Source organism: Mustela erminea, chromosome 16, assembly GCF_009829155.1.
Source record: "Mustela erminea isolate mMusErm1 chromosome 16, mMusErm1.Pri, whole genome shotgun sequence".
NCBI lineage: Eukaryota > Metazoa > Chordata > Mammalia > Carnivora > Mustelidae > Mustela > Mustela erminea.
In genome coordinates, this window is record NC_045629.1 from 56,297,377 (window position 1) to 56,419,272 (window position 121,896).

Genomic DNA, 121,896 nt, shown 5'->3' on the forward strand with positions numbered 1-121,896 from the left:
CAATGGTGATCCAGAGAACCTCCCTGAAGAGAACAGATGAGCCTGGGCAGAGGACTTCCTGAACTAGCAGAGCAATGTGACAAGGTCAGGGAGATGTTACTCTATTACTCTGGTCTGAGGGAATACATAGTCCCCATTATTGCAAAGCTTGATAATTAGAGGCCAGTCATGCCATTCCAACTGAAAGATGCTTCTCCACATCCCTCTCAAAGGAAAGCTTTAATCAATTAACACACATTTGATGAACACCAAGTGATGGGCTAGATTCAGATTCCCTGAGAGATGATAAGAAAAAGATAATGCATGGTTCAGTTGGAAATGGAGGAAAGAAAAGACCAGGAGAGGAACTCTATGATTTACCCAGTGTCGAAGGGTCAGGACTAAAGTCTTACAGCCTGTTCTTTGGTCCAGGTCCTTTCCTGTCTGCTGATGATCTGCTAGAGACGACCTCAGGACCTCCACATCACCAGGCCTAACTCATTGGTGGAGGTATTTCATTATTTAGGTTGAAATAAGAGGAAAAAAGGCAAAGAGGAAGCTCTTTTCTCCTGCAAAGACTGAAATTCATAGAGAGCTCACCAGTCTGAGTTTACATGGTGACCCTAAACAGTGCCCGTCAGCCCATGCTTCAGGATGACCAAGGGTTTCCTTGGATTGGACTGAACCCTATATTTTTAACAGACCCCTTGCACATACAAATAGCCCTAACAAGGGGCACCTGGGTGGCTCAGTGGGTTAAACCCTCTGCCTTCGGCTCAGGTCATGATCTCAGGGTTCTAGGATCAAACCCGCATCGAGCCCTGCCATCAGGCTCTCTGCTTGGCAGGGAGCCTGCTTCCCCTCTCTCTCTGCCTGCCTGTCTGCCTACTTGGGATCTCTGTTAAATAAATAAATAAAATCTTAAAAAAAAAATAGCCCTAACAAGACCGAGACAAAAAATTTGATATGTATTTCTATAAATTTAAATCACTCAAAAGGATTATGTTAAATTTCTTCAGGTATTCATTTGTTTTCCTGATAGTAACTACAAAGATTAGCATCTGAAATGAATATAAAAGATTCTTTGAATCTGTTTCCTATAAATTCTCTAATAAAGAAGATTTCTTCCCTTACTCACTTGACTTCTCTGGGCCTTGGCTTTTTATTATAAAATGGTAGGGATTAGATTAACATATTTCCAATGATTTTTTTTAGCAATAAAAATGTAATGATTATAAACTGAAATATTTCTTCATCCCATTTGATCCCCATTGTTTTTGTTTTTCATACATTTTCTATCTTGGATTCCTTAGAAACTTCTGTTGTGTTTTTTTTTTTTCCTTATTTATGTCATACGCACAATAGATACTCCTTCATTGTGATCCTTTCCTTAGTTGAACTCATTAAGACCAAAGAATCTCACATTTTTGAAAAAGCTGTAAGAATCATCCATTTGCCAGATTAAAGAAACAAAAAAAAAGAAAATGCAGCCAAAAAATGACATTATCTTTTCAAGATGGTACAACAAAAATTGGAGAGACAGATCTAGAATTTGCACGTAACACTTGGTTTTAGGACACTTCCCAGTTATACCAGATTTTCCCTCTTTCTTGAAGAAAATCCCATTTCTCCTTTCTGGAAATACTTGTTTTGAGTATGCTTTTCTCCCAGGGTGACAACACCACCACCACCACTGCACATGTTCTTTGTAATGTGATCTCAACATCCCTCCAAACCCATCTTGCAGTAGAATCACTCTCTGCTTGAGGCAGGCAAGCTTGTGACTGCTTCAACCAGTAGAATACAGAGAAGTGATGCTGTGTGCTACAGGGCTCAGTCGTAACAGGGATACAGCTCCTTCTGGGCTCACAGGAACACTTGGGCTTCAAGCCTTACACCACCATTTAAAAGAGTTGACCACCCTGAGAACACCCTACTCAGAGGATGCCAGACCCCATGGAGAGGCCATGTGTGGTGGTCTGGTCGGCTGCCGCAGTCTTCCATCAGCCCAGCTCATGGATATAAGTAAGGGACTTTCCTCGTGATGCCAGCCTCCAGCCATGAAGTCTTCCCATAACTGAGGTCCCAGATATCAAGTCATCCCTCTGTGTCTGAACTAAAGTCTGACCCTCAGAATCTAAAAGAACTTTAAAATGTCATCATTTTAAGCCACTATGTTTGGGAGAAGTTTATTAAACAGCAATAGGGACCAGAAAACCAGGAATAAGAGAGTCACAGAACTCTTTGGCTATGGGATATAACATCGTTGGAGTTCTAACCAAGATGTTAGCCTCATCATCTCCCCAGATCAGCAATAGCAATGGTTCTCCTTGTACATCAGCTGTAGCTTTACAGACGATGTCTGCTTTTCACTTTGAGGCGCCCCCTCGAGGAGTCAAAGGGAATTGCAAGTATGCCACTTAAGCTATTATTTCCGGTCGGATCAGATCAAACATATCCTTCATTTTTTAACCACTATGCCACGTAACCAAACACTGGGAAAATCTCAACCCATTTATATTTTCTTTTTAAAATTGGTCACATTTCTTCTCTTCTCTTCACATTTCCTCTCTTTTCCCATACATTTTATTTGATTCATGGACATACACCCTCTCTGTATTCAGGAATGAGATTTTCCCAGACAGAGGATTAGGCCAATCATTTATTTGTTGTCTCTGAGAGCCAAATCTACTGTTTAATGCTCCACTCTGATATTGTGGGTCTGCGACTCTGCAAAATTCACTTCCAAACTGCCTTCTCGTCTACCTTCAATCGGCTTATGCTAAAGCAAGTTTTCTCAACCTCAGCACTATTGACATTTTAGTTTGAATGACCTTTTTTCCAGTTTTATTGAGATGCAATTGGTATACAGTCTTATGTAAGTTTAAGGTGTACAGCATAATGAGGTGACTTACATATACTGTGAAATGATGACCAAAATGGAATTTAGTGACTATCCATCATCTCATATAGACACAAAAAAGAAAAAGAAATGTTTTTTTCCTGTGATGAGAAATCTTAAGACCTACTATCTTTATGATTTTTAAATATACCGTACAATGGTGTGGAACTGTAGACGTCCCATTGTAAATTATATTCTGAGTACTTATTTATTTTATTTATCTTATTTACATCCCTAGTATTTTTTTTAATTTCATTTATTTATTTGACAGAGATCACAAGTAGGCAGAGAAGCAGGCAGAGAGAGGAGGAAGCAGGCTCCCTGCTGAGCAGAGAGCCCGATGCGGGGCTCGATCCCAGGACCCTGGGATCATGACCTGAGCTGAAGGCAGAGGCTTTAACCCACTGAGCCACCCAGGTGCCCTTACATCCCTAGTATTGATTTATCTTACTTATTTGGAAGCCTGTAGCATCCTCCCATCTCACCCTCCACCTCCAGTTTCTTTTCCTGTGAGTTTGGGTATTTTTCTTTTTGCTTGATTATTTGTTTGTTTAGATTCCACGTGTAAGTGAAACAGTACAGTATTTGTCTTTGACTATTTAGCATGATGCCCTCAAAGTCCATCTATGTTGTCACAAAAGATAGGATTTCCTTCCTTTTTATGGTGAATAATAGTCCATTGTACATATATGTACCACAACTTCTTTATCCATTGATCCCTCAGTGGACATTTATGTTGTTGTCAGGTCTTGGCTATTAAGAATAGTGCTGCTGTAGACATGGTGGTGCAGATATCTCTTCAACATAGCATTTCCATTTTCTTCAGGTATATTCCTAGATGTAGAATTGCTAGGTCATATGGTATTTCTATTTTTTAATTTTTTCGAGGAATATTCATACTGTTTTCCATGGTGGCTGTAAAAATTTACACTTCCTCCAGCAGTGGACAGGGGTTCCCTTTTCTCCACAACCACACCAGCCTTTGTTATCTCTTATCTTTTTGATTATGGCCATTCTAAGAGGTGTGAGGTGATATCTCATTGTGGTTTAATTTGCATTTCTCCAGAAATTAATGATGTTGAGCATCTTTTCATGTACCTGTTGGTAATTCATAAATCTTCTTTTGACAAATGTCTATTCAGGTCATTAGCCTATTTTAGTTGGATTATTATTATTATTTGCTATTGAGTAGTGTAAGTTCTTTATATATTTTGGATATCAGGCGCTTATCAGATACACAGTTTGTAAATATTTTTTCCCATGCCATTTATTGTCATTTCACTTTGTTGTTTTGCTGTGCAGAAGCTTTTTAGTTTAATGTAGTCCCACTTACTGATTTTCAGTGTTGTTGCTTGTGCTTTAAAAATCATTGCCATCACCCATGTCAAGGAAGGTTTTCCTGTGTTTTATGATTGCCAGTCTTATACTGAAGTCTTAATCCATTTTGAGTTCATTTTTGTGAGTGGTATAGAGGTTTAGTTTCCTTATTTTACACATCAATATCCAATTCTTCCCATACCATTTATTGAAGAGACTGCCTTTCTTCATTGAGTATTCTCGACTCCCTTGTCAAATATTAGCTAATATCTTCACGGGCTTATTTCTGGGCTCTCAGTTCTGTTCCATTGCTTTCTGTGTCAATTTTTATGCCAGCACCACAGTATTAGATTATCATAGCTTAATGATCTCACTGGAAATCAGGAAGTGATGCCTCCCACTTTGTTCTTTCTCAGGATTGCTTTAGCTATTTGTGTCTCTTGTGATTCCACATAAATTTTAGGGGCTTTTTTCTTCTATAAAAAGTACCATTGGACCTTTGATAGGAACTGCATTGAATCTATAGATGGCTTTTGGTAGTATGGATATTTGAACAACTTTAATTCTTCCAGTCCATGAAAACAGGATGCGTTTCCATTTATTTTTGCCTTCTTTGATTTCTTTTACCAATGTCTTATAGTTTTCAATGTAGAGATCTTTCACCTCTTTGGTTAAGTTTATTCCTAAGGATTTTACAGTTTTTCATGCTATTATAAATGAGATAATTTTCTTTATTTATTTCTTTTTCAGATGATTTTATTGTTCATGTAGAGAGACACTACTGATTTTTTTCTGTTAATTTTGTATCCTGCAACTTAACTGAATTTATTAACAGGTTTTTTTTTTGTAGAGTCCAGGATTTCCTATATATAATATCATGTCATGTGCAAATAGTGACAGTTTACTTCTTCTTTTCCAATTCTGATGCTTTTTATTTCTTTTTCTTGCCTGGTCACTCTAGCTAGGACTTCAGGTACTATATTAAATAGGAGTGGTGAGAGTGGACACACTTATCTTTTTCCTGCTCTTAGAGGAAAAGCTTTCAACCTTTCACTACTAAGTATAGTGTTAGCTGTGGGCTTGTCATATATCACCTTTATTATGTTGATGTACATTCCTTATGTACCTAATTTGTTAGGTTTTTATCATGAACAGATGCTGAATTTTGTCAAGTGCTTTTTCCTCTTGTTTAGTGAGCTGGTCATGATTTTTTCTTTCATTCTATTAATTTGATATGTCATATTTATTGATTTACATATGTTGAAGCATCCTTGAATCCCAGGGATAAATCCACTTGATTATGGTGAATGATTTCTTTAATGCACTGTTGAATTCAGTTTGCTAGTATTTTATTGAGAATTTTCACATCTATACTCATTACGGATATCGGCCTGTAGTTTTCTTATTTTGTAGTATCCTTTTCTGGCTTTTATGTCAAAGTAATGCTGGCCTGGTAATGTGAGCTTGGGAGTGTTCTTTCCTCTTTGATTTTTTTGGAGACTTTTGAGAAGAATTGTGTTAATTCTTTAAGTGTTTGGTAAAATTCACCACTGGGATTATCCGGTCTTGAGTTTTTCTTTTTTGAGACTTTTTTTTTTTAAAGGTTTTATTTATTTATTTGACAGAGAGAAAGATCACAAGTACAGAGAGAGGCAGGCAGAGAGAGAGGGGGAAGCAGGTTCCCTGCTGAACAGAGAGTCCAATGTGGGGATCGATCCCAGAACCCTGAGATCAGGACCTGAGCCGAAGGCAGGGGCTTAACCTACTGAGCCATCCAGGCGCCCCAAGACATTTTTGATGACTGATTCAATCAGTGATTGGTCTGGTCATAATTTCTTTTTCTTCCCAATTCAGTCTTGGCATGTTGTAAGTTTTTAAGAATTTTTCCATGTCTTCTAGCATGTCCAATTTGATGGTACATAGTGGTTCATAGTAGCCTCTAATGATCCTTTGTTTTTAGGTAATATCAATTGTAATGTCTTCTTTTTTATTTATAATTTTGATGATATGGGTCCTCTCTTTTTTTTCATGGTTAGTTTAGCTAAAAGTTAAAAATCTTTTCAAAGAACCAGCTCTTTAGTTTTGTTAATATTTTCTATCCTTTCAGTTATTTCTGCTCTAACCTTTATTACTTCCTTCCTTCTGCTAATTTTGGGCCCAGTTTGTTCTTTTGCTAGTTCTTTTAGTCAAAGAGTTAGGTTGCATATTTGAGATTTTATTTTAAAAATTCTTAATGTAGATGTTTATTGCTATGAACTTCCCTCTTAGAACTGCTTTTTCTGCATTCCATAAGTTTTGGTATGTTGTGTTGTCATCTTTGTTTATTTCAAAATACTTTTTTTAATTTCACCATCCAGGTGTCCAGGCCAGACTTTCTAGTCTGGAGGTATAGTGGTGGTTGGCAGGGAGGGGGTGCGTGGCTCTTAACGAGCCCTCCTGCCTGAGCTGAATGGAAGGGCCAACCCAGCAGCCTCTCAAGGGTTCTCAATCAGCTTTTCTGGACAAAGGGGCCCAGAAGCTGCATTCCACAGTGGATGGGACTATGAATTAGCTCTCTTGACTGAGTGAAACATGAGGGTCAGCTTCAGACAGCCTCCCAGATGCTCCCAATCAGGCTTTCTGGTTTGAAGGGGCCAGGAACTGCACTCAGCAGTGGGTGGGGCTAAGCATTACCTTTCTGGCCTGGGCAGAACATAAGGGCCAACTCCAAGCAGCTTCCCAAATTCTATTAATCAGGCTTTCTGATTGGGAATGGCCAGGAGCTACACTCAGTAGTGGGTAGGGCTATGAAATAGGCTTTCTCCTGGGGCAGAGTAGGGATACCGATTCAAAGTTCCAAAAAGGTTGTTTGTGGTCTTAGTTTTTTAAGCCAACCTGCTCCTTAAGTTCCTTCAGTGTGACTGGCTCTGCTCTGGGGACCATCAGCTCTACTTGTTGAACTCTTTACCCAAATGTTGCTGGGCCATGCAGCTTCTATGTGTTCCTACCAGGATTTCTCATCAGATAGGCCTGGGAGTTATACTCAGCAGTGGGCCAGACTATGACTGTGCAGTTAGCTGTGCAGCTACCCTCAACTGTGGGCCTAAGATTATGACTCAGCTCCCCTTCTTGGGCAGCAACAGACCAAGCTCCAGGACTGTCAAGACTCTTCATCTGAGGACCCAAATCAGGTAGACCTGTACCCACCAAGTTTTGTGGTTGGACTATACCACTATCTTGTCTCTGCAGAAAAACAAAACTACTTATTGGGACAACTACTTGAACACTGCAGGTAGGAACTTGGTCTGCCACAATCCACGTGCTCATTATTGCAAGCCCCTCCCCTCTCCCAGTTTCCATCACAATGAGATTCCCAGTGGTCAAGCCCTACAGATTCCCCCACAACCCCTGTCTGGCAAGACCTGAGTTGGGGCTCCCAAGAAGTGACCCACAATTCTGGAGAAGTTGGATGTTCACACTGGACTCTTTTTTTTTTTTTTAACGATTTTTATTTATTTATTTGACAGAGAGAGAGAGAGCGCAAGTAGGCAGAGAGGCAGGCAGAGAGAATCGGGGAAGCAGGCTCCCCGCTGAGCAGAGAGCCCGATGTGGGACTTGATCCCAGGACCCTGAGATCATGACCTGAGCTGAAGGCAGAGGCTTAACCCACTGAGTCACCCAGGTGCCCCACACACTGGACTCTTTTTCCCACTGGAGAAACATAGGCCCGGGGGAGACTTATTCCCCCGAGGGAGGAGCAATGTCTCTTATCCTTATAATTCAGTTTGTCTTTGCCTCTGTGGTGCTGGGAGTGGGGGGGGGGGGTGGCGGGGAGAGATGCTTTAGCCTCACTCCTGTGTTCTAGGATTTTCTGTGGTATCTTCTCCCCACCCCACCCCCGCTCCTTTATTTTTAATGATGTGGAGCAAAGTCAGAAATGACCTATTTTACCATCTTGATGACTTTACTCTCATGGGCCGGGTTATTCTTTGTTGTGGGAGACTTCCACTGTCTGACCAGAGCAGGGGAATTGTAGGATGCTTACCAGGATCTCTGGCCTCTATCACTAGGTGCTAATACCATTTTCCACCCAAGAGTGACAACCAAAAATGTCTCCAGACTTTGCAGATGTCTCCTAGGTAACAAAATGACCCCTAACTGAGAAACACTGTGCTCTACAGATACTTGAAAGGAGGGCAAATGGGGAACTCCTGTTAGCATTTCTTTAGTGGCAGCAGTTGCCCTCATTTCCAACTTCCTTTAGCACTACCTGAGTCAGAGACCTCAGTGGCTGCCACGTGGTCATCAGTTCCTGAGGGTCTTTGCTCTGAGCTATAAGACAACCCCAGCTGTGCCCACTATTTCCTCAGCTCTAGGGGGCAGTGGTGAAGTGGTCACTTCCTGCAAGTGGTTTCTTCCTCTGGCTTACCTCGGCATCCCCTTGCTGTGTTTTCACCTTTCATCACTCAGGCAACTATTTCTCTGTATTAAATCCCCTCTGTTTGCAATGCCAGGTAGAGTTTCTGTTTTCTGAACTAGCCTCTAATAGAATGATAACGACTATAACTTTGACATAGACCAAAAATAGAGGTGGCATGAGCCTAGAATGTTTTTCTGCATTCAACAGACATTTATTAAAAATCTGTGAATAGACAGGAACTGTACTAGGCTTTGAGAATAAAAGGTAAGCAATATGTAGTATCTGTTATCTGGACAATGAAGGAAAAGCCCATTAAGAACCAACTATAGATGAACTAAGTACCTGCAAATTTGTTTTTTATTCCAGTACCTCATTTGGCAACCCACAGATCTGTGTCAAATGGTGCACAGTATTTTTTTTCTTTATTCGTTTAGTGCATGTCCTATTTCTTTAATGTGGCTTTTCAACTGAAAATAATCTCTTCCTGAAACATGCATGTTTATCTTTACTAAAGATGAAAGTAATTCAAAGATTTTTTTTTTAGTTGGCAAATTATCCACAAAAGTAGGAGGTTAAAAAATACGTATTCTTTGTTCAAACATCTTTGTTGCGACTTGGCAAAATCAGCCAGATTTATTTAGAAAAATGAAGAATAAAAGATATAAGCTAGAAACCAGTACTGTTAAATGTTTATAATTTTACAAAATCCTTCAAGATTGATTTGAGAGTTCATATGTTGAATAGTGAAGAATGTGAAAAACAAACAAACAGACAAATTTTTCAAGACTCCTAATTTTATAAGGATGAGTATCTGGAGGAGAATTTTAGATTCTCTCCTTTGCATGACTATGCCTGGTGAGAAAAAAAAAAAGACCTTATTTAGTCACTGTCTTAAATTCTGATCTTGATGGTTGTTTTGAGACCAGTAACAAATGGTCTTTTATTTTTCCTTCTTTGATGGAGTAGCCCTGTCAGTACCTTAAACAGGACACTTGCTAGCAAGTGATAGAACTCAAGCTAACAAAAGCCTTAAGGAGAATGTAAGGCTGTTGGGGGATCTCACCACCATGTTGGTTTTCTGGAATATTGGAACCAGGGTCTTGCATCTCATTAGGACTTGATATTTTCTCTCCTTCCTGCTCTTCTTCCTGTTTCCCTCTCTTTGTAGATCAGTTTTCTAACAAAAATTTCTAAGTTGTATAAGGTCCAGCCTCCCCCACCAGAGAGAAACTTGATATGAAGTATTCTGTTTCCAAGTTCAAACCTATGAGGGAAGAATCTCTGGTTTTCACCCAGCTTGTGGCCCATCAACTTTCACATGAACCAAGGCTTATTTAAGAATAATTATTTTTAAAAAGCACAGTTATAGAGTCCAGTTAATAGAGACTCCAGTTAATAATTGTACCTAAAGACATCAAGAAATGGTAACAGAGCATTTCACCCAGTCATTTAGGGATGAGCAGGGGTTTTCCAAAAGAAAGACACAATATGCTTACCTGACTGGAAGAACCACCTCTGCAAAAGTTTTTAGGCCTAGAAGAATCTGGAGTATTGAAAGAGCAGTTTTCAGTGCGATTGGAACATAAGATGCCTGGTACGTGGGAGCAGGAGATTAAGCTGTAGAGAAGTAGGGGCTAGTTCACAACAGGTTTTATACGCTGTCAAATTCTTCATATGCTATTGCAGACATTAAACTAAATCATACAAAAGGGAGATAACAGAAGTCTCTGATAAAGGCGACCATAATAGTCTCCAGACGCTAGTGTAAGACAATGACTCTTTTTTTTTTTTTTAAATAAACATATATTTTTATCCCCAGGGGTACAGGTCTGTGAATCGCCAGGTTTACACACTTCACAGCACTCACCATAGCACATACCCTCCCCAATGTCCATAACCCCACCCCCCTTCTCCCAACCTCCCTCCCCCCAGCAACCCTCGGTTTGTTTTGTGAGATTAAGAGTCACTTATGGGGGGCGCCTGGGTGGCTCAGTGGGTTGGGCTGCTGCCTTCGGCTCAGGTCATGATCCCAGGGTCCTAGGATCGAGTCCCGCATCCGGCTCTCTGCTCAGCGGGGAGACTTCTTCTCTCTCTCTCTGCCTGCCTCTCCATCTACTTGTGATTTCTCTCTGTCAAATAAATAAATAAATAAAATCTAAAAAAAAAAAAAAAGAGTCACTTATGGTTTGTCTCCCTCCCAATCCCATCTTGTTTCATTCATTCTTCTCCTACCCCCTTAACCCCCCATGTTGCATCTCCACTTCCTCATATCAGGGAGATCATATGATAGTTAAGACAGTGACTCTTAAGTGGGGGCAATATTGTCCTCCCCCAACAGGACATTTTATAACCTAACATGAGTTTGCACATTGGTGAGTTACAGATAGAGACTATACCAGGTGGAATTTTCATACAAAGGAAACTTTATTTGCAGCAAGTAAGAAGATCATAGGGAATAACTTCCAAAGCTGCAGGTCTCCCATTGTGGGTAGTGGGTTCCTTTTATTTAGGGTTACAGTGAATATTCAGAAAGGGAGGTTTTGTCATCATATGTGGAGGTGGGGATAAGATCATGCATGTGTACTTAGGAAACAGGCCTACACATGCATCATATGTTATGTTAATGAGGTTTTTGCTCCTTCTTCGGTAGAAATTTTAGCTTAATGAGGTAGAGGTAATTGTTGGACACTCTGCGGTCCATCTGTGCAGGTGTGAGTTGGTGGTTGAGCTCAAACTGATCTTTTCCTGTTATTTGTCACAGGTTAACATTCCTGTGAAGAAGAAGGGGGGTCAGGAGTGGGGGTGTGCTGGTGACAAAATGGCAATATCCAGAAACATTGATTTATACTTTGTGGGGAGTGATACTGACATCCAGTGGGTTGAGGCCACAGAACAGCCCCCACAACAAAGAATCATCCAGGCCAGAACGTCAGTAATGTTGAGGTTGAGAGCACGGCTGGCCTGAGATCACGGCTGGTCTGAGAGCATGGTTGTGGAGAATAAATGGTCTTTGTAGAGATGCTTCGAAAACGGGTTGAATGTGGGAGTAAGATAATGGGAAAGGTCTTTAGGGACTGTGAGGTGATTCTCTGAGGAGCTTCAGTGGTCATTGATGACTTTGATCGAGAACAAGTGAAGAGGGCTTTTGCAGGATGATAATGAAGCATTCTGACAGGTTTCTGTCCCTTTGCTATGAGGCTGCTACCGGGAAGGTGGAGATGGATGATTAGCCAAGGGGAAACAAGGTGTTATTTGATTATATATCCTCTCGGCTACAGAATAGACGGAATAGTTCTTCAGCTTTTACTTCTGCATACTAGTGGTGAATGAAGCCCAAAGTATATGGGTCATTTTATGGCCAAAGAAAATACTCTTAATGTTGTATCCAAGGACGTGATATTTAATGCCATTAATGTATATGAAAAGAAATAGTGTTTATGTTGTTTTTGCTCATCTAGTTATTATTCCTCGGTTTCCAGACATTTTGAATAAAGGTATAAAGAGGAATTTGAAATTGTTTTGTTAACATGCTACCATGTCCTTTATAATAACACACATCTCATTTCTTCCTGTTGATTAGCAAAATATATTTAGATATTGATAAAGACTCTCTTCTTGACTAACTTTAGGCTCTCTAATCCTGGAGGCCTTGATCTTGATGTCCATCCTTGTCAGACCTGCATGACCTAGTTGGTGCAAGCATCTTGCTAAGGCATTTTAGAGAGCCCGTCTCCCATTCTTGATATCTGATCCAAATTCCTCACCCCTGACTCTTGATGTCTCATTATCCTGGCCTGCCTTCAGCAAAAATCTAATTAGGGCTCCCTCCCTACCCCCCGCCCCCTTAAGAACTTTCTATCCACTCACCCAACCCCACTCCTTGGCTATATATCCTCACTTGTCCAGACTGTACTTGGAACTGACCACTGTTTTTTTGCTGACGTCTCTTTTCCTCTACTGCTGTAGTCCCTAAATGGAATCTGTTTTTACTGATTCACCTACTGTCCAGCTCTGGGTTTCTTTAACAATCTCATCCTAAAGTATGAGTTTAAGAAATTTCAACAAAGCCAAACAAATACCTATTAGGAACCATTACTATGCGAGGGGATCATGTCGGTTAGGGACTAAGCAGGAAACCGAGCCACTTGAACTTGTAAAACATTTAATTGAACACAGGGTATCGGTTATATGGGTGATGACAGAACTGAGAGGCTAAACAGGGCATGTTAAGGCAAGGCAGAGATTCCTAAAGCAGGAGCCTGGCATTAATACTCCTAGGCCCAGGGGAGAGAGAGGAGGTGGAATTACCAAATCCCAGGGGCCAGGGTTACATGGCAGAAGTTAATACCATGGTGCACCTGACCAACATGACCTGGGGCCATGAAGAAGACAGACTGTGCCAGAAACATACCCAAGGCAGAGGAGACAGGGGAGGGGAAATTCTTTGTCTTCTCTCTCTCCTACGTGTCTAAGGAGCAACTGGGATTCACCATTGGCCAACTCCCACTGGAAGCTGGGAACTCCGGAAATGCAGTCTGCAGAGGTCCACTGACTTGCGGTGCAGAGCAAAGCAGGGGAAAGGCAAGAAATGGATCTGAGGCTGGAGACACTACAGCCTGGCAGAGTGGTGCATTTAGTATTTATTTAATTTGTGCAATTCTCAGTAAGCTACCATTACCCACTTTACAGCTGGGGAAACTAGTCATTGAGTGACCCAAAGCCACCAAGCCCATAAGGGGTAGATCTGGAAATTCTACAAGGTCTCTCCTGATTCAAAGGCCCTACAGTTGGCTCAGCAAAGGCTCGAACATCATGACCTCGAACATCATGACTGGGCTTTCCATGTGGTGAATCCTGAAGAACTGTTCCACTGAGGACTGCTATCCATCTGGGAAGCAAAATAGGGAGATCTTTTAAGTCACAGAGAGACACTCCTGTAATGCAAGGCTACAGGACCTAGGAAAAGCCAGCTGCAGACCTTGAACCTTTTTACTGAACAAAACAAAGATCCTGGCTTACCTGCTTACATAAATCATTATTGTTCTGCTTAATGCGGCTGCCATAAACCTAATAACCTGAAGGATTTGAAAGTGTTTTAATGAAAAATACACTGGCATTTTAGAAGAAAGTAATTTGGCCCAGGGGAACCATTTGGATACAAGGGAGATTTATCCTTGGGAGTCAACAATAAGCTCTGTTACCTGGGCAATGTAACCCATTAGCACAGATGAGTTTATCTGATACGGTGCTGCCAGCAAAGAACAAAAGCTGAAGACAAGTAGGAGGGCATGGAAGAAGTGGTTTTTATGGAGTCCGACAAGAGCTAAGAGGGGAGGAAGAAAGATGAGCTATCTTACAGAGATTAAGGCTCCTTGGAGAATAATGGAATTGCTAGGGAAGTTTATTGGCTTTGTTATTTGCTTTTTGTTTATTTAGCACATTTCCTACATACTTATTGTGTTACATGATCCTGTGGTTGTCAAGCCATATTATAAAGTGATCTTGCATGGATTTAAAGGCTAAGTAATGTGGAAAACTCCTCTTCTTGGATGCTTATACAACAGGTGTCCGCACATTCTGATCTCTATAGCCTGATGGGTTCATAGGCCTCAGATGGTCCATGGTTATGGCTACTTCCCCTGGAGCTACGTGGTAGCGTTCAACATTCTTTTTTTTTTTCCCCAAATAACAATATAGTTTCATACAAGTTACATGAATGCAATCTCTCAGCAGAGCCTGTTGTGCTGGGCTAAGCCTTCTTCCTGAGATGCTGTGAGATGGAAAAATGCCTACCTGATAAGATTAGGTGTTGTGAAGTCTGTTAGGCAGCTAGTGAGCTGACAGTACTTCAGGAGGAGGATTGCCTATGTCTGGACGTGGTTGGCTGCAGGTAGCTGAAACCATGGAAACCATGGAGAACGGGGGACCATTGTATGTGCCCAGCACAGTTAATTAGCTCATTTAATCCTTACAACCTGGTGGCTATATTATTATTCACATTTTAGAGATGATACTACTCAGCAGAGATGTAATTTGCCACCAAAAAGAATGGCAAAGGTGAAATTTAAGTTCCTGATGGTCTGACTGTAATCTTCTTGGGCAATAGCCAAATGCTAAACCATCTTGTTTATCAGTTCGTGTAATTCCTATAGGTTGACTTGTCTTTCTCCCCAGCTAAGTTTGTGGTGGCCAGCAAAGGAAACAAGTCAACAACACAAAGAGGCAACCCACAGAATGGGTGAAGATTTTCGCAAATGACACTATAGACAAAGGGCTGATATCCAAGATCTATAAAGGACTCCTCAAACTCAACACACAAAAAACAGATAATGATGTCAAAAAATGGGCAGAAGACACGAACAGACACTTCTCCAAAGAAGACATATGAATGGCTAACAGACACATGAAAAAATGTTCATCATCATTAGACATCAGGAAGATTCCAATCAAAACCACACTGAGTGTTTAAAATTCTTAAGAGTTTTTTCTACTCTTTGTGTTTGGACATTTTATTGCTTGCTTGTTGTGTTGTGGAAACAAGCTTGGCTCAGAACCCTCATGGGCTCTGTGTGGCCTCCTGAGATCTAGGATCAGGCCTAATCCACACTCCAAGTGATCCATTGGAGAAACTTGCTCTTTTGGCCCCAGTAATGAAAAAGAGATAAGCACAAAACCAAGTCAAACCAATCCAAGGCCATTCATTGCGGTTTTTGTTTTTTCTTTTTGTTTTATTAGATTTTATTTATTTGACAGAGGGATCACAAGTAGACAGAGAGGCAGGCAGAGAGAGAGAAGGGAAGCAGGCTCCCCACTGAGCAGAGAGCCTGATGTTGGACTCGATCCCAGGACCCTGGGATCATGACCTGAGCCGAAGGCAGAGGCTTTAACCCACTGAGTCACCCAGGCACCCCCCATTCATTGCTGGTTTTTTCCAACTGAAGCTAGTCATAAAGCTGTTAGAATATAATACTCCAAGATGTTGCCAGTCACATTATAGCAAGCCGAGAAATCCGGCGAACATCAGGAGAGAATGAAGCTGATAAACTAACCAGAGAACCAAGAGGATGTGTTTCAGTGCCGTTTAAGTTCTAGTTCGACCTCCAGGTCCCAGATGGCACCTGGTTCATGCAGCTCAAACCCTTCCAAGTGCTTCTGTCACTTATAAGGTCCTTGCTTAAAATAGTTTTTAATGTAGATATAATGCTGATGATTGAAATATAAGTGAAAATCCTGAACCCCCACTTCTGAACCCATCACTTGTGGAAATCAGAACAGTACACAACCCCTCCAAAGATATTAGCTAATTCCTGGGAAGTTTACGTTATTCCTACCACTGCTGCAATGGGGACCCAACATCCTTGCACTTTACCTCTACCATACCATGAACAAAGCACATAACAGGACACCCTCTTCTATGAGCAGCCTCCATAAAAATCACATTTGTGAGTTTATAGAACTGCACTAAAGCTTTAAGGGAGGCTAGGTCCTGAGGCAAAACCATGTTGCATACCTTATGACCTTTTACCATAATTTCATTCTCTCCCATCTCCTATACCTTTTGTTCTCTCTCTTCTACTCAGTAGCAATACAAAAAAAAAAAAAAAAATTAATGCATTTTCCCCATACATGGAGATTTATTCATCATTATCTGTTGCCTTCACATCTCAATTATTCAGCTTCACTCCAAATGTTTTATTATGATAATTCCTAATAGAATTTTTTAATAGTCTGGTGCCAGCTAGAATTTTACCACAATACATAACATTTTCTGTGAATTTCTTTTGTCTTTTTAAGTAGATAAAGTTTTAGATATTTGAAGTAGTAAACCATATCTAGTTTTATATTCTGCCTTCTTCATCTCACTTGAGACCATAAGCATTTTCCCATGTGAATAAAAGCTCTCCGAAATCACGATATTTAATGTCTTTGTAGTATTTTTATTATATAAATATAGGTTAATATACTTATAATTCCCCTAATCTTGAGTATTGGTTTTCAGTTTTTCACTGTTATAAATAACAGTACAATGAACAACTTTCTGGGTAAACATTTGAATTTTTTTTCCTCTTCTTGAATTGTTTCCTCAAAAAAATGAAAGTATAGAAGGTATGAGATATATTAAGGCTCTTAACCAAATCTCTAAATCAGTTTTTCAGGGTGCTTATGTAAGTTTAAAATCTGTCTGGTGGTATATGAAAAGGTCCTTATTCCATTTCACTCTTGTTACCTTGTAAACCTGGTTATCAAGTTTTTAAACTTCCTAATAACTTTCACTTTCACTGATAAGTGAAGAAAGGACTCATCATTATCTCGCTTTAATTACTAGGGAGGCTGAGGAAAGTTTTATACAAGTTTAGCCTTTTCTTTTATAAGTAGTCCGTTCGTGTCTTTTGCCACTTACACAGTAGAAGCAAAGTCTGCCATCCCATCTAACCCTCCAACAGAAACAAACTCTTTTAATATGTCTGTTATGTTTTCACCATAATTCCATAGCATGTTCAAACTGCCATTTCTCATTTTACCAAATTTAGACAATATTGATTAGCTCCTTGGTGTGTGTGTATGTCGGGGGGGAGATGTGACTCACATTTTACAGCTTAGTTTGGTTCCCACCAAAAACAGCCCCTGAGACATGGATTTATGTACAAGTCGTTTATCTAGGAAGGCAGTTCTGGGAAGCACAGTGAGGGAGTGAGGAAGAATAACACAGAAGAGAGAAAAGCCAATGGAAGGCAGGTTAATAGGTGAGTTATCTCTGTGGGCAACTGTGCTAAATATTTCTGGGGACCCTGTAAAAAAGACAACTCAAAAGTTTGTCTCCCTGATTGCAAACACTCATTATCATTGTTTGAAGGGTATTTCTGGGCCATCTTCTGAGCAGTTCCGGCCTGTCCATCTTATAGGCCAAGCCCATTCTAGCAGAGAGAAAGAGACACAGGAGGCCCCCAGGCCAGTCTGTGCAGGAGTTGGGTCTGGTGGCCTGGGGCATAGCTGTAGGGATCTGGGTAATCCACCAATAGCCTTTGTTACATTCTTCCTCCCTAAGTGTGATATTCATGTTTTTATTTTTTTAATTGTCGTATTGACTGCCTTGATGATTTAAATAGCATACTCTAGATACTTTTCACATTCTCTCTTTCTGAATCCCACTTTGTGAGACAAGAAGATTGACACTCATGCTCTTTCTCAGCTCTCCCACTTCCCTTCTATATGTCACCCTCTGCAGCTCCAAGGTTAATATTTACATTATTTCTGGCAACCATTGCAGGACTTCTTGGTTGTATCTTTAGGTTGACTCTAAAAATTAAACTTCCAGTACAAAACATTTCCATATTTATGAGTATATAAGCAGTGCTCATTAAAAGTCCAAGTAATCTGTTTGGGTTGCCTTTCCTCCTCTGTGTGTACAATAACTTGACCCAGTGCTTCCTGAAGAGAAAATTAAGGTTAACACATTTAACTTCATGCCATGTATCACTTAGAATGACTTCTCCAACTTTTTCTTTTTTTTTGTCAGTGATTCTATTTGCAATTTTTCTCTTGGTTCATTTGTATTTTGCATACTCTGAGTTTTTTCTAAGCTCAAACATTGGTTTTATACTATAGAGCTCTCCTTCTTAGAGCCCTCTGTCCTTTTCTTCCTAACTGGATGGGGTCCTAACCGCTCAAGAGCTAATTGTTTTTAAGTGCTCATGAGTCCCTTCTTATCACTTTGTTTGATCTCATTGCTTTTAGTATTTCATATTCTTGGTTTATTCTCTCATTTTATTGGACTATATCCTTAGTAAGAACATATTCAACTTTCCTAGAACTCCTATGTAGGAAAAATATATTCTGCCCTCACACTAAATTGATAATTTGTTAGATACAAATTTCTGGATTGAAAATAACTTTGTGACAGAAATTTATATTTATTGTGCCATTATTTTCTATTCTTCAGGACAGCTGGGGGGGTGGGGGAGAAGAATCTTACGTCAGCATGATTCTTTGTGGTTTGTTTTTTTGTCTTTGAAGATTTTAGGATCATCATTTAATCTTAGTATTGTGAAATTTCATGATACTCTCTAGGTGTGTCTTTCGACAATTATTTTCCTAGACAGTAGGCTGGTCCTTTTAGCTTGAAAACTCCTTTTCTCTTCAGTTGTGGGTAATCCTGCAAATGGTGGAACCCCACTGTAAGTTATCATTTGTTGTTTAAAACAAATGGGCAGATTGTCACTGTTGGTATTCTGTGCGACTGAGTATCATGGATTCTTTTCTGACCAGTCCCTCTCCAGTATAGAAAAAAAAAAAAATGAGAATTCTACTGAGGAAATTCAGGGTATGTCAATAAATATAATCTACTTCACTGTGGGCCAGCAGAACTATATGTGAGCCTACAAATCTTCCCAAACTCTAAAATGAGGAAAAACTTTTCTTAGAAGCTCTAAAATCTTCATTGTAAGTCTTAGCTTTTTCCAAATAATCAGATTTTTTTTTCTTAAAAAAAAAAAAAAAGTTGGGGGTGGGCCATTGTGGGAAAGACAACAAATGTTTTGCCTTGGAAAATCCATCTGCTTCTCCATGAGCAGGGCAGAAGAGACTAAGGTAACCTATAGGTACAGTTGGCCCATACAGAGTCATTTAGTTAATCCCTCTGATTCTAGGCTCTGTTTACTTTCCCACCTAATCAAATCTGAGCCCAGAACTTCTACGGGGTGGCTCCTATATTCTCACTATCCCCCTTCGTAGGGTTATAGGTATCATTTTCTCTACCTGCTTCATCAGTCCACTAATTTCTTTCTTCCAGAAATTTTTCTGAAATGTGCTTGATCTATCTTCCTATTTGAGCATGACCTTAGGTTTTTATTACAAAAGCATTTCACATATGAATTTATGTGTTTATACATTTTCTTATTTCAAATAGGACTTAAGATAGAGATTGTTTTCAGAATATATATATACACACACCAAACTAATAAACCCTTTTAGGCCTAATATATGTATGTTATATATATGCATGTGTATCTTGATAACGACAGTAAATAATAACATAAAAATTAAGGCTTCAACCTCTATTGATTTAAAAATCCATATGTTCTAGATAGCAGGCTATTAGATGGCTGTAGCAGGTAGAAAAATGCCCCCCCACAAGATATCCTACCTCCTAATCCCCAGAACCTGAATATGTTACATTATAAGGCAAAGAAATATTATGGGTGTAGACAGAAATAAGGTTATTAATCAACTGACTTTAAGATAGGGAGATTATCCTGTATTATCTGGGTGGACCCAATATAATCAAAAGGGTCCCCAAAGTAGAAGGAGGCACAAGTATAATACTGTCAGAGTAATGCAGCTTAAAAAATTGCACCACTTTTGTTGGCTTTGAAGATAGAAGAGGACCATATGCCAAAGGAAGCAGGCAGCTTCTAGAAGCTGGAAGTCAAGGAAACAAATCTTCCTGTACAGGTTGGTTTTAGCCCAGTGAGACCAGTTTGGGACTTGTGACTTCCAAAATTGCTTAGATAAGTCTGTGTTGTTGTTGTTGTTGTTGTTGTTGTTGTTGTTGTCTTTTTTAAAGATTTTATTTATTTATTTGACAGAGAAATCACAAGTAGATGGAGAGGCAGGCAGAGAGAGAGAGAGAGGGAAGCAGGCTCCCTGCTGAGCAGAGAGCCCGATGCGGGACTCGATCCCAGGACCCTGAGATCATGACCTGAACTGAAGGCAGCGGCTTAACCCACTGAGCCACCCAGGCGCCCAAGTCTGTGTTGTTTTAAGCCACCAAATTTGTGATAGATAGTAATTTGTTTTATTAGGATACTAATCTACCAAGTTAATCACTCTAGGATGCCTATTGTAATTAAGAATCTGTACTCAGAATAGGCAAAACCAGCCTGGCAGCACTATCTAGAAAATGCTATCTTTTAGCACATTATTTCCATCTGGGTGAAGGTGAAAGCAGAATAATGATATTAATATATAATAGTTTTTTAATGTGGTTTTAAATAAAATTCTTGGAGAAAATTAAGGAGTACGATGCCAAAATCTTTTTTTTTCTTCCAAAATCTTTTTGAACCATTAAAATTGCTATGGCAATGTTGAATTTCCTTATTAAAAGCAACATTTCCAACTCAATCCATTATATTTAGTTTTTGATGACCATGAACTGACTGCAGTTTCTAATTTCACATCAGTTTGAAAAGTTGGTACTACTTGCCTTCAGATCTAGGATCAATACTGGTTAACAACAAAGTGAGAACATTTGCTAAGGGGCAGATGGCTTTTTAACTCTCTACAATGAGTCAGTTCTTAGGAGTCATCATTCCAGAGTCCTACAAGGAATGCAGTATAAGGCACTAGTTAATTCCCTACAAAGAAGTTCACTCCTTTCAAAAATGTGTCATTGCATCTAGCTCCACAGTGGGCAGACTTGGCAAAGAGGTCAACAGGCTTTCCTGCTTTGTCATAATGATTCATGGACGCTGAGTAAATCAGGGAGCTTAGCTGGCTCCTACTTTTGTAAAACACGGTCTTTGGGTAAGTAAACAAGTATGTTTAGCCCAGAATTCAGCACAGGTTGAAATGATCCCTTGAGAACTAAAACACTTAGGGAAGGTTTTAAAAAAAGGGGAGGGGGAGAGCCAAAACTTGGAAAAAAGAGTCAAAAAAGCCTGTGCAAGAAGCATTGCTGAAGGAGAAAGGGGACCCCTCCTATACTGTTGGTGGGAATGTAAGCTGGTGAAGCCATTCTGGAAAACACCATAGAAGTTCCTCAAAAAGTTGAAAACCGAGCTACCCTATGACCCAGCAATTGCACCACTGGGTTTTTAACCCAAAGATACATAGTGATCCGAAGGGGCACATGCACCCCAATGTTTATAGCAGCAATATCCACAATAGTCAAACTATGGAAAGAGCCTAGAACCAATCAACAGATGAATGGATAAGGAAGATGTGGTATATATATATACAAAAGAATATTATGCAGCCATCAAAAAAAATGAAATCTTGCCATTTGCAATGACATGGATGGAAATAGAGGGTATTATGCTAAATAAAATAAGTCAATCAGAAAAAGGCAATTATCCTATGATCTCACCGATATGAAGAATTTGAGAAACAAGACAGAGGATCATAGGGAAAGGGAGGGAAAAATGAAACAAGATGAAACCAGAGAGGGAGACAAACTATAAGTGACTGTTAATCTCCGGAAACAAACTGAGGGTTGCTGGAGTAGAGGGGGCTGGGAGGGATAGGGTGGCTGGGTGACAGACATTAGGGAGGGTATATGCTATGGTGAACGCTGTGAATTGTGTAAGACTGATGAATCACAGACTTGTACCCCTGAAACAAATAATACATTATATGCTAATTAAAAAAAAAAAAAAAAAAAAAAGCATTGCTCAGAGGTGCCTTGGTGGCTCAGTGGGTTATAAGCCTCTGCCTTCGGCTCAGGTCATGATCTTAGGGTCCGGGGATCGAGTCCCGTATCTGGCTCTCTGCTCAGCAGGGAGCCTGCTTCTCCCTCTCTGCCTGCCTCTCTGCCAAATAAATAAATAAAATCTTTAAAAAAAGCATTGTTCAAGGAAGGTTATTCAGAAACAGTTGAAAAGTAGTTTTTCTTCTCATCATACCAAACTGTAATAAATCCTTTTAGGCATAATTAGGACTTATCATACAGCTGGGGTCAGCCATTTGACAGATCACCGGGGAAACCATTAAAAGTCATGCACTTTGGAAGAAATTCAAAAGCAGTACTATGGAAACCACAATTGAAATTATCTAGACCCATCCCAACAAGCATGGGGTGAAATCATGAGTTTCTAAAATCATAAACCAAATTTTTTCATTGACTTAAATATTTTTAATTACTTTCCCAAAGCCTCTCTCTCTGAAGATATTAAATACTGACAGCCACAGGAAAAGTTAGCCACGCAGTAAAAGAAAAGCAATGATTGAGAAATATAATTGTGCCCCAAACTCCATCTGGTTAAAATCTTAAAGACTTGGCACCTGTATGACAAGAAATCACCACCATCATCAGGGAGTATGTGGACAAGTCACTACCCATGCATGTAAAGCAGATTTTTAAAGTGGTTAAGAACTCCCTGGAGTCCATACTGTCTTGGTTCAAAGCCAGGCTCTGCCACTTACTGTTGTATAACTAAGGCAGGTTACTTAAATTCTGTGTCTTTAGTTTCCTCTTCAGTGGAATAATAGAATTGTTATGAGAAAAGAGTTAATATGTAAAGTACTAGAACAGGGACTGGTACATAGTAGGTGCTTTTTCCCTATTAGCTGTAATATTGTTGTTACCTTTAAGAAATAGAATTTTGAAATGTACTTTAAGGCAAAGATTCCAACCTATCATTTCGATAAGTATATAAATTTAAGACAGTGTTGTTTACTGTCTTCTATTTCAAGATCCCAAGGAGTTTTGTTTGTTGTTTTTGAAAGAATTTCCTGTCCTTTAACTTGTAGAAAGTCTTTAAAGAAATGTAAAAGGTTGGACCTTTAACACAGGATTTCCCAAATTGAAGACCATTGTATTCCTTCTACAAGCTGCCTCTAATCCTGAGTCTGTGAATCTAACCAGTCTGGTTGCAGTTGTCAGGTGCCCAACCACCATATCCCAGTCTACTGCTATTATTAACCTGCAGATGTCTAGCCAACTTCCTTCTGCCTCCCCCCATCCCTAAGACTTTTGGAATTACACTTTCTGGTTTTTACAGTTAACCCTGTGAGACCCAGTTACATAGTCTACTTTACTCCCATAGAGCTGCACCCACTTTGCAGCTGCCCTCAGATATAGCGCGTCATTGTCTCTGGGAGAATCTCTGGCTTCCAATCTCATTGATCCTCTTTACTCCTAACACTGGTACCTGCAGCCATGAAAAGAACCCGTCTCTGTAGATCTCAGGCATCAGGAACGCAGTTCAGGATCCTTGTGCATTTTTGTTACTGGTATCCCATTACCAGACCATCTGTCCATACTGTTCTGTACCCTACTCAAGTAACAAAGAGCAGGTGGAAAAGCCCGAGAGCTAAGCAGAAACCTGACTAGGAAACAAATGCAGTTCTTTCTTTGACACGTACATGCTTTACAAGAAATTTTCAGCATCTCTTTGGGGTGGAAAACTCCGTCCCCTTCAAGTGGGAAACTTCTCTCATCTCAGCCCTCAAAAATTACCTGAAGGTAGTAGGACTGTGAATGCTGGCAATAGAAGTCCTGTGGACACTGGCCTCTCAGCAAACCCTGGCACCCTCAACACCAGTTGGTTCCCGAAGCCTAGAAGTAGCATGCTTAGCAAGCTTCGTTCTATTTCTGTGAGCTTTAGAAGTCAATTACGGGCAGTGGGCAGGACGGACTCATGTAACACCCAACGTCATGCTGTAGCAATTCTTTCTTACTTGTCAATTCCATATTCTTTAAGACACTCTAAAGCCTTTTGAGGGAATTAGCATGTAATGGATCATTAGGCACTCTATATAACCTATAAACCTCACAACTCTGTGGGGAATGTATTATTGTCCCTATTTTAAAGAGTAAGAATTGAGGAAAATCTAACTTCCTAAATCACATTCATTTAACAAATTAAAACTTGGAGATCTTGGCATTTAGCGAAATTACACCGAAACCTGGCATGTTTTCAAAGTTCATACATGCTGTAGTATGTATTAGTACTTTACTCCTTTTTATTGCCAAATGATATCCCATTGTAAGGATATAGTCCACATTCATCCACCCATCCTTTTCTTTATATTTTTGGCTACTATGATGCTACTATGAAAATTCATGCACTAGCGTTTATTTCTCTTGGGTATATACCCAAGCTTGGGATGAGTGGGTCCTATGGTAATTCTATGCTTAACCTTTTGAGGAACTGCCAGGCTGTTTTCCAGCGCAGCTTTCCATTTTGTTTGATGTTCTTGATTTCTCAGTTGTTTTTCCTCCTACCTGATTCCAGCTGGGTTCCTGAAGCATCAATAACAAACCCCCAACAGAATTGATTATACCAATGTTAGAGAATACATTTCATACTTTCATTACCCTGTACTTAAGATACATTATATATATATATAAAATATATATATAATTATATAATATATATTATTATAATATATATTAAGATATCCTCATCCTTCTCTTTTTTCCTCTAGTGAGGTAAACACTGAATACATATGTGCTATTGAGTAAAGGACTACAGAAGAACAGTATTTCTTTGAGAGTTCTTCATTCCATAATTTCAATGACTGAATTAATGTTGCATGCCAAACTTTCTTTTTCCTGGGGTAAATGCATATGGTAGGCAAGGGAGCAATATTTGTTTTAATGTCAAGAATATACTCAATCTTCTTCAATATTCTCCTGGTACCATTTTTTCCAGAAATAAGAGAAAAAGTATCTGTGTTGGCTATTTCAGCAAGCATTAAAATGAATCTCAAACTTAAAAAAAATATATATAGAAGTAGAAAAAAAATTAAATGGCTTAATAATACAATATGCTACAGATTTTTCCTCCATTTATAGAGTATCTGTAGTGTGGGCACATGGAAAAATGGCAAAGTCAGAAAATACAGTTTCAAAATTGAAACATCTCCTAAATCTTTTCTCTTCCCTCTGAGAATCAATCGTTCTAAATGGGTCCAGATCCCATTTATGAACCAATCACCATATCCAGAGCAATGAAAAGTACTGACTGACTTAGCTTTAAGTGCTGGTGCCAAGGATGGAGTCAGTAACACACAAATATGTGGTTTCAGAAAGAATTTATGGCATAGCTACCAAAACAAAGAAGTTATTTTCTAAATTTATTTTCATAAACAAACTTTTTTTAGGAGGTAGCAAATCTATTTTGAAGTGGAAAAAAGTTCTCCTTCTAAAAGGCACTGTAACTTATTTATAAACCCTTATTTATTGCTGCTCTTGATAAAAACATAATTTAACTATCATCCATAAATTCAGATATAAATGTCTAGCTTAAAGTCTCAATGTGAAGAGCATTAAAAGAATTTTTCATCATGGATTCAGGCTTCTTTTGACCAAAAGACTCAGGCAAAAAGATAATGATTCATGTTATCCAAACGTCCAAAAATAGATCTGGCTTTAAGCACTGCTAGGTAGATCAAGCTGTTTTCTCTTTTACAGCCTCTTAGCTCCATCCTTTTATTGGGTTCGTATTTCGAAGAAGTTCTCACCTTACTAGAGTGACATTTTTTTTTTTTAAATATTCCTTCACTCTCACATCCAGTAGCATGGTTTTTTTCCAGAAAGCACAGCAAATACTCATCGTAAATCATTGGTTCGAAATGGGTCCGGGTTACCATTTATTTATGCTTTGGATACCATATCCAAAGCAATGCAAAGAACTGACTGGCTTAGCTTTAAGTGATGGTGCCAAGGCTGGATTCAGTAACACACAAATATGGTTTCAGAAAGAATTTATGGTATGGCTACCAAAATAAAGGAAATGGATACTGATGCCCAAAATATACAGAAAATGTGTACTAAAATGCCATTTTATTTTTTTAGGTTTTTTTTTTAAGAGATTTTATTTATTTATTTGACAGAGAGAGATCACAAGTAGGCAGAGAGGCAGGCAGAGAGAGAGAGAGGGAAGCAGGCTCTCTGCTGAGCAGAGAGCCCCATGCGAACTCGATCCCAGGACCCTGAGATCATGACCTGAGCCGAAGGCAGCAGCTTATTAACCCACTGAGCCACCCAGGTGCCCCTAAAATGCCATTTTAATACAAGTTACTAGTAAAAGCAGAAATATAGTAAAAGATGATTACAAATAGTAGAAAGAATTGATAAAATTCAATACCTAATCCTTAAATAAAAATTTTAATAGCATTATGGAGTAATCAGACATAAACTGCCCATTTAATGCACACTGTTGAATAAAGTTTGACTTATGTATACAGTTATAAAACTATCACAATTAAGGCTATGAACACAACCATTACCTCAAAATGTGTCCTTATGATCCTTTATTATCTCCCTTCAACCCCTCCTACTCAGCAACCACCGATCTGTTTTCCTGTCAATATAAATTTATTGACACTTTCTAGGATTTTATCTGAGTTTATTGTTTATTGTCCTGACCATGGCCTGGATATCTCCCAGTGGATTTTTCCATCCGTGATGGTCATTTGGCTTGTTCTCAGGTTAACTATTACCAAAAAATGTGGCTATGGGCAAGTCTTTGCATGGACCTATACTTCCATTTTTCTTGGGTAAGAGTATGGGTACTGAAATGTTTTAGTTATAAGGGAAATATACATTTAACATTCTAGAAAACCACCCATTTTCCAAAGTGATTCTATCATTCCACAATTCTAATCATCTAATCATCCACATTCTAATCATGAGAGTTCCAGCTGTTCCCCATCCTTGCCAACACTAGGTATGGTCAGTCTTAAATTTGAAGTATTTCAATACCTATGTAGTCATGTCTTATTATGCTTTCATTTTTTGATATCTGAATGACTAATAATGTTGAGCGCATTTTCCATGTACTTACTTAACACTCATATTATCTCCTTTGATGTGATGTTTGTTTTAATACTTTGGCCCAGTAAAGACATTTTATTCATTTGCTTATTTTCTTGCTGAGATTTGATGAGTCTGAGTTCTATATATATTTATATTTTAGATACGAATCCTTTATCAGATAAGTGACTTGCAGAAGTTTCTTCCAGTCTGTGGCTTGTCTTTTATTCTAAGACTCTCTAACCAAGAACATAATTTCCTGAAGTTCAGTTCATCAATTTTCTCTTCAATGGATCTTGCTTTTTGGTGTGCTAAGCCAGAAATCTTTGTCTAGCCCCAGCTTACAAAGATTTTCTTTTATGTTACCTTCTAGAAGATTCAAAGTTTTACATTTTAGATCTAGGATCCATTTTAATTTTGGCATAAGGCTATTACCAATGGCTACTACAAAAAATTATCACAAAATTGGTGACTTAAAATGATAGAAATATATTCTCCCATAGTTCTGAGGTCGGATATTAAAAATCAGTGTGTCACGAAGACCATATTCCTTCTGCGTGTTCTAGAGGAGAATCTGTTATTTGCCTCTTCTAGCTTCTGGTGGCTGCCAGAATACTTAGCTTGTGGACATCATTCTAATTTCTTCGTCCATCTTGACATAATCTCTTCTCTGCCTCTTTCTTACAAAGACACTATAACTGAATTTTGGGTCCACCTAGATTAATTCAGGATAATTTCTTCATATAAGATACTTATTCATTTTTTATTTGGTAACATTTATGGGTTTCAGGGATTAGTACCTGATATCTTTGGGTGACCATTATTCAGTCTAATACAAAGGTAAAACGGATATCCAATTGTTTCAACATCATTTTTTGGGAAGAAGTTATCCTTTCTCCACTGAATGGCCTTCGTACTTTTGTGAAAATTCAATTGACCATATATGTCCATACATCTACATCTGTATCTGGAGTCTCCATTTTATCAATCACTTTTTTTTTCTGTCTTGATGTCAATAACACACTGTCCATTGTCTTGATGACTACAGCTTAATAGCCTTTTTTTTTTTTTTTTTAATATATAGCTTAATAGCCTGAAAATCTCTTGGTGTAAGACCTTTTATTCTTTTTGGTATTCTAGGTCTTTTGTAATATCATACTTTACTAAGAAAGAAAAAAGTATGTTAAGATTGATTGATTTGCATCAAATTTATAGATAAACCTGGGAAAACATCTTGCCACTTAACTGTTCTGATTTATGAACACAGTGCTATTGTAAATGCTATTATTCTTACATCAGTTTCTGATTGCTGGTTGTTAGTATACAGAAATAGTTGAATTCTGTATATTGATGTTGTTTGCTACAACTCAGACAACTAACAGTTCTAGTACTTTGTTTTATTTATTTTTTTTTGTTTGTTTGTTTGTTTTTATTTTTTTTTTTTTAAGATTTTATTTATTTATTTGACAGAGAGAAATCACAAGTAGACAGAGAGGCAGGCAGAGAGAGAGAGAGAGAGGGAAGCAGGCTCCCTGCTGAGCAGAGAGCCCGATGCGGGACTCGATCCCAGGACCCTGAGATCATGACCTGAGCCAAAGGCAGCGGCTTAACCCACTGAGCCACCCAGGCGCCCTAGTACTTTGTTTTAATTTTAAGTAAGTTCCAAAGGATTTTCAACACAAATGATCATTTTTCGTGTGGATAAAGACAGATTTACTTCTTTTTAAATCTGGATGCCTTTTGTTTTTCTTGCCTGACAGTAGAACCTGGCAGCTCAGGGGTGTCTCCTGTGTGTTGAATGCACCCTGCTGTTGTGGCTGGGCTTCATTTACCTTCAGTCCGGTCATCTGCCATTGGTTCTCTTTGCCTTTTGTGGCAGGGTTTGGTCCCTGTGTTGGCAGTACAGTCTGGAACTGTGTTGGGCTTTAGTTGGATCAGAACAGGTGTTTGCCAGAGCTGCAGCAGCATAACTGCAGGGCACTTCCCTGTTTTATCCAAGAAGTTTTCACTGTTGGGTGAGACCTCCAGTCAGACCAGATATCTGCCCCTGCCCCAATACTGGGACTTCAGTCAGGACTGGTGTGTGTGGTGGTTATGTCCCCCACTCCCTGGGCAGGAGTCACTTTGGGGTGGCGCATCAGGGCTGCTTGCACACTGCCATGTTTGTGGCACCTCTTTGGATGGACTCCTACCGAGGGTGTGTTGGAAGGAAGTCCACAGAATACAGGGATTGGGTGTGCAGTGTTAGCAAGGTCAGTGCTGGTTTGCTGTGAGAGTTGGGGGAAGATCTGTGTAAGTACGCAGGGCTGGGGCACACTGTTAGCAAGCTAGGTCGAGAGTGTTCAAGCTGGGCTGGTTCCTGCTGGTGTTTATGTATCTAGGCTGGGCGCAGGCGAGAGAAATGGTACCCACCAGTTCCTTTGTTCTGCCATGTAGAAAGAACAGAGATGGCCCAATCAGTGAATCATGGATTTTTAACTGTCCTTGTTTTAAATCACTGAGTTCTGAGACAGTCTGTTGTATAGCAATGCATAAGAGCTACACTTTGTGGAATCTTATCATCTCTCTCTGTGTTTGTGGAAGAACAAATGGATAAAAATTCAATAATTTGAAAACAAGAATCTTAGTCTTCAGCAAACTGTACCCATACTGAACCCGCTGTACGTTGGTTGTATTCCCCCTCAACTTCAGCTGTTTAGTCCACTTAAATAAGTATTTACAAGAATCAGCAGTTTAACTATTCTCCAAAAATTCTATAGGCACAGAATGAGGAAACTGTATCAATGAACAAGGAGTACATGATAAATATTTTTATTTTTAAACACTGACTTGTACATCTTTCATATAAAAGATGAAATTCCACAGCCTGTTTTTTAAAAAAATTATATATACTAATACTTTCTTTACTTTTTTAATAGAAGCCAATTTCCTTTAAATTTGCAGTTTTCCCCTCATAACTTCTATAGAATCATAATCTCTTGAATATATTTCCAATATCCTTTAAAAAATAAAAAATTCATACAAGATAATTTTATTTAACATAGTAAAACTTAACAGGTTATAGTATAACTAACAACCTTCTGGCTATCACTGAATACTTTTCCACTACAGAGAAGCCAACATGTTGGGGTAATCAATTCTCTGTATTTACTTTTATTAAAAAGAGGTTTTTGGTAGTGAGAACAAATAATCTCTCATTTGTTGCTTGAAAGCCTAAAATAGGATCGTTGGTTTCTAGGCTTGCTACCTGCTGCTTAGCAACCTGTCCCACTTGCCTGCCTTCCTTTCTGTTGTACAGTACAGTGGACATGGGAGTGGGCTGGCGGTAGATGAATACTCGGCGAAGGCACTCGCAGAGGGCTGCATAAGAGTAATTGGGAGCACAGGCAAAAAATTTTTTGTCTCTCTTTGATGCTTGGACGTAGCCTGACAAGAAATAAGAGACAAACAAATAAAAACCCTATGTATTAAAAAAAAGAAAAATGTGATTAAGCATTTAATATTTCATAGTTTTTACTACAAATTAAAAGGCCTCAATAAAATATACACCATAAATACTCAACAGTGGTTGAATTCTGAACCATTAATGATTAGCTATAATCAGTTTCTCCCAACTGCTGCAAAAATAACTTTAATTCCTAAGGAACAAAATAGGTAAGGTTTTACCTCTTTAAGAAAAATAAAACATAGTTCCTTAATTACTTCCATGAATAATTAAAACACTAAAAGTCTATAATCAATAGAATTGAAAACATGTCAAACTATCTTTAAATGCCAATTTAATAATCTGTTAAGTATCAGACTCTTGATTTCAGCTCGGGTCATAATCTCAAGGTTGTGGGGCTGGGCCAAGCAACTGGCTACTCACTGGGTGTGAAGCCTGCTTGAGAGTCTCTCCCTCTCTGTCTGCCCCTCCCCTTGCTTGTGCTCCCTTGTACTCTCTCTCTCAAATCTTTAAAAAAGAAATAATTAGGCTCATCAATCACAGATGTAGCATTATACAGAATTCTTTTTTATGAGAAAAAAATGAGAAAAAATTCTAGAATACCTCTGTAATTTCTGGAGTGTGTCCATAATTTAGGCCCCAAGCCTGAAAATGCTAATATGACAATGCATTCTCTTATTATTTCTGTAATGTTAGTGGTTTTTTTATGCACCAGTACCAACAGTGTAATAGGATTTTGTTGTACTTCAGCTTCCAGAAGTAGAATCTGGAGATAACTACAAGCTGGAATGAAAATTCAAGTATCTAATTTTAAAAACTCAATTAGGACATCCCTTGAAACCACACTTTGAAAAAAAATCTTGTCTTTTAAGAAAATCTTTACAGGTTAAAGGGCATTTATGTTCTAAAATATAAATTAGGATTTTCAGATTAGAACACAGTTACTAAATATTATAACATGTGAAATAAAAAATGGGACACTAATGTAAATTGAGATCTCACCAAATAATGAACAAAGGAACAACTGAGCACAGGAAGATGACTACTGTTTTTAAGATTTTGTTTATTTGGGAGAGAACGTGTGTGCATACAAATACGGGGGAGGGAGGAGGAAAAGGGAGAGAATCTCAAGCAGATGCTACACTGAGACCCACATTGAGCTCGATCCCATGACCCTAAGATCCTGACTTGAGCTGAAATCAAGAGCTGGACACTTAACCACCTGGCCACCCAGACACCTTTCAATACCGGTTTTTAATATTAAGCAGGGTTTGAGGGGGAAAAAGTGAAGGGGATGTTGATACCTATTTGAGTGTTTTAGAATTAGCTCTCCAGGCTAACCCCGAGATAATTAAATGTATCTAATATCTCAAGACTACATATCTAATGTAATGATTTAACTTCTATTCAAGCACAGTAGAACTCATCTATGATAACAGATTTAGGGATACAAATGAAGAATCTGAGCATATAAAAATTATATGATACCCCTTCACTGAAAAAAGATTCAGAATTGTGAATTGTAGTACAGAGGCTAGACATTTAAATTTTTCCACAAAACTCTGTATTCTGTATCATAAAAATCCATTTGGAGTCTGAATTAACCATTAAGCAGCCTGTATTATTAAATATAAAGGAAAATGGACAAATCTCTATAATTAAGGTTATATTCAGAATGTATAATTTTACTTCCTATTGCCAGTTTAAAATCACTCAGTAAAGCAATACTGTGTTTAATTTATATAAACTTCTACCACATAATATTATTTAGACATTAAATCAATTATTGCATAAGTCTACAATTATGTTGATTAAAATTTTGAGACAGTTTTAAAATCATTTTCCCTTTTATCTTACAGAATGAATTTGGTTTCTGCTTAACACCATTTCTCTAAATGTGTTCATTACAATGGCTCTCTTTTGCACAGAAGTTCCATGAAAGATGTCTCCTCATGTGCATTATCTTAGAGCAATTTTATCATGTTTTTGAAGATTACTCTGAGGAAACCTAAATACAAGTTCCGTGCAGGTTATTATGAAACCCACTATTCATGTTCTAATTCAGAATAGTTTACTTGGAATAAACAAATGACTTATTAGAATGATTCAAGTGGTTAGATAACCACTTTGATTTCTAGTCCGAGTTGACCTTCTGTACAAGCATAAAAACAGATTAATTCTACTATTCTGTCCCAAAAGTATTAACGTTTAAAATTAAACTCAAATTTAAAAAAAAAATGAACTTAAAAAAAAAAGACCATAATTTTTGACAGAATGGAAAATACTTGCAAAGAGCTAGCTTTATACCTAAAGCATTGAAAGTTGCAATGTGTTCCCACATATCCTCTTGTTTGCTGGAATGTGGTTGCCAGAGTAGGGCATCAACATCATGGCGCAAACAGAAGCAGGGCATTTCTTTAGGATCCACTATGACAGAGAAAAGGTACTGGTTGCTTCCAAGATTCACCTAAAACAAAGTGACAAAGAATAATTAACAAAGTAATCGTGATGATGCCAATAACTGACACACAGTGCTATGTCAGCAACTTTTCTAAACTTTCTATATGCATTATCTGATTACCACTTTCTATACGCATTATCTGATTACCTCTTCAGAAATGCACCTGGGAGAAATGTGCTAGTGTCATGTCTTTTTTTTTTCTAAGATTTTATTTATTTGACAGACAAAGATCACAAGTAGGCGGAGAGTCAAGCAGAGAGAAAGGGGGTTAGAAGCAGGCTCCCTGCTGAGCAGAGAGCCCTATGTGGGACTTGATCCCAGGACCCTGGGATCATGACCTGAGCCAAAGGCAGCGGCTTAACCGACTGAGCCACCCAGATGTCCCTCATGTCTGTTTTAAAGTTGAGGAAAGTGGTACACAGAGCCTTTAAGTTACTTGCCTAAAGTCAGCCTGGTAATAGTGGAGCTGAGATTTGAACCCAGAATCTGTTTTTTTTTTTTTTTTTTTTAAAGATTTTATCCATTTATTTGACAGAAAGAGAGAGCACAAGCAGGGGAAGCAGCAGGAGAGAGAAGCAGGCTGTCTGCTTGGCAGGAAGCCCAGCGCAGAGCTGGATTCCAGGACACTGGGATCATGATCTGGGCTAAGAGCAGACACTTAATGGACTGAGCCACCCAGGTGTCCCTGGAATCTATGTTCGTAACCACTATACTATACTGTCTCTCAACTGTTAGTAACCTCGTTTATTTAAAACATGATATAAAAGACTGATTTATAGGCAGAATATTTTTTAAACCTTAAATTTTAAATTTAATTTTAAATGCAGTATCAATTTTTTAAATCACAGAATACAAATACGAAGTTTACAAATGGCTAACTTGTAATAATTACCAAGAACAATGATAGCTACTAGGATTTATGAACATGTGCTTATATGCCAACCATGTTATAAATATTAATCTCAACATATAAGGCTATTATTATCTTCATTTAATAGATAAAAGAATATACTTGGAAACTTTGAGAACTTATTTTAGGCTACAAAGAAAAATCACAATGCTGGGATTCAAGCTCAAATCTGTCTGTGTGCAAAATTATTTATTTTGAAGTACTATTTAATTATAGTATCAATGTCGAGAATGTTTATTATGTAAATTTTTATTGCAAGATAAACGACTATAGCAATTTATTTTAACATAAAACCAACAGGCTGAGACTCCCACTTGGATTCTACCTACAAGACTCCTTCTTTTAATGAAAATAGGTTGAAATAATATTCTTTACAGAAATGTTATTATCAGAGTTTAAAATGCCTAAATACCAACAAAATCAGACTGAATGTAGAGAACACAAATTATGCACAGTACGTGTTAAATACTGAATTGCTCTCATGAGTTTCAGGGCAGACCGGAGAATAAAACATTGGGTTAAAATGAGAGGTAGAGCCCTGACCTGTATTCAATAGGGAAGACTGTGAAGTGACTCTCCAGCAAGAGGACTTGTTGGTACAGCTGTGCCTGCACAGGCTCCTGGCCACAGGAGATCCTGTGACAGAGCAACCCAATTTCTGTTGCCCAGCAATGCCTGGGGATAGCAGTTTTGTTTGTTACCTACAGAAGGAGAGGCCGGCAGACTGTGTTCACAGATTACACCGGCGTATATGTAGAGATACTTACAAGGATGTTTACTGCAGCTTTGTTTATGTAACAGTGAAAACACTTAAAACTGGTACATTTTTCTTAAAAAAAGGGGGGGGGGCTTATTCTGATTTAGATGTTCCTACTCTTCCACTCTCACTTTATATGTATCTCCATTACAGTAGAGTCAAAATACTATTAATTACAAAAACAGCAATTTCACACGGTTTGCTTCTGCTCCTGTTAATCACTGGCTAAATGGGGTTTACTTTCAAAACCACCGACTGCCTGGCCTTTAACAGGAAGTTTGATAGCTCCAACACTGCTTCAGCTCTCTTCCCTGCATGTCCCTCTAATATTCTCATTTATTTATTTACCAAGGGCTTTCAGAGAAAAAAAAATAGTTGAAATACAAATATGGGTTGAAAAATATTTTCATAATGATTCATTTAATTTTATGAACCAAGTGCCTTAAGAATGTAATTGGTATTAACAATGAAAATAATATACCTTGGATCCTGGCATACTCGGACCCTGGCATGAACAGACAACACTGCGAGAGAACACACGGCCCTGAACCACCAAGTAAAAGGCTAACCACTGAGGGAGATCAGTCATGAAATAAGAAGATGGGGGTGTAGGTCTCTTGCCATGTGCCCATTATTCACTTATATGTTCCTTTTCTTCCGCTCTCACTTACTTTATGTGTGGCTCCATTACAGTGAAGTCAAAGTACTACTAATTAGAGAAACAGAAATCTCACATGGTTTGCTTCTGCCATATCTTTCACACAGCATTCTGCCTGGACTCTTCTTACCCTTTCTTGCCTGATGGATTCCTTCTCACCCTCCAAGATTCCATTCAACCATCAGTTGCTCTGGGAACTTCCCCTATTCCCCTGTTTATATGAGCCGCTTGAACTCTTGAGAACCTCCAGCATCAAGTATATCATCCCAAATGAATTATCATATTTATGTGAGATTCTTAATATGCATGGATACCATCCGCTGACAAAAGAGCCTTTGTAAATATGAGTTACTTAAGGATCCTGAACTAGAGAGCTAATCCTGTCCTCCCTGGATGGACCCAATGTATTAATAAGGGCTTTTTATTTTTTTAAAGATTTTCTTCATTTGTCAGAGAGAGCACGCCCAAGTAGCAGGGGTGGCAGGCAGAGGGGGAGGGAGAAGCAGACTCCCTGCTGAGCAGGGAGCCCTAAGTGGGACTTGATCCCAGGACCCTGGGCTCATGACCTGAGCTGAAGGCAGACTCTTAACCAACTGAGCCACAGGGGCATCCTGAACAAGGGTTCTTATAAGAGGAAGGAAACACAGATACAGAAGGTGACAGACCACAAAAGCAGAGTGATAGCAGAGAAAACCTACAAGATCCTATGCAGTTGGAGAGCTGCACCCACCTGCCCAGGGATGCAGGCAGCCTACAGAAGCAAGCAAGGGAAAAGAAGAGCAAGAAAAGGGATTCTTCCCTTATAGCCTAGAGAAGAAATGCAGTCCCAAAGCTTCATTTTAGGACCTCTAACCTCTAGAACTTAAGATAATTAATTTGTGTTGTTCAAGCCATTAAATTTGTGCTGATGTGTTACAGCAGCCAACAGGAAACAAACAGACCACCTATCACACAAGACAATCTGGAGAACCACAAGTTTGTCTTCTCGTTTCCATGTTCTAGAGAAATACTTTTAAATGAATATTTTATGAAAGGGGCACCTGGGTGGCTCAGTGGGTTAAGCCGCTGCCTTCGGCTCAGGTCATGATCTCAGCGTCCTGGGATCGAGTCCCGCATCGGGCTCTCTGCTCAGCAGGGAGCCTGCTTCCTTCTCTCTCTCTCTCTGCCTGCCTCTCAGTGTACTTGTAATTTCTCTCTGTCAAATAAATAAATAAAATCTTTAAAAAAAAAAAAAAGAATATTTTATGAAAGAAATCGTTATTTTAAAAACATTTTCAACAAAGCTAATCTGTCATTCGAGTTGGGAAAATTTAATTCTATCTACAGTTAGAATTGAAGATTTTGTAAAGCAAAAAGTATTATGATTAAGTTCTCAAAGAAATACCCACTGGAAGATGATCAGGGTCAGCAGCTTCCACACTCAACCAAGTACATAGCATACTGTGTGTCAAGAGACTTCCTCTATGTCCCCAGGTTTTTTCCAATGTTTAAAGAAAAATGTCCGAACTGGTTTGAATGGCATTTTTGAAAGCTTCTCAAAACCTGACCCCAACATACCTTTCCAGTATTGGCTCCTATCACTCTCCTCATAACCTAGCATTTAGCAACACTAGATCATAACTTATAAAACTGCTTCCCCTACGTTCCACTCCTTTGTCACCACGCCTTTTCTGCTCACTGCATATCCTGACTATTATATGCAGGCATACCTCAGAGATGTTGCAGCTTTGACTCCACGCCACCACAGTAAAATGAATTATCACAATAAAGCCAAATGAATTTTTTGGTTTCCCGGTGCATATAAAAGTTACGATTATACCATACTGTAGTCTGTTAAGTGTACAACAGCAGGTCTAAAAACAATGTACATACCTTAATTTAAAAATACTTAGCTGTTAAAAAATGCTAGTCAGCACATGAGCTTTTGGTGAGTTGTAATCTTTTTTTTTTTTTTTTTTTTTTTTTTTGGTAAGGTTTTATTTTTTTGATGGAGAGAGAGAGAGAGTACAAACAGGTGGAGTGGGAGGCAGAGGGAAAGAAGCAGGCTCCCCGCAGGGCAGAGAGCCCAATGTGAGGCTTGATCGCAGACCCTGAGATTGTTACAAGAACTAAAGGCAGATGCAAACTGACTGAGCCACGCTGACGCCCTGAGCTGTAATCTTTTTGATGGCAGAAGGTCTTGCCTTGATGTTGATGGCTGCTGACTCATCAGGGTGGTTATTGCTGAGGCTAGGGGTGGCTGTGGCAATTTCTTAAAATAAGACAACCTGGAATTATCTGCATTGACTGATTCTTCCTTTCATGAACAACTTTTCTGTAGTATGTGATGCCGTCTGAAAACATTTTACCCATAGCAGAATTTCTTTGAAAATTGAGAGTCAAGGGTCATCTGGGTGGTTCAGTTGGTTAAGCGGCTGCCTTTGGCTCAGGTCATAATCCCAGGGCCCTGGGATCGAGCCCCACATCAGACTCCCTGCTCAGCAGAGAGCCTGCTTCTTTCCCTCCCTCTGCCTGCTGCTCTACTTACTTTGCTCTCTCTCTGTCAAATAAATAAATAAAATCTTTAAAAAAAAGAAAAAAAATTGAGTCAACTCATGTAATATTCTAAATCCTTTGTTGTCTATTTCAATAATCTTTATAGCACCTTCACCAGGAGTAGGTTCCACCAAAAGAAACCACTTTCTTTGCTCTTAAGAAGCAAATGTTCACCAGTACAAGTTTTATCATGAGCTTGCAGCAACTCAGTCACATCTTCAGACTTTCCTTCTAACTCTAGTTCTCTGGCTATTTCCATATCTGCTTTTACTTCCTTCCCTGAAGTCTTGAACCCCTCAAAATCATCAACAACTTCCAAACTCTTATCAAAATTGGTATTTTGACCTCTTTCCAAGAATCAAGAATGTTCTTACTGGCACCTTAAATGGAAACTTTTTCCAGGTTTTCAACTGATTTTGCCCAGATCCATCAGAGGAATCACAATCTATAGCCTTATAAAGTGTGTTTCTTAAATAAGATTTCAAAGTCAAAGTTACTCCTTGGTCCATGGACTGCAGAATAGATGTTGTGTTAGCAGGCAGGAAAACAACATTAATCTCACTGTAACATCTCCATCAGAGCTCTTGGATGACCACATGCATTGTCAATGAACCATAATATTTTGAACCTTTTTGCTGAACAGCAGGTCTTAATAGAGGGCTTAAAATGTAAAGTAAACCATGTTATTAAAAAAAAGCACTGTCAACCAGCTTTGTTCCATTTGTATAGCAAAGGCAGGCAGATTTAGCATAATTTTTAAGGGCTCTAGGATTTTCAGAATGGTAAATGAGCACTGGCTTCAACTTAAAAACCCCAGCTGAATTCACCGCTAGTAAGACAGTCAAGCCTGTTCTTTGCAGCTTTGAAGCCAGGCACTGACTTCTCCTTTCCAGCTATGAAAGTCCTAGGTGGCATCTTCCAATATAAAGCTGATTTGTCTACACTGAAAATCTGTTGTTGAGTGTAGCCACCACCATTAACGATCTTAGCTAGATCTTCTGGATAACTTGCTGTGCTGCTTCACCTTGCACTTTCAGGTAATGGAGATGGCTTCTTTCCTTAAACCTCAAGAACCAAACTCTGCTACCTTTAAACTTTTCTTCTACAGCTCTTACCCTCTCCCCGCCTTCACAGAATTGAAGAGAGGTGGGGTCTTGCTCTGGGTGGATCTTTGGCATCAGGGAGTGTTGTGGCTGGTTTCATCTTCTATCCAGACCACTAAAACTTTCTCCATATCAGCTGAGGCTGTGTGTGTTATCACTGGTGCGTTCACTGGAGTAGCACTTTTAATCTCTTTCAAGAACTTCTCCTTTGCATTCACAAGGTGGCTAACCATCTGGGGCAAGAGGCCTAGCTTTTGATTTTAAAATGAGAGACATGCAATCTTTCCTTTCACTTTAATGCTTAGAAGCCATCGTAGGGTTAGTAATTGGCTTAATTTCAATATTGTTGTGTCTTAGGGACTAGGGAGGGTTGGAGAGGGAAATGTCCGGGTTGGTCAAGCAGTCAGAATTCATACAGCATTTACAGATTAAGTTTGTCATCTTATACAAGTGAGTTTGTGGCACCCCAAAACAGTTAACAAAGTTAACATTAAAGATCACTGACCATAGATGACCATAACAAATACAATTTTTCAAAACTTTTTAAAAAATTATTTTAAGAATTACCAAAATGTGACAAGGAGACAGAGTGAGCAAATGCTGTTGGAAAATGGTATCACTAGACTTGCTGAGCACAGAGTTGCCAGAAACCTTGAATTGTGAAACAAAACAAAAACAAGAAAAACGACAAACAAAAAACACTGCATCTGTGAAGCACAATATAACGAGGTCTGCCTGTACTTTATGCTGTATTCAAATAGTACCTTGTCTTCTGAGGCAGCAGTAATTTATACCTCTCCTATAGAACTTATCTCATTTTCTTTACATGCTCTTTGAGGATGAGAACTATGACTCTAGGTACGGTACTTAGTCCCTATTTTATTCTCCTGTAAATATATAATAATAGTACTTATTTCACAGTTGTTATAATGGATACAGTTTACTTCAAACACCTACATACTGTTTGGCATGGAGAAAAAACTTAGTAAATGCAAATATTCTTTATTACCATTCTAGGAATCTTCTATATATTCTTCCTTAAATATTATTGGCATTCCAAAGTAAACAAAAGAGATGAACAATATCATGGGGAAAGCATAGCAACTTAGCAGTGATCTTCATGGAATCATACAGCACTAAACAATTTAATGCCTAAGAAATGTATGAATGACTATTAAAAAGAAAACCCTTACTGTGAATCAGCATATTTAATTTAGACAAATTTCTAAACCCTTGCACCATTTCAAAACTAAGAAACACAAAATTCATTATCTGCTTGTCATTTTACTGTCAAATAAATTCTATTTTATCTAGTTTATTATAAAAACAAAATCTATTTTATCATACCTGTATGCCCATCACTTTTAATTTTATACCCTCCTATAATATACATGTTTCAGTAGTTTGCAGTTCTGCTCAGAAAAAGTGAACAAATTATTCTTGAAATAAGATTTGGATGCTTGAGATATACTCTCAAAACCAAGTTTCTGGAAGTTTAAAAAAAAATAAAATTAACTAGTCTGATGGTACTAACTTTAAATAATTACTGTGAGACAAAACACACACTTTAATGAGGTAAACAAATTTAGAATTCTTTTTTTTTAAGATTTTATTTATTTATTGACAGATCACAAGTAGGCAAAGAGGCAGGCAGAGAAAGAGAGAGGAGGAAGCAGGCTCCCCGCCGAGCAGAGAGCCTGATGTGGGGCTCGATCCCAGCACCCTGGGATCAATACCTGAGCCCAAGGCAGAGGCTTTAACCCACTGAGCCACTCAGGCGCCCCAATAATTTAGAATTCTATGTGTAGTAAGAGATTGTGTAATATTCATCTTATTTAATAAATTCCAGCCTTCCTTGTCTTCATTTTAAATCAAATATTCCACACAGCTAAATAAACAAGATTATGTCACTAAAAAACAAGCAAAAAATTATGCCCCTGAGAGATGTTTGATCCTTCCTAGGTTGGTCAGTGGCCATGATAGGAAAACAGGCTTATAATTCCATTCAAAGTTGCAAAATAAGACTGGATAAAGGAATTGCATATAAACACTGATTTTAAGGTAACACCTAAAAAATGTTTGGTTTCATTCTTTTCATAACAGTACTGGAATCTTGTGGTAATTATTTACACTTTTTACTACTTTTTCTTGCCTCACTTTACTAGCATGGATTTCCAGCATGATGCTCAGTAGAAGTAATGAGGACACACCCTTGTCTGTTACCAGTCTTAGGGGGAGGCATTTGGTCTTTTACCATAAAGTACAATGTTAACTCTAGGTTTCTCAGGGAGGCAGTTACCTTCAATTCCTAGTTTACCAAGCATTTTTAAAAAAATCATAAATGGCATACATGTGGCTAAAATATTTTTCTTTAGTCTGATGATAATGCCGAATTTCACTGATGGATATTTGAATGCTGAATCAGCCTTGAATTCCCAAGATAAACTATACTTGGTCACGATGTACTATCTTTTTACTTATTGCTGGATTTCATTTACTAATATTTTACTGAGAATCTCTGCATTTTATTCACGACAATATTGGTTTCTCTTTTTCCATACTTTTTTGGGTCATATCTTTGGCTATTAGAGTACTGGGCCTTCTAAAATAAGTTGAGAGATATTCCTTTTATTCCCTAGGATAATCTATAGATGGAGGATACTGTTTCTTCTTTTGGTAAAATACCAGTGAAGCAATCTAGGTCTGGAGATTTCTTTGTTAGAAGGTTTTCAAAAAGAAATTCAACCTTCTTAACAGATATAGGACTACTAAAGCCATCTATTCCTTCTTGAGTGAACTGTGGTAATGCTTGTCTTTTAAGGAATTTGTTTCACTTAAATTGTCAAATATATGAAAACAGAGTTGTTTGTAATATTCCATTGTTACATCTTAGTGTCTTTGGACCTTTATGCACATTTTTCTTCCTGATATTGGTAACTTGTTTCTTCTTTTTCCTTGGTTATTCTGACTAGAGACTTGCCAAGTTTGATCTTTTCAAAGGATGAGCTCTTGGTTTCATTATTTTCAGTTCCACTGATTTCTGCTCTGACTTTTATTAAGTTTCTTTTCTTCCATTTGCTTTAAATTTGGTTTGCTCTTCTTTTCCTAGTTTAAAGTGCAAGCTTAAACTATTAAACTGATACACTTTTCCTTTTCTAATATAATCTGTAATACTATAAAAATTCCCTCTAAGCATTGCTTTAGCAGCATCCTACAGGTATACCATCCTTCATTTTCATTCAATACAATAGTTCCTAACTTCCTTTGTGAGGTCCACTATAGCTCACGGGTTACTTAGAAATGTGTTATTTCATTTCCAAATTATTTGTGTGTTTTCCAGATTTTTCTGTTTTACTAATAAATAATTTGTTATGGTCAGAGAACATTCTGGTTAGGATTCTTATTTTTAAAATTTGTTGAGGATTATTTTGTGGGCCAGAATATGGTCTATTTTGGTGAATGTTCCCTATCTCTTCTGGGATTCCAATCAGATATAAATGTTCTTAAATGCTCAGTTTTTGTTTTTTTAATCCCTATCCCACCCCACTTTGGTTTAGGTTCTACTAATTTTTAATAACCTATTTTCAAGGCCCATAATTCTCTTTCCACAGATCTATTGACTATACTGATGAATTTGTTGAAGGCATTCTTGTTGTTGTTGTTTTTTCTAGAATACTCATTTTATTCTCTTGTAGTTTCTCTCTCCTATAATTCTGCATTTATGTATGTATGTATGTAACTAACCTTTCCACTAAACTCTTTAACATCACACAGTTACTTTAAGTTCCTTGTCTGGTAGTTCCAAAATACAGATCATTTGAGTCTGATTACCTGGTCTGCCTTGTTTCTTGACAGTAGAATGTTTTTGTTTTCTTCTCTTTGTGTGTCTTGTATTTATTTATTTTTTTTTTCTTTTTGGCCTTGTGATTTTTGATTGAATACTGGATGTGAAAAACAGTGGAGAATGAAGTAAATAGTATTTATGCCTGGGAATGGACACACTTCTGGTAGGTCATTAGTGTGGAAGGTTATGACAGAGTGAGGTTGTGAAAAGGCTGATCTAAGCTTGAGTTCTGTTATTATGGTTACTCTCAGTGTATCTCTGGCTTCAACCCCCACTAGTGTTAAGTTATACTCTGGTGGGGGTTGAACTGATGGAACATTTTCCTCAGTTCTATTATTTCATCCCCAGCTTTATTTAGGCTTTCACGCTACATCGGCCTCTCAGAGAGTCTCTCTATGCTCTTACTCCTTTAGTGGTAGACTGCTGTTGTCAGTTACTCGGTGCTTCCTAGCCCCATGGTGGCAGGTTGAGGGGCTTCAGAGTCTTGGTTCAGCCTCAGTAGGCAGGGAGAGAGAGAGCCTTTTATCCTTGAGTTTCAGGGTTTGAGCCTTTTCAGTGATACTGTCCTTCCTCTAGTGGTAGAAAATTTCTAATAGTCTGGGCCTTGGATGATCTAATTTCTCTCCCAGGCCCAGAGATGGTGTTTTTAAAAATTTTTACTTTTATTCCCTTCAGCAGCAATAGGTCTTCTTCTGAGCCCCCGGTATGCTAAGACTTGATGCTCTTCTTCCAGCAGCTTAAGACTTGTGTTACTTAGGGAAGATAATCCAAGGATGTCATGCACTGCACTGAAGTACGGAGTAAGGGTCATTTGGTTCTCAAGAAATAAGTAGATTACCTGTTCATCAAAACTATGTGCTCTTTTCTTAACAATATTGCACTTCTCCATTAGACCTGACCTGCTAATGCTTTTTTTTATAGAATGACCCTCTAGTTCGAGATCTCAAAAAGATTGTTTCTACTGCTCCCCCTAATCTCCACATATGTTCACACTAAACAGCCATCTCAAGATAATTCCAAAGGTTTTCTCGCATCCCTGCAAACTCTAAAAATCCACACAACATAATTTTGTCCAAAAGAAAAATCAGAATTAAGATTACAAATGAAGTAACTAGTTTTGCTGAGTGAATTAAGTAAATGAAAATGAAGTATGATAATTAAATACAATTAATTGCACTTCTGTATGATTCTACTTAAACAAAAAATATCAACATGTCTGTAGAACAACAAAAATCTTGTATCATACTTTGAAGCAGACAAAATGGGAAGTGAAATATTATCCATTATCTGGCAAGGGCAATTACCTGTGAGACCCAAGAAATAATAAGTTCGAAGTTCCCTGAACAGGTGCCACCACCTCAAGGTCACAACTTGGTGTCCAAGAGCAAAATGGGACAGCAAATAAGAAAGAAGTAAAAGGATGACTGCTTTGGGCCCACACTGACAAAGGAAATGATACCCAATAGCTTATCTGCAGTAAAAAGAACTAAAACAAACCAGGTATAACCAGATAATAAATTTTTAAAATAGAGAAGGCTGAGGGTACCTAGTATAGCATTAAAGAATTTATTTCAAATGTCTCTAAGGATATTACTATAGTCATATACAGCAGGGTAACTTATGTTTAACCATCAATAAAATGTTACTTTCTCTTCAGGATGTTCTATATAAGATGTTGGGCAAATAATAAATTTTAACAAGAGTCCATTAAAAAAAGACTTTAAACACAATTTTAACACTTAAATGATAAGAATTAATTTATACTAGACAATTTATTTATTTGGCAAGCTCATTCTTTCCTAATGTCAAATTTATAGCCTAAAAAATTCCTAAATCCATAAACAATTTGGTGAAAAAAATATAATCCCACATTTCTTCTATTTTCATATTCAAGAAAAGATTATATTTATCTTTGAACTACTAGTCAAGGATACAATTTGAGTAAAATATTCTTTAGAGAAAACTGAAATGTATTTCAAGTAGTCAATTGATAGACTTTTCCTTCTCTTTGTAGAACACTTAGTGATTAAAGACTTTTGAAGATTAAATGTCAAAGTAAAGACATTTAAATAACCTCTAATCACTGCTATTACCAAATTAAATTGAAAATTAGTATTAAGAAAAAGGCTTTATCTGTTCAGAAACAAAGTGTTTATCTTTAGGAGGCCAGGCTGAAAAGTTAGTATGAATCCTTAATTCCAAATTCTATTATTTAATTCCAAATCCAAACAATCTATACATAGAACAAATTGCTAAACTCTACTCATTTCTTACTATGAATTAAGCACTGGGTTGATTTTATCTACAACTGTGTAAGGAAAAATATTCCCTGTGTTTCTCCTTTACTTTCACAACTGATACCAGATGTGGGGGTTTTCCACCCATCATGCAGTTTTCTGACACCAGCAGGGTGCTATCCTAAAATCCAGTTCAGTTCTGACACAATTTACTTGGAGGCAGTGTCAGATCCCAAAGTCTAAGGCCTCAAGTTCTATAAGACTCTCTCACATATCTTCACTTCAAATGCCAATCACAAGTCCCAAGTTGTCATCTGTACTGAATGGCCACAAATCAGTGTTCTAACGACCCTCTCCTTGGGTTCCATAATTTGCTAAGAGAGCTAACAAAACTCACATTTATTATAAAAAATATAATAGATAAAAATGAACATCCAAAGGGAAGAGATACATAGTCCGATCTACATGAAGGCACATAAAACTTCCATTTCCTCACCAGACATACCACCTTCCTAGTACTTCCATGAGTTCAGCAATCCAGAAACTCTATGAATCCTGTACTTTTCGGACTTTCATGAAGGTTTCATTACATAGGCATGATCAATCATTAACTCAGACTCAGTCTCTAGTCTCTCTCCCTCTCCTAAAAGATAGGAGGCAATGCTGAAAAGCTCCAAGCTTATAATCATGGCATGGTTTTCTGGTGAAAGAGCCTACCAAGAGTCATCTCATTGGAACAAAAGACACTCCTATAACCGAGGGTCAAATATCAAAGGATTAGGAGCCCTGAGTCTGGAACCTGGATCAAAAAATCAGTTATTACAATAAAAGATGCTCCTCCTGTTCTGCTCACTTAAGAAATTTTAAGGGTTTCAGGAACTCTGTGCCAGGAAGTGGAGGCAAAGAACAATATATACATATTTTCTATTATTTTACCCAACTACCTTACTACTTCAGAATTGAGAACATGATGCCATTTTATAAAAGAGGAAAACTCAAAATCAAGACATTAAGAGACCTAAGCTATACTACCCCTGCTGTGTTCTCTTTTTCACTGTATTTTTCTCTGTCAAATAAATAAAATCTTAAAAAAAATTTTTTTTAAGTAAAAAAAAAAAAATAGTAATAATAAAAAAGCTAATAAAGGGCAACTAGGATTTCAGTTCGGATATGCTCCCAAAACCATGTTCTTAATTACCACCACTACATGCTCTCCAGAGCCCATTTTTATAGTAATTATTTGTTATTTTTAGTTGAAGTACAGTTGACATGTAATACAACATTAGTTTTAGGTATGTAATACAGTGAGATCCAACAATCATAAACATTATAAAATGCTCATCATGATGTTACCATAAGTCACTGAAGTTGTTACATTACTGACTATATTCTCTATTATTTTTGATCCCTGTGACTTTTTTTTTTAATAATTCCAAGTATGTGCTTTTTAATCCCCTTCTCCTGTTTTGTCTGTCTTCTTACCCCCTCTGCTCTGGTAACCACCAGTTCTCTCTGTTTATTAGTCTGTTTTTATTGTTTGTTCTTTGTTTTGTTTTTAGAGATTCCACATGTAAGTGAGATCTTATATTTGATTCTGACTTATTTCACTTACTGTAATAAAGTGCATCCATGTTATCACAAATGGCTAATTTTCATTCTTTTTTATGGCTAAAAAATATTATATTGTGTGTATACACACATCTTCTTTACCTATTAATCCATCAATGGACACACATTGTTTCCCTATGTTGGTTCTTGGCTATCATAAATAATGCTACCATGAACAATGGGCTTAGTGTTTTTTTAGTGTTTTTATTTCCTTTCAATAAATACCCAGAAGTGGAATTACTGTATCATGTGCTTATTTTTATTCCTAATTTCGGGAGGAGACTCCACGTTTCCCATAATGGTTGTACCAATGTACATTCCCACCAAAAGTGCACAAGGGTTCCCTTTTCTCTACATCCTTACCAACACTTCTTATTTCTTGTCTTTTTTGACACCAGCCATTCTCACTGGTATGAAATAATGATTCACTGTGGTTTTGATTTGCATTTCCCTGATGATTAGTAATGTGGAGCATATTTCCACAGGTATCTTGGTCATCTGTGTGTCTTCTTTGGAAAAATGTCTATTCAGGTCCTCTGCCCATTTTAAAAACAGATGTGTGTGTGTGTGTGTGTGTTGAGTTGTAGGAGTTCTTTATGTATTTTGGTATTAATCCCTTTTGGGATATATCATTTGCAAATCTCTTCTCCAACTCTAGGTAACTGATCTTTCATTTTGTTGATGGTTTCCTTTGCCATGTGAAAAGATTTTTAGTTTAACGTAGTCCCAATTGTTTATTTTTGCTACCATTTCCCTTGCCTAAGGAAAGAGATTTAGAAAAATACTGCTAAGGCTGAGGTATAAGCCTTTACTGCCTATGTGTTCTTTCGGGAGTTACATGGTTCTAGCTCTTACATTTAGGTTTTTAATCCATTTTGAGTTTATTTTTGTGTATGGTATAAAGAAATGGTCCAGTTTCATTCTTTTCCCAGCACTATTTATTGAAGAAACTATCTTTCCCCACTACATATTTTTTTAATAAAAGATCTGAGAGAGAGCAGGGTGCGGGGTTAGGAGGGAATAAGGCTGAGGGAGAGGAAGAGAATCCCAAGCAGACTTCCTACTGAGCACAGAACCCTACATGAGGCTCAATCCCATGAGGTCATGACCCTGAGATCATGACATGGGCCAAAACCAAGAGTCAGACCCTTAACCGATTAATCTACCCAGGTGCCCCATCCCCATCATATACTCTTGCTTCCTTTGTTGTATATTAATTGATCATATCAGCATGGGTTTATTTTTGGGGTCTCTATACTGTTTCACTAATTTATGGGTCTATTTTCGTGCCAGTATCATTCTGTTTCGATTCCTATGGCTTATAGTATAGTTTCAAATCTGGGATTATGACACTTCTAGCTTTGTTCATTCTCAAAAATACCTTGGCTATTTATGGTCTTTTGTGTTTCATACAAATTTTAGGATGTTTTGTTTTCTGTGAAAATAGCTATTAGTATTTTGATATGCATTTCGCTGAACATCTAGATTACTTTGAGTGTTATACGGATATTTTAACAATATAAATTCTTCCAATCCATAAGCATGGTATGTATTTCCATTTCCTTGTGTTTTGCTTAATTTCTTTCATCAAATCTTATAGTTTTCAGAGGATAGGTCTTTCACCTCCTTGGTTTAATTTATTCCTGGGTACTTTAATTGCTTGTGATGCAACTATAAATGAGATGTCCTTAATCTCTCTTTATGATAGTCATTAGTATACAAAAACAACAGATTTCTGTATATTGATTGTGTATCCTGTAAAATTAGTGTAAATCCACTTATTAGTTCCAACAAATTTTTGACAGAATCTTTAGGGTTTTCTAAATACAGCATTACATCATCTGCAAAGAGTTTTACTTTTTTCTTTAATTAACTGAATGTTCTATTTATTTTCTATCTATTTTCTATTTTATTTAATTAACCTAATGTTCTATTAGTTTCAGTGAACAACATAATGATTTGGCAAGTCTCTATGACATACTATGCTATCCAGAAGCATGGCTACCAACTGTCACTATACCACGGACTATATTCCTTACACCTGCATCCTCCATCACCCTGACTTATTCTTTCCACAAGTACAGGCCTGTTTCTTCCACTCCCCTTCACCTGTTTTGGCTATTTCCTCCCATTTGGCAACAATCAGGTTGTTCTCTGTATTTATGGGTCTGCTTCTGCTTTTTGTCTATTTTTTTATTAGATTCTATATATAAATGAAATCATATGGTATTTGTCTTTCTCTGACTTATTTCACTTAGCGTGATATTCTCTACCTATGTCCATCCATATTGTTACAAATGGCAAGATCTCATACTTTTTTACAGTTGAGTAATATTCCTCTGTGTGTGTAAACACATACCACATCTTCTTTATCCATTTTTCTATCAATGGATACTTGGGTTGCTTCTATGCCTTGGCTATTGTAAATAATACTGCAGTGAACATAGGGGTACATATACCTTTTGGGTTTTGTTTTTGTTTTTTTGCTTTTGTTTTCCATTTTTAGAGAAGAAGAGTGGAGAGACAAAGGGAGAGAGAGAATCTTGAGCAGGCTCCATGCCCAGCTGGAGCCCAACAAGGGGCTCAATCTATCTTCAGATCATGACCTCAGCCTAAATCAAGAGTGGGGCACTTACCTGACAGAGCAAAAGCCCCAGCGCCCCTGCATATTTCTTTCTGAATTGCTTTTGTTTTCTTTGAGTAAATATCCAGTAGTAGAACTACTCGGTTTTACTTCTTCCCTACTAATTTGGATGGCCTTTTTCTTTTTCTTGACTTACTGCTGCCACTAGGACTCCCAGTACTATGCTGAATAAAAGTGGCAACAGTACATACACATCCTTGTCTTGTTCCTGACCTTAAAGGAAAATTTTCAGTTTGAGTATAATGTTAGCTGTGGCCTATCCAATATGGCATTTACTGTGTTGTGGTATGTTCTCTCTACACCTGACTTTATTTGAAGTTTTTAATCACAAATGGATGTTAAATTTTGTCAAATGCTTCTTCTGCATCTATGAAGATGATCTTATGATTTTTATTCTTCATTTTGTTGATGTAGTTTATCATGTTGATAGATTTGTGGATAATGAACCATTCTTACCCTTCTGAATAAATGCCACTTGGATCACTGGTGAGTGATACTTTTAATGTATTGTTGAATTTGGTTTGGTAGTATTTTGTTGAGGCTTTTTACACCTATATTCATCAGAAATACTGGTCTGTAATTTTTTTTAGAAGCGTCTTTGCCTGGTTTGGGGATCAAGGTAATGTTAGCCTTGTAGAATAAACCTGTAAGCATTCTCTCCTTTTCTATTATTTGAAACAGTTTGAGAAGAACAGGTATTACTTTTTCTTTAAATTTTTAGAATATACTTTTGAAACCATCTGTTCCTGGACTTTGGTTTTTTGATTAATGATTCAATTTCACTACTAGTTATCAGTCTGTTCAGATTTTTTATTACTTTCTGATTCAATCTCAGAAGACTGTATATTTCTAGGAATTTATCCATTTTCTAGGTTATTCGATTTGTTGGCATATACTTTTTGCCACAGTCTCTTATAATTCTTTCTTTTCTGTTTCATTTGAGTCTTTTTCCTCATGACTTTGGCAAAAGGTTTATCAATTTTGTTTATCTTTGCAAAGAACCAGCTTTCATTTCAATGGTCTTTTCTATTGTTTATTTAGTCTCTATTTCATTCACTACTGTTCTATTTATTACCTTCCTCCTACTAACTTTGGCTTTGCTCTTTTTCTCATTCCATTAGTTGAAAGGTAAGATTGATATTTTTCTTGTTTCTTGAGATAGGCCTGTATGGCTTCTTAGAATTGCTTTTGCTGCATCCCAAAGATTTGAACCATTGTGTTTCTATTTCCATTTGTCTCCATGTAATTTTTGAATTCCTCTTTGATTTCCTGCATTGACCCACTGGTTGTTTATCAGAAAATTGTTTAGCCTCTATGTATCTGTGTTTTATCCAGTTTTGTTTTTGTAATTGATTTCTACTTTCATACACTGTGACTGGAAAAGATGCTCGATAGGACTGCAATCTTTCTGAATTTGTTGAGACTTGTTTTGTGGCCAGCATGTGATCTTTCTGGAGAATGTTCCATGTGCACTTGAATGTGTACTCTTGGGATGGAATGTTCTGTATATGTTAAATCCATCTAGTCTAATGTGTTATTCAAAGCTACTGTTTCCCTAGTAATCTGATTTTTCTGTCTTGATGGTCTATCCATTGATGTAAGTGGGGCGAGAAAGTCTATTATTTGATTACTGTTAATTTCTTCCTTTTCTTTTAATATTTGCTTTTATATATGCAGGTGCTCCTATATTGGTTGCACAGATATTTACGATCGTATATACTCTTGCTGTATTGTTCCCTTTATCATTATTTTATTTTTTAAGATTTTATTCATTTATTTGACAGAGAGAGATAGCAAGAGCAGGAACACAAGTGGGAGGAGTGGGAGAGGGAGAAGCAGGCCTCCTACTGAGCAGGAAGCCTGATGTGGGGTTTGATCCCAGGATGCTGGGATCATGACCTGAGCCAAAGGCAGATGCTTAATGATTAAGTCACCCATGCACCTCCCCTTATGATTATTTTAATAATGTATCATTATCCATTCTTTGTTTCTAGTTATAGTCTTTGTTTTAAAGTCTATTTTATTTGATACAAGTATTGCTACCCCTGTTTTTTTCCACTTCATTTGCATGGTATCATTTTCCATTTCTTCACTTTCAGTCTCTATGTGTCTTTAGTTCTGAAATGAGTCTCACTTAGGCTGAATACATATAGGTCTTTTTTTTTTTAATCCATTTGGTCACCCGATATCTTTTGATTGGAGCATGTAGTACATTTACATTGAAGTAATCAATAGGTATGTATTCACTGCCATTTGTTGTTTTTCTGGTTATTTTGGTAGTTCTCTGGTCCTGTCCCTTGCTTTCTTCTTTTGTGACTTAACAATTTTCTTTAGTGTTCTGCTTATATTCTGTTCTCTATCATGTTGTGTATCTATTAAAAGCTCTTAGTTTTTGGTTACCATGAGGTTCATTAACATCGCATGTGTACAGCAGTCTACATTGTTGATGATCACTTAGAGCACAATCTAAAAGGACTATATATATACATATATATTTCCTCTTCCATGTTTATGTATATGTCTTACTTTACATCTTTTATTTTTTGTATTCTTAATTTTTTAAGATACATTTAACTTTACTGCTTTGTCTTTCAAAATACATACTAGCTTTATAAGCAACTGATCTACCTTTACCTGTATATTTCCCTTTACCAGTGATAGTTTTTCCATCATAATTTTCTGAATTTTAGTTATGGCCTTTTCTGTTCCACTTAAGGAATTCTCTTTAACATTTGTTGTATAAAGCCAGTTTAGTGGGGATGAACTCCTTTAACTTTTGTCTGGTAAACTTTTTGTGTCTCCTTCAATTATGAACGATAACCTTGCCAGGTAGAATATTCTTGGTTATAGGTTTCTTCCTTTTAGCACTTTGAATATATCATGCCACCCTCTTCTGGCCTGCAGAATTTCTGCTGAAAAATCAGTCATTAGCCTTATGGAGTTTCCCTTGTATGTAACTGTTTGCTTTTCTCTTACTGTTTTTAAGAGTCCCTCTTTATCTTTAAATTGTTCTGTCTTGGTGTGGACCTCTGAGTTCATCTTATTTGGGGCTCTGAAACATGTACCTGTGTTTCCTTCCCCAGGTTAGGAAAATTTTCAGCTGTTTCGTCTTCAAATTGGTTTTCTCTTGCTTTCTCTTTTTTCTCCTAAAAACACTATAATGCAAATGTTACTACACTTGATGTTTCACAGATGTCCCTTAACCGATCCTTATCTTAAAAATTCTTTTTCCTGCTCAGCTTGGTTGCTTCCACCACCCTGTCTTCCAGATTCTTAATCCATTATTCTACATTGTCTAATCTGCTGTCAATTCTAATCTGCTGTCAATTTTTCAAGTATTGTATTCTTTAGCACTGATGGGTTTTTAATATATTTTTTCTCTTCACTGAAGTTCTCGCTGTTTATCTACTCTTCCCTCAAGCTGAAAGATTACTTTGAGCTCTATCAGGTAGACTAATTATCCCCATTTGGTTTAGCTCTTAGGAAGTTTTGTCTTACTCTTTTGTTTGGAACATATTACCTTGTCTCCTCATTTTGTCTGACTCTGGGTTTGTTTCTATGTATTAGGTAGGTCAGCTGTGTCTTCTGGTCTTGAAAGTAGTGGCCTGATGTAGAAGGCATCCTGTGAGGTCTAGAAGTGCAATTCCTCCCAGGTCACTAGAACCAGGTGCTCCAGGGATGTTCTCTCTGTGGACTGCAAGAACTTTCCTGTTGTGTGTGGGGTTGCTTGTAGGCAGGGCTGGCCCACCAGTCAGCTGTCAAGAACGAATTGCCACGACTACTGTGGGTACACTGGCGGACAGAGCTTGCTACCAGCATGACCAGCTAGATGCCCAGCTGGAGCAGCTTTGAGTATGCTAGTGTGCAGGTCTGGTCCTTACTCTGGCTGTCTGTGATGACTGGCTTTGACTGCTGCAGGTACTGGTGGGCAGAGCTTGCCCCTGGTACAATTGGCTGAGAGGCCTGGCTGTAGCAACTGTGGACATACTGATAGGCAGGGCCAGCTCCCCCTTCCTTGGACAGGATGTGCTTTAGAGGGACACTGGTCCTGGCCAGGGCTGCCCACCAGGTGTGACAAAGATGATATTAGTTGCTTTGGGGTAATGCTGTTCCCTACTGAAGCTGCCCACCAGGTGGTCCAGGCTAGAGCCACTTTGGAGGAGCATGTGCTGCAGTGGACCGATTGGGAGTGGTAGGTCCACAGCGACTGCTGGAGTGGGAAAAGTAGTGCTAGTGGGGTAGTTGCAGAATGTCAAAATCAGCTCCCACATGCTTCCAGCCAGCTCAGATGAAGAAGGGGCAAGAAATATGGTACTTGTGAGCACCTCTGTTCCAAGTGGAAGTTCCTATAGATCCCTGCCCCTCTGGCACATGTCCTGAAATTAGGCAATACATTTCCATGTATAACCTAGGTGATTTTCAAATTGCTACTTCTTGGACCAAGAAGTTGTGTCTTGGACCAAGTAATATAGCACATTAGCCTCTAAGAGCACACACTTGCATGTGGCTCTCCCAGCCAAGCCCCGCTGATTTTCAAAGCTTCCAGAGTTAAGCAATGAGTGCTGCTGATTTTTAAAGCCAGAATGTTATGAGGACTCACCTTCCCTGTGTGCAGTTCTCTAGGGTGGGAGTATCCACTGTGGGGACTGTGCCCCTAACTCAAGTGAGCCCATGATATCCCTCTTGCTTCTGGGTCACAACCCAGAGAGATCACAACTCCCCAAGCTGGGGGTTTGGTTTAGTTCAGGATTCCATGTCTCTGCCCCTCTTACTCTTCTCTTCTCTTTATGCTTTAGCTGTGGAAGATGTTTTGTGCCAGTCTTTAGGTCATTTTCAGAGTGAGTTGCCTTACGTGTAACTGTTGGCTCAGGGTCCTTTCACTCCATTATCTTCTCTTCTTCCCCTACCCTCCTTTTTTATATTTTTTTATATTAAGCAACAATTGAGGATGTCCCTGGCAGAGCACTATTTCAGATATGGTAACCCACATACTGTAAGATATGTGTGTATTCTGCTTGAATTGTTAAATTGTGTTGATAAGTTGTGCATGTGTGGTATGTCCAAAATTGATGTTTGAAAATAACAGAAAAGTCGCCTTACAAAATCCCAAGTTGCATTTTTGTTTGAACATCCATTTCTGAAGTTAATTATGTAATGATGTTTTAACATGGGAAGATGCCAGATCTTAGCTTAAGTGGCATAAAATACAACTGGGGGAAATGCACTTAAATTTTTACTTTACTAACACCTGCAGACAATAGCCATTTTTTAAGAATTGTAAGGAAAAACATTTTTTTCACTTTTGAAAATTATCAGATTGGATCTTTAGCTGTATCATACAATATAAATATATAAATATATAAATATAAAAAGGTCATTAAAAAAAAAGAAAACAGGTGAACAGAAATGCAGTTGTGTTTGATACAGGCTATTAAGAGATGGAAGATAACATGTGAAGAAAGTTCTGAATAAAGGGACAAATGAGACAAGGCAGAACACTGCAGGTATACAGAGTGTTAACAGAAGCATGTTTTTAGTATGAGGAATATGAAGGCGATCGTGGCTGAAGAAAAGTGAGCTAAGTAAAAAATGGTAGAGCATGAGAGACAATCAGCACTGGAGGGCAGTGTTTTTTAAACTATGGGTCTCAACCTTTTTGGCAAAATTAACTAGATCAGAAAAAAGAACTATTTTATCTCATTAAAAATGATATGGAATGAAGAATGTCTTATACAATAAGGATAATACTGTTTTGTGAAATTTTTGTTACATGTATGTGTGTTGAGTTTCAATTTAAAATACATACAGTGAGAAAGCCAACGTTGGTGGCATCACAATTCCGGACTTCAAGCTCTATTACAAAGCTGTCATCATCAAGACAGCATGGTACAGGCACAAAAACAGACACATAGATCAATGGAACAGAATAGAGAGCCCAGAAATAGACCCTCAACTCTACAGTCAACTAATCTTCGACAAAGCAGGAAAGACTGTCCAATGGAAAAAAGACAGCCTCTTCAATAAATGGTGCTGGGAAAATTGGACAGCCACATGCAGAAAAATGAAATTGGACCATTTCCTTACACCACACACAAAAATAGACTCAAAATGGATGAAGGACCTCAATGTGCGAAAGGAATCCATCAAAATCCTTGAGGAGAACACAGGCAGCAACCTCTTCGACCTCAGCCGCAGCAACATCTTCCTAGGAACAACGCAAAAGGCAAGGGAAGCAAGGGAAAAAATGAACTATTGGGATTTTATCAAGATCAAAAGCTTTTGCACAGCAAAGGAAACAGTTAACAAAATCAAAAGACAACTGACAGAATGGGAGAAGATATTTGCAAACGACATATCAGATAAAGGACTAGTGTCCAGAATCTATAAAGAACTTAGCAAACTCAACACCCAAAGAACAAATAATCCAATCAAGAAATGGGCAGAGGACATGAACAGACATTTCTGCAAAGAAGACATCCAGATGGCCAATAGACACATGAAAAAGTGCTCCATATCACTCGGCATCAGGGAAATACAAATCAAAACCACAATGAGATATCACCTCACACCAGTCAGAATGGCTAAAATCAACAAGTCAGGAAATGACAGATGCTGGCGAGGATGCGGAGAAAGGGGAACCCTCCTCCACTGTTGGTGGGAATGCAAGCTGGTGCAGCCACTCTGGAAAACAGCATGGAGGTTCCTCAAAATGTTGAAAATAGAACTGCCCTATGACCCAGCAATTGCACTATTGGGTATTTACCCTAAAGATACAAACGTAGTGATCCAAAGGGGCACGTGCACCCGAATGCTTATAGCAGCAATGTCCACAATAGCCAAACTATGGAAAGAACCTAGATGTCCATCAACAGATGAATGGATCAAGAAGATGTGGTATATATACACAATGGAATACTATGCAGCCATCAAAAGAAATTAAATCTTGCCATTTGCGACAACATGGATGGAACTAGAGCGTTATCATGCTTAGCGAAATAAGTCAAGCAGAGAAAGACAACTATCATATGATCTCCCTGATATGAGGAAGTGGTGATGCAACATGGGGGCTTAAGTGGGTAGGAGAAGAATCAATGAAACAAGATGGGATTGGGAGGGAGACAAACCACAAGTGACTCTTAATCTCACAAAACAAACTGAGGGTTGCTGGGGGGAGGGGGTTTGGGAGAAGGGGGTGGGATTATGGACATTGGGGAGGGTATGTGGTTTGGTGAGTGCTGTGAAGTGTGTAAACCTGGTGATTCACAGACCTGTACCCCTGGGGATAAAAATATATGTTTATAAAAAATAAAAAAATTTTAAAAATCCAAAAAAAATAAATACATACAGTGAGTTACAGAAGAGGGCTTATAAATTCTAAAAATTTATAAAATTTATAAAAATTCTAGACATAATTCTAAATATGACAGATAGGAAGCCACTATAGGAAGGAAAGCAGAGGGACATGACAAAGCCTACTAAACCCTTTATCGAGATTACTCTGTCCTTCACACAAAGTGTGTATTCATTCAAAGGGGAAGATGATAACTTAGGAGAAGAGAAACTTGGTAAATACCAATTTAATCCAATTAAATTTCACATCACAATAGTAAGGAAACTGCCATAAAGTTCTTCTTCATGAGAAGAATTATCATTCTTCTCTAAAACAGAAATTTCATTTATGTGGTATTCCTGGCAAAAATGTAGCAAATGAATCTGATTTTGAGGGAATATTGGATACAGTTCATAAAAGGTACAAAACAAAGTCAATGTTGTAAAAGCTGGGTAACTGGGTATTCCAAATTAAAGGAGACTATAGAGAGATCACAATTAATTGCAATGTTTCCAAATCAGGAAAAAAAAATTGCCATTTAATACATTATTTGTGCAATTGGCAAAATCTGGTATGCACTGTATTAGATAAAATTATTGTTATCAACATTAAACTTCCTCACTTGTATTGTGGTTATATAGGAAAATGCCTTCGTTTTTAGTGTATATGTGAGGTACTGGGGGTAAAGGGACATGCTTGTGGAACTCATTCCTAAATATATTCGCAAATAGGAGAGGAGATAGAAAAAAAGAAATGTGGCAAAATGTTAATGACTGCTAGAATCTAGATAAAGGATATTGTGGGCTTAAGCTGTGGCCCTTCCAAAGTCGGTTATGTTTAAGTCCTAACCTCACAGTATCTCAGAATGTGACCTTATTTGAAGACAGAACCTTTGTTAAATTAAACTGAGGTCATTAGGGTGGGTCCTAATCCAATATGACTACGCCCTTAAAAAAGATTAGGAAACAAACATAGGCAGGAGGCCCATGTGATTACTAAAAGAAGATGACAGCCAACCATCTACAAGCCAAGGAGAGAGGCTTCAGAAGAATCTAACCATGCTAACACCTAGATCTGACTTCTAGCCTCCAGAACTGTGAGAAAACAAATTTCCACTGTTTAAGTCACCTAGTCTGTGGTACTTTGTTATGGAGGCCATATTAAGGAAATTATTATATAGCTTAATTTCTTTTTTTAAAAAGGTTTATTTTAGACTATGCGTGCATTCAAGGGGAGGGGGGAGAGGTGCGTGGAGAGGAAGATTCTCAGGCAGACTCCTTACTGAATGCAGAGCTTGATGTGGGGCTCAATCCCAAGACCCTGAGATCATGACCTGAGCCAAAACCAAGAGGGGGACGCTTAACCAACTGAGCCACCCAGGTGCCCCAATACAGCTTAAATTCTAATTCTTGGTCAAGATATTTCAAGAATGTAAGACCAAAGGATCCTGAGACCAAAATCTTGAGGACCATTGGTTTAGATCCTTTCTAAACATACTTCCTACCCTATAACTTCTGATCTTATCCTTAATATCTTTTTAAAAGAATTAGTATATTAGATACATGCCTTTTCTACTAGCTTTCATAACGATATTAATCTAAAAGAATTATTTCCTTTTTGTAACTCTTCTGCTTCTTATCTTGATGGCTTTATTTATTTATAAGTGGCAAATACTTTTTTTTAGCTATTTCAGTTTCATGTTTTAAGCAGCATATGATGAATACCATCTGATCGTGGGGTGCCTGGGTGGCTTAGCTGGTTAAGTGTCTGCCTTTGGCTCGGGTCATGCTCCCAGGGTCCTGGGACTGAGACCCATATCAGGCTCCCTGCTCAGTGCGAAGGCTGCTTCTCTCTTTCTCTCCTGCTCCCTCTGCTTGTGCTCTAGCTCTCCCTCTCAAATAAATTTTTAAAAATCTTAAAAAAAATACCATCTGGTGTGATCTTAGAAACTCACTATAATTTTTAAAAATATCCTATTACCTTTTGATTGCTCTACAATTAATTTGATCATTACAAATTAGTGTTATTCAGCAGAAACTGCATACTACATACATAAATTTGAATTTTCTAGTACTCACATTAACCAAACATTATCTAAACTATTTCTATTTCAACATAAAAATTCAAATAAAAGTTACTAATGTATTTAATAGTCTCTTTTTATTTTAAGACTTCAAAATCTGGTTGTGTATTTATCATATATCTCAATTCAAAAACCTATATTTCAAATGCTCATTACCTACTATGTGGACAGTGGCTACTATTTTGTACAGTAGACAGAAGCAAAAATAACTCCTCCTCTTCATTTATATTTGAATTCTGATTGGTGCTTTACATCCAATAGTAAGATGACCATATCTCATTACTTTTCTTTCTCAGATCTACTACTTAATACTTCTTTTATTATGTTGCCGCATATATTCATTTTACATTTTATTTTCCAAATGTCAAATTCTAAGCCTGATTTCCATTTCTTTCAGGGAATTTTATATTTTGAAAAATCTGTCATTTATAATATAGAGTTCTGACCTTTTTATTACAGTATTGTTTCCTAAAACTATAAGGACATATACTGACCTTTCCATGTACAGGTAATTTCAAATTGTCCAAAGTTATGATAAATGAAATCATGAAGAGAATACCTGAAGTGAACACTGCAGAAAGAAGTACAGATTGTCAATAAAGAACTATTTGATTCCTAAAGTGGACGTAGCACTGAACATCTGTAATACTATAGCCTCCTTCGTTCCCTTCCTCCAATAACAAGTTTCAAGAAACTACACATTTAACCAGGTAGACCTTGACTTTCATACAATACGCTGACAAACCAATTCTGCCTTTAGAAAAAAGATGCACTTATTACTTATTTGTTGGAGCTGTTCCATTTATACCATTCCACTTATGCCCAAACAGCCATGTTTATGTATTTTTACTTCACAGAATCTGTTTATTTATAAAAAATAATAATAATAATAGAAAATTATTATTCTAATAATAGAAAAATCAAAGTGCTTATAATTATAAAAAAGAAACTTTGGTCTCAAATTTAACACAACTGAAACAAAGACAAGATATTTAAGAGATTCGGTTCAAGATGGCAGCACAGAAAGATCCTCACATGGTCACAATGAATCTACAGCTATAAGTGGAACAAACTGCTCTGAGAAAAAACCTATATCTAAGCAGGTAGAGGGGCTGAGACATAATCTCACCATAAACCCTACATAAACCTTGGCACAGTCACCTACAATCAAGAGGGAACTTGGAACACCAAGCTACTCCCTGAGAAATGATGGGTTTAACTCCCTATCAGGCACCCCACCTTTTTTTTTTTTTTTAAAGATTATTTATTTATTTATTTATTTGTCAGAGAGAGAGCGAGCGAGAGCGAGCACAGGCAGACAGAGTGGAAGGCAGAGGCAGAGGGAGAAGCAGGCTCCCTGCCGAGCAAGGAGCCCGATGTGGGACTCGATCCCAGGACGCTGGGATCATGACCTGAGCCGAAGGCAGCTGCTTAACCAACTGAGCCACCCAGGCGTCCCAAGCACCCCACCTTTTATGACCAGTGTGCACTTGAGAGATGAGTCTCCAAAACATTTATGTTTGAAAGCAAGGGAGCTTGAACTGAGAAACTGTTATTAAAGAGCCATGGGGCACAGACTTAACAGCCACAGAGGCAGCTGACTGCAAAGTACCCAGACTTACTTACTTCTTATTAAGCAACTAATTTACCACTCATCTACAGTCATACTGGAATACTCCTAAGAGATAGAAATGGCAAGTGTCAACTTTGCATTCCTCACTCTGCCTCACTCCAGAGCACAGGTACCTCTCAGAAGATGCCCCAATTTCTGTGGCTGCCACCCAAGACAGGCCTCTAGATCACTTGGCTCTGGCAGAGGGATTTAGTCTTACAGATCCCACAAGCCTGCACAGGACAGAGAAAGCATTCTTAACCAGGTACCACCCCTAGGGAAAAGCACAGAGGCAAAAAACTGAAGTAGCCAGTCTTCCTCTCTGTAAAAGAGGCCTATCAGCTTATCTTTATAGCTGCAGCCTGAGGGGCAGGTTTCTAATGAAACACACATCTTGCGCTAGCTACGCTCCTCTCCAGAGACCTCAGACGGTTGGCACGATCTTTGTACCCTCCCTTGCCGGGCTCCGGGAGGGCCAGCATCTCCAGAGGGAAGCTGTACATACATCAAGAACCCCAGTTTTTAATCTGGTCGTCTGTTTTTATGGCTACTATGTAGGGGATGCCCTGTAACTGCCTATCTTTTGGGGCCAGTGGGGTTTTTATTCCTGGATCCCATGGGACAGTAACAACTGGAGATGCAGTTCTTGGCCAGCTGCCACCACCAGGGCACAGCACTAGCAGAAAGAAACCTATCCCAAGTTTTTCTGTGAAGAAGGTCTATTTGCTTGCCCTCAAACTTCAGGCTGAGGGAGAGGCTTCTGGGTTGCTAGTCTGACACACATTCAGGGACTTCTGACATACTTTCTAGGGATGGAGATAGTACTATTGTTGTGCTATCTCTCTGCCTTGTTCCAGAGTGTAACTCCTAGAAAGGAGCTTGTACACATCTCTGGCATCCTGACTTTTGTGGCTGCCATCTGGGGACACCTCTAGTTTACCCAGTTCTGGTGGACAATGGAACTTCTGTTTATAACTATATATTTTGCATACTTTAAAAGCCATTGCCTGGGCGCCTGGGTGGCTCAGTGGGTTAAAGCCTCTGCCTTTGGCTCAGGTCATGATCCCGGGATCCTGGGATCGAGTCCCGCATCGAGCTCTCTGCTCAGCAGGGAGCCTGCTTCCCTCTCCCTCTCTGTCTGCCTCTCTGTCTACTTGTGATTTTTCTCTGTCAAATAAATAATCTTAAAAAAAAAAAAAAAGCCATTGCCTGAGGGACAGGCCTGAATCAGCCTGAATATAGCTGCTGACTGGGATCCTCCACTTAGGGACACTGACAGGTGTTGGTACACCCTCAAACACTGGGAGCTACTAAGAGTAAAGTAGGCTGCTTGGGCAATCAGAAAGGTTTGAGAGACAATCAAGAGCTAGGGGAGAGCTCTCCTGCAAGAGACCATTCCTACAAGAGACCATTCCTTCAGAGAGTTGGGTGTTTTATCTAATGCACAGAAACCAACACAGAAAATTCAGGAAAATTAAGAAACAGGAAGAACAAGACAAAATGTCAGAAAGATGCCTTAATGAAATGGAGGTAAGTGGTTTACCCAGTGAAGAACTGAAAATAACAGTCATAAAGACACTCACCAAACATGGAAGAATGGATAATCAAAGCAAAAACTTCAACAAAATGATAGAAAATACAAGAAAGTACCAAACAGGAGTCACAGAGCTAAAGAATACAATCACTGAAAAGTATACCAAGAAGAGTTCAAGAGCAGACTGGATGAAGCAGAAAAAAGGATAAGTGAACTCAAATATAAAGCAGTAGAACCTACCAAATCAGAGCAGCAAAATGGAAAAAAGACAGCAAATATAGCTTTAAGGACCTTATGGAACAACATCAAGCAGAACATCTGCAATTACCGGGGTCCCAAAATGAAGAAAAAGGGGCAGAAAATATCCCTAACCTAGGGAACGAAAGACATTGAGATTCAGGACACCCAGAAAGTTTCAAGTAAGATGAATTCAAAGACACCTACACCAAGACATACCATATTTAAAGTGTCAAAAGTTAAAAACAAGGAGAGAATCTTTTTTTTTTTTTTGAGAGAGAGACAGAGACAGAGACAAAAAGCATGCACACGTGCGGGAGAGGGAGAGAATCCCAAGCAGATTCTGCACTCAGCATGGAGCCCAACATGGGACTTGATTTCACTGCCCTGACATCATGACCTGAGCTGAAATGAAGAGTCCAACACTTAACCAACTGAGCCACCATGACTCCCTGACAAGAAGAGAATCTCAAAAGCAGGAAAAGAAAAACAACTTGTTTTATACAAGGGACCGCCGCCATCATACCAAGACCAGTGGCAGTTTTTTCAGGGGTAATTTTGTAGGCCAGAAGTTTATAATATGATACACTCAGAGTGCCAAAAGAAAAATATTTCCAATCAAGAATACTCTACCTGGCAAGGAAATCATTCAGAATGGCAGGAGAAACAGTTTTCCAGACAAGCAAAAGCTGAAGGAGTTCACCACCACTACACTGGCCTTGTAAGAAATGTTAAAGGGACTTCTAAAAAAGAAGGCCAGATAATAACAGAAAAACATGTGAAAATATAAATCTCACTGGTAAAGGTAGATAAATACTAATTTTCAAAATAATTTAATGCTGTAAAAATGGCGGGTTAATCACCTGTAAAAGGTAATATGAAGGTTAAAAGTTGAAAGTCGTAAAAATATAACTACAACAATATGTTAAGGGATACACAAAACTATAAAAATGTTAATCGTGCATTAAAAACATTAAATGTTACAGGGAGTAAAAATTTAGACCCTTAAAATGCATTCATACTTAAGCTGTTATCAACATAAAACAGTTATAAGCTGTTAAATGTAAATAAACCTCATGGTAACCATTAAGCAAAAATGTACAGTACATACACAAAAGATAAAGGAATCTAAGCATACCACTCTGGAAAATCATCAAATCACAAAAAAAGACAAAGAAAAGAACAGAGAAACTACAAAATACCCAGAAAATAAGTAGCAAAATGGCAATAAGTACATACCTACCAATAACTAATTAAAATCTAAATAAACTCTCCAATAAAAATACAGACTTGCTTAAAGAAAAAGAAGGGAAAAAAAAAAAAAAAACAACCCAGAACCCATCTATATGCTGCCTAGGAGAGACTCACTTGAGATGTAAGGACACACAAAGATCAAAAGTGAAGGGATGGAGAAAATACTTCATTCAGTGGAAACCTAAAGAAAGTTGCGGTAGCTATACTTACATCAGACAAAACAGACTTTAAGACAAAGACTGTAATAAGAGACAAACAAAGTCATTATATAATGATAAAAAGGTCACTCTAATAAGAGAATGTAACATTTGTAAATATTTATATAGCCAACATAGAAACACCTACATACATAAAGCAAATATTAACAGACCTGAAGGAATATAATATAATAATAGGGGACTTTAATAACCCACTTTCACCAATGGTTAGATCATCCACTCAGAAAAATCATTAAGACAGACTTAAGAGACTTACAAAAACATTCCATCCAAAAGCAACAGAGTAGACATTCTTCTAAAGTGAACATGGAGCACTCTCCAGAATAGATGAGATACTAAGGCACAGAACAAGTCTTAATAAATTTAAGAAGACTGAGATCTTATCAAGCACTTTTCTGATCACAATGGTATGAAACTACAATCATTTGCAAATATAAAACCAGAAAATTCAGAGATATGTGGAGATTAAACAACATGCTATAAAACAACCAATGGGTCAAAAAGAAACCAAGAGAACTCAAAAAATACCTTGAGACAACAGAAAATGGAAATACAATATACCAAAACATTTGGAATGAAGCAAAAGCATTTCTAAGACTGAATAGCAATAAATTACTACCTCAAGAAAGAAGAAAAATCATAAATAAACAACCTAATGTTATACTTCAAGGAGCGAGAAAAAGAACAAAGCCCGAAGTTAGTAAAAAGAAGGAAATAAAGATCAGAGTAGAAATAAATGATAGTTTCATTGATCTTTCCTACTGTCTTTTTAGTCTCTAAACACTGGTTCTTTAGAAAAGATAAACAAAATTGACAAACCTCTAGCTAGACTTAGACTTGCCAAGGAAAAAGAATGAACTCAAAATCAGAAATGAAAAAGTTACAACGGATACCACAGAAATACAAAGGATCATGAGACTACCATGAACAATTATACATCAACAAACAGGACAACCTAAAGAAATGGATAAAGTGACCAGTTTATCAAAAACCTCCTTATACAGTCCAGGACAAGACAGCTTCAATGGTGAATTCTACCATACACTTAAGTAAAAATTAGTATTAATCTTTTTCAAAGGCTTCCAAAAATAGAAGAGGAGGGAACACTTCCAAACTCATTTTATAAGGCCAGCGTTGCCCTGATGACAAAAATGTCACAAGAAAATAAAATTGCAGGCCAATACTGATGATAAACACAGATGCTAAACTCCTCAGCGAAATATTAACAAAATGAATTAACACATAAAAAGGGTCACAGAATAAGGGCAAGTGAGGTTTATTTCAGAAATGCAAGGGTTCAATATCTCTAAATTAATGATATTCCACATAAATAAAATGAAGAAAACAATCATATGATCATTTCAATACATGCAGAAAAAGCATCTGACAAAATTCAACATTTATAAAAACTCTAAAAAAGTGGGTACAAGAGGGAATACACCTCAACATAATAAAGGCCACAGATGACAAGCCCACAGCTAATATCAAACTCAACAGTGAAAAGTTAAAAGCTTTTCTTCAAAGATCAAGAATAAGAAAAGGATACCCACTCTTACCACATTTATTCGACATAGTATTAGAAATCCTAAGCACAGCAATTAGGCAGGAAAAAGAAAAGGCATCCAAGTCAAAGGAAGAAGTAAAACTGTCATTATTTGCAGATGACATACTACATAGAAAACCCTAAAGAGTCTAGTAAAAAACTGTTAAAACTAACAAATTCAGTAAAGTTGCAGGATGCAAAGTCAAAATATAGAAGCTATTGTTTCTATATACTAGTTACATACTGTTGGAAATAGAAATTAAGAAAACAATCTAACAATTGCACTGAAAAGAATAAATTAGGAATAAATTCAACCAAGGAGGTCAACAATGTGTACACTAAAAACTGTAAGATACCAATAGAAGAAACTGAAGAAAACAAAAATAAATGGAAAGATGTTCCATGCTCATGGATTGGAAAAATTGTTAAAATGTCCATATTAAGCAAAGCAATTTAGAGTCAATAATATTCCTATCAAAATTCCAATGGCTTTTTTCTCAGAAACAGAACAAAATCCCAACATTTATATGGAACTACCGAAGATCCCAAATAGCCAACATAATCTATTAAAAAACGCCTCCTGATTTCAAACTATATAACAAAGCTATAGTAATCAAAATAGTATAGTCTTGACATAAAAACAGACACAGAAATGGAACAGAGTCCAGAACTAAAACCACCCACATATGCTCAATTTATGATAAAGGAGCCATGAATACACAATGGAGAAAGGAGAGTCCCCCTTAAACAAACAGTGTTGGGAAAATTGGATAAATTGGACCACTATCTTTACATTATACACAAAAACTCACTCAAATGGATTAAAAAGTTTAACTTAAGACCTGAAATCATAGAACTCCTAAAAGAAAACAGAAGCACTAAGCTTCTTGACATTAGTCTTGGCAATGATTTTTTGGAGCAAAGGCAACAAAAGCGAAAGTAACAAGCGGGACTGTTTTGAACCAAAAAACTTCTGAACAGCAAAGGAAATGATCAACAAAATGAAAAGGCAACCCTCCTGCATAAGAAAAAAAAAAATCTGTAAATCATATCTGATAAAGGGTTAACATCCAAAATTTATAAAGAACTATAATTACACAGTCAAAAACAAACAATGCAATTAAAAAATGATTAAGGGGGGGGTGCCTGGGTGGCTCAGTGGGTTAAGCCTCTGCCTTCGGCTCAGGTCATGATCTCAGGGTCCTGGGATCGAGCCCCACATCGGATTCTCTGCTCAGCGGGGAGCCTGCTTCCTCCTCTCTAACTCTGCCTGCCTCTCTGCATACTTGAGATCTCTGTCTGTCAAATAAATAAAATCTTTAAAAAAAAAAATGATTAAGGGAACTAAATAGATCTTTTTTCCAAAAATGATCTACACAGATGGCCAACTCGTACATAAAAAGGTACTCAACAACATTAAGCATCAAGAAATGTAAATCAAAACCACCATGAGATATGCCTTTATACCTCACACCTGATGGTGGCTGGGGGATGGATTAAGGGTGTGAACAGGTATAAACTTCCAGTTATAAGTAAGTATTGGGTATTATAAAGTATAGCACAGTGACTACAGTTAATAGTACTATACTTCATATTTGAAATTATTAACAGAGTACCCCTTAAAAGTTCTCATTATAAGAGAAAAATTTCTAACTACGTATTGTGACAAACATTACCTAGACTTATTGTGGTGATCATTTTGCAATTTATACAAAATACAAATGATTGGAGTTAAACCAGCAATTAACACTGAATTGTGATTAAACAGTTTCAGAGTATGTACAAAATACTGAAAATGTTTTATCAGATATCATCTCTAAAAACTATGGTACAATGAGGAACTGTATGTATGTTTCTTAACTTTCTGAAGACAGAACCTACTTATAATGGAGACTACCATACATGCTCTTTAAGAACACATTTTATAAAGAAGACCATACAAGTCAGTCAGAAACACCAAAACAAAATAAAGGAAAAAATTCTTCACGAAAGAGTTAAGAGTAATCATTAAGAAACAGTCAAAAATAAAAAAACCACAGACTAAAAATCCTATATCTTGTATGCCAATTAGTAAAGATCAAACAAAAAAACTGAAGGAGCAGGTAAAGATGCAATGACATAGGTAATAACTGCTAACATGAATGAGACTGTAGATTTAATCTGACTTCTGTAACTCTATTAAAGAAAACACCTGAATATAGAAAAAGACTTCATGTAAAGAAGGGATGTTTAAAAAATAGCATCATCATGAATAATGCAATTTTAAAAATGTATTAAAAGTGCGGCCTTGGGACGCCTGGGTGGCTCAGTTGGTTAAGCAGCTGCCTTCGGCTCAGGTCATGATCCCAGCGTCCTGGGATCGAGTCCCACATCAGGCTCCTTGCTCGGCGGGGAGCCTGCTTCTCCCTCTGCCTCTGCCTGCCATTCTGTCTGCCTGTGCTCGCTCTCTCCCCTTTCTCTCTCTGATAAATAAATAAAATCTAAAAAAAAAAAAAAAAAAGTGCATCCTATAATCTATAGGACAACTACTATATACGCATACAAACAAGAACACCAACAATAACATTATACAGTGTCACCCAGCCTTTAAACCAGATTGAAATAAGAACATGAAGAAAACTTATAATTTCAAATGAAAAAAGATAAGAGGTTATTAAAAATTAGTTGTAACTATATATAAAAACCTGAACAGAAAAAAGCCAATTACAAGATATCAAATATGCAACAGTACCAAAACAACACAACAGTGTTTTATTGGGGATGGTGGTATGAAACTCCAACTTCATAGACTGATGAGTTTTAGATCATAGTCAATAAACTGCCAAGCAAGCCAGCTTTGCAAATTACACATTTGGTCAATTATCATCTCATGTAACTTGTACTTATTCATAAATTTTTAGAAATATAATCATCAAGAACTTACCACATGAGTAGTTTTTAATGAACTGCCATCAAATCTGCATAAACTGGAGCTCTCTTCAAAGAAAATGTCACATTCTTCTAACTCTTGAGCATTACATGGAGGTTTTTCTTTATCTGGATTTGGATTCTTAAGACCAGAAAACAAAATAAACAAATAAACCTTCAACAATAAGGAAATGGATTTCTTCATTCTTAAAAAGATCAAGATTATAGCAGTAATTAAAAACTAAATTTCAGGCCCATGACCAGTAAATGCTAATCAACAAAAACAGAAATGACAGAATAATGAAATCACCAGAAAAAGATATTAAAACAGGTATTGTAAACATGTTCTATAGACTCAAAGATGTAAAGAAAAACACGTATATGTTGACAGAGGTATGGGAGACCAAAAAAGAACCAAACTGAACTTCTAAATATGAAAATATAGTATCTGAAATGGAAACCAAAAAAGATGGGATTGGCAACAAATGAGACATGGCAGAAGACCTGTGAGCTTGAAACAAAGCAATAGTCCATCTAAAATGAAACACAAAGAGAACCAAAAAAAAAAGGAAAAGACCACCACCACCAACAAAAACCCCCAGAACTTCAGTAACCTGTGGAACAGCGTGAAATGGTCTAACACATGAGTAATTAGAAGGGGGCAGGAAGAATGGAAACAAATTTGAAGAAACTATTAATAAATGATGAAAACTATAATCCTATAGATTCAAAAAGGTCAAAGAAACATCAAAAAAACTCACTGCAAATCACATTATAATGAAATTGTTGAAAAGCAGTAATAAAATATCTTAAGTAGCCAGAGGAGGAAAAAAAAAAACCATTATGAATAGAGGAACAAAGATACAAATGATAGCCAATTTCTCATCAGAAACAATGCAAGCCAGAAAACAATGGAGTAGAACTGAAGTGATGAAAGGGGGGAAACCATCAACCTTGACTCACATACTTAAGAAAGATACTAAAAAAGGAATACAGCATTAATATTTTTGTAGCAAACAGAAGCTGAGAGAATTTCCCCAGCAAATCTGTACTATAAAAAATGCTAAAGGAAGTTCTTCAGCCAGGAGAAAAATGACAACAGATGGAAATGTGAACCAACAGGAAGAAATGTAGAACAAAGGAAATGACAGATATATGGGGCAATTTAAGATCTTTCTACCCATATTTCTAATCTCTTGAAAAGAACACTGATTAAAGTTAAAATAATAATGTATCATTGAGTTCATTACATGAAGAAATAAAAAGTATGAAAAGAGTAACAGAAAGGATGACTAGAAATCTATTAAGTTCTTAATTTATGAGTGAAATATTTTTTGACAAAGATGGTAATGAGTTAAAGGTGTATAGTGTAAACTCAAAACCACTAAACACACACATACAAATATCCAACCAAACAAAAACACAGAGGTATAGCTAGTAAGACGAAAGTGGAGATAAATAGAATCATTAATTTTTATAATCTCCATTGCTTAAATGTAAGAATCACTGACTGGTCTTATATCCCTCAGAGTAAAAGAATCACAATGCTCAGCTGATGAATTGCATTTACATACATACACAGAAATGTAATTCTACAACTGACCAAATGTCCACATACCCAATTTGCCAAAATGCTGTCATGTTATTGAGAACTTACTGAAATGACCTGAGAAAGCCTCTGAAACTAAATGGCCGGGAGTTAACAGATCTTTATTATCAAACCTGAGCATGTTCCACCTGGGATATGGGGCCACCTAGTTGTGGTTGTCTGCTCCAGCCTATACATCGATGGAAACAATCCTGGTTGCTATGCTTGGCTGGGAAGGCAATATCAGCAATTAGCTGGGGCCATTTTTCCAGTGATTCAAGAACATAAGTATGTCCAGCAGCATACAGAAGGTATCCTCTGCACTTCTCGCTCCCCTTTCCATTACCTTTTCCCCTTTCCATTTTGCTGAAAAGGGCAAAATTAAAAGGTCAGGACCATCAAGGTAGCCAGATTTTAATAGGAGAAGATTAGAGAGAAAGGGGAATTGCAGAGAAGAGAACCCAAGACTCTGCTGTTTCTGTGTCATTTACAGATTTTCAAGCTCAGCTGGAAAAAGAGAAGAGGAAAGAAGTAGGCAAGGGGCTCCAAAGCTGAGTGTTGATGTTATTGAAGTGCTTGGGAGACAAAAATTAGAGGACAGGGCCCACACAGAAGCCCTGATTAACATCCTAGACTTTCATTTGAGATTCATGAAAAGTTCTGCCTAGGAGTAAGAACAAACAAGGAATATCGGCATATAAAAAACATGGAAATACAGTACCAAATCAAATCAAGCCTTAAAGGGGTTAAGATGATAGGCTGAAATTTGGGAGGATGAAGGTCAAGTACTGTTTAGAATGAAGTACATAGCATTAAGTATCTTCAATAGAAAAGTGGGTTAAAAAAGCCATCATCTAAACTTTCATGTTTAAAAATAGAGCAAAATAAATCCAAAGTAAGGAAAAAGGAGAAAATAACGTAATAACAGAAATGAAATTGGAAACTGAAAAAAACAACAACACAAAACAATGGAAATAGATGCCCAAAATAATTGCTATACCTAATAAATTAAATTTATGGTTAAAAACCTCCAAAAAAGAAAACTCCAATCTAGATGGTCTCACAGGTAAATTCTATATTTATAGAAATAGTGCCAATTCTATACAATCTCTTCCAGAACTAGAACAAGCAGTAACACTTCCCTACTCATCTTTGACATCAGCACTACCCGGATATCAAAACTGGATAACGACAGTAAAAAGATAAAACGAAAACTACAGATCAATATTCCTCCTAAATATAGATGCAAAAGTCCTTAATAACATTTAGCAAATCCAAACCAGTAATATGTAAATAGGATAATACATCATGACCAATTTGGGTTTATAAACCACAAAAAAAGAAAATGTATTTGACAAAATTCTATAGCCTTTCATGATTCAAAGCACTCAGTTTAACAAATTGAAGAATATGTTCTCGTCATGACAAAAACCCATAATACTTAACAGTGAAATATTCAGTTATTTTTCTAAGATTACAAATGAGGCAAGAATATCTGCATTCACTATTCATCATTTCTATTCTCCAATGGATTAAAGGTTCTAACCAATGCAGAATGGCAAGAAAAAGTATAAAGATTTGAAACACATGAGACAGCCTTCAGTTGCGATAATAAGATTCTATGTCTTTTTCTAAAATGTAACAAACATATTGGTTTTCAGCCATAAATAACTTACTCGTACAGACCAATCTTCATTTGAAATAATCAAGTTTAAAAGGCAGTTAACAGCAATAATCTACAATATCAAAACAAACCTCCTAACATAAAAAACCCCATAAAACTCCACTACTGTAACTATATTATAATATTATATATTATATTCCAGAGTACAACACAATAAATACTTGCTTAAGGAACATAACAGGGCAAAGCAGTCTGCATGGCTTATTGTAATACCAGGACTATGAAATTAAAATATCATGGTCTTACACATGAACTCTAGTGATTCCTGAAATTTTAATTTACTGCTGGCAGACATGAAACTTGGTTTCTCCATTTTGGCCATCCTTTTTTTTGACAGAGATATTTACTTTCAATATTCTAATTTCCTTCCTATTTTAGGATTCAATTAACCCTATAGTACAACTATGTCTTCATACAGTTTTTTCCTCATCGTTCTAACTCCAAGTGGCAATAAGTCAGATATTTTACATGTGCTGATATCATTTTTGGTGAATAAACATATAACTGAAATTCTAGTATGCTTTATTCAAATTTTTAACATTATGTTAAAAGTTATCAGACTGGAACACTTCAACAAAATCTCATAGTTGAATGAGTAGTGATTATTATAATCACTGCAATGAATTACTTTGAGAATTAAAATTAATTATAGTATATATTTATACCCCTAGTGATAGTCTAAGATAACCTAAAATATGTCAATGATGACAAGTAGATTATTAGATCATAATTTTTGTCCATACCAGTATTGGTACACTGATTCTCCAAAGGAGAATATATATATTTATGTGTGTATATGTGTGAATATGTGTGTGTGTATATATATGTATATATATGTACATAGAGATACATACATACATGAACACCCACCTTATACAATGACTCCACACATTCATGTATTCATGTAGTGTAAGGAATGAGTATTAGAATTTTAAGCTATAGTCAAACACCGTTCCTTAGTGCCTAATCTGTGTCTCTAACATTATCAAATGTAAAATAATGTTTGAAAAACATGGCATAATCCTCATATACTTCTGGGCCTTTGGAAAATGACACTACTACTGCAATTGCTTACCAGTTCTTCAGAGGTCAAATGCATTAAACGTTCAGCTATTGCAGCACACTGTGCCGAGTCTCTTATAAACTCTCCTTGTTTATCACCAACCACTAGCTCTGGCCATGTTAGTCCTTCATTCTTTTTAGTCAAGAAAATCTCCAAGCTAGAAGTTAAACAAGGAAAGTAATGTTACATTGAGCAACTATACAAATTATATAATCAACCCCAAACAGAAGAATCTTCCACTGAATTTATCCCCCGCTTTGGTGTCCAGCCAGAGATGTTTTACAAAATATGTGTTAGTTTTAGCACTGCCTACTGGAATATGGATGGAAAATCTGTAATCCAAGGGTAAATAACTTATACTTAATAAACAAACAAAAAAAATATCACTGGAAGTGGTATGTCAAATGGCCTGATGAGAAGATTGACTGGCAAGAGTGAGGCCACCTAGAAAGTACTGTTGTAGTCCAAATCTGCGGTGTGTTAGTGGAAGTAAGTGACGAAAAAGCAGCATGGATCCATGAGCTCTTTTACTAAGCATTCGAATGGTGGTGGTGGTGAGGGTAATGACTGAAGTGGGCACATAAAGTTAACTGCACAGAGACTATAACTAAAGGTACCTCCTTGTGCATGGAGCCAAAAAATAGTTTCATGTCCCCAAACTAGTAGTCATGATATATAATTATTAACGTAAAACATTAGGCAACTTAGATCAATACAAATGTTAATTTTTAAAATACATATTTTAAAGAACTGAAAAGAAAGTAGAAATAATTTTGATAACTCTTTAGGAGAAAAGAAGTTGTTAATTTGGTCTCTATCAACTGAAAATCTAATTACATACTTTTAAGCCATTAAACACAAATTCCAAATAACGCTAAAAAGGGCCTATCAGTGAATCCTAGGATTAAGGTTTGATGCAGCAGTAAGGGGAAAGAGTTGAGTCAGTGCAGACTGTGGTCACAGGAGATGTCCAAGTGCCTCTTAAATAGCAAGGGAAATTCACGTAAGCTGCTTTAGGAGTAGCTGTTGCTGTAACACAAAGAAGCGGGGGTGGTGGTAGCTGTTCCATAGGAAAGCAACCTTTCCATGTGCCATCTCTGGTACACGTGTGCCACTAACCCGTGCCCTGGAACACAACTGCAAGGAAAAATTGCAAGGGCACAATCATAACTATTATCATAATTATCAAATAGAACATGCAAACCTATCAGTTATTCTTTTTCAAGGCTGTTATTATCACCACCTCATGAATTAATTACAGCAGTTTACATTTTTCTGAAACTGCTTATTTTAAGAGACAATACAAAATATCTTTTCCATGTAATGAGTTCCTATCATTAGCATTAAAAATTACTACAATAATACAGTCTCTAAGAGAAAGGTTATCTCGAAAATGATGATGGCAATGAAGAAGAATCATGACAGCGACGCATACTTAATCTTCCCATATGCCAGGTGCTGTCAAGCATTTCAGGTGTTTTCAACTCATCAGTTGCTCATGACAACCAAATAAAGTATTATTTTCATCTTCATTTCACAAGTAAGAAAAAAAAATAAAAGGACTAGAGAGGTTAAGTAACTTGCCAAAGTTACAAGCTAGGAAAGCAGTCTGACTCCAAGTCCAAGTTCCTCATTACTGTACTATTCTTCCACTTTGAACGAATATATGTAAATAATTACTGAAGAAAGTTTACCATGACCAGAATATAGAAGTACTGTTTGTCGTCAGTTGCTATCTAGAGTTCATACAATCTCAATGATAAAGAATTTGTGAAACATCTTTAAATCGCACACTTCGTGCAACCCTTTTAGCACAACTTCATTTCTACATTTTGAAACTAGTATCATATCCTATTATCCAAGCAAAAAAGAACATATAACATAATAACCTAGACTAGTTAATAAATCCTTCCAAAGTGAGACGGAACGTTATTAAAAAATACTCTGATTTTTAAATTTATTTTATATTTTATTTTATTTTACTCTTATTATATGAATAATTTAACCAGGTACAGAGAATCATGTTTTTAAACCAATGACACCACCAACATGTCACTGTAATTATCTTTTGTAATATAAAATTGTAATCAAGTACCTCAAATTTAATGGGAAAACAATACTCAGGTATTAAATGCTGAACTCTAGAGCTTGCTTTGCTGGGTTACTGCTTCCTGACTTCTATTAATAATATGTTACAGCTGGTTTGCCAATTTATAAATGCTACCCTCAAATCTCATATGTTTAAATAGAATGTGGTGATATAAAATATTTCTTAAAGAGCCTTTATTTTTTAAAAAAGATTTTATTTATTTATTTGACAGACAAAGATTACAAGTAGGCAGAGAGGCAGGCAGAGAGAGAGGAGGAAGCAGGCTCCCCGCTGAGCAGAGAGCCTAATGCGGGGCTGGATCCCAGGACCCTGGGATCATGACCTGAGCCGAAGGCAGAGGCTTTAACCCAATGAGCCACCCAGGCACCCCTCTTAAAGAACCTTCTAACTAAGTTTTTAAAAGATGTTAAAAAATGTAAAGGGATTAAGGGTTATACCTATCATGATAACCATTAAGTACAGAATTGTTGAATCATTGTATTATAAAACTGAAACTAATACAATACTGTATATTAATTATACTTCAATTAAAAATAAAATAAAATTAGGAAAGAGTAATTTTACGAGACTCTGTTAGGAATTCAGTGTGTTAGCATGTCAAAGTTCACAAAGAATGAAGCAAAAAGCCAATGTGCTTGACTGTGGTGACCCAACCCTAATCAGATGGGTGATTACCAGAAACAATAGATTCCAAGGTTCTTTATTATCCAGGTAAATCTTTATTATCCAGGTAAATGGATAAACTGTTGGCAAAATCAGGTACCTACTCATAACTTGATGTGTTAATAAGTATGGTATTCTTAAAGAAAGAAGTTGTAAGACTGTTGGTAAGGATTCTATAAATGACTTTTATCACCTTGAAGGTTGGATTTCTGAAAACTACCACGTCCATGAGATTGAATTTAATCTAGCTCAGATCAACTTTTCACTCTCCCACTAGAAGAGTAATATACTTTAATTAGAATTACAATAAAAGTGCTTTCATAAACATTTGCAGGACTGATTATGAAAAATGTTGGAAGAATTACAGGATTATTTAAATATACCATGATTAAAACTGGTTAGCCAAGAATTAGTAGAACAGCTTAAGAAAAATCCATGTGCCAAAACAGAAAGACAAGGGATCAGATTCACAGAAATCATTATTCTTTATCATTGAATTTACTGAATACTGAAGAGTTCAATAATTCTTAATAAACCATAAATGACATCATTTACTCATGAATCTATTTTTCTTACTGCATTAAAAAAGAAAGTATAACCAAGTCACCAAACTTCCCCATGAATAAAATGAATTCAGGATCTAAAAAGATAAAGCTTAAACTTTTTTGAAGCAGACACCATTTTTTTGACTCTCAGAATTTAGACTCATACCAAAGATCCAAATGGGTCTTGTATTACAAATTGAAAATTATATTTAAGGTAAAAATATCTAATTTTAACCCACTTCTGACCAACTTTGACCCTTTTTATCACAGAATGTAGTGATTACTAACTCTTAATTTATAATAAAAGAGTAATTTTATTAATCCAAATACCTGAGGAATGTGGAAAGGATCTGGGGCAACAAATTTCCAAAGGGGACTAAAAGCAGAAGCAAAGGTTATAGTTTTATAAGACACTCAACCTTTACCTATTTGTTTTACATATTCCTTTTAACTGAGGTTTTTATAGATAAAATTCAGATTTTATATGTAGAATTCATTGAGTTTGACACCTGTCTCACTCAGTGAAGCTACTGAACCATCCAAAAAGTCATTCATTGTTGTTTTTTTTTAAAGATCTTATTTGTTTATTTGACAGAGAGATCACAAGTAGGCAGAGAAGCAGATGGAGAGAGAGGGGGGAAGCAGACTCCCTGCTGAGCAGAGAGCCAGACTCGGGGCTCAATCCTAGGACCCTGAGATCATGACCTGAGCCGAAGGCAGAGGCTTAACCCACTGAGCCACTCAGGCACCCCTAGAAAGTCATTCATTGTACCAAAAGATTGCAAATAGTCAAAATATCCATAATACAGGACCATTTTTAAAAAATGATTGTGCGGTTGATAGAATAAAATACCATAAATAACCACAAAGGAGAATAAATTACTAGGTATACTTTATGGAAAGTTATCCAAGATTAACTGTTGAAAGTCAACAAAAGTAAGCTGTAAAAAACTATATACAGTTACGTTGAAATCTTTTTTGTTCAAGAAAATATAAATCTGCTCGAATATGCCTAAAACACCTGTAGAAGGAAACTAGTAATAATGGTTATGGGGAGAAGGGTGACTGGAGGGCCTGGGCTCGAGGGAGCCTTCGTACTGTTTACCCTTTATATATCTTAAAATTTAAAGAACAGGATTATTATCTAGTTGGGAAACAAATTAATAAAAGAAAATTAGTTAAAAATTTTTAAGTATTAATTAAAATAAATAACCATTTTAGGGCCACATGTGTGGCTCAGTAGGTTAAGTGTCTGCCATTGACTCAGGTCATAACCCTGGGGTCCTGGGATTTGAGTCCTGCACAGGGCTCCCTGCTCAGTGGTGGTCTGCTTCTCCCTCTTCCTCTGCCCTACCCCAACTTGTATACAGGCTCTCTCATTAAAAACAAAAACATTTTTATCTATTATTACTGTTAATATTGTTATAATTTTATTCAGAGCTGGTAATGAAAAGTTCTACCACAGAATGTAAACAATGACTACAGTATCATCTTTAATGTTACTAATAATTATACTTTTTGAGACAGTAACTCCATTTTTAATCTATCTTAAGAAATGAATCAGCAATATAGACAGACCTATTATAGTATTCAACTTTGGTGTAACCACTGTGGAAAGGATAAAAAAAAACAGAAAACAAAAAAAAAACAAAACAGAAATTCAAATATAAATACAACTGTCTATATATACCTATTATTCTCTTTAATTATCCATGTACTGCTTTCTTGATCAATAGATGAATAGAGATTTCCTTCCAGAAACCTCTGACCCTTCAGCACAATGTTGATGTGCTCAGGCAAAAACTGTACTTGAATGTCCTCCTTAGAACTGCCTTCTGGAAGCCGTACTGTTACTGTCAAATCATCTTCAGTCTGTTGCCAGTAATATAGAGGTTCTGTCAGAAAAAGAAAAATACCTGATGTAATAAAAAAAGTATGAATAGAGTACATCAAATTAGGGACTAGAGCATAAAAAAGAATACCTATCTAAAAGAATCTTAGCATAATTTCTAGTGATCTCACAAAAAAAAATTATTTATAAACAAACACATACAGATCTCTTTGGGGAATTTTCAGAGTTATAATAATTGCACCTGACATTTCCTCTTACAGGCTTACTTAATGTTCCAGGGACATAAACACTCATAAAATACTAATAAGAACAATCTTTTATCCCCATTCATTCTCTCCCTTCCTCCCAGTTCCCCTCTTTTCCTCCTTCTTACTCTTCTCTTCACACACATACACACACACAGTGCATTTCTAGTTCTAAAGAATGACACATACGTCATGAACCGCTGTGTGAAACTTTCACCACTGCCTTGACTTGCCCTAATGATGTAACTCTGTGACATACGAGACCACTACTTGGTGAGATACAAATCCATACAAAAATAAAAGGTATTATTTATTTACAAAGGAACTAGCTATTCTATCCCACAACTTTGTTGCATGAAAGCAATTTCATAGGAAATTCAAGGGCTATCGGTGTATTTGTCTTAAGTTCCCAATGAATCCTCTCTTTACCTCCTTCTCGATCTCTTTGGCTTATCTTCTAAAAAGCCAGTTACTGAAGAAATACCTTAAAACCCTTCACACCACAAACATGAAATAAGAAAACAGGGCTTAAGTACAAAAAGAATAAACTTTTGCTTAATGATATCCATAAACAATCTGTCCACAAGCTCATTACAAAGGAGTATAATATAGGGGTTAGGAACTAGTACTCCAGAGTTGACTAGTCATAGGTCTGAACCTTGGCTCAACCATTTATTAATTTTGGCATGCAATTCATCTCTGACCCTCTTTTTTCTAATCAGCAAAACAAAGGAACAAAATCTTACATATCTCATAGAACTATTAAAATTTAAGAGTTAATACAGATAAAATATTTATTATCAATTTTGTTATTAAATATACCATAAACCCTCAACAAATGTGGGTTACTATTCTTGTTTGGGGGTTACTAGTTTTTTTATTTTTCAGTTTTGTGTAAAAACTGTGAGTACTAGATATGCTTGAAGATATAACATTAAGTATGATATATCTTCTTAAAGGGTCACTTCTATTTGACGTTTAATAAACTCTAACAAGCATGATATATAGAAATATAAAAATTAATAAATTTTTAGTATAAAATTTTACTTTGGATTAATTTCTAGCTGTTATCATACTCCTTTAAGCTGGCTCTCAGAACCTCTCTCTCACCTTTTTAGAAGTACTTTTAATATAAACTCACTGTAAGTTTCAACTGTAGCTTAAAAGATTGATAACTATAAACTCCTTAAGGCAAGTAATCTGTTTCACTGAATTTTCTGTCTACCACAAAAATTAACAAGGCAGTTTATATGTAACCATGACTCCATGGATAACTTCTGATAGATACGGAATGAGGAAGAGTCTACAAAATCACGGTTTTTAGTAAAAATTAAAGGCCATAGAAGTAGACTAAAGGGAAAGCCAGAATTTTTTAAACCTCTCTCCACTAAAAATCATACAAACAACTAAATAATTTCCTCAATTGTTGGTTGCTGAATGCCTTTCTGTGTTTTTAGAAATCATGTTTTAAGTCTTTTCTTTAAAAAAAGATTTTATTTATTAGAGAGTGAGAGCCAGAGCACACCAATGTGGGGAATGGCAGAGGGAGAAGCAAAAGCAGGCTCCCCACTGAGCAGGGAGTCCGATCATGATCTGAGCTAAAGGCAGATGCTTAATTGACTGAGCCACCCAGGCACCCCGCGTCTTAAGTCTTTCAAAGGAAATGCTACTGGGGCACCTGGGTGGCTCAGTCCGTTAAGCGGCTGCCATCGGCTCAGGTCATATCCCAGGACCCCGGGATTGAGCCCTGCATCAGGCACCTTGCTCAGTGGAGAGCCTGCTTCTCCCTCTCCCTCTGCCTGCCGCTCTGCCTACTTATGCTCTTTATCTCTGTTGAATAAATAATAAAAATCTTAAAAAAAAAAAAAAAGAAAAGAAAAGAAAATGCTATTACTTATATCATTATGACAACACCAAACAGGCAACAGACAATATCAGTCTTCTTGAGGTTTACAGAAAATGAAACCAGTATATATTCTCAGAAGATTATTTTTAAGAATGCATGCTATAATTAACAAATTATCCATAATTTGAAAAAAATTACATTTGTCATTTACAAGTAAAGGCTGTTTAGTAGAAAGAAAACAGAAAAATACAGGCAATTTGAGGTTCACAGTGAAAGGGAAGAAATGACATAATGATGTATTGAGGAGTTCAATATTAATGTGAAAAAGAAGAAAAACAATACTTGAACTGGTAGGTAGTGATTTAAAAAGATGTTGTGTCCCTCCCAGGCTACCATCTGTCTTGGAACCACATGGGTGTCTCAGCTACTAGGTAAAATGGTTCCAAAGATTAGGGCACTCTTTCACTCCTTTGCAATTGCTCACCAAGAGTTCTAAAGGGCAAGTGGTCTGGAGATATGATAGCTGTTTTGACTAAGCTCTGGAAGACTTTACTACTACAATTAAGGCAGAATAGAATTTATTTGGAAAGGGATCTTAGAGATATCTAACAAAAAACGCATTGCATATGAAGAAATCAAGTTGTTGGGAAGCTAAATAAAAGGCATCAAGCACAACTCTCATATTCAAAGGTGCATATATCTATAAACCTGGGGAAAATATTTTTTAAAATTTATTATGTTATTATTTTCAAATGCTTTTTGAAGGATTTTTGTTTAGGAAACTCTAGATAAAAATAGTGAAACTAATTTTGATTTTATATAATTAACAAAAAGGCACATTCAAAGATTAATATGTATAACTTAAATACTATGAAACTCTCTGTTCAGTAAAATATACTATTCTCTGGATTAATAAACATCAGAAATATGAATAGTGCTATTAGAGTGATATTCTCTTGAATATAAGAGTACATATTCTTTGTATGGAAATAGAATATTTATTTATTTATTTATTTTTGATTTATTTATTTGAGAGAGTGAACACCAGGAGAACGGGAGGGAGCGAACCCTCAACCAGACTCCCTGATGAGTGCAGAGCCGAAGCAGGGCTTTATCCCAGGACTCTGAGCTCATAACCTGAGCCAAAACCAAGAGTCCACACTCAGCTGTCTGAGCCACCCAGGTGCCCCAGTAAATACAAATTTCTTCTGAAAGACCTTATTATTGTCTCATTTTAAAACATTACCTTCACCCATTTACTCATTTAACATTGGGAAAACTTGGTGATTTTGCCCTCAAGAAATTTTTTCCAGCTTAGTACTAAAAGTTAAGAACATATACCTTAGTATAAACCTAAAATCAACAGCGTTTAACTTTTTAAAAGATTAATATTTTCAATACTAATATGCTAGCTTCTCAAACACCAATAACAGAGACATCATTTATTTATTTAGTAGGTATTTATTAAACATCTTATCAGGTAAGCTAATGTACAGAAAATTTTTTTAAAAGATTTTATTTATTTATTTGACAGACAGAGATCACAAGTAGGCAGAGACGCAGGCAGAGAAAGAGAAGGAAGCAAGGTTCCCTGCTGAGCAGAGAGCCCGATGTGAGGCTCGATCCCAGGACCCTAGAATCATGACCTGAGCCGAAGGCAGAGGCTTTAACCCACTGAGCCACCCAGGCGCCCCTAATGTATAGATTTTTAAACAATATTTTTGGTAATTAAGTTACTAATTAAAAGTTACTATTTAAATAGCATATTTTACAAAAGACTATTACGACGAGTATAAAGGGAAATAAAATTAAAAACCTGTCTTGTCCTAATAGAAGCCAAAACCTAACCAAGAAGATAAACCAGCCATAAATGTGTGTTGTATAAACACATACAAGCTCTATGAGGGAAAGAGTAAAATTACCTTTGATTTTCTCTGACATGGTCTCATTCTTATTTTCTTCAAGATCTTGACCAGTATGAACAAATGTGAAGGACTTGTAGGAGACAATCATCAGACCCTTCCCATCAGGCTCAATAGCCGCATAATGTGGCACTGACTTTCCACGGAGAGTATCATGCTTAATAATTTCATATTTGTTAGTATCTGTAAGAAAACAAAGTAGTTTAGAATAAAAAAATTACAAATAAAACACTATATTATAGAGGTATTTGTATATTAGTTTTAATTAAGTATTTTAATTGTACTATTAAAAGGCATGCCACTAAGAGTTTTTTCAAAGGGATAAAAAGATTTAGAACCTTATTTTCTGCAAATACACACCTACTTTAAAATACTAGGTCTGATGAAATCTGCTCTAGATTGTGCTTTCCAATGTGGAAAGTAGCATACTACTGGCCATAGTGGCCATTTAATAAAAATTAAGTGAAATTTAATATTCAGTTCTTCAGGCACACTAGTCACATTTCATTCAAACGCTCAACAGCCACACATATGGCTAGCTGCTATTGTATTAAATGGCACATATGTAAAATATGTCCACTTGGCAGACATTTTCACTGGACAACAGTGCTCTAGACTTTGAAAGTAACTAACTTACCCGAAATACCAGCTTCGGATGGATCTACCTTTTCCTTTACTATGGCCTGTCTACTTTCCCAGCAGGTACATGATAGGCATCTTCTGAAAAGAGCCACACTAAGGATAAAGGAAAGGTATGGTGTGGACTATTTTTCTGCCTATTCTAGCTATTGATAAATGGGTTTCCCTAAAATGAAATGTTTATGGTAGAAATGATTTTTATACACACAGACAGATCTACATGCCAACTGTAATCAAGCATAATGATACTTAATTTTAAGACAGAAAATTTAAGATACAAAATATAAAAGAAGAAAATTAACTGTATCATGAAAACCTCTCGTAAAATAACTGAATTTATTCTTGAAGAAAGGTGGGATTTTTTACAGTACTCAAACATTTCAGTTGAGTCCACATCTTTACTTATACTGTTACTCTCTTAAAGTGGGTTGTACTTGGTAACAAGTAAGCTTCACAATGAGTACTCAAAAATCACAACTCAATGTCACATGTTCTACATGATGATACAATCTGTTCTAAAGTATCTGTCATTTTCCCCTCTAAATCTTCACCTACATTCACTTCATACATATTTAAGAACAGACCTATAAATTTATGAATGAGCTAATATACTTCCTGCATAGTAGATGCAAGGCAAAGAAAGATACTACATAGTTTACAGGGTGGCTTTTCCTAATATATGTGCAAGAGAAAATAACAGGTGAATTTCAAGTGAACTCCATGATTAAATAAGTTGGGAAATGCCTGATTAAAATTGCATTCTCTTTTACTCAAAATTTCTAAATCCTCTAACACGTTTAATGTATAATAGGGATATTATACACCCACATTTTCAAATTTATTTGACCACAAAACATAATTTATCAGATGTTCCACTCAACACAGTTTACAAAAGTACTGCTATGTTCATTAAAAAGAAAAAAGGAAAAGAATAACTATTATATTAATAATACTTGGGGGAGGGTGAAAGGAATGAAAAATTAAGAAGAGTAATGAGAGAAAAATTAAGCCATGGGGAGATTCATACTCCTATAATTCAACCTTGGGAGATAAAAAGAAAAGTGAGTCTAATTATATCTGTCCAGTAGAGGCAAGGACACAAAGCGAAGGAAATGCAGGTGGTGAAGCTTGAGCAGAGTGTCACTATACTCAGGTAAGTTACCGTGAACTGAGATACAGCTGCCACAGAACCAGAGAACAGGAGGAAAAGTATGCATCATGATTTCTCTGTAAGTTGTCGAGTTATATCCCTTAATAAAAAAATTAAAGTTTCTCTTATCTAAAGTAGAGATTGGCAAAGTATGGCCAGTAGAGAAAAAGCTTAGTTTATGCATATTTTTATATGGTCTGTGGGCTAACAATGAATTTTATACTTCTCTAAATGACTCAGCTCAAACCTCTGTTGTTCAAGGATCAGCTACAATTTAAGATTCATAAGTTAAATTAGTAAATTAATAAAAACTAAGAAAAACGGCAGACAGTCATCATGGAAACATGCTCCCTCAGTTCTCAACTACAAAAAAATCCACTTAGTTTTCAAGTAAGAACTAATAAGCAAGGTGAAAAGCAAGGATACACCATTAAATGAATAATAATTGATAAAGGAAAAAAATAACTTCTAATGTCCAAGTTAGAAGCCTGGCACACAGATTCAAATAGACCAAGGGTTTTTTTTTTAAAGATGGAAGCATTCTAAGTGAGAAAAACCAGCAGTTTTCCTGAAGGTAGAAACAAACAGCAAAGTTCAATTAGATCTGAAAGAAATCAGTTAAGATTTAAGGAAATAAAGGTATTTGTTTCCATCTAGGTATTTATATTTATTTGATATTTCGATTACACTGTAATTTATAATTTACATTCAACAATATATATAAATCCTTGTTTATGTAATATACACACACAGAAGAATATACTTATGTAGTCTTGTATATATTGAAAATACACACTTAAAATTCTTCTAAGATTATGTAAGAATGTCTTTTATATAAAAAGGCATAATTGGAAGCCTTTATTTCCGTAAGTGGAAGCACATTATTATTTTTTCTATAATCCATACCCGAAGAGAAACTATTCATTCCACTAGGTGTCAGGTATTAAAATCACAGCAACGCTACCCAAGAAAAAGTCAACAGCATTTACAGGAACAGCTCTGCATTTCACAATCTACTAAATGGTGCCAACCACTATGCATTCACAATGTCGTTATATTTTACCTTTATTTTTTTTACTGATAGTGACCCATTCCAAAGAAACATAGAACCCACTTCCTTTCATATCCAATTCTTCTTTCTCTATTCGAAGAAGTAAGGTAGTTACTGAATGTTCTTCAGCATTCATCAGTGAGATACTGTGAATTATGATAAAAGGATTCCCAAGCTCTTCATTAAACATAATCTGCAAAAAAAAAAAAAAAAAAGATTACACATACAAAAATGTACATATACACAAATGCAGGCGGCACAGAAGGAATGCACAGAATTCTGACAAGACAACAAGTAATTTGTAAATAGAAAAATAAAAAAAGCCTTTAAATAAAGGTTGCAAGTTCAAATAACATTCTTTGAAGAAAGAACTTTTTTTAAAAAATGCCTATTTGTTTAATAGAGAAAAGTGATCAGTACTCTTGGCTTAAAAACAAGGAAAATGACAGGGTGTCCAAGTAGCATAAAAAGAAGAAAGAGAACTAGAAGCAGGCTCCTAGAAAAGAATTCTACAAAAGAGGCCATGAGCTGGTCAATATTGATTCCTTTATCTCTTCTATTTGTGTATGATTTATTTCTGCTTTGTTCCTCTAGTTTCTGAATATTGTTCATGTTTATGAACATGTGTGCATACATGTGTATGTATGGTTTTTCTTATTGTTTTTGTTTAGTTCTTCCATTTGTTTCTTAAGAGTCTGCAAAGGTCAGAGTCAAAGGAATTGGAGACACCACTCAAACTTTCTCAAAAATAAAAGAGCCCCTTTACATTTAAAAGTTGCAATTCAACAAACTACTTAAATATAATACTGAAGTGTGTCTTTTTAAAATGCAAATCTAAGCACTATACAGAGACACAAAATCTTAACAAATTCTTTTTTCCATCATCAACACAATCTAAAGGGCTCATACTTATTTAAGAGTAAATGAAAAAGAAGAGATATTTTAAGATTGTTCAATAAGCAAGGTCTTTGAATAAATTAAAAAAAAATGGTTGAAGAAAATATCCAAAATGACAAAAGCTGTCTTTAAAAAAAACAATAATAACAAAAAATCCTTTATCTGGAATCCTATCGGCTCCTACTTCAAAGCCTTGTAAAGAAAAGTGTGTTTTAATGTCAATTTCCCTAAGTGTTTAGCACCTCTGCCCAAAGTAGTCAAATAGGAGACCTTTGGAATCCATTCTGTGGTCTTCCACAAACAGAAAATAGCAAGAACAGCAAAGAATATCTCGAATACTCAAAACTGAGATGATAGATAAGTTTTAGTTGTTCGGGTTTCACTTTTCTTTGGGGGACAACAGGAAACCAAAGGGAGGAAAAAAAAAAAAAGTAAATTTTGTCAGGTACACGTAGCTAGTTTATTGTTGTCTCCTCTTTTTTCTCTCCCATGTGAGTGAAAGGGACTGGAATGAGACCAGGGAGTAGATGTCTAAACTTTTATAAATTGTTAGGCTGAAGTTTCCCTTCTCCTGAACAAGCCTAGCAACTCGTGTGTGCTAGTGCTGCCAACAGCACCCTCATCAGACTAGAGGCAACACACTGGCAAAGCAGGCAGTCTTCCTGTCTCCCTTTATTTCTCTTTCTACACTGCAGTTATCACCACTCTTACTTGGCCCCTTTATACCCCACTGTACCCCCCAACCATTCCTACCTTTAGCTTCCTCTCTTTGCCACCAATTTCCCCAAAGTCCTAAAACTCTCCTAAGTTTTTTTCTTAAAGTAATCAATATTCCACAGATCTCTATCCCTCCCACCTCAGTTAATGCCCAAGTCCATCCCTGTCCCACTCCTCCTCTCCCCAACCAAAACTATTATTAACTGCAAACATCTCAGAAGGTGCTTAGAGCACCTTTCATTATAGCAGTGTACACTGAAGAGGGCATGAAGTAAATTTAGAGTTTAAAAAAATTTAAATGACTTAAAAAATATCACTAAAGGCCTAAAATATGCAGCAAGGGGAAACATAGAACATAAACCAAATGATTTATAAATCAGAATGAATTTCCTTCCGGCAGAGTATGTGGTTTTATTTTTAAGCTGAAGGTGAGCTGCGTCAGTGCGTGTCTTCCTACTCAAACCAACAGAATCCACAGCTTGATAATTCATAAATTTTCATTCTTCTGCCCCTCACTCTCCAAACTCCTTCCAAATGTTTCAACAGCTATGCTATCTACATATCACACTGCCTCCATAAGAAAAAAAAAAAAAGAAAAAGAAATTATTACTAGAGGCCAAGCAGAAAAATGTCACAATGTCCAATGAATATTTAAATCTGTGACTATAAAGACCTGCAAAGGCCCCCTACAAACAGACTACCGTTGTTCTGGTTATTTACGCTTTTTGTTTAGTTTTTTGAATTATTGCAATTTGGTAGTATTCCATTTAATATAACTTAGTAAGAAAGGCAAGCCATTTGGTTCTACAACCTTCTTGGTTTTTCTCAAATAATAAAAACCTGATCTTTGTAGGCATTTGTTGGTCTGATAAAAATATTTCGTAAGATATAAATATATTAAGTTCATATTTCTTTACGCAGAACTAAAAGACCACCCGCTGAGATTCAGACAATAGCAGTATCACAATACACTTATAACTCCAGGTCATTCTTTCCCACCTTCAAAAACTATGGCTCTAAAGAAATTAATTCCTTACTTACTATTATTAAAATTCTAGTCTGCCCCTCAGTTTTAAAAATGTTACCCTGTTTTAAGAAAACTGAAAGGGGCAGCCTGGGTGGCTCAGTCATTAAGTGTCTGCCTGTCTGCCTTCGGCTCAGGTCACTGGGATTGAGCCCAGCATTGGGTTCTTTGCTCTGCCAGAAGTCTGCTTCTCCCTCTCCCACTACCCCTGCTTGTGTTCTTTCTCTTGTTGTGTCTCTCTCTGTCAAATAAATAAAAATCCTAAGAAAAAGCTGAAATAAAAATAGCATCTTGGAGATTGGCACATTACTATATTTTATAGTATATTCTTCTAAGCAGGGGATACTCTGGTAAACTAGTATTTGACCAAAGGCAACTTACCAGATAGCTAGCATTGTGGTGCCTCAGAAGTATGCTGGGCCCATAAAGATACCAGCAAATGTAACATAAGTAGAGGAGAAAAGATATTCCAGCGTAATTCCTGCGAACTCTTCATCATGCAGGAGGCAATGCCAATACTTTACTGTACCGCTTTACACATATATAAAGCACTCAATGGACATTTGCTGAACAAATGAATGCAGTTCTTCACAACTGCAATGACCCTAAATCAAACCAGTTTTGTAAAAGGTATCCATTTATAATTGAATTAAAAATTTCCAAAGCATTTTATTATAAAGATGAAGAAGTCACATGGAAACCACTCCCAGAAAGAGTAATTTCAAAATCACTAAGGTCTAATTTATATATATTTTCAAGACTTTGCTTAAGTCTAAAAAATAAAAACAAAACCGCACCTCCCATTTTTCAGAAGCACTATTTCCACGTTCACCTGTACCAATGAGATATAATCGTCCAGTTCCATCTGACAAGGTAACCCACGTAGAAGATGTGAAATGGACAGATGCACAAAGACGATTGTCACATGCTGTCAGATCTGTGGGAAGTCGAAACACTTCTCGTGGTTTTCCTAAAGCAGTGTCCTAAAAAGAAATGAAACATTATAAATGAATCCTTCCTTCTCCTTGATCCATATGCATACAGAATAAGTATCAGTGTAGTAGTTACTCTCTTATTTAAGAAAAGGTGCCTAACTCCCCTTCGAGTATGAGCTTCTAACTAATAAAATATGGCAGAAGTGAGTTTGTGACTTCTCCAACTTGGTCATAGTTTCTCTTACATCTTCTATCTTGCTCTCTCTTCTACTGTATTGTGGTACTGTACGTGGTAGACCCAGGTGGGGAGGACATAAGGGTTCCTGACAATACCCAGCACCCGGTGAGCTAACTAACTGAAGGCCCTCCTTGACCCTTCAGATCACTGCTCTCTAGGCTAACATCTTGGCTACAACCTCATAAGAAACACTGACACAGAAACCACCTTGCTAAGCCACTCTGACTTCCAACCCACAAAAACTATGAGATGACGAGTATTTATTGTTTCAAGGCACTAAGTGTTGAAGTAAGATATTACACAGCAAGAAATAACTAATACACTGTAGTAACTTGGTCTTAAGTTTAGACTAAATGATTAGTATTTTTAATGAACTGGAAACACTACATCGTGTTCTAAATGCCTCCAAAGACATCCACCTGTGGTATGAAAACAGTACACTTATAGACTATTAACAGCTTAGGTTACTGTTAGCACATTTTTATTGTGTCTATATCCTTAAAATTTGAAATTATAAGATGGACTGCATCATTAAAATGTCTTATAAGTAAATATATAAAAAGGTCTACATTTCAGGAAATTAACATCTTATATATCAGATATACTCAATTCAATAATTTATTATTGTTGCTAAAGTTTTTGTTTTCAGTTAACAGTTTCCTACAAGCCAAAAGTAATTCTTCACTCATGTATTTCATTCTCTGTTCCTAGAATTACTTAGATAAATGCATATATTAACAAAATTTAAGTAAACAAAATGTCCTTACCAGCCACAAGTTTTTTAGTGACCCATGTCTCTTTCTAAAGCATCTAGTTTAGTTTTCTTTGAAATGGCACCCTTCCTTCTTTTTGTATTCAGATTTTACTGATTAACATAATACTGATTAAATAATAAAAATATAATGACAAGCACAGCTGGCATAAAGTTTTTAGAATGACTACATCTGAGTATTAGTGATGTAAAACTCAACTAGCAGAAATAGCACTGTTATCAGCATAGTACTGAGTAGCCTACTAGCAGTAAACTATGAGGCTTACTGTGGTCTCCAGTCAGTATATTATATGAAGGGAAGAGAGAATATCAGTTACTCCAGTCACTCAATTAAATGGAGGTCAATTAAGAGATATTTTATTGTAGGCTGATGTCTATGTAGGTGTTCAGAACATGATGAGGTATTTCCAATTAGTGAGAAATAAATGGGAGTGGTCAACAAATGCTATTGGGATACTAGAGATGGGGGAAAAATTGTTCTTTCCCTCACAGCACACACAAAACTTTCACATTCCAGACAGATTAATAATCTAAATGTTTTAAAGAAAAAGTAAGATAATTTGGTTAGAAGATTAATCACATCTTAATTTCAGGGTGGAGAAAGTCTTCCTGTGAAAAATAAAAGACATGTATAAGACAGGGAGAAAAATATTTGCCACAAAAATAACATAGGACCAGTATCTACAGCATATAAAGAACCTTAGCAACTCAACAAGAAATACATGACTATCCAAAAAAATGTTTAAATGGGTAAAGACATATATAGGAAAACTATGGTTAAAAAAAATTAACCAGAAAAAATAAAATCACCTAACACAAGCCCAATCCTATAATAAATCCTTTCTAACATCCTCTTACTAAACACTTGGTTCCCCATGGTGTAGACTCTCCTCTATTGTAAAATTAATAAATCCAACTTGTTCAACTATACATGGGTACCCAGCATCTTTGTCTGGAGAGCAATGGTGAAGGATGATTAATTGTTAAATATCCATCCTTTGGAATACCAAATAACTGTTAAATATCTGGAAGTGGATTTATAATACTGACATAAGAAGATCTTCAAAATAATAACTGAAAAAAAAAGATCCAAAATACGTACAGTATGAATCCATATATACTGAAACAATAAACTGTTGTGATATGACAGCAGAGTAAGGTATACACAGACACATGCTGGTATGTTAACAGTGTTTACCACCAGAATGGAAAAAAGATAGTAGTGTAAATGGCAGTAGGGAAGACTGAAAGTAAGGGGAAGCTTTCCATTTTTGCTTCAAATATATTGCTTCTTTTTCTTTACACTGAGCAATTTATGTGTGATATAAATAGTTTAAAAGATATTAATGGGATAAAATAAATGGGACTTCTTCCTCAAAACAGTTGTTCCAAAAAGTTTCCTGTGGTCTCCCCCACTACATGCCCTTCGTTGATTCTAATCTAGTGAACCACTTGTTACGACAAATGCAGGGCTTAATAAACTTGTTAAATCACCATGGTTCATTTCAAATACAATTATGAATGTGTTTTTAAGCTACTTTATTTTAAATACAAGGTCAGTTTAATTATTAGATAAATGATTTTGATATCCAATAAAATGATTAAGATACTCAAGTATATACATGTAAAACTAAAAATTAAATTAAAATACAAAAGAAAACAGTGTCTCTCTTATTTAAGTTAAATGACAGTTTAAGTGAAAGCGACCTGAATGTTCCTAATTTTTGAAATCTAATTCTCAAAGGGTACATTTAATTTTAAATGGACTGTATGCAATAATACTTTCTTCTGTATATCAATTATTTCTGAATAACCTCTACTGACAGTTTTACAAAGTGTCCTCATAATAATGCTTTATGATTTTGGCATCTATGTCTTTGTCCCACCCAATCATTTTCTTCTTCCAGACAAAATAAGAAGTTAATGTAACTGTTCAAAGCGCTGAAAATAATTCTGCAGTAACATTTCACAGCTGAATTGCAAAAGAAAACTGCAGTGATGAATGGAACATTTACTGAATAACTACAATGTACAAGCACCGTAAAAATAAGTGCTTTGATTTTTTACCATCTCATTTAACAATTACAAAATCCTATGAAGTTGAAATCATTATGCACACTTTGAGAGATAAAGAGCTCTGTTCAAAAAACTTAAATCATTTGTCTAGAACTCCATTGTTAAGAAAATGGCAGGGCTAAGATTCAAATCCTAACTGACCCCACTCCAGAAGCTGATGGTCTCTTCTCTATTTTGAAAGAAAAGAAAACTACCTTTTTCCTTTCTCTTTTTTTGCTAAAGCTTTAAGAAATGATGTTTTATTAAGTGGCATTTGAGTAATGTGTCTATATAAAATAAAACTTTTAATAATTCATTAAATACATAACAGTTCAAATAACTTACTCCTCCTTTATTTTTTTCTTTAACCAGGTAAATAACTGGCTCCATATTAATAAATGCAACTATAGAAAATGAGGTCAGATTCAGGTCTAGAGATGCTAGTTTGGAGATACTGGCATGCAACTCAGCTAGACTAACAAGCAGTTGCCGTGTGTTACTCAAACTTGGCCTCACTAATGTGGACTTCACACAGAATCCAGTAACTCGCCTCTCATTTTTAAGTGTAACTTGAGGCACCATGAGATGACACACTTCTTTAAGAGAAACAAACTAGTTTTTCAGATAAATGGAAAAATGTTATAACAGAATTCCTTAAATATTAAGAAACAAAACAAATTACTTTAAAAGAAGCCCTAATACCCTAATAAAATGACAAATAAGAATTAAATTAAAAAAAATTTTTTTTTGCTTTCCTAAGGCATTTTCTGCTTCCTAAAAAGCACTTACTCTCAACTGACATTTCTTTAAAATTAAGAATTATAAACTGACAAAATAAACTGACTTCATAGAATGCCTCTACAAACCTGTGTGTTGAACTGCTGCCATCTGCTGGCTCCTGACAGAAATCTCAAGGTCTGACAATGTGTGGATTTCCTTTCTTGGCCCTACTGCCTTCTCTTTGCCCACAATAGTATTTAATATGCTTTTAACAGGGTGGGAGTATTTGTAAATGAGCCACAGCAAAAGAAACTCTCTGAGATATGTGCAAGTGTGCCTTTGACTCAGGGGGAAAAATCAGACAATAAAATGGCAATATTAGAACAACTTTTCTGCTTTAAAACAAAAGCCAATGTGTAACCAGTGGCCAACACTCTCTACCTGCCCCCAACACAGAAGTTCAAACAACAGGTCAGTTTCCTATGTTGCTTATCAGAAAAACAGAAATAAGTATGATATTCTTCTGCACTGCAGGGGCAGAGTTTCTCAAAACTTGGTCACTGGACCACGAGCAAAATCATATGCGATCCTTGATAAAATGCAGATTCCCAGACCATGACCAACCCTGACATACTGAATCCAAATCTTTAAAAACCATAATCTGAAATTAGTTTTTATCAATTACTCCAAGTGATTCTGATGTGCAATACAGTTTGAAAACCAAAGGTGAAAACTGAACTAAGCAAAACAAATTAAATAAATAAATAAATAAATAAATAAGTAAATAAAATAGGGGTGCCTGGGTGGGTGGCTCAGTGGGTTAAAGCCTCTGCCTTCAGCTCAGGTCATCATCCCAGGGTCCTAGGATTGAGCCCCGCATCAGGCTCTTTCTCGGCAGTGAGCCTGCTTCCTCCTCTTTCCCTCTCTGCCTGCCTCTCTGCCTACTTGTGTTCTGTCAAATAAATAAATAAAATCTTTCAAAATAAATAAATAATAGAATAACATAACCCCAGACATGGTTCTTTAAAAACAAAATAATAATGAAAATACCCTTCTAAAGTTTGATTAAGGAAAAGGAGAAAATATAGAGAAAGGAAAAAGAGAGAGGAGATAATCTTGAGAGCATAAAACGTGCAAATTACAGGAACAAATTTGAAAAGAGTAAGAAGAAATGAATAATTTTCCCTAGCAAAAAAGTATATTATAAAATGACCAAAGAAACTGTTTAACTAAACCAATTACCAAAGAATCAGCTGGATAAGTAATTAGAAGACTTATCACTGAAAACAACAAAAGAATATATAATAAAATGGGTTCAAACAGGATCTTTATTTAACATATAAGGAAAGGGTTATTCTAGTCCTAAACTGTTCCAATTCCAGAAAGTTCTCCAATTCCTTTAAGGAAGTGAGTAAAACATTATTGAAAATCTGACAGATATCACCAAAAACAAAATGAACAGTATTAATTTATAAAAATAAATATAAATATATTATACATATATAAAATATGTGTTAATTAACTTCATGTTATCAGTAAGCTATTAAGTTTTGGGAATTAAAAGCTGTACTTTTCTACTGCAAATTTTTGATTGTGCAATGAGGGGGGAGGGGTTTAGTGCTCAGATTCCCAGTATTGTTCAAGAGTCAATTGTCATTCATATTCTGCTGTGAATTAATAAATTAGAAGAAACTTTATTTTGTATGCTGTAGCATTCCCAGTGCCTATGACAATGTGTAACATATAGTAAATATTCACTAAATATTTTGAAGGTCAAATGAATAGTATAAATTAGACTATGACTTTGGCTCTATAACTCAGTATTAGAGAATTTCCAGATTTTAGATTTGTCTTCCCAAACAAAATATAACAGAATCTAAAAAATGGACATGTATAGTCATATAAAGATAATATACTGCACATGTATGCATATAGGGCATTTAGCTTCTATGTACACACTATCCAAACAGGCAGTGCATATAGAGTGTACGTGTATATTATGTCTTTAATGAGCCCATAGGTAAATAGACTAAACTAAATAAGAAACTATAACTCGTTATTCTAAGATGTCCCTAGAAGTCAGAGAATAGGTCAGAAATAGGGATCAAAAACACTAGTCTCTGCCCTTATTCCATGTCAAATAAGTTATCTTAATAAAATTATATTGTATTTCCTATGAAAACTTTCCAATAGAAAACTGTGTTGACCAGTCCACAATGCTTATAGGATTTCAAATGTTGTCATTAAACTTTCCTTCCACATTTCCAATCAATCTTGTGATTTAAATTGGTTATAGTATTCCAAATCATGATTACTTAACGAGTGAACTGATAAAACCAAGCTGCTGGCCCAAAACCGTGACCCTACCCACACCCGTCTCCCGGCCAAGCACAGTTAGTACTAAAATGAATCAAAGAATCCATCTTTCTTTTTAACATTTCTCTTCGCCTAGCACAGAATACCATGACTGCTCCCCCCTCCCCTGAAGACCTGGCCTATACCCACCGTGCCGTCCTCCTCTCTGACCACAGCTTGCGTACTGTTTAGGTCCTTCCATGCACACTCCGTGTTTTAGCAAATCAAGCTAGAGTACCTGTAGTGCACACACATGCCTGTGGAAGTTTGCTGAATGTGCCTCTCATATCCAGTGCAGACATAGCTGCCTCAATCTGCACAGCAAACTAACTGATCTTTCAAAATTCTGTTAAAGTGACATCTCTTCTGAAACTTCTCTGAACACTTCATCTTTCAACATTTATCATTTCTTTCTCCATACTATGTTTATATCTTATCCCTCCTTCCAATGTTACATGTTATCAATTTATTTGTCTATGTGGCCACAAAGCACATAAAGAACATAACAGCATTTAATAAACATCTGAAGAAAAGTAAATACTTATTCACTAAAATTATCTCACCAAACCAAAGACTCACACCTGATCCTGAAGATGAAATAATAAAAGAAAAATCCTATCAAGAAAGAAAAGCCTGGCTAGCTCAGTTGGTTAAGCAACTGGCTCTTGATTTCTGCTGAGGTCATGATCTCAGGGTCCTAGGATCAGGCCCCATTTAGGGCTCTCTGCTCAGGAGTCGGCTTGAGGAGTCTCTCTCTCCCTCTGACCCTCATCATACACACATGCTTGCTATCAAATAAATTAAAAAATCTAAAAAAAAGAGAATGCAAAAAAGAATGCAAAGCCAACTCCAAAGGATAAGAACAAGCTTTAAACAGCTGTTATTATTTCAATAAACATACTGACCACGCCTTCTGTGGGATGGCAGGATTATAGAAATGTAAGAAAAACCCAGGGCCTAGCCCAAGGGTTGGCAAACTATACTCAATGACCTAAATCTGGACAATGTCATTTTTAAAAATGAAGTTTTATTGGAATGCAGTCACACTCATTCATTTACATAGTGTCTAATGCTGTTTTCTTTTTTTGAAGATTTTATTTATTTATATGAAAGAGAAAGGGAGAGAGAGCATGAGAGGGGAGAAGGTCAAAGGGAGAAGCAGACCCCTATGGAGTCGGGAGCCCGATGTGGGACTTGATCCTGCGACTCTGGGATCATGACCTGACTTGAAGGCAGTCACTTAACCAACTGAGCCCCCCAGATGCCCTCTAATGCTGTTTTCATACCACAACAGCAAAACCGACCAGTCATGACATAAGACTGTCTAGACTACAAACCCTAAAATATTAATAATCTGGCCCTGTGCGGGAAAGGTCTGCCAACCCTTGGCCTAGAAGGAATTCAAAGTACACACAAATGTGAGGCCAATGGTTTGGATATTCCTGGAGGCACCGAGGGAGGACGTCAGGGAAAGCTTACTAGATGCGATGGGGCTTAAGTCTCACTGCCATATGACTCGGTCATTCCTCTTTCCTGTATTTATCCAAAGAAAATAAAAACACTAACTTGAAAAGATTTATGTACCCCTATGTTCACTGAATTATTATTTACAATAGCCAAAATATTAAAACAAACAAAAAACACCTATGTCCATCAATATATGAATGGATAAAGAAAATGCATTTTATAAAATTTTCTAAAATTTTATTTAGCCATAAAAAGGAATGAAATCCTGCAACTAAAACAACATGGATGCACCCTGAGAGCTTCAGGCCAAGTGAAATAAGTCAGAGAAAGACAAATACCATATGATCTCATTTATATGTAGAATCTTAAATAAAAATCAGACTGATGCTTCTGAAGAGGCAATGTAGAACTGTGCTAGAAGGAGCCAGGAATACTCAGGAAGCTATTATTATTCTGACCATTTAAAGCAAATACACTAACAATCTATTGTGGAATTTACAACATGAAGTAAAGTACAGGACAAAAATAGCCTGAAGGGTATAAGAGAAATAAAAGGAAATATATTATTGTTACATTTTTATAGTAAAATATTAATTAGAGGAAGACTATAATAAGTTAAGGATGAATACTATAAAATATATATTATCCATTAAAATCACAATACAGAAGGGTTTAGATAAAAGCCAAGAGAAAATTAAATGAATTTTAAGAAAATTTGCTTAATCCAAAAACAAGAAGGAACAGAGATAAAGAAAAAAAGAACAGATGGGACAAGCTGAAAAGACAGCAAAATGGTAACATAAACCCAATGATATTAGTAATTACATTAAATATAAATGTACCAAGCCCTTCAATTAAAGGACAGATTGTCATGCTAGATACAAAACAAGACCCAACTACATGCTCTTTACAAGAGACGTACTTTAATAATAACAACACTGTCATGTCAGGATGGCTGAGCGGTCTAAGGCATCAGGCTCAAAACAACAATACTGATAAACTGAAAGAAAAAGGGTAGAAAAAGATATATATTACTAACAAACAAAAAAGCCAGCACGACTGCATTAATACCAGGAGATTTCAAGACAAAAATCATTCCCAGAGTCTAGAGATGGAGAGGCATTTCATAATGCTAAAAGGATAAATCCATAGCAGACAAAATGTCTCTACCCCAATTAACACAATTAAAAATACAAAAAGCAAGAACTAAAGGAAAAATAGACAAATCCATTGTCATAGTCAGGACTAACACTTCATCTTAGAAAAAACAGACATGAACAGTTATACCAATATTGATCTATAAAACCCATCAGAGTAGTTGCTCATTGGTGGGAGTGGAGTGGACTACTTAAGTGTAACAGGAACAAAGGCAACAATTAAAACTGAATTAAACAGAATAGAGTGTTATATAGATTAATGATAGGAATGATTCTATATATAAAAAAATGTGTATACCTCAATTCTCTCAATGAAAATTAAGAATCAGATTTACTGGAAAATCCCATTATAGATATTTTTCTTACCAGCATTACTGTTAAATTCATAACTCTTCCAAGGTTATCAATGTAGTAGACGCTGTCCTGATACCATGAATCACAGTGTAGGTAATTATACATTCCAAAAGCATGCATGTGTTCCAGTGTATATTGATCATCTCGAAGTTTTACTTCTGCCACAGCTGAAATATAAGAAAAATAAACATCACAAATTTTGTCTCAAGATTATTTCTTTCTGCAGGATGCTTACAAGGTGAGGAAATCACAGAATGCTAATCACAAAGGCCTTTGGGACAAATTCACTATATTATTCATTCTAAAACAATTTCTAGGCACTGTGCATAGAGGATAAACAGTAAACAAAACTGAACCATCCCTGACAGTAGCTATAAGAGAGACAGGGCTTTTCATGCCATTACCTTTTCTTTTAGGCACCTCTTCCTTGCAATTATGAATTAAAAAGCAGAGAATTCTAAAATTTAAGATCTCCTGTCTTTTGGGCAAATATTACATCTATTTTAGAGAGAATTTTTACAGTTTTTAAAATGCTTTTACCTCAAAACAACATGGGACCAGGGAAAGATACAAACCATAAGAGACTCTTAATCTCAGGAAACAAACTGAGGGTTGCTGGAGGGTGGGGACAGGGAGAGGGTGACTGGGTTATGGACACTGGGAAGGGTATGTGCTATGGTGAGTGCTGTGAATTGTGTAAGACTGATGAGTCACAGACCTGTACCCCTGAGGCAAATAATATTATGGGTTAATTAAAAAAAATGCTTTTACCTCTATTATATCTCTTTCCTTTCTTAACACACATTAAGAAATAATGAGAATTTTTTATTATTTCATTATACAATTATGGAAACAAAGGTAAGCGCAAATGGTGATTTCTCCAATGTTTTCTCACATCTCTCCTAAGGGTACAGAACAAAATAGTCTACCTGGAATAGAAACAAGGTTTCCTAGTTAAAGAACATGGTTTCCCACTAGGGCATGAGTGAGTTCCATAATTTTATTTTTACTTTTTTCCACTTATATTGTGATGTAGCTAGCATATAACATTGTATAAGTTTAAGGTTGTAGAACATAATGACTTGATGTATGAACATATTGTGAAATGATTACCGCAGTAAATTACTGAACACATCCATCACCTCACATATTTTTTTGTGATGAGAACTTTTAAGATCTATTTTCTTAGCTACTTCCATAATTATTTTTAAAGTATTTATTTACTTGGCAGAGAGAGAGAGCAAGAGAACCCCTGAGTGCACACAGAAGTAGAACAGCAGGCAGAGCGAGAAGCTGGCTCCCTGCTAAGCAGAGAGCACAACTAGGGCTTGATCCCAAGACCCTGGGATCATGACCTGAGCCGAAGGCAGACACTTAACTGATTGAGACACTCAGGCACACCTACTTCCTTAATTTTAATCTATAAAATGTGATCTCTGCTTCCTCTCTTTCTTCCCTCATCCGCAGAAAGGAACCCTTATAGCTCAGGCTGCCCATGATTTAGAATTAATTTCTGCTGACGGGAAATATTTAAGGAAACTGCTGGGCCAATACCTTATCTTAATACAAAACTCAACTTACTGTAAATAAAAAATTTAAAAATAAAAACAACAGAAAATTCAAACTTACTGTATTCCAATTTTTTTTTTTTCCATACTGTTTATCGGTTCCTACTTCTATTACCCATCTTGAGCCCTGGCTGACTTACATTCATTCACTGATTTATTCGGCAATATTTTAACAGGCACCATTGATACAATGATGAGCAAAAAGCACAGAATCTATCTTCTTACCACTTATGATTCAGTGAGAAAATGAACATTAGTTAAACAATCACAAAAGTAAATATATAATGAAACTGTAATAATTGGTGAGAAGAAAAATTACCAGGTACCATGAGAATAAATAACACTGGGCACCAGTCTGTGGAGTAGGGGAACTGATGAAAGATTTCATCAGTTTTATAAATTATTAAGTATGTAATATACCCTATGCTCATTTCTGTGTCCTAATAACTTAGTAAATTATCTTGTCCAAACGCAACAACAGAATACAGACTATATTATGGTCACCTAATAATGATTTTCTAGAACCTTATGTTCAGAAATATTGTAATAAGGCAGAGAGCTAAGAAGTCTCTGGCTTGTTTGGGATTGCTCCGGGTCTTTGGCACAAATATGAAGAAAATGTATTTGTCAAGCTAGTAAAGACAAGCCAAGCTAGTAAAGATAAAGTTAGCTCATGAAGGAATATATCTACACACACACACACACACACACACACACACACACACACACACAGAGGCAGAAGGAAAAGCAGGCAAAGTAGGAGGAAAAACATGTGTTCAAAGAACCAAAAGAAGGCCAAACTGGCCGAAATACATAGCACCATGGAGATGTGTATAAGAAAAGGCTTCAGACAACAAAGCTAGAGAACTGGGCAGGAGCTGGATCATGAAAGTCCCTGTCTTCAACAATAAAGTTAATGTAACTGATTTAAGTTTCTAAGCAGGAGAGTAAAGTTCAGATTTGAATTTATAAAAGATTACTTACAACTATAGTTTGTAAAGCAGACTGAAGCAAAGCAAGGTAAAATCCACTGTAAATATTAATAAAAGGAAAGCTCACTAAAAATACAGTGGAGAGGCTAGCAGGGAGAACCCTACTATCCAACATCATTTATAGGAAGTACTGTTAATTACAGACCCCAACAGAAGAATATCCAATAGGAGAGAATCAACAATTACAGACTCCAACAGGGAGAAGATGTACACTAAATGCATCTCCTACAAGAAATGGCACTATTCCTCCAAGTCATTTAATGAGAAATCAACATTACCCTGTACTCCTGCTCTTCAGTTGACTTTTATTCCAAACAACCCTTCCCAACTTCCTCATTCTTCTCCATAAAATAATATTCTTCTCTTTTGTTTGCTGGGCTTGCCTAAGGTTTTCCTATGGCTTGTATGTCCCGAATTGCAATTCTCTGATATCCCCAAGTAACTCCACTGTTGATAAAATAACTTGGCTGTTTTATTTTTATGGTTAACACATTAGAAAGTTATTGCAGTCATCTTGGTAAAGGATGACTCACTGAAGTTTGGAGGCATCTCGGAGGTAAAATCATAACTTATCATGGATCTGATGAAGGTTGAGGTAGCTGCTATTTATAATTTAAGGAAGTATTTATTTTATAAGGAACCCTTAGACATTCATAGTCCACTGATTAGGAGGGAAACAATCAATTCTTGGTTTTCTAGCACCACAGTGTGGATGAAACTCAATACTGCAAGACATATGCATGGTAACATAATGACCCAAAATAATAATATTAGAGGAAGTTATGACAAATACATTTTCTTCATATTTGTGCCAAAGACCCGGAGCAATCCCAAACAAGCCAGAGACTTCTTAGCCCTCTGCCTTACTACAATATTTCTGAACATAAGGTTCTAGGAAATCATTATTAGGTGACCATAATATAGTCTGTATTCTGTTGTTGCGTTTGGACAAGATAATTTACTAAGTTATTAGGACACAGAAATGAGCATAGGGTATATTACATACTTAATAATTTATAAAAGCTTGTTAGTGTATAGAAAAAGCTGCGTCTTTGGCCTCAAATGAGAAAGTAAAAGCTATCATTGCATTTTTCATGTTAACCATCTAGAGTTTATAAAAGGAGAGGCAGAACAACTGAAAGGAAAAAGCAGTGTTCACAGAGTAATGAACTTAATCACTAGCAGAGCTGCTCTTCAGTAGAGCGTCCTAAGAAAGAAGGCAGAGAAAAAGGAGTCTCGAATTTCTGCTGGAATCTTGGAAAAGGTGGAAGAAGTGGAACCTCTTTAACAGAGGGCTAAGAAGCCAGAGTAGTAAATATTTTATTATTTAATATTATCTTGCATTGGAAATAAAAGAGTTTTGCTAAACAAAAATCTTTCTTGGGGCACCTGGATGGCTCAGTCGTTAAGCATCTGCCTTCCGCTGGGGACATGATCCCAGGTCCTGGGAACAAGTCCCACATCAGGGCCCCTTCTCAGCGGGAAGCCTGCTTCTCCCTCTCCCACTCCCCCTGCTTGTATTCCTTCTCTTGCTGTCCCTCTATCAATAAATAAAATCTTAAAAAAAAAAAAAATTCTCTACTAGTCTTTTTAAAAGAACTTAGGACCCAACAATAAGAAAATCTCCCTTAATCTTCACCTAGATTTCTCATAAAACATGTATGAAACTTGAAAAACCTACAGCTTCTCATTCACAATTTATTTACTGAATGTCTACTACATGTACTGTGCTTGGGAATGGGCATACACTGGTTAATATAAAACAGACATGATCCTTGTAATGGTGTTAATAATGGTTACAATTATTGCTTCTTGTCCTTTCAAAATATACTGTTATGTTGAGCCACGTGAAATTGCCAATATTCAACTCTTTCAACGCCTATTAAATATGATTTGTTCTAATACCTATATAAGTAGAGTTCATAGTTTTAAAAAAGTGGGGATAGAAACAAAGAACATTAAGACATTAACTTGTATTACAAAGGCCACTTCTTAGACAATTTATCTTCTAATAATAGTCTTTTCACTTAGTTACTGAGTTCTCTATTTGTGTAAAAAGATGTAAAAAAAGAGTACAGCCCCATCTCCCTTATCTGCAAGGGATATGTCCCAAGATCCCCAGAGAATGCCTGAAACCACAGATAGTGCTAGCCCTATATATACTTTTTTTCTTATACATACATACTTATCAATAATAAAGTTTAATTTAGAAATTAGGCCTAATAAGAAATTAACAGTAACCAATAATAAAATAGAACAATTACAGTAAAACCCTGTCCTAAAAGTTACACGAATGTGGCCCCTCTCTCTCAAATACTGTACTCACCCTTCTTCCAGTGATAATGTGAGAGAATGAAATGCCTATGTGATGAGATGAAGTGAGGGAATGACGTGGGCACTGTGATGCTAGACTACTACCAATCTTCTGACAATACGCCAGGAGGAGGATCACCTGCTTCTGCATGGCAGCTGACATGGGTAACTGAAAGTGCAGACAGTGAAACTGAAACTGGATAAGGTGAAACTACTGCACAAGTCCACGCTATGAGCTCTGAAGTAAGATTTACGGAACATAACAGAACTAGAATTCAGAGCATTGCTCCCACTAACCTATTTTATACAATGCTTCTGCACAAGTTAACATATCATCTACCTCTCTTCCTCATATTTTTTTTTTAAAGATTTTATTTATTTATTTGACAGAGAGAGAGCACAGGTAGGCAGAGAGGCAGGCAGAGAAGAGAGAGAGAGGAGGAAGCAGGCTCCCCATTGAGCAGAGAGCCCGATGCAGGACTCGATCCCAGGACCCTGAGATCATGACCCGAGCTGAAGGCAGAGGCTCAACCGACTGAGCCACCCAGGCGCCCCCTCATATTTTCTACCCTAAGAGAAGATATGAATTTTAGAGTAAACGCTACATAAATCTAATGGTTACATAGCTCTTCTTCCCTTTACTCTGACTACAGGCTAAACCTTCACCAGCTTTTACTCTCCCTCCCCTGAAGTAAAGAGTCCAGAGACCACATAGATCAGAAAAAGCACGAGCTTTGGAGTCAGCTTTGCCACTGTCAAGTAGTTTTATTGTAACTAGCCTTTCTACCCTATCTCCACATCTGTAATGAAAATTAATAATACCTGTCCTATAAAATTATTGATAAGCTTAACCTTACACCATGTAAAGTATTTGCTGTATTACACATAAGAAGAAAAAGTTTTGATTTCTCTGTTTCTCTTCTCCTGTCCAAGGTTAATTCTCACATATTCCATTCTCTCCTACTTCTTCTAGATTAAGAGGGAAGTTTGGAACTCACACAAGGCTTGGAACTATAACTGTTCCCAGTAGTTAGAATGAAGAAAACACCTAATTCATGGGATAATGGGTAAAGTACACAGAAAACTTTTGTATCAGTAGTGAGACAAACTGAACACTGCTCCAGACCAGCCTAACATATCATAAAACACTAAATGAAATTAATCTGTTTCCAGTAACTCAACTGCATCCCAGAATAAAGCGGATGAAGCTTGTAAGGATTCAAATCTGTCCTATGGCCAAAAACATAAAATTCACAATTTCTAGCATCAGTCAAATATTACTATTCATATAGAGGGAAAAAACCCAAAATCCACAATGAAGAGAATAATCAATCAACAGCTCAACATAACTGACAGAGAAGTTATAATTAGCAGAACAGAACACTGAAAGTTATTAAAGTGCGTTCCATATGCTCAAAACAATAGACACGTAAAACATAAAAAGAAACTACAATATCTGTGATGAAAAATACATGTAATGGGATTAATAACAGGTTAGACATTGCAAAAGAAAAGATTAGTGAAGGTAAAGGCATGAAAATAAAAATTATCCAAAATAAAACACAGGGGAAAAAAGAACAGAAAAACACACACAAATCAAGAGCACTGATGAGCTGGGATCAATTTCCAGCAATCTAAAAATGGGCAAATGGATTCCTAAAAAAACAAAAACAAAAGTGAAAGAGAATGGCTGAACACTTTCCAAACTGGAGAACTATAAACCCACGGATCTAGACAGACCAACAAAACTCAAAGCACAAGACTCATGAAGAAAACCACACCAAGGCACAACATAATCAAACTGCTCAAAACCAATGTAAAAGAGAAAAAAGACATGTCATGTATAAAAGAATGGAGACTGGAAAAAGCAGATTTCCATCAGAAACAATAAAAGCAAGAAGACAGTGAGGCAACATCTTTAAAATATAGCTGACCTTAGAATGACACAAGGTTTAGGAGCACTGACCGGTATACATTAAAAAATCCACCTATATCTTTTGACTCTCCATAAACCAGAAATCTCACCAATAACACAATTAACACATATTCTGTATATATATTATATATTGTGTTCTTACAATAAAATAAGCCCTAAAAAAGTGCTAATAAGATAATCATAAGGAAGAGAAAACACATTTATGGTCTGTACCATATTTATTAAAAAAAAATCCAAGTATAAGTGGACCTGCATATTTTAAACCCTTATTATTCAAGGATCAAATGTACTGAAAACAAAAAAGGTATCAACCTAGAATCCTACACATGCCAAAAATGTTTTTTGAAAACATAAATATAATAGCATAAAGGCCAGGAAAAAAGAAACAGAAGTATACTATTATAGGGTCTTATATTACAAGTTAAGTAGTGTAACATTATTTCAATGTATCATGTAATAAGTTAAAGATTCATACCCTTAACCCTAAAGGAACTAGTAAAATAACAAAGGGTTATAGCTAATAAACCAACAAATGTGACAAAAATGATTTCATAAGAAAATACTCAATCCAGGGGCACCTGGGTGGCTCAGTGCGTTAAGCCACTGCCTTCAGCTCAGGTCATGATTTCAGGGACCTGGGAGCGAGGCCCACACGGGCTCTCTGCTCAGTGGGGAGCCTGCTTCCCGCTCTCTCTCTGCCTGCTACTCTACCTACTTGTGATCTCTCTCTCTCTGTAAATAAATAAAATTAAAAGAAGATAATCTAAAAGAACATTAAAAAATGAAAATGAAAAATTTCTTTTAAATTTTTAAAAAGACGGAAAATTTCATTTTCCCAAACACTAGGTCAGACAAAACAGAATACTAATCGCAAGATGAAAGGCCCAAACTAACAAAATCAATAATCACATCAAATATAAACAGTCTAATTAAAAGGCAGAGATTGTCAGGTTGAATAAAAAAGCAAAACTCAACTATTTCTGCCAATAAAAAATACATGTTAAATACTAAAACACAAACAGGTCAAAACTTAAAAGATGGAAATAAATAAATACACACACTATGATAACACTTAGCAAAAGAAAGCCTGAGTGACTATTTTAGTATCAGGTAGGTTTCAGAGCAAAGAATATCACAAAGAATAAAGGTTATTTTTTTAATGAGGAAGGTGTCAATTTATTAAGAGGGCAAAATATTAGTGTTTATGCAACATAACAGAGGTTTTTTTGTTGTTGTTTGTTTTTTTTAGGATTTTATTTATTTATTTGAGAGAGAGAAACAGTGTGAGAACAAGTGGGATGAGGGGCAGGGGAGAAGCAGGCTCTCTGCTGAGCAGGGAGCCTGATGTGGGGCTAGATCCCAGAACTCTGGGATCATGACCTGAGCCTGACTGACTCAGTTAGGCTTAACTGACTGAGCTGCCCAGGCGCCTCCATTACAGAGCTTTAGAATAGATGAAGCAAAAATGACAGAACTGCAAGGAAAAAGAGAAAAATCCACAATGAAAGAGACTTCGACATACTTCTCCCACACAAGCACGAACTAAAAGTAATTATGCTGAGTAAAAGCGAGACAAAAAAGAGTACATACTGTGTAATTCCATGTATATAAAACTCTAGAGAATGCAAGCTGATCTATCATGACAAAAAGCACAGCAGTAGTTGCTTAGGGACTGAAGTGGGTATGCAGAGGAACGGAGGGCTAGTCACAAAGGCCACGGGAAGTTTTGAGGATGAGAGCTAAATTTAATATCTTGATTATAGTGAGGACTTCAATGATTGTGTATTTATGTCTGGCAACCTGTACACTTAAATACGTGCAGTTTATTGTCAATTATCCCAATAAACCTATTTAATGTGCATGTGTGATATAAAATCATCTATTATTCACCAGGCATGCTCCAGGCCTAGAAGTAAAGCACTGAAAGATGGACACTGGAACCATCCATAACAAAACCAACAGTTTTAAAAGAGAAAACAGAAACCAAATGCTACAAAGTATGATAAAGTTTATGACCAGGCACATTAGTAAAGCAGACTACAGATTCTAATTTGTACAGATTCTGTAGGATAGATTCTAACTAGACAGTCAAGAAAGGAATCTATGAGTAAGTAACATGTAAACCAAGATGAACAAATGGAGTATGAGTTAGCTAGGTAAAATACAGGGGGAAAACATATGCAAAGACATTTCCACAGTGAAGAGTAAGTATGGGGGAAAAAAATATGTTGACAATACCTAACTTAAATTGGTTCAACTTGGGATTTTTTGACTTTGCAATGATGCCAAAACAATACATACTCAGTAGAAACTGCACTTCTGAATTCTGATTTTTTCCCAGGCCAATGATCATGCAGTAGGGTATTACTGGTGATGCTGGGCCATGGCAGCAAGGTACAGCTCCCAGTCAGGCACATGACTGGTCATGAAGGTAAACAAACCATTCACTTAAAACCATTCTGTACCCATACAACAATTCTGTTTTTTACTTTGTATTCAATAAATTCCATGAGATTCAACACTGTAGTATAAGCTAGACTTCGTGTTAGATGATTCTGCCCAACTCTAGGCTACAGCAAGTGTTCTGAGCACACTTAAGGTAGGCCAGGCTAAGTTATGATGTTAGGTAGATCAGATGTATTAAATGCATTTTTCAATTTAAGACAGGTTTGTCTTGACATAACCCCACTGTAAGTGAAGGAAGAAGACCTGTATAAGTTAAATGTCCAGAACTGGAATTGCTGGTTCAAAGGGCAATTACAGTTTTATGAAAAAGGGGTTTTTGCTTAATTCTTTGGAATACACAAATTGACATTTTTTATGTGGCAAAGGGAACTTCAGAACAATTTACTAACATTATTTAAAACAAGAGGATAAAAATAAACTAGTATTTTGAGCTGTTTGAAACCAGAGCACATCTTCATCCTCACATCCTAAATACACTACTTCACACCATCCACTAACATTTTGCTGAATTAATGCATAAAAGAAATCAAATTGCCAAGAGGAACTCCTTAGTCATACCTCACTGTCTCTAGAAATGACAGTTTTAAAAAGAATAAAATCTCCATCATTCTCCTCAGGTAACAATTTTTTTTTTTTTAAGATTTTATCTATTTATTCAACAGACAGAGATCACAAGTAGGCAGAGAGGCAGGCAGAGAGAGAGGAAGGGAAGCAGGTTCCCCGCTGAGCAGAGAGCCAGATGCCAGGACCATGAGACCATGACCTGAGCCGGAGGCAGAGGCTTAACCCACTGAGCCACCCAGGCGCCCCTTAAGTAACAATTCTTAATGCAAGCCCCTCAACATGAACTACTGCAAAAGCCTGCAAAGTGGACTCCTCGTCGCTATTCCTCCAATCTTCCAAATTCAACCTCCACAGAAGGTAAGATTAGACCATTCAATCTCTCAATCTATTTCTTCTCTGCACCTAAAACCCTAAACGGTACCTCATCACCTCCAGCCCTGCATCCCAAACACAGACTCCAAAACCAACAATGGTGAAAAGAGGAGAGAACAAGACAACTTGGTGAGTTGTTAATAAAGTTAATGTATTCAATTTAGAGGTATTGGGAGAGTTTACTTCCGGCTTTTTTGATGTTAAAATAGCCTTTTGCTTATGAAAGAATGGGTGAGGACATCAGTTTTTAAGAAACATCTCCACTTAGAGCTAGTTCATCAAGCCAAGTGAAACAAGTCAGTCAAAGCAAGACAAGTACCACGATTTCAGTCAAAGGTGGAATTTAGGAAACAAAACAGATAAACATAGGAGAAGGGAGGGAAAAAAAAGAGGGAGGCAAACCGTAAGACATTCTTAACTATAAAGAACAAACTGAGGGTTGCTGGAGGGGTGGTGTGTGGGGCATGCGCTAAAATGGGTGATGGACTTTAAGGAGGGAGGACACTTGTGATGAGCCCTGGGTGTTATAGATCAGTGAAGAAAGAATCGCTGAACTCTACTCCCGAAACCAGTATTACACTATATGTTAGCTAACTAGAATTTAAATATAAAATTGAAACCAACAAAAAGAAACATCTCCACTTAGCAAATTAAAAAGCTGGCAAATCTTTGACAGCTGAGCTTTTACTTTTCATTTTAAGGGCCCAAGAAAACGTCTGGGAAACACTGACTTATCCATGTGGATAAAATCCACAAGGCAAACAGTGCCCTCACCTATTTTTCTAAGTGGCCTCTACTTCCCCAGTTTTGCTGCAGCTATACAGGACTGCATCAGGTCCCACACAACACCTACTTACTCTCCCATTGCTCACGCTTTCTCAGGAATGGAATGGCCTCAATAACAACTCCTTTTCTTCACTCACTCGATTTATTGAGCAGCTACAATGCTAAGCACTAGGGACAGAGCAGTGAACAAAAGAAAACATTACGGTCTTCATGGTGGAGCTCACAGTCTAGTGGAGGAAAGAGGATATCATATAAATATAAAATTAAAAACTATGATACTACTTTACAGAGAATGGAAGGAAGGAAAATGGAATGGCGGTAAAACTAGTCAATAAACACTATAGTTTATATAAGAGATAACTGTGATTCAGGGAACGGCAGAGCCAAGAAGAAGTCAAATCTTGAGCTGACTATATTGCTGACTGAAGAGAGAGACTACAAGAAGAAATACTTCACGATTCCAACATAAGCAACTACATACAGACTAGAACAATAGGCCCAATTTTTTAAGCCTCCCTGGATCTATGTCCTTTCCTATGAGCTTGCTACACTGACCTGAAGGCTTGCTTATGTGGCTTGTTTGGACCAATGGGACAACAGCAAACTTATTCCACACCAGTAGCTTGAAAAAGTGCCTGTGCACTGTTACTTTTCTCTTGGAGTAAGCCTGGGCTAAATTGCTAAAAATGAGAGACCACACAGAGAAGAGTTAAGCAAAGACCATCTGAAATAATCTTATAGCAGTCTATAGCCAGAGAACCCCCCAAACATATGAGAAAGTCTAGCCAAGATGAGCAGAGCCACCAAGCAGATCCATAAGTGAACAAAAATGCAGGAATGAGTCCAAGCCACTACTAGAAGAAACACCTACCTGACTTGTAGACTTGTGAGCAACAGTAACTGCTTACTCTTTTGAGCCACTGAGTTTGGGTGGCTTTTTAATGCACAAACGAAATATAGTCGTATCAATTACTGACATGGGGTGGAAGAAGGAAAAGAAGGGAATGAAAGAAAAGCTAAGCTCATTTTATCTTAACCCAGTAAACTCTTACTTCTCCTTCAAAACTCAACTTAGATATCAACTCCTCCAGGAAGCCTTCCCAGATCTCCCTGCTGGTTTGGAAAGATGCTTAAGCACTACCACTACCATCATGTTCCGTACATAACCCAATCACTGCCTTATTGCACTGATTTGTAATTGTTTATATTTTTCTTCCAAAGTAGCCAAATGCACTCTTTATCTTAATGATTGTATCACATTCATCTTGATAATATCACCCTGTAACATAAAAAACCTCTCTCAATAGATGTTTCCTAAAACAGGCTCTCTATCGATGTATCAATTAATAAACACTTATTCAATAAAATTCCTTAATTCTAGATCAGTATTTCTCAATGTGTGATCCACTCGCAATATGCACTAGAACCAGTAGAAAGTTATATTAAAAATGCAGATCTCTGGGCTTTTTAACGAAAATACCACTCGTTAAGAACAAGCATGGATTTTTTTGGCCAGCCTCAGATACACAAAAGAAACAGCAGAAGCATAGGCATGAAATCGACTTTCCCTCAAAATTTTCTAGACATGTTCTCTACGATTATGTCCTTAGTGTGACAGCACCTATGCAACTAAAAATGCTCTGAACTGCAACGGAGTTTCTCTTCTACGAAACGGGTCTCCGCCAGAGGAGACAGGAGCTGGGGGTCCTCGCAGGAGGTGTGGCTTCTCCGCGCACACGGTTACCGAGGATGCTCGAGAGCGAAACGAGTCCTGAGTTTCCTCCGCAGCAGGGCCAGGCCAGGACGGACAGGCGACCGGAGCCCAGGCAGCAGCAGTCGCGTGCCCCGTGACGAGCCGTGGAGCCTGGGAGCCCGAGCCAGCGCCCGCCCAGGGTCTCGCTGCCTAACAGCCACGCGAAAGGGACTCCCACTGGGTTCCGGGATGGCCGTCCGTCTCCAGGGCGGCCACCCTCGGTCTACCCCAGCCCAAGCCGCCGTGCGGAAGGCCCCGGTCGCCGGGCCTGCCCAAGTCAGAAAGGAAGAAAATGAGGGAAGGGTCCGGCCGCTGGCAGCCGACAGGGGGAAGGACTAGGGTCCCGGGGGGGCGCCGCCGCGTCCCACCTGCGTCAAGCTCCAGCTGGTAACAGGGTAGCGGCTCGAGGGAGAGCTTGTAACCCTCAAAACGGGGATCCAACAGAGGTCTCTTCACGCGTAGAGAGCAATTAGCAGCCACCTCCATAGCCTTCCTGGGTCGTAGCGTGAGAATTAATAAAGCTCTTGTTGAAAGGTCCGCGCTTCGTTCTTAGTACCGAGGCTCTCGGGCGGCGTGGTTCCCATCCCAGAAAACACCGCGGTGCGGGATGCCTTCTGGGAAATGTAGTGTCCAGGAGAAAGTTGACTCCGTTGCATGTCGGGCTAGGTAGTTTTTCGGAGACTCAGTACCCGCGAGCGAGAGCATGGTCTGGACTCTCTTACCCAGAAGGCTGAGCTACCAGGAGGCGGCCCGCGCTGGTTAAATTCTCACAGTTATAGGCAGGGTGGCGAGAGCCCGCCCCGGAAATGCGTGTTTTAGCTTTCTGTGTGCTTAGGTGCCCGAGCTACTGAGGGTCTAGGTCCGGGCAGCCGAAGAGTGTGGTAGGTAACGGTCGTCAGCGCAAGGGTCATTTCGTCGCTGGGAAGGGACGGCCCTCGCCCGCGGTGATGGTGGTGAGCTATGCCCGTGGTCCTCAGGGCCGGGACCCGGGCCCAGCCCAGGCTCCTTTCGATGTGCTGTCTTTCGTTAGCTTCCCCGACCCGCGCTCGCGGGCCTGTAGGGCTCTCCGACAGGGCGTGCAACCGGAGTTGGCCTGAAGCCAGTCCACGCTTTGTTTTCTGGCTCCTCCCCTCCCGCCTCTCCCGCTGTCTCCGCCCTATTCTATTTTCCCAAAGAATGTCTGAACTGGGAGGGATCCCCTAGCGCCCTCGTTTTACCAGTGAGAAAACTGAGGCCTTTAAGAATGGACTTGTCCAAGGTCACTATCCGTATTTTAGGGGCCAAGACGAGATCAAGTTCAATATTCGAGGAATGGTACGGACTAGGCCTTAGAATTATTTTGAAAATGTTCGCCTCCAACTACACAAGCAAACCTTTCTCAGTCCTTACCCAGCCCTTCCTTTTTCCCGTTCTAGTCAAGAAAAAAAAAAAATTTTTTTTCCCCCAACTCAAAACTCAATTGCCAGCTTGAGTTTTCATGTAGACGAGGTGGGACACAGCGAAAGTGGTCCCAAGTTAGTGACAGATTATGTACAGTAGTGTTAGTTTTTTTTCCAAGTGTTACATTCTAACCACCTTCTCCTTTCTACATCACTTTGGTTTCGGTTGTCTTTTTTTTTTTTTTTGCCCACGGAAAATTGAGAATTTTCTAAGTTAGGAATTAGTTTGAGATTTGTTTTTCCTTTATCCCACCAGCAAGCTTTGATGAAGATACGCACACACGTACTTGGAGCTAGTTTGGCAGTTGTAATTCTGGGTACATCCTACTCAAAAGTAGAGCACTTAGAGCCTAATCTGGAACTTTGATTTTTCACCAACAGTGCTTAATCTTTTATTAGTGTTTAGGTTCTATGACTTCCCGAAATTTTGAATGCAGTGAAGGTGCAGAAATGATTAGCAGGCAGTGATGATGTGATGTTACAGTGTTTTGGCGCTGCTGGGCTCAAAGTACATGAGTTCAAATACTGCCTTCACCACTTTCTGTCTTGGTGCCTCAGTTTTCTCAATTGTAAAATACAAATAGTTAATAATTCTTATGTAAAAGAATCAGTTTGGGGAACTAAATGAGGTTTAAAAAAAGAAACAAAAAACCAATGTGTTAACCCAGTACTTGGCACATAGTGTTACATAAAAGTTAACAATAATAATTATTATCCAAAAACTCATTAATTAAAAAGTATATGCGGGGAAGAAAAATTGTAATGTGAGTTAGTCATATAACTTTTTGGGATGCAGTAAATATGATTAAGAGTAATGACATTGTTAACACATTGTTGAAATTTATCACCCCTTCAGTTGATAGAATGTTAAATATGTTGGGATGCTTACCTGGAAGATTAGAAGAAAATGCTTTGTATGTGTTCTGTATCTGAAAATACATGTTGATGTTCAGGTTAGCAAGATGAACAAAGATGCGCAGATGAGAGCAGCGATTAACCAAAAGTTGATAGAAACCGGAGAAAGAGAACGGTAAGCAATATACTGTGTTAGTAAACTACATTTAACGCCTTTAAATTATAGTTACGTTACACATGAGCATCTAAATATCAGATAGGAACAAAACTGATGTCATTGGAAGGAATTATAGGAAATTGAGATTATCAAGTTTCAGTTACTAACATCTGTAAAAAATAGGTGTGTTCTGTATTGCATTCTTAAAGAAAAGTGTGCCATCTAGAAAGATGAACAAGAAATGACTCTCTCAAAGAATGTATAATCTAATGGAAAAGAAAAAACTACTGAAATGACTACAATTAAAAACATAACGTTACCCAATTTTTAACAGGGAGATAATGTGATAGAACCAGTTTCATTTACTACACTTTCAACTTCAGAGCAGAATGTGCTGTTCCTAGTCTTCTGAAACATTCTTCCCCTGATCTTTTACTTATTCTTGCTCATCTTTCAGGTTTAATTTTTTTTTTTAAGATTTTATGTATTTATTTGACAGACAGAGATCTACAAGTAGGCAGAGAGGCAGGCAGAGAGAGAGAGGAGGAAGTAGGCTCCCTGCTGAGCAGAGAGCCCAATGCGGGGCTTGATGGCAGGACCCTGAGATCATGACCCAAGCCAAAGGCAGAGGCTTTAACCCACTGAGCCACCCAGGCACCCCTTTCAGGTTTAATTTAATTAACATCATCTTGTGTAGGAATTTAAGTCCCAGATACCCTGTTCTAGCCTAGCATTTAATTACGTTGTATTATAACCACCTGCTTTGCTTGTTTGTGTCCTCCAAATCTAAGTTCCTTGACAGTAGAAATACCATTGTATCCCCAACATCATCCTTAGCACAAAATTGGCCAAGGTAATTATTTGAAGAAAGAAAAGGTTTGGAAGTACTAAACAGAAACTCAGGAACCAAGAAAGGATTCCAGAACAGTGAAAAATTGCCTAAGAAAAATATATAAGGAACAAGAGGGATCCTTCAACTCTACCTGGGGGTTAGGGTAATCAGTTACAAAATAGTAAAAGAAGTACTTCAGCTCTGGGGGAAAAGATTAGCCATTCTTCCAGCCAATGAAGGACAGACTTGTTACAACATGATAATGTTCCAAGGAATACAAAAATTAAAGCTCGCAGGTAAAGTGGGGAAGTGATATTGCTGTGACAGTAGACAAGAGGAGTGGCTTTTGTGTAAGTCAGAATTCTTTGATTTGCAAATGATAGAACTCAGAAACTGCCTTAACCAGTGAAATACATAAGCTTAGCTTGAAGTTGCTTCAGTCTCCACTGGGTCCAAGCACTCAAAAATTGTTACCAAGATTATGTCTTTCTTTTTCTTTCTCAGCTCTGTTTTCCTCTGTGTTGGCTTTATTCTCAAGCAGACTCTACCCACAAGGTGGCAGAGATTAGCAGTTCAGAATTCATATCCCTGTGGCTCAGACTACCTTTCTCCTAGTAGTTCCAGCAAAGTACCTGGCGTGATTACCATCTTACTTAGGTACATAGGCCAGTTATGGTCAACCTTGCCTGGGTCTCATTTCCATTGTTGGAACCCTACGGAGATTTCTTATGCTAAGAGTGGTGTCAAAGAAAGGTCAGGAAAATGAGTGACGGATTTGAAGAAACAGCTGTTGTTGACTTTATCCGTAGGTGGTGGGAATCATGAAAAGATCCTAAGAAGGGGGATGACTACATCATATTTGCTTTTGAGGAATATTGGCCTGGCAATGTGGACGAGAGACTTGAAGGGCTAGAGATAAGATTACAGAAGAACGTGTTAGCAGATTTTATCAGTGTGAGAAACAGCAAAAATAGAAAGGAGAACTTACAATTTCTTTTAAAGCACAAGCAGCCCTCAATGTGAGAAATGAGGAAGAAGACATTGAGAAGAATGCCTTGGGGAACTGAGAGGATAGTATTGGCAGTAATGAGGGAAGGGGGTTATTTATTATTGTTTATTTGTTTTTTCACTTATGCAGTTTAAAATTACTGAGTTTCGACGACATGCTATGTCCTGTTAAGGTGCTGGAGATAAAGTAGTGAACAAAATAAAGTTTCTTCTTCCGTGGAGCTTACATGGGAGAAGACAGTAAGTCTGTATTATGTAGATTGATAAGTTCTAGAGGAAAAATAAAACTGAGAATAATGAGGTGTGTATTTGAGACAAATAAAACTATAGAAGGCTTCACTGGTAAGAGGTCAGAAGGATATGAAGGAATGAGGGGACTCCCAAGAGCCAAGGACCCCAGATGAGTTTGCGTAATATTTTGATGACCACAGGGAAGCTCATGAGCCTGAAAAAATGGGTGAGGGGAAGAAGAAATAAAGTCAGAGGCATAACTTGGGGAGGGGGAAGATCATGGAGGTTTATTTAGGCTGTAGCATAGATTTGGAATTTTAAGTAAATTGGGAAGCCACAGACTGTTTTGAGCACAGGAAGGAGAGCAAGGCCTATAAGGGAGGAAACAAGGGGACATGTTAGGGGCTTTGGTAATAGTCCAGTCAAGAGAAGAAGATGGTTTGGACTAGGGAAATAATTGCAAAGATGGTGAAAAACATTTGAAATATAGTATATACTTAAAACTGGAACCAATAGGAATTGCTTCTATGGCCTGTACGTGTAGTCTTAGCAGAGTTGCTGAGTGAAGGATGCCAAATTTTCTAGCCTGAGGAACAAGGATGGACAATGGCATTCTGACAGGGAGCATAGTTTGAAATGGGAGAGAAGCAGAACTTGGGTTTTGGCCCTATTAAGATGGAAAGGCCTGAATCAATACCAAGATGGAAATGTCACATAGTAAATGTTTAGAAATTTTGACAGAGAAGTGGTTTGGTTTGGGACATGGCATGTTCAAGCTCTGAGAAATGATTTAGGTTGAAGATTGTGGATTTGTAAGAGTGGGTATGGCGAAAGGATAAGAATATTGGTAAGAAAATGTTTTATTACATCCATGATGCCATTAGTTACAATACGCACCATACATATATATATATTTTTAAAGATTTTATTGAGACGGAGAAAGCACAAACAGGAGGGAAAGGGCAGAAGGAGAAGGAGAAACAGATCCCCCCATTGAGCAGAGAGCTCAGTGCAGGACTCGAATCCAGAACCCTGAGATCATGACCTGAGCTGAAGACAGACACTTAACTGACTGATCCACCCAGGAGCCCCACACCATTATTTTTGTTTACTAGGGAAAAAGAAGATACTGCCAGTTAAATTATGATAGGCTTACCAATTGCTGAATTGTTGAAATGTGGGGAAAAACAACAGTCTTGGAATCAATGAAATACCATCTTTAGTATGTAATTTAGAGGGTTATTGGAAAAAATTGAGGGGAAAGTTTTTAAGATTTAGAGAGGGATATCATGGGGAAGTAGAGAGCTAAAGGGTAAGAGTCTGTAGTTGAAGAATTGATTTTGGAGTTTGAAGATTTTAAGGTGTAGGTGCTTCAAGCTCAACTAATACCATTTAGAAGTTGTACAAGACTCACAATATTCCTGTTGGAGGTAAGTAGAAAGTGTCTGAGAAGGCCAGAGAGTAGAGTTTCTTGAGAATTAGGTACCCTATCCACTTCCTTTACCGATGATGAAAATGAAGTCCAGAGTTCCAATGACTTCCGTAAGATCAAAGAATGATTTAATAACAGAATCAAAATTAGGTGACAAAGTTTTGGAGATTAGAAGGCAGGGAATTTTTAATTGAACATTTGAACTTCTGCTTCAAGCATTCCTGTCTAAAATATTTTACCTTGTTGTAGTATAATATGAAAACATTTTCTGTTTCAACAGCCTCAAAGAGTTGCTGAGAGCTAAATTAATTGAATGTGGCTGGAAGGACCAGTTGAAGGCACACTGTAAAGGTAATCAGTTTCATTTACAAGATAAGCTGATTTCATTGTTCTTGTTGGCTTGGGGTTCACTAGGAAATAGTAGACAGTATTTTAAGATCTATTGAGTGCCAAACATGATTTTAAACAAATAGAAAATTCAGTCTTCTAGCACTGATTTCCCCGTCCCCTTTTGGTAGACATAATTTTTTGAATCTTTAGAAATTTTCTTTGTATTTTTCTTAAAATAAGTGAGGCAAGATTTTTTCTGGCATCCAAGTATTCATTCCAACCTTTTTCAGTGTGTGTACTCAAAGTGAAATATTAGTTATTCCTGTGTTTTAACTTCATAACAAATTGAACACTTTATGATTGGCAGACTCCATAGGAATTATATCTCCTGGCTTTAGCAGTGTTATTTTTGAAAAATTACTTATAAAAGCTCTTAGGTAATTATACATTGTTTTAAATGTAGAATGGAAGCTTGTAAAATTGGTAGGTATTGATGATGATGCCACTAGGTAGATTATACATGTCATGAAGATGAGCCTCTTCTGGCTAGACTTCGGTATACTGGAATTCTGGATATTTTCAGTGAACTCCCATTATATTGTAGTAGTTTCTGCAATTAATAATAAAGACTATTTATATCGTGAATCCCAAGAAGGCAGTGTAGCACATTAGAAAAAGCATAGTTTTGGGGGCCATACAGACCTTCACTGGAAGAGACTAGAGCTGGATTTCAGCTCATGTTTGGATGAGTTATTTAATCTTTAAGCCTTAGTTGGGTCACTTGTAAGTGGAAAAATGCCCAGCCCATTAGCTTGTTAGGAATATCAAATGCTGTAAATCACCTAGCGCCTAATAGTGTTTCAGTCAATTTTAACTCCTCTCCCTCTTCTCTTTCCTTTGGCCCAGCCTAGAGAAGAGAAAGGAACAAGGGAGTTGTTCTGTTCTTTAATTTGGGGCTATGAAATTACAAGTTAGACTCAAATAATAGCTTTTTACCCCTTCCATACATTGAGGAGCTGGTATGATTATGGTGAAATAAGATCTGTTATAAATTTCCAGCTTTTTGCACATAATTAGATTTGACCTTACAGTTCAGATCCATTCTCAGTGTTAAAAAAAAAATAATTGTTAAGTTACAGGTTATTTAGCCGAGAGATGAACAGGCTTTTAAGATTTTGATCTGGTGAATACTTAATATGTTTAAGGTTGAGCTAAACCTTCATTAGAGAAGAGAAAAAGAAGTGTCCTCTTTTTTTTTTTTAAAGACCAATCTGCACTCTAAAAACATGATCTTAACCCTTCCTCTATGAAAATCTTTCTTACAGATAATGATTTTAAATGATATGATTTGTTTTTTGCTTTTGCATAAGAGGTAATTAAAGAAAAAGGACTAGAACACGTTACTGTTGATGACTTGGTGGCTGAAATCACACCAAAAGGCAGAGGTAAGGAATACAAATTATGTGAAAGGAAAGGTGTGCTGAAGACGTGATTTTTTTCTCTCTCTCCTGCTGGTTCAGCTTTTCTTTCTTTTTAAAGCGAAAAACAGCCTTTCCAAAATTACTTGGGTACTTACATTTCCTCATTGGGAAAGATTTTTATTGCCTATTTTCCTCTCTGGCATAGTCTTGAGAAATAGATGAGAAGTATAAAATGTTTTTGCACTCTAAAACAGTGTACAGATGTAAGTTGATAATGGTTGTTAAGACAGATAATTTTTAAAATTGGGGATTTTGTAGAGGCAAGTATCACCTGAAGATAGAATTTATAAATTTTGTTAGATATGGCCCAATTTCACTTACATATTTAATCATTCAGACTTACTTCAGCCCGAGTCAATGTTCTTTTTTTAAAAATAAGTAAAGCTCTGTCTTCTTAAGTGTCCAAGTTAAGAATTTGGTAGCTGTAAAACTTCATGTTGTGGGTAATCTGTATTTAAAATTCACACTACCATCATCTTCATTTCCTTACAGAAGACAAAGGAAAGAGAGGAAATATTATATTAACATTGATAATATGTAATATGTATTAAGAACTACATTACATTGTTAGCTCAGATGTGGCTGCATTATTTTCATTTATTTTGTGAAAGGGTCTCTTTTGGTAATTTTTTTTTTTTTAAGATTTTTTTTATTTATTTGACAGAGATCACAAGTAGGCAGAGAGGCAGGCAGAGAGAGAGGAGGAAGCAGGCTCCCTGCTGAGCGGAGAGCCAATGCAGGCCTCAATCCCAGGACCCTGGGACCTTGACCTGAGCCGAAGGCAGAGGCTTTAACCCACTGAGCCACCCAGGCGCCCCTCTTTTGGTAATTTTAAGTGGAAGCAGATAAATTAGATGATCCATTATCTATTTTCTCACACGGAAGTAGTAAAAAGAATTTAAGTGTAAAAAGTAAAAAAAAGTTTGAATATTGTTACTAGAGAATACTAATTCTCTGAACTACCTGCTGGGAAAGAGCTACAGAATCCTGTAGCCTGTAGGCTTTAAAAAAAAAAAACAAAACAAAAACTGACTTTTTCATCAAGTACGTCTCAAGGAAAGAAAAACAAACACATTATTTATTGCTCCCCACATGAATTCACATTTTAAAATAATTTTCTCCAATTTCTTTTTCTATTTTCCTTCTGTAATTTATGTAACATTTTGGAGCTGGTTATACAGGGTAGAAATTTCCTTTGCTTCTCCTTCAACACTTCTATCTTAGACATTCCAATCCCTTATAGCTCTACTGCTAGAAAATGAGCAAATCCAGAACAGAGAAATAAAAATAAATCTTTTATTTTATGTTCGTAGTCTTTTATAGCCAAGAGAAGTATTTATTTTATTTTTTTAACTAAAATACAGTAGAATTGACCATTTTTTAGTTTGCAGTTCTGTGAATTTTATATGCATGTACAAATTCATGTAACTACTCTCCTGCCTGTAAAAAACTCTTTCAAGCTGTCCTTTTATAGTCATACCTTATCCCTAACTCCAAGGCAACTGATCTATATTCCATCACCATAATTTTTATTAAAAGTGTGTTTAATATATATAGTGATCACATTTCCAGTGGTCTTGAATTAATCATGTAGCTTTTATTTCTAGCAGGCTTAAACTAAATAATCTGTAAAAAGGAGTATGTGTCCTACTTAATTTATATACTCATTTGTGGAATTCACTATACAAATACTGAACTGTATCTGAAATATTTCATTTCCTTTGGATATAGGCAGGTAGCATTAGAAGTTTCAGTTAGTTCCCTATTGTCCTTATTTATTAGTAGCCAAGAAAGGAAAAAAAACAAAACAAAACAGTGTACATTGATTTATTGACATTTAATAGTAATTTAAAATTACTAAAAATTCCTAGGAGCAAGGTTTTTTTTTTTGTTTTTTTTTTTTTTTTTTGAGTTATACTCTGAATAGATAATAGTCACATGGTTCTAAGTTGAAGAAGTAAAAATACCACAAATGTAACTCCTGTTGCAATTTTTGCGTCTTTGCTGAGTCAGAGAGTATGTGCACTTACTTCAATACAGTATTGCCAAACTAGCTTCCCAAAAGTGTGGTACCAATTTATATCCTCCACCAGCTCATACAAGAGAGCCAGTTTTCCCTCAGTCTTACCAACACATGATATTACTGACCTTTGGTTTTTAGCCAGTATGATTGCCAAAACATGCTGTTTGAATGTGGTTTGGGTTTACATTTCAATTATGAAGTTATACCCCCTTTATGTTCAAGAACTGTTGTTTTGCCTTTTCTTCACCTCCTTTGCTCATTTTTCAATCAGTCTGATCTTTCACTTATCAATCCGGAGAAATGTAGTGAGTGATCAGCCTTTTCTATAAGAGTGTTTTCCCACTTTTTATCATTTCCCTTTGTTTATGGTGATTTTGACCAACTTATTGTCATTGTTGCATTTAAATCAAATTTATCAATTTGTTTTAATCCTCTGTGATTCAAAAAGGTCTTTTCTACTTCTAGTTTAAAGAGTTTTCCCATGTTTTATTCTCATTGTGCAGTGTATTTAAGTATTGAATAGTTCACTTAAATAATGAATTGCAAATATACTTTATCTTTTCAGATATCTTTACCTCTTTCATTTTTAAGGCATATGGGTTATTCATGAAATTATTTTATTGTTAATTCTGAATAAATTATCAAATGCCAAATTGACATATTAATTGGAATCTTCTTACTCTTGTATTTTTGTTTTTTGTATTTCAGCCCTGGTACCTGACAGTGTAAAGAAGGAGCTCCTACAAAGAATAAGAACATTCCTTGCTCAGCATGCCAGCCTTTAAGATTGAATTAGATTGTGTTGTTTTGTGGTTTTATTTCTGAAAGTAAAAACTTGCCATAAATTAGGAATCGATTTCCCAAAATAAAATTCTTTTTTGTATGATGGTATACAGTTTTCAGTAATGATGTATGTGTTATTTTAATAAATATCTCATGAATGAGTTTGAAGTTTCCTTGGATTTTGGAATAAAAGGGACTTTATTAATAATATACCATATTTGTTCAGAGGAAAATTCAGCAATTAATACAGTGTAAGTGTTAAGTATGTGCATATCTCTGTGCTAACAATTAAGGAGGAGTAAGCAGGCTCTTCTTACTGTCTGGATGTGGTGTATTCCTCTTTTGAATCTCTGCTATTTTATAATACATGTCCCATCTTGTACTACAGATGTCTTATTTCTGATTTGTTATAAATGCTGAGGGTTGGGGACTGGGTCTTACTCATCTTTATGTGCCTTCCTTATTCCTCAAAGAATTTACCATCCTATTGGAAGAGAGAACATTTGCAAACTGGCTCCATACCAAGCTCCTCTCACATACTCTACTCATCCGAACTTTGAGAGCAGGAACTAAATTGCATCCCCACATACTAAGGTCAAGAAAGAACTTAATGGGAAATAATCTCCACCTGTAGCTTTACTCTGACATCAAGATTGCCAAATCCAATGGACTCTTGTCTGTTCTTATGTGACCTCTGCTGGAACGAGAATGTTGACCATCCTGCCACTTGGAACTTTCTTCCCACTACTCACATTGTGCATTCCTACCACTGGAAGTTCCTTCTGTGTCTTGTGGAAACCTTTTGCTGTATGGGACTTCAAATAATCGTGTTTCTTAGTGTTCCCTCCTGGGCCCTCTGCTTGACTAGTGATATACTTTCCTTGGGCGAATCCCAGGAAACTTGGGTTGGACCATGGCTTCAAATACAAACTTGTTGATAAAGGCTAAATTGTTTCTCCAAACCAGACTTCAACCCAGCCTTCAGACCTGTACCCAACTGCTGTGGATCAGCTTTCTTGGATGTTCCATAAACACCTTAAACTGACCACACCTAGAATAGTGACTTCTTTTCCTCCACTAACTGCCCCCACTGTGTTACTTACTCTGTGTGTGGTACCTCCCAGACCTACAGATTACCAGAGCTTATTAAAATACTGATAAAGAAGGTAAGAGATCCGGCACAACATTCTCTTTCTGACAAGCTCCCAGTCAGTGCTCATGCAGCTAATGGAGGACCACTTTGTAGCAAGGATGTCAGTTGTCTGCTTCTGCCTTTTTTTTTTTTTTTATGATTTCATTTATTTGACAGATCACAAGTAGGCAGAGAGGCAGTCAGAGAGAGGAGGAAGCAGGCTCCCCGCTGAGCAGAGAGCCCGGCGCAGGACTCGATCCCAGGACCCTGGGATCATGGCCTGAGCCAAAGGCAGAGGCTTTAACCCACTGAGCCACCCAGGTGCCCTGCTTCTGCCCTCTTAACTGCCTTAGTTCACACAAATTAGACAGCGGGCTCCTAAGGTTTCCTGCTGTAGCT

At 37.0% G+C, this 121,896-nt stretch overlaps 2 protein-coding genes across 4 annotated transcripts; one reads left to right on the forward strand and one right to left on the reverse strand.

The window, feature by feature from the left end:
• Positions 1-29,870: 29,870 nt before the first annotated feature.
• On the reverse strand, positions 29,871-110,401 carry NUDCD1 (NudC domain containing 1). 2 transcript variants are annotated; one of them, XM_032316104.1, is made up of 10 exons: positions 110,163-110,401; positions 97,057-97,211; positions 87,789-87,974; positions 84,366-84,546; positions 81,514-81,696; positions 77,339-77,543; positions 72,343-72,487; positions 68,012-68,137; positions 32,828-32,987; positions 29,871-30,501 (listed from the first exon to the last, which is right to left on the reverse strand). In XM_032316104.1, the coding sequence occupies exons 1-10, from the start codon at positions 110,278-110,280 to the stop codon at positions 30,209-30,211; spliced, it is 1,752 nt and encodes a 583-aa protein (XP_032171995.1). In that variant the 5' UTR covers positions 110,281-110,401; the 3' UTR covers positions 29,871-30,208. The 2 variants fall into 2 exon arrangements, with proteins under 2 accessions (XP_032171995.1, XP_032171996.1); XM_032316105.1 differs by lacking the exon at positions 84,366-84,546 and having other exon boundaries at positions 87,824-87,974.
• Positions 110,402-110,549: 148 nt separating this feature from the next.
• ENY2 (ENY2 transcription and export complex 2 subunit) lies at positions 110,550-121,410 on the forward strand. 2 transcript variants are annotated; one of them, XM_032316107.1, is made up of 5 exons: positions 110,550-110,675; positions 112,187-112,263; positions 116,029-116,099; positions 117,449-117,523; positions 120,291-121,410. In XM_032316107.1, the coding sequence occupies exons 2-5, from the start codon at positions 112,196-112,198 to the stop codon at positions 120,365-120,367; spliced, it is 291 nt and encodes a 96-aa protein (XP_032171998.1). In that variant the 5' UTR covers positions 110,550-110,675; positions 112,187-112,195; the 3' UTR covers positions 120,368-121,410. The 2 variants fall into 2 exon arrangements, with proteins under 2 accessions (XP_032171998.1, XP_032171997.1); XM_032316106.1 differs by having other exon boundaries at positions 110,578-110,747.
• Positions 121,411-121,896: the final 486 nt, after the last annotated feature.

Coding starts and splice junctions, on each gene's coding strand:
- ENY2 (XM_032316106.1), top strand. Junction 116,100..117,448: donor GTTGAAGGCACACTGTAAAG/GTAATCAGTTTC, acceptor CTTTTGCATAAG/AGGTAATTAAAGAAAAAGGA. Junction 117,524..120,290: donor AATCACACCAAAAGGCAGAG/GTAAGGAATACA, acceptor TTTGTATTTCAG/CCCTGGTACCTGACAGTGTA.
- NUDCD1 (XM_032316104.1), bottom strand. CDS start 110,280: ATGGAGGTGGCTGCTAATTGCTCTCTACGCGTGAAGAGACCTCTGTTG. Junction 97,212..110,162: donor CCAGCTGGAGCTTGACGCAG/GTGGGACGCGGC, acceptor CTTATATTTCAG/CTGTGGCAGAAGTAAAACTT. Junction 32,988..68,011: donor CATTAAAAACTACTCATGTG/GTAAGTTCTTGA, acceptor ACTTTGTTTTAG/GTGAATCTTGGAAGCAACCA.